The sequence below is a fragment of the Strongylocentrotus purpuratus genome, unplaced genomic scaffold (genome assembly GCF_000002235.5).
Source record: "Strongylocentrotus purpuratus isolate Spur 01 unplaced genomic scaffold, Spur_5.0 spur5_scaffold_8, whole genome shotgun sequence".
NCBI lineage: Eukaryota > Metazoa > Echinodermata > Echinoidea > Camarodonta > Strongylocentrotidae > Strongylocentrotus > Strongylocentrotus purpuratus.
In genome coordinates, this window is record NW_022145614.1 from 8,814,466 (window position 1) to 8,944,505 (window position 130,040).

A 130,040-nucleotide genomic window follows, 5' to 3' on the forward strand; every position below is an offset into this window, starting at 1 on the left:
TCTCTGGTACGGCTGTTTGTATTTCAAATAAATACTCCACCAGAAAAAAATATTGAAAACCCGTACCACTGCAAGTTCATTCTAGGTTTATGATGTTCTCAATCTGGAAATTCTGGAAATAAATCAACAAGGAAAATGTAGAGGTTTGAAATTTGAGTGTAAAATATTGCATATTTTCAGTTGACCACACACAACTCTGAAATCTAGCAGTTTTGCTATCCAACCATCATCCCAGGTTTTTGTTTGTCATAAATAATCAAAAGAATGGCCGTTTTATTGTTGTTTTGGGTGCATTCAGCAGTCAGGGTTAGATGGTTCTTATGTTAAAAGGACTTAACCTAAATACAGGCACCTTTTTTCCTTCTTTGTACACAGCTATGATTGAGGTATTGTGTTTAATGAAAATGGATCAGCTCACTCGAGCATAAATGGAGTAAACTTATGAAATTATTTTCTGGTCTATTTAGCTTGCGGTTCCTACACCGTGGATAATCTATGTATTTTAATGATGTAAAATTGTCTGAAACTTACAGCAACTGTTCATGACATTTTGAGTACAATATGAGAACATTACATGTTTACTGCTTCATTTCAATAAATGTCTTTGAAATCATGTCAATATCCATTCAGATTCTCTGCATTTTCATATCTTACAGATAGAAGGACCCTAAAATTCACAAAATCAACAAAGTATTCTCATTTGAATTTGATTCATAACACATGTATGATTCATAAACTTTTTCTTGATCCAATGGAAATATGGAACAAATCTGACAAATCATCTGTTGAGAGGCAGAAGGATGTTAACTCTGTTTTAAAACTCTAGGACTTAATGCCTTTCTGGCTTTTGACAGACAACATGTAATGATTGAATTGCAAATATCCATGCTCAGCTCAGCAACATGACAAGGTCAATTGTAGGTGATCTTGAGAGGTGTCGAAAGGAAGCATTTCCCCCCTCATCTCAAAGAGCTGCTTACAGAGAGAGGGAGAGAGGGAGAGAGACAGAGAGAGAGACAGAGAGAAAGAGGGAGTTGTTCCTTTTAGATTTAGTAGGAAATATCAGTCTGTATTCCAATTACTAGAACATCATATGTTTGTGATATATATATGAACATAATCATTGATTGTTATCATAAGTCAGGATAATTTGTTGAATTTCAGGGTCATGCTTCTTTGCTGATCTACATGTATTTCCTCTGTGGCTGCTGTGAAAGTTTGGCAATTAAGAAATTGTTGGACAAGTTGAGAAAAATATTGATACAAGCCATTGATTTTGATCAAAATACTCATAAAAGCATAAAAGTTGTGATTTTATGAAACTTTCTTCACTCATGACAAGTTCCAATCTTACCAATATGGCCTTACTTTTACTCATTTTGAAGTAACATTGACTATCATCCAATGGAATCAACCGTTGATATGTTATTTGATTTGATTTATTTTCTTCTGCATTCCATATAAATATAAACAATTTTTTGTAATATAACAAACACAAAATACTACAAGGTACTTTCTGACAATAAATCATAAATAAGCAAATATACATAACAGTCATTACAGAATTAAAAAAGAAAAGAAAGATAATTTGTCAAAGTATCATATCATCAAACTTTATAAATTTATTTGTGGAAAAAGTAGTATGAGTAGAGCTTGGATTTTTTTGGTTGGGGGAGGGGGAGAGATATGTTACAAATGTTATGATTTTTTTTGTGTGTCATTAGCAAGATGAGGTATGAAATATTGTCTGCTGAGATCTAGAAGGCTGTTAATTCATATGCTTTTAACATCTAAAGATAAAGCCCTTTCGGCTCTCATTAACAGACAACATGTGTACAAATTTTTTCACATTTCTGTTCATTGTAGCTGGGGTTGCCTGAGAATGAAAGGAAACGTCTTCACAAAAAAACACTTTCATGACACATTTTTCCTCTTCCTGACTCACTCTTTGTCTGGCAGAGGTGTGTCATGAAGGTGAAGGCCAAGGTGAATGAATCCCCTTAGGATTTATGCTGGAAGGGATTAGGATTAGATTAAAGGAATGAGAACTGAATTAAAGGGATCAACGCTTTCCTTAAAATCTAGATAATATGAGAGAGTCTTAAATTGTATAACCTGTGCAGGGAACTTTATAGAAAGGATAACTAAATTTTGATATAGTTCGTTAAATTTAGATTTTCAAGAAATGGATGCATAAGTAATTTCTTATTGCTTATCATTTTTGATCAAATAATATGTGTTTGCAATGTTCACCCATTTCGAAAGGTTGTAGTCTAATTTTTTGAAAATCTTTGCAATAATGTTTCAAAATTATTTACAGGTGTGCATATGACACTCCACTGGGGAGCAAACTGCAAGAGTTAACTTGAGTAATGTTTGCTAATGTATTAATAATGTGATTAATGTTGTATTGAGTAAACGTAAGATATTATTCATGAACTTTGGTCACATTTGCGCTTGTCACTGTGTAGATACAGTTTACACAACATCTGTTTAGAGTCAGAAGGTTATTAATGATGCATGATATAATCAGACACAGATTTAACGCCCTTTTGGCTTTTGTGCATCGTAATCTATTATAGCTCATTTCTATCTATCATATTTATTCTCTCGGTTCAACCTGTTCACCTGTGGAAAGTATGTCATATTTACATTGAGCTTAATCTATTTATTAGTATACCCAACAAAATTATTAACAATCAAATTGGGCTGACAGACAGCGATGGCTGGGGCCCAATAACCTTGATGGCTACGTTCATAAGAAATTTTTATGATTTTATGTTTTGTTTAGAAGGTGAGGGCTTAATCTCAAGGGCGAGTTAGTATGTCAGAAATAAAACTGCTTTATTGATGATAAATTTATGAAAAACAGGGATCTGATCATGCTCATAAATGACAATGACTGTTATCCTTGTCAAAGGATTGATTTATAGGGGAATGTGAAATAGAATTCAATTTTGGCGGCTACTCTTGATTCGTTTTTCTTTTTTTAAAGGTGGTTCACAATGACAAGATGATTAATAGAGCTTACACAAGGCCAGGGAGATTACTATGCTAAGGCTAATATTGTGAAGTAATAATAATATTTTGTGAAGTAAGAAATGAAAGTAGCTTGAAGAAGAAAAAAAAACCTTCTTGAAATTGGAAAGTTCAAAATTAAGGTTATATATTGTAGTATATTAACAGATAAATTAGCATTTCAAAACTTTTTATAACACTTTTGGATGAACACTGATCTCTATCCACATGTTTGTCCAAAATGTCTCCTACTTTCTTATAGATTTAGCCTCCCAAATGTTGAAGAAGAAAAATGTTTAGAAAATACAATTGAATGCCAGGCTTACATATATGTATATGTAGGCATAAAGTACAAATCAAAGGAAAACTCTCCTCCTTGCTCCTGTCCGGATCCCAAGCATTCCGTCCCATCTCCAGAGCTTTAGGGGAACTGTGATTTAGATTGGAAGTTGATAAGATGTTACAGTTGATACAGTTCTGGTCATAACTGACATCTCCATTCGCCATTCCTACCCTGTGACATACGCAGAAGGCGGTAGATGAAACGGACAATTGCATTCTCGTGATCGAAGGGGCAGACGTTTTGAATCATCTGTAATTATTGGATATGATAAATAGATGTTTCTTGGGGAGATGGGAATATTGATGGAAAGGGAGGGAGGGGGGGGGGGGAGAGAGAGAGAACACAAGATGGGGAGGGAAGGGATGAATAAATTTGAGGTGAAGTTTTTAAAAAAAAAAGGAATAATTATATGGTTGTAACTAAGGGATCCGGAGAGATGTTGAACATCAAAAATATAGAGAGGAGATAAAGAAAGAGGGAGAGAGAAGAGGAAGGAGAGAGAGAGAGAGAGAGAGAGAGAGAGAGAGAGAGAGAGAGAGAGAGAGAGAGTGGGAGGGAGGGGGGGGGGGAGAGCAGGGTGTAGCACCAGGGAAATAAAGTGGATGGGAGATTGATAGAAGTGGTCATTAGAGATTGATGGAAGAAATTGAAAAATTGAATAATTATACTCTTGAGAATAAGGTCAAATCTATATTATCCACAACTACAAGAAGATGGTATTTCTTTCTGATAACATGTAGATTTGTATAAGCCCTAGAAGTTTGTCTGTTATATAGCAGCCTTGCATTGTTGATTGTGATAAGCAAGTAGCTTTATGGAATCATGCATTAATTTCACATTTGAATGATTTTGGATTTTGGAACGAAAACAAATTGTTTACAAACGTGAAAATAAAGGAGTATCTAACCTTGATTATAATTAGTTGAATTCTAGAAAATGAATACACAATATCTTTTCTCTTTTTGAAATATTTTGTATTGTTTTGTTTCAGATTGTACAGAAAGGATAAAGTTGTTGGGGGAGAGCTAGACCTAGTACCTCAGCTACTTTCGTCTGAGTTCACCAATGTTCTCATACATGCCTCTTATTCAATCCAACCAAAGTGACACATGCTATTGTTTGATAAAATATGAGCACCTTATGGTGTCACTTTTCTTCATAGTGACATTTCAATATTGGTTGCCCCCCTGAACAGAATATGTTTGTTATTCCAATCTTTCCATTGTTGATATTATTATTTTGTTTTCATAAATGTAATTCGACCCCATTGAGAAGTGCCATAGTGTCAAGTGCAGGTAACGGAGAACTGTCAGCACTAACATTTGCTCGCCTTACAGTGTCACCCCAAGAATGTATAGTCCATCATTTTTGTAGGTCAACATGAATGGTTATTGGAGACATGTGACAATGCCAGCCAGTTATACCTGAGATGTTTATGTGAATGATACCTGCACCGGGGCCAATGAAAAGTCAACTTGAATATCACACTCAATTAAATACTAGTCAACAACTTGTCAAGTGAGAATAAGTTCACTCCGTCGCAAACCCAGTCAAAACACCGGTCCTCTCATCTTTCGGGAATCCTTCTCCTTATTTTATCAGACAAAATCAAAATGTCTGGAACTCCAACAATTTTTTGGGGTCGGTCGGCACTTTGTGGTTCATGAGCCGTTCGCGAATCAGATTCGCCGCTCGATAGGATGCGCGACGAAAGCGACACCTCGAAAATACGATTGAAGCTCTGCCCTTGAGTCGTCGCTGCCATTGAGTTTGTTCAGGATTTTGGAGGTGTGGGTTACAGTGTTTGGAAACTTTAACAGTCGCTGTGATGTAATTACTTTCCTTTGATGTCTGTGCTCACCTATTTTCCGGCCGTCCTCGTGCGAGTGAGCGTGACTGTTTTGGTAGCTGCTGTCAAATGTGTCATTTGTTGATCAAACCTGGAAGAGAGCTAGGTTGGTTTGTACAAGCCAATGACAGGCCTATCTGTAGTAGAAGAAGCAAGATAAAAGTGGCGATGGAACACATGCTCGTCCTTCTGATTGTCCGCTCACAAGCCAATTTTCCCTGAAACTTGATCATTTGGCGGTGTTTCAAAATACGACCACCATCTATAGTGCATCATCCTACATAAAAATGCTAAAACTTGTCATCAAAGATAATTAAAGACATCTTACAATACATATTTCCCTTTTTTTAATTGAAATTCATGTTAAGTTCCAATTACAGCTTTTCCTCCACATAAAAAACTTTTTCTATATTAGGAAAATGTCATAAGGCTACTGATAATGAAAGGATTAGTTTGAAAGATTCACTTGATGCTCGCTCAGATATATAATCATTCCTTCAGTGCTAAGCTACACAAATATTTTTGTCTTTATGTACATAGGAAGTTGTTAAAGCCATGTTATAATTAGGTATTATATCTAGGGACGAAATTACTTCCTGATCTCCCGTTTTTTATTCATTGGTCCTGTTCTTGAATACAAACATCCATCTAACGTCGTTAACATTAACATTTCTAGGGATTGAGCAGCCTTCATGATCATTTAGAGTAAGGATTCCAAATATTCCTACGCAATTTGCAAAGATTTGTTTGCAAATAGAAGTGAAGGTTGTCAATTAACGGCTTCTTCAAATTGAAGTCTTGTCATGTATCTAACTTTTTCTCAAATGAGCTTTGTGGTAGGTAATGATGAGTGGAATGAGAGACTGCGGGCCATGTCGTTCCGGACCACCGAGGCTTTCTATTTTTCAAGCCTTAAAAGGGCGGGGGGGGGGGGGGGCAGAGTCCACCCGACCCCCTATCTTTTTATACCAAATAAAAAATTACCATTGTTTCTGACCTTTTAAAAAGCAATCAAGAAATCACATCAAGTAAAAGGTTTGAGAATCTCTGGTATATATTATTGGAATGAAATAAGTTTAGAGAGTTGAAATTAACAAATAAAAATGTAGGCCTATATCTCATGGACTACATTCATAACTGTTAAAAAAGTTGAGCAGAAAATACTTTAAAAAGATTAAAGATATGCAGGAAACATATATTGCCAGCTTGTCATCTGTATACAGCATTGAAATTCTGGATTTTGTGAGAACAAGTTATCCTGCAATATTCATAACGAATCACCCCAGAAACTTCTAAATATAAAACTTTCCATTCAGTGACTCATGCCATACTTGAAGATTAATATTTTCTCAGTGCCATTTCAATTATTGGCCCCTTGATTAATTCTTTTCAAGATCACTTCATAATTCAAGATTGAGTTTGATAAAACAGGTTTCATGCATAATCGGATTGCCTCAAGTTAAAGGGACAGATCAGAGAACTTCACATACCTCTCTTCTAATACATTATTTGCTCTTATTTAAAAAAATGCATAACATTCCAAGTAAAGTGGATACATTTTCAAACCTTTACTCACATAACAAGGCCATTTTTATTTACCAGGAAGCAGAATTAGTAATGTATGCAAGAAAAAAGTGAAACATTGACTCATAACGAAGAGGCAGAGTTCCCTACCACTACCCCCCACACACATTCTACTTTTAGTAAGTACTGCATCCTTCAGCCATTAATCCCCAGAGTCACTTTAATAACTCACCATATTTTTTTTCTTCACTCTTCTCTTTGGACTAGTATTGCACAATCTGATTAACCTAGAATGTGAATTGATTTGATTTCATATATTAAAGCCACATTGCAGGTTTCATAAAAGTTTTGTTTTAAATCACTGCCAGTCTCTATTTAGATATTCTAATGGCACTGTGGCAACCTTCAAAGTGCTCTGAAGCCACTCTAACCTAAAGAGTCCTAGTGCCCTTTCCCCCAGCACCCTCCTCCAAAGTATTCTGAAGCTCCTTCCACCACCCAAAAGTGTTCTAGAACCCCTCCCTCCAACCTACCCACCCCCACACCATGGGCAAGATACACAATTGTATAGTCTCTACACTGTGACGTACTGATCTTTGCCTGATATACCAATGCATGAAGAGAGAATATGACATATTAATATGTTTCATGATAATTTTCTTAGTGAGAATAATACTCTTTCTTAGTATTGCATTAACCATCATCCACTTCAGTCCCAGAAAATGATTTAAGTTATACATGCATATCTCTCTCTACAAATTGTAAATGAAAATGCTTGTAGGTACTTATTGCAGTCAGCTGTGTGTACCTCAAAACCTTTCAATTTTGTCTGAATGACATATACATGGCCATTCATTTCTGACATTTCGAAGCAGGAGTCAAGGGCAACTGGTTCCCTGTGAAAACAAAGTCATGATGCTGGTGACATTGTAACACCTCGTTGGTCCTTAACAAATATATACAGTCAATACTCCAGTTGAATAGGAAGGTAAATACAATTTGAGTAATCTTTCTTGTGCATTATTTACTCGGGCTTCAGTCTTAGCAACCTTGATGCTTTGTGCCTTTTAAGGTTGACTTTTTATTCTTTTTCTTTCATTGTCTGACTTTTTTGGTTAAGTCAGAGAAGGTATGGCAATTTGTTATCTTGCTGTGATTTTGGCTGATACATATAGCTTCACTTTATTCCTGGAAAAGAGTTCTTGTAAAGGATGGTTTATAAATGTGTGATATTTAATAGCATTTGATAGTCTTAAAATAGTAATATGATTGATCTACATTCAAAATAGAAATGTTGTTTTACTTGTTTTAATGGATGTCTGTAAAGAAACACTTGTAAATTTGTGAATATGGCATATATTGCAGTATTTCGTTTATTTGAAGCTGGAGCAAAATTGGTATTTCAGGACAGCCCAAAGAATTATTTGTATTTTATTACATTCAAATGAGGTTTCTTGGCTTTGTTAACTTACTTGTATATGTCCCCGATGTTTCAGGCAGCGTGCTTTAGCCTTTTACCATATATGATTCTACTTTAGTTGATCACTCTTGGTGTAGTTAAGAGAGAGTTCATAGGCATAGAAGATCAAATAGAACATGAACATTCCTAGGTAATGTGGGGCATCGTCAACAGGAAACCCTGCAATCTGGAATGCTGCTCATGTGTGGAAATAGCACACCACATTGGGGTAATCATCTTATATAGTAGTAGGGAGAGCTCCAACCCCAACTAACCAACTTCAAAGCCACAAAGCATTCTCAACCTTATCTAGCAGTAGATACATTTTTAATATTGACCCCACACAAACCTCAAATTCTATATTTAGGGATTTTTACATTCCCCACGTGTTTGTTGACTCCTAATCTAAATGGTCTGTGGGCTAATTTTATAACAAGTGGTACAAAAATGCATCCCGATGGTTCAAAGGGGTTTTAAAAGAAATTCCTTTCAACCATTAGGATATTTTCAGAGGGTATTGTTAAGATGAGCCAGAACAGCAATAACTGTCCTTAGATTTTATACCACGTCATCAAGGCATCCACTCTATTACCTCCTTCACCCTTCATTCCACCACCCCTCTACCACCCCTCCACCACCCCTCTACCACCCGTCTAACACCCCTCCACCACTCCTCTCTACTTCTCCCTCCTAACATTAACCCTCCATCACTATCAAGAACTGGGACAACACAATAGAGACATCAGCCCTCTCATCAGATTCATCACTTTACTTCCAGTCTTCAAGAGAAATATCCAAGATCATTTGTCAGAATTAACGTTGGCATCCATCAAGAGATACGCAGCTTCTTTCCTAAGCCTTTCCATCTACGGTTACCCCTGCGCTCTCCATCTTTACAATAAGGCTTTTTTCGAACGTGCAACTTGCGTCAAGAAGTTTGTGAGGCGTTCTCTAATCTGATGTATTTTCAGATCTTCTATGTATATAACAGACTTTGCAGATGTCTCGGTTTAAAAGACTTATCAAATGAACTTAAGATGTACTTTAAGGTTGGGAGGGGGCAACAATGGCCAAGATGTATGTCTGTGACCTTTAAAAATGTTGAGGAGAACATTTAAAAGCTTCTTGATGTAGTTCACATGACTTTGGAGGGTAGCTTGTTGCTTGGACTTACAGTAGACACATTTGGTTTCAAAATTATTTTGTGAAGTCTCAAGTGCAACCACTGTGTTTATTTGTCCTTGAATGCAATCTGTTGATTCCATAGCTTGATTTAACTTCTTGGGTTCAAAGATTTGGGAAGCTTTCTAAAATGATACTTTTCCTTTGTGAAATATATTACAGATTTGGGGAAAAGGTGATTATTTAATTCATGTAGTATCAGTGTACTTGTATTGTATATAGTATCAAAAGAATGCATATTGAGATGACATTACATAAACATACAGAAGCAGAGAATAAATATGATACAAATATTATTTAAATGAACATTGACTACAACCTAAGATTTTGCAAAAGATTTCTTAACATCCTACCAAGATGTATGCTTTGCCTTGGATGAAACATATTTTTTGTTCACAGGTACCCACTGAATGTGAAGTTCCTTTTCATACTTCCAAATGTTCAGCTGATTATGGACATTTATGTTATTGCCAGATGTGTAGTTCAAATCTGGTACCCATAGCCTCAAGGCTATAAATCCACTCCTTGTTATTTATCTAAACCTGATAATGCATGGGTTTCATGCCCTTTTTACTCCTGTATTGCACATATGCTTCTTGTTAAATTACTGACAGAGTTCAATGACCTCCTATCATACAGGTTACTCTGCTGTCCTGTGCATATATCATGCTATCATGTGAAACTTTGCTCTTTTTGAATCGTCGAAAAAGGATTTCATGCATTTTCAAAATACGTTTTTTTTCAACTTCATAATTTCAATTTCATAATGAATTTTAAGCAGAGGTAAATGTGTCATGATTGAATGGAATATATTCTTGGAAACTTTTCCATCTGCTGCCTGAAATAGAAAAAGAGAATTTTTTCTTCATTTTCATGTGCTTTATTAGTTACTTATAACTGAAAAAGTACTCTGTAATGACGGTTTGTTTTAAAGCCCTTAATTTGCTCACAAGAATCATGCGATTCTAGCTCTCGAGGCACATTAAGCTTATAAGAAAAAAAAAATTACTAGGGAAAAGTTAAGTTACTTCATTTTCAGGTTGCGGTACAGAATTATTATACACTTTAACAAGAGTTTGGTTAATATTAGGATCAATGATTCAAAACTTTTAAATTTCAAATTTGTTCTCTCTCTCTCTTTTCATGACAGCATGGTCTGATCAGAACAAAGGATGAAGACTTCATGATCCAGCCCCTTCCTCAGCACTTGATACCGGCCGACCATGACTCGCCTGTAGTCCCACATGCAGTGTACAGGCGTTCAGTAAACACGTCAACAATAAAGTTTGCAGAGAAGAAGGGACATCATAGGGAAAGGCTCCGAGAACATCATTCCAATTCAACCAAACAGCACTATTGTGGGAGGAGAAAGAAATGTAAGTAAAAATGATTTTATTTTTTCAAGAGTTTTAAATTCAACCTGTCAGAGCCTACTAATTCATCAATTTGTTAAGCTTTGCGAAAGTGATTGTAAAAGTTTGATAACCATAGTCACTGACAGAAGTCAACGAAAATCAACTTTTTTTACATGGTGCTTATGTCTCTCAGATTTGTATTCATTTTGTAGGCTGTGGACAAGGGGATGAGTATCTGTTGTTTGTTAATCACAAAGTTGGAATCTTGATAACGATCATCAACCCCAGTTGGTCTTTCTGGCTCTCGAAAGAGTCGTTTTTAAAGACGACCCTTCTTGTTTCCCACAAGTATCTGCTCCGTTAATAGAGCGCATCTCCTGTATGACCGTACAAAGGCGGCTGAATTAACCCGTTGGCTACTGAATTAATTAATTCCCATAGGCTAAGCACAGGGACCACCAGGTTCCAGTAAGCAATGGGTTAACTAGAAATCATGGATAGCTTTGAAGAAGAAAAAAAGAGCGCTCTTATACAGATGACTTCATCTACAGACTGCGGGTCTAGCTAGGGTCTGGACACTCGGTGTCATTTGAAAGGAATCGTAGTCAAATCCAGAGCCTTGGTTGAACGGTCTGATACTTCCTACCAAGCACTTTACTGGTACCCGATTTTATGCCTGCTTTCTTGTCCCCTCCCATGAGAAAAGTTTTGTTTTAGACCAAATGAAAAGATGCTTTAGAACCTTGTGGTTGTCATAGAAGAATGGCTTTAATTGGACCCCTTCATGGAGTATTGGACAATTATTATATTTGAAAGGGGTTTGCCATGCATATTGATATTCAATTATGACGTTGATTTGGAGTCTGGGTATTGGTTTGAAAGACAGAAAAGAGAAGTTCCGGTAATTTTTTGTTTTATAAAAAATTGTCCAAACCATTATGGATTTTTCTTTATTTGATGCTTCTAGTAGAGCCAAAGAGGATTAAAACTTCAATAAGCTGTCTCGAACTTCAGACTATGATTTTAGAATCAAAAGAAAAAGTTGTTTTTCATAAATAGTAATAAAAAAAATGGCAGGAAATATATATACAAGCAGGGCTTATTTGTACTGAATGTGGAATATATAGTTACTGTATATTGATTGCAATATTTAAAAATATTGAAAAAGAAGAGGCACCTATATTTTTAACAAGATATACATGTATATATATATATATATAGACTGTTTGCTGGTGGAATATTATCATTGTACTAGAATTGCAATGTTGAAAAGATGATATGTAACAATTTTTGTTACATTTCATTATTCTCACTTAATAGATTTGTTGTGGTATCTGGTAATATAGCTAGACATGGACTCTGTCAAACTTGTGCACTTACATTTCATACGTATGCACGATCACAGCATTGTACTATTATTTTCATATTGAATGAAGAGACACAATGGATAGTAGGAATGGTGAAGGCTAACTGGGGATGTGGTTTTAAACATAGACACGCTCCTGTAACTCTTGCTCCCCATGAATTGGCTTGATAATATCTTCACGTTCTTCACAGAGACAACAGAACAACAACAGTGCCACCAAGGGGAGGGGAAGCACCTGTGTTGCGGTCACGAACTGGGGGGGGGGGGGTGGGGGGTGTGTATGCTCATCTGCAAATATATCATGTTAAATGCTTTGTGTTTAAGTTGGAGAACATTGTATTTCTTAAATCAGGTATACATGTGAAGAGATTTGTTAGGATCAAGATGGGAGGGTCTTTAGCATGGTTGGTACACCATGTGCAGCGAAGCCTTGGAAGTGGGAAGATTAGAACGTCGCCAAATCGTGATCCAATTTTAATGATGACTCTAAAAGGCGCTCACTTTAGAATTGGGATTTCTAAGACCTCATTATAGCATCTTTATTTCAAGGTTCATGAGAGAGAGTACCTACTTAGCTGTGATTAGCAAGGTGATTCAACCCCCCAAAAAGTAAACAGGAAGGATTTTATCGGTTATCAGGTTATGCAGAATTAATTCATGTTCATTGGATGAAACGATAACTGTCTGGGAAGATTGATATCTCTAGACTTTTATACAGCTTTAAGCTTCAGATGTTTTTAGAAACAAACTTTCTAGGTTTGTGAGACATTATTTGGAAAGAGATGACATGAACAGCCTGAAAATGTGGCATTGGTATGAAATGTTTTCCAGTAAGAAGAACATGTAACAATGAATTTAATGCAATCTGTGCCTTCCATATTGCTTGTTACACTACTGTTGTCCTCATTTCCATCCCACATCAAAATACAAGCTCGTTACAGGTGGCCTACAGCAAAATTTCTAAAAGAAACCATAAAAGTGACCGCTGACCAAGACCTTACTCTATCCTCCTATGAATCAATCAACCAATTTTCCAAATCATTTCAGTTAATCCCTGTATTCTTTGTCACATCCACATGTAAATCAGTGGCTAGATAACCAACAATTGGTCAAGTGAACTGACCCAATACGTTACACTTGCAAAGTTTATGATTTGTTTGAGAAATCTGACTTTACAATCTGGCTAATTTGAGTTGACCTCATACTGTCTGTAAGCATGCATTCCCCGCCCATCGTTCTAAGTGAACAGCCTTTGATAAACCTGTATGAAAGAATGTTAAAGTTATGATTATTGTACTTTGCGAGTAGAGTCAACAAATTACTTTTAAAGACACATGGCTAGCAAAATCTCATTTCATTCCTTGAAAACATCAATGCATTCTCACTTTGTAGTTTGTTGAAATCAGTGGTAGATGTCAAACTACTTTGTCTCCAAGTATTTGAAGTTAACAAACTTTTCTTGTTTGTTCTCAAAGCAACTCATACAAATGTGATTTCTTAGCTGCATATTTTGGCAAATTGATGGTACAGACAGGCTATTGTATCACTGACAGCTCCTCAATTTGAAGACAAGCAGCGCTAATCATGATTTTTACTACCCGGTATGTTCAAAAGGAACACCTACAATCTCTCTCATGTCATATTCCCTTATTATACCTACCTGAAACCCTTTTTGAAATCAACTTCTATCCTTCCGGAGGTATCTCAATATGCGCCTTTAATACCCTCAGAAGGAGAAAAGCACAAGGAACATCTAAGTTTTAAATTTGTTTGACCTCAACGCGAGTTGTCATTCACCATGACAATAGTGGCTTCAGCAATTTTCTCTGCTATAAGTGTGTTGTATTGTGACAAGTATTTGTGTTCTCTATATACCTATCTGACCTATCATTCACGTTTGTAATGACTAAATGAGCAGTCCATCACTGCATAAAATCAAGCAGTGTCAGATTTAGGGTTACTGGCAACTTATCAGAAGCCAAATAAATGGTAGAGCTGATGTATAGCAGATTCATTACATTTTGGGAGACCATTGTGGCATTTTGTGGTTGTCATGATCTAGCATTCTGATGTCTAGGTTTGTGATACTTAAGAATGATTGATCAAGATTTTTCTGATGGCCTATAACAACATGCTGATGATAGCAATGGTTAAGAATGTAGTTAGACTTAAAAGTATTTGTAAAGAGCTCATATGTGCTACTTGAGCATTGGAGAGAATGTGTCGGTTCAGATTTTGTATTCTTACAGCCACAAAGGCATTGTAAAGTATGTGTTAATATATATCATAAACACCCTTCTGCCTCCAAACAGATTATTTGGTTTATTGTAAAGGTATATCAAAACAGCTTTAAAAAAAAAAAGGATAATAGGAGGCATTTGGTATTAACTAGAAAATGAATTTTATAGTCCATTAACTTGTCATCTTCAGTAGATAACTCATTCAAGAACAAAATAATTGTATTTTTGCAAACATGGTTACATAAACTTAAGTATAGGAGCACAGAGAGACTCTGCTTAAATATTAATATTTTTATCCTCTTTCAACTAAGGTTTATTTCACATATAAATTTTCATTGAACTCGTAAAACAACTTAGTTGATTGTGTGATCCACAGTCACTATGCACAATAATGACTTTGATTTTCCATCTGCAAGTGAAAAATTAGCCAATCGCTGATACAATGAATCTAATTTCGGAATTCATTTTTTTCATTTGTCAATTTTTTGTGAATTTAGACCTGACTACTACCTTTAAGGAGCCTGTTATTTTTTGTTTGTGTTGATCTCCAAAATAACAAATACCTGGACAAACACAAACAACTATTTGTCTATTCTGTCTATCTGTCACTGCCTTTCCACACTCCATTTCATTACAAATTTCTTTCGTTTTGACAACCTGAAGTGGGGGCAAAAGTATATTCACTTGATAAATGACTATTTCAGCAGAATGATGGTGTGGAAACCTGTCAAAGGCATTTTCTTCTGGACATTTTTCTTGAAGTTGGAGGAAACAATTATCCCCCATGGATTAATAATCATTCAGGGGGTTATACCTGAGAGAACAATTGTTTTAGAGGTTAGCAGCAGCTGCACGATTTAAGAGTAAAACTGCATTTTTTCCTTTTCCCCTGGAGACATCATAAATAAATGAAAATTGTAATATTTGATGTATCCCTTGCGTAGTAGCACTTCCGCTAAAGACTTTTGTTTTTTTGTTGTATATACGTAGTATGAATTTATTGCTGCAGGTGTATGAGTATGGTGTCCGTGAACTGTCTGTAGGATTATCAATCAAACCTGGGAGCTAGCGATAAACTAGGATGATTGATAAAAATATATATCTTGCTCGTTTTAACTGTGAAATTGTATTTTCTACTCTTTCTTTTTTTGAAGAGTGAAGAGTATTGATGAAAGTGTTGCTTTGGGTAAAAATAACTGAACGTCAACTTCATTTACATTGATCATTCTTGAGTATTCTGTATGACGGCATTGACAGTTGTTGATGAGGACTTTCCTATATTGTCTGATATGTTTCAATTCCATGAATTTTAAGTTTCCCTGTATCCAGGATCCCTGGTTATATGTCCTTTCAATAACTTTTTGCTTGTATGCTTTTCTACTACTCTTTAGTCTGAATTAACGTTTCTCTGTAAGAAGAAAACCCAAATTCTAGAAAGTCATTTTGAGTGCATCAGAATGAGACCTCTGGGAGCACCCCGTGTTCTGGTTTTGAGCTGAGAGGAAGTGATTCTGGTTGGCGGCTTCTACAAACTTAGCTTACAGAGGTTAAAAAACCTCAAAATCTATCCCGTTTGTGGTCATTTATTGAAGTTATTCAAATTAACCAAGAAATCTACAGTGTCTTGGGAATAATTTGGTGTTTGACCCCTCTAATAAACTTTTAGCATCTTCTATCCGTGTTGTTAAAAGTTTTCCCATCGTGTTGTCAAAGTTTTCCCAGAAGTTTGTCTTTGTAAGAAAATATAAATTGGCCAAATTCCACTATTGTTTATTGCTTAGATGTTAAAAAGTCATATCTTCCTGATTTCAGACTATATGGAACTAAGAGGTAAGCTGATTTATTCGGTTTAATACAGAGTTGAAGACCTTGACACCATGCATCATTTGACATTTGAATAAGCCATTTTTGAGATACACATTTAAAGTTGCGTGGTTTTGGTTTGTTCCTAAACTTGGCTAAATTTCAAAGATGTTGATTGTTTTCAGGTAAAAATGCTCCAATGTTTGTGGACCATTTCACAATTCATCTCCTCTTTCACAGATTTGGCAATTTGTCTGCATCCTTCTGAAGAACGAATAAGAGGTGTTATTTTCTTATGTGTCGTGTCATATGTTATGAGAAAGCCCAAAGATGTTCTGTTTGTAGTTAACTATTGGCTACTGTTCAAATAACAGAAAAATCATACATCATGGGATAACATGGTACATGGCATTAATGTTAAACCATATCTGGTGGCAATTAGAATCGATAGAAATTTGTCTTTGTTTATAAATTTTGTTGGCAAGATGTAGATTCAAGTGCTTGTTTCTTGTTTTCATGTTACCAGTACAATAATGTCAATGTATGTGTCATTTCCTTCTTGTTCTAGTTGTCCTTTTTCCCCGGACAAAAACCTCCTCCCTTCTTCAAAGTCCATTATCAGCTTTTCCTTCTCCCGTCTCTCCAGGGCATAGACTGCCTAGGGTTTTAAAAATTGTGAGCACTTTTACAATGCCATCTTTATGGTGATTGAAAACAATTCTGATGTTGCAAGACAATAAATTACTTGGAAACAAGTGCTGATGTTGTAAGGCAATAGGGTGACCTATATTTTGAACATCTTGGTTGCAAGTTACTGGAGTCTTGTAGATTGAGGTCATCTCAGTCTCCTTAACATCGTAATGTTTCATCTGTTGAGAGCCAGAAGGGTGTTTTACTCTGTGTTGAAATAAAGGAGTTAATATCCTACTGGCTCTTGACAATCTGATGTGAAGCAGAAGGGAATTAGCTCTGTGCAGAATGAAAGATGATATAAGTTAATAATAATAATAATAATATTCCGTTCTTGTATAGCGCATATCTCATTAAACCATCCCTATGTACTTCCAAAGAGCTTTAGAAATTATCATCCTAGCTTTAGCTCTGGCAGCCATTATCAATGCACAGTGCATTATAAGGAATAATCCTACCAGGTACCCATTTAAATCACTTGGGTCGAGTGTGGCAAATGTAGATTAATGTCTTGCCAAAGTACATTAGTGCCGCGGCGGGACTCGAACCGCGGACCTTGTGATCCACAGTCCAGTGACATATGCACTTAACCTCTTCCTTATACCCTTCTGGCTCTGTGCAGATGATTTCAACCTAGTTCTTCTTCAGCTGCTACTTGTCTCTTTTCTCCATTTCGCAATGATAAGTACCTTGATCCTTTCCAACCATCCACCTCATCATGTCAAATAGAGATAGAACGAGACAGATGGAGAGATTGTCAAGTTTGTTGCCAACATTTTTTTGCCAAGACTGTGGTGTCACTGGAATGGAGGCATAACCAACATGAGTGTGAAATGATGTATATTCCAGTACAGTAAATGGCTAGAAATGTGTTACACTTTATGAATTGTTTAAATCTATGATGCTGATGGGGGTGTTGTTGGGATGGTGCCCGATGGTTTTTACTTCATTCTTTTATATTTTTGTAGGGGAGAGGGAAGAGGGGGGGGGGGGGGTTCTGTCCCCAAAGATGCTCTTTTCATGTCACATTAGTGAAGTTGTATAGTCTTGTTTGAGATAACTTGTTTTTATTTTTCTGATAAGCAAGTTTTGAGCTACAGGAGGTATATTGCCAATGCATTTAGGAGTGCCACGATATACATGATGAGTTTGAAATAGATTCCACCATAGATCCTTATATCAAATATAACAGAGCTCATCAAACTTTATCCCCAGCTTTATTTCCTTTGATATTTTAGGCATGTGTGGTCATTCCTGTTGTCCAAAAACGTCACCAGTTTTTTTTTAGAGGTATCTTAAGAAGATGTGGACTTTCTCTGGACAATGGCCTGCCAAAGAGCATGGTCAGTGATACCGGAACAAGCTGCCACGACCCACATACCGGTCAAAAGGAGAACATCGTCGTCGGGTCATTCTAGAAGTAAACCCTCCCCTCTTGAAAGGCTAGCTATCAGCCGTGCATGGCGCATCAATTAATCTAGCCTATCTTGGGTTTATTCTAGTCAAGGGATCTGACAAATAGTTGAAATGTCTGCTGGAATGATTCGGTCACCACCAGCCCACTTCTTGCTAGACCCTTGACTTGATGCAGGGTGAAATGAAGGATCGTCTACATTAGCCCCAGTTTTTCAAAATGGCCCCCTAATTCTGGGGCTCATTTCATAAAACTTTTTATCTATTACAAATGCTAAATTTCTATGACAAATTTGCTTTCAGCCAATCAGTTGCCTTGATTTCAGTAGCTTATAACAGTAGCTTGTAACTAGTTATTGATATCAAGTTTTATGAAACAGGGTCCACACCCAGGAAATGTTAACCCAATCACAAGAAGTGAGAGCTAACTCGTAGCGAAGACATAATTGTAGTGTTATTTCACCCATGTACTTGGGATGTTAATTGGCTTGAGCTCTTATCCCGAACGAACTTGTCCATGAAGTAGAATGCTTTTTTGCCAAATAACAGGCTAATTTACCTTCTTGACCTAAGGGTGACCAGGAACTCCAACCTCTCTAATTAATATCTTGAGAGGAAATAGTTGGTCTAATCATGGATCTACTGGTTTAATATGTAATATCTGAAGCTTCAGCTTGCTTTGGCTGATGGGGAGAACCTATTGCATGTAGTACTTCTGATACATCTGTTACCTCGGACCTAGATTTTTGGAGATAACATTCTCTTGCGATTGATTTGAAGGTGACCTTTTTAAAAATCTAATTGCCTATGGTTAGGTAATGAGCAACTATTGAAAGACTATACACTGAGAATGGAGTATAAGTTCAGAAGCCTAGGGCCCTGTCTTTAATAAAGAGTTGATATCAATCGCAACTTATTTGCGATTGATATCAATTGCAAATATGTACATAAGAGATAGGAGACTGCAAACTTGCGATTGATTGGAGGACTTGATGTGGATCAATGGTAACTCTAAAGACGGGGCCAAGATTATGTTAATAACCCAAATATTGCAGTCAGTATATACATGAAATGCAAAAAATGATCTGAAAAGGGATGAAATGTAAGTAAGTCCTGGAATGAATTGACTATTCAAAGCCAAAATGGTTTTAAATTTGTATTACAGCATAGGAGGTAACGCCGTTCTTGCTCCAAATCGATGAAATAGACATCAAATGGGCCCTACAGATGTCATCTTCTGAATCATCTTGTATATTAATGATTTATTTTACATATGCTCCTAACAATAACGTGACTCCATCAATTAGTCTCTACCTTCCCCATAAGCCATAAATCACTTGAAATAACATATGATTATTCCAGACTTCCACAGTGACCATATCTTACTGCCAAAGCTTTAGAATGGTAGCTTGCTAACCTACTCAAATTTGTCATGTACCTACCTCCGGTAAAAGATATGAATAGTACCATAATGTGTCTCCCAGAGATCTCGTTATAGAAAGATAAGTTCATTAGGTGTATCTAATTTGTGCAATCCTGCATCTGTATTGCAGTAAGAGCTCCACCAGGTCTTTCACCCTTCAATATCTGTAGGAAGTATACCGTATATGTGCTTTGGCTGTCCAGAATACCAAGAACAGCACACCAATATTTTCCATTTAAATGTCTTAATGTCTGGAGAGTTTTGGAGCTGCAATTTGAAGGCAAGAAGTAGCAATATGGAGTTTTTAATCTCCCTTTTTAATGACTGATATTGATAATATTTGATAACGACTGCAATCAATTTATATTGCATGTCAATTCTGGGTTTCCTCTAGAAACTCAATATCAGGATGACGCCAATCCATATGCCACACACAAAGACATATAGCTTGCCCTGTTCACACTCATTGAATATATAATCGTAACCTTTCATAACTGACCAAAGATATGAAATATTTGTCTGTGTAAATCATACATGGACCTGGCTTCTACATTCAAAGGAACTCATTGAAAAATTTAAAAGCAATAAAAGACAGCAAGTATGGAACTGGTTAGCACTATAAGGTAGTTGACCCGGATTATTTGAAATATAAGATGAAGCTTACTTTTCAAGTCTGAATAGGTCTATTGTGATAACACTTATGATGGGAAGATAATTGCTTCCATATGTCATCATGACTAATTAGAAAGACACACTCCTTTTAATGTCATCAGCTTTCAAGTGTGAGTTCTCCCACTGGTCAGAGGCAGGTCAGTGTGTTGGATTAAAGGTAAGGAAGAAAGGTATGATGTCATCCACGATAGTTAAATTCAGAAACCAAGAATATTTGAAAAGAAGTTTTAATAGCTATGCTGGAGAATCATTACACTATCGGTTAGAAATCTGTTCTAAATACACTAGACGCCAATCAAAAGAAGATTGAAAATACAATGTAGCTCAGCAAGTGATGGAAAAATGCCAGCTTCGAAAGTAGTTTTGAGCATCGACTCTAAATGACAGAGATATTAAGGCCCTGCTAGCTCCAAAGCTCCTCAATAACAATTTTGAGGAACTATGAGATAAAAGATATGAATATTTCAAAGTTATTATAGTAAGTCAAAATAAGACATTACCACCCGAGACTCCTGAGAGAAAAGATACCCTAATGAATCATGCATTGTCAATTATTAAAGTAAACTCTTATGACAGCCTTAGTTATCTTTGTCACAATACACAATTGAGATAACAAATGTCATGGAAATATAGAGAATTCTCCCTAGACATCTTTGTTTAAAACATAAATGAGCAAAGAGGAAACACGTGTAGGAAACCCCTTATTTTATTACGCTGATGAATATTGTGTTACAAACATGTTGCCAGTGTCATCAAAACATAAATATAGGCTACCTTTGTGGTAAATAGAAATCTTTTGCGTCTTTCCTACAAAAGATGTTGGATGATGAAGCGGAATGCAAGAGGGAAAATAGCCTCTGCTCCTGGGAATTGAGAATGTAATAGGAAGTCCTCCGGAGACTGGGGAGTTGGATGTTAAGAACTGTTATAGTTTCTTATAAGCTAAAGATATCTTGTCTGTCATTGGGATGGTGGCAGCACCAACATAGCAGCACACATATGCAAACACTGTCCCTAGAAAGAACTGGAAGTAAAAAAAAAAATATATACCTGGACAACATCATAATGCACTCTCTCTCACCAGACCATCACTCCCTGGACAACTTTCCAGGACAAAATCTTTCTGTAGGACCATTTTCATGAAGTAAGTTTTCCAGATATAACAGAGGAAATGTGTCCTAGAATCATTAAAATGCTGTCCACCCCCAGAAACTCCCAAAACACTGAAATCAAGAAATCATCTGTTTGGAGTAACAAGGGTATAGATTCTGGTATAGTTAAATGGATCGTTTAACAATGTTAAATCTGAGATGCACGGCCGTACGTGTTATCAGTGACAAATTTACCGGATCCCTTTAATGCCTCTGTGGCTGCCAACTGAAGAAATATCAAACCATATTTGTAAAGTTAATACGGTTAGTGAACCTAACAGTGCATGTTCACATGTATATTTACATTATGAATCCCCAGAGTTCAATATTTGATGGAGGGAAGACCACAATGATGATTATGAGTCAATTCACATTTGCTTCCTTATTCTAGTCCAGGCAGTAAAATATTTTACATATAAATGTATAACTCTGTGCATTTTATTTGTCCTGTTTACTATATTGACTCCCTCATATGTTTACGAGATTATACCTCAAGTAAATTGAAATAATGAGATAGTAGTAATCTGTCACTCTTCATCTCCCATCTCAGAATATTTGAAGTCCTAGCAATCTGAAAGAAAAATTAACCTTCAGATTTATTGCAGAGATAATAGCCCCATTAAAAAGTGGAATTTTGATGTCACCCTATTGGGGAATTGTCATATTCTGAACTTTTAAACTTTGGTTTTAACACTAACATACTCAAGTGTGAAAAACCGCAGCTATTCGTGAACAAAAGTTTTATAACAAATCATAATTGGGTCATTTTATTGATGGCAGCTTTATGGGCGATGAGCACTTTATTTTAGAATGCCAATCTAAATTGGTGATCATTTATATCATCTTTTGTACTCTTGTTCCACGAGGTAGTTATTTGTATTTGTGTTAACAAGCGTGGTTCAGTGGTTTCTGTGCTTGACCAACGATCAACAGCAGATTGTGGGTTCAACTTTTATGTCGTTGATTGATAATCATCCACAGACAAAAAGATTCTGTTTAAATTAAAGTTCCTATCATTTATTTTGTAGAATCAGCATCTATATAGATAGAGGCTGTAGTCTTAGCAACAAAAATAATAAAACAATGGCTTTAATGGCCTTTCTTTACATAATAAATAGAGGAGAACAGGTCTTGTCCCTTTTGAACAATCTATGGTGTTTACAGATATATCCGCGCAGTACCACAAATAGGATCAATCAGTAATTTCTCCATCCTTACTCTGAGGTACCAAACTCATTTTCTCGGCATGTATTGCTTTCCAATCGGCATTCCTCATCACCATAGCTACGACAGCGCAAAAACAGGCACATGGACGTCAACAGTATATCCTCACATGCCTTAAATCGTACCCACCACCTCAACTTATTTTCGTCAAAAGAGCGGGATATCCCGTACATGCAGGGGGTGTTTTGTTTCCCCTTTTCGGATTTCCTATGTTGCCAGAAGTTTATTCATGTTCCTTAAAAATGTCATGAATTAGCTGTTGACTGTAACATGACCTGTATGTTAAAGGGTAAAACTGAAGAGAGCCTGGAAATCAAAATCATTTTCTTACGCCTACATTCGGATGGCAGCAAGGATATTGATTTATATAATTATCCTAACAATTTGAAACAGAAAGGACACGGATGACCTTTTCGCTAAAGGCCAGATCCCACCAGGCTTGATAGATGTATTGTTTAAAACAAGAGCTTTGCAGAATTATGCATCCTGAGATGTTATCCATAGCTTTAGGAAAGTTAAGCCTACCAAAACCCACAACTTTGACAGTATTTCTGGACTAAGAAAAGTTTAAATTTCTCCTTGAAATTTAAAATAGCATCATGGTTATGTCAGGCATCAAGGAATAATACTTGTACAAAAATGAACAATGAAATAAGGAAGTAAGTCACAAAACTTGTATCACCAAGTGTTACCTGTGAAATAGGTTTACATTCTATTAATGTGAGGGTTAAACATGGCATTTTGTAGAATAACCATTGTGTAGAATCACAAATTTTGTTCATCTTGATCATAAAGGAAGATGTATAAATCCTTTAAAACAAGGACAAAATTAAGAGAAAAAAAAAATTCTGGAATGAGATTTCCTTTTTGAAACTAAGACTGGATCACATCAAGAAGAATAAATCTTTCAGGAAGGGAAGCCGAAAGAAACATTACATCTTGTTGTTTTTAACAGTGGGTGGAAGGCATTGATTGACATCAAATGTTTCTTTTCTATGTCATTTATCAATGTATAATGTTAGAAAAAGGATGTTATTGCAAGTTCTTGCAAAGTGTTCATTTAATCTGCCAGAGTTAACCGCAAATCTTCCAGCCAGCACTTGAAAAATCTTGATATAAGTGGGAAGTTCAACGAAATATGGCTTAGCAAAAACCCTTCATACAACTTTCATCGTAGATTTCTCTTCACAGAGTCAATGAACTAAATGCAGTGTTAGAAAATACAAATGTTTTATGGATAGAGCATTTTTCAGTAAATACGGTATGACTGAATCATGACTCCATATCAGCTAGATTGATCTACAGCTGTACCTACATGCAATTGCGGTAGAAAGACCACGTCAAGTGATGGTAAATTTATATAATTTTGTGATTTAGTGGTGAGTGTAGGGATTTAAGCTCGAGATATCATATCTGGGGGATTAGGGTGGATTATTAAGGTTTAATACCAGATGGTGGTTATGATTCAGATCAATATTTGATAGTGGTAAGTGCAGTTCCATCAGATCGTCTGTTGAGAGCCAGAAGGGCGTTAAGTCTATGTAAAATCAATTTGGTAATGCCATTCTGGCCTTAAGTAGAAAAGACACACTCTTAGAGTGGATTATTAAGCGCTATATAAATGTAATTTATTATTATTATTATTATTATTAACCATCCTCCATACATCAGAGAGATAAATATTTCTCTGTATACTTTTAATAGCAAAAGTGATATTTCTTGATTTAGGTTACAACGAGATGCTATGGGCAATTTGTGTGATCTGCTATCATCAAATTTCATCAAAAGATTTTATTGTTAGATATAGCAGGGAGGTGGATATAGGTAGAGCTGCTATAGCACAATGTTTTTTCAATTTCTTTTATAAAGAGTTGTTATGACAACATTGGTGTGACATCAACTTTACATGCTTTTTTTATTATTATTAAACTTAATTATCAAGCTAGAAGCTATCACACTTTTTTTTAGCAAAATGTGGGAATGTGATTGGGATTCTAGAACTTATTCATATTAACAGTTGATATTCATGTAGTGATAATGATCAGTGAAACAGGCTGAACATGATGGTATCCAGGGGTTTAAAGACGGGTTACCCTAGATGACAACGCCTTGCCACTGCGGACATGACTGGGTGATCCTTGAAAGGAAACGCACAAAACGTTTGATTTCCTAGCTACAATTGAAAGAGGATCTGACCTTGTGATCGATGGAGAGGCTAATGTAGAGGAGGGAAATGGAACGGATTGGAGCATTTGAAATATGGGTAAAAAGAAGAAGTTTTGAAGAGAGAAGTATTTGTTGAGACCCAGAATTTACTCTAACTTAAAGTCATTATCTCTTATTAAAGTGCTACACAGTCGAGATGACATTGCATATGCATCTTTCGTGAAATGATATGGTTTTATCTTATAAATATATGGTTTTTAAAGGACATATTGGAATACAAGTGGGTTCTGAATAATGAAAAAAAAGAAAACCCTCCATGGGGGGGGGGGGGGGGAAGTAGAGGGTATAGATGGGGTTAAACAAAACGCATTTTAAGAGTAATTTAAACAGTTTTTAGGAGTTATCCAAACCATTAAATATCTGATAAAGTATCAATTCTGTGCGCTTAGTTTTACCAGCAGTTTGTAAAAAAAAGCACCTAAAAAAACCTGACAGAATATTATTCTGTATTTGAAATACTCCCATGTAAGTGGACACAGCACAGTAAACAAAATACTGAACAGACGTTTATATTTTTTAAAGTACTGCGTAGGAGGAAAGCGATGGAGAGTACGTCAATCAATGTTAGCCTATTATCACCTTCAGCGGCTGTTTGTCCTGCCAACATTTCCTATTTCATGAGATTTCTTTGAATTTCGTCTAAATCCCTTGGAATTGCTTTCAAGACCCTTGACTTATTCAACAATGGGTCAAGGATATTAGATGCTTTCGATAGCTTTCCAAACATCGCTGGACTTGACACATATCTTGATTGCCAAAGTCAAAGTCAAAGAGAAAATGTTGTTTTATTCCGGTATTTAATATGTTTTTTAAAGGTGAACTTCAAGGTGATTTCTCATTTCAATTAAGTTTGAAATTAACATTCAGTCTTAGCTGATAGAAAATACAATTACATGTAACAATGGGAAAAACTCAAATGATTAATGAGGTCTAGGAGCGATTGGAGTGTATGGGAATCTTAAAGTATGTGTAGAAATTAAGGAATTTGTGATTGAATATTATTTACATAAGTTTCACAACTTAATGATCACAGAAAGGTAAAAAAAGGTAAATGATTAAACAGATAAATTGACATAAACATATCATAAAATGATGTTAAACACCATCATACACATTTCAGTTATCATTTCAGTGACATTTCAGTACACAATTTGTTGGAGTGTTGTAAAAATTGGCATGGATTTATCATAAGTTCATTGTGCCATAAACTCTCTCAGCATGTTATTTAAATGATTTATAAAATTAAATATCAATAATGTTAATACCTGTTGAATACATTAAAGGTAAAGACCAGTTATGGTCATGCGATTGCATTGTGAAAGAAACGTTGTGGAATCGATCAGAAAAGGTTGATCATCTAGCATCTAGCATCTGCAAGGTTCTGGAATCATCAAAATGATAAGAAATTTGGCCCATTCTTCGTAAAGTTACAAGCACTACACACAGAAAGATGTATATGGGACTACCCTATATCTCTCACAGACCATGAGAGAAACAAATTTACCAAATATATGAATTGGAAGGCGGTTTCCCGGCAAATTTTTTATCATCATGTATTAGTCAAAACATATTCTTTCACATGATTGGTAATGAGAGCTTCCATTTCATTTTTTGAAATTGGGGCGTTTCCAATACTGGTCTTTACCTTTAAGTTCTTAGTCAGAATCGTGAACTGTCCCCAATAGAAACTAGGGAAACAAATGCTGATTTCCTTCTGCATATATATGAAAAATGGTATTACTCCTTTGAAATGATACTCTACTTCAAACAAGTAAAACTGCTTGAAGTTTAACTGTGCTAACACCATCAAAACCCTTCACCTCAAGAGCCAGAGAGTCCCAAAGATCTAGGCCTCGATTGCCACTGGAAATTGTCAAACCCAACTTCGCATCAAATGTCATAATATTTACCATTGGGGAGATAAAGGGTGTATGTATCTAGTTTGCCATGTTTACAGGGGCCCCTCGACCTAGGGGGTTCTACTTGACTTGGAGTAGCTTCTTCAACTGCACTTGAAGTCTCTTGAAGTCTTATCAAGGTATCTTGGATGGGCTGTAGGTTGATAACGAATTTGAAAGGTCCCCTTGGACTAATGGAAGATAAATTGGTTGGCTTTGGAAACCGTTTTCATGGGTGTTAAAGGAAGAACTTGCACTTGCCATCCACAAATTGTATGGTAGAAGAAAAGGTATAATTAAAATATCACTTGAAATCATGTAGATAGACCATTGATTTTCTGTATGTTGTACAAATTGACTACCATTCAATTTGATTCATAGACTTCCATACCTTGTCAACATACTATTTAATTACTATTCAAATTTATTTGGAAGACATTAGAAGACATTTGTTTATTCATAGTTTTGGGGAAATTAATTATTTCTTGGAATTACAAGTATGATATACGTTATTTGAAAAACTTGGCTAGACTTGGAGAAGAAGAATCATGATACACAGGATTGGATAAATATATGTATTTGCAAAGAAATCATTGCTATATTCTGGTGATTACCTTTGTAAATTTAGATCAGTACATTCACAGTGGATGAGTGGATTACTACAATTCTAGTGACTGCTGGAGTAAAAAGGAGACAATTCTTTGGGCAAAATTTCTTATCTCACAAAAAAAACTCTTGTATTTTTTACATCATTATCACAGTACCTCTTAAGTGACATTTATAGAGACATTGTTATTTCAAAACGTGATTGTGGTCTATTCTTCAATAGTTCTCCTTGTTAAAAAATGATACCATTATTGATGATTCTGTCCTGGGAAGGTTTTCCAAGGTAGGGTCTCAAGGATCTCAAATTAGGCATGAAATTGTCCTGCTTGTACAAGCACATTAACTAGTGACATGCTGGGAAATGCTACAAGATTATTATCTTTTCTTCTTATAAATACAAGTACATTTTAAATCTACCTCCTGAAAATGATTGACAGTTACCATTCTGCCTTGGTGAAAATACTCTTTCTTTGTATTTCAGTCTGCTTGTCTCTGTCTCTCTATCTATTTCTATCATTTAAGTGGTGCTATTATTTTCTTTTCACTGGTTTTTGCCCCCCCCCCTCCCCTTACGTACCTTTTTCTTTACCCCCTTCTAATTCTTTTCCCACTCTTTTGCTTTTTCCTTTCCATATCTCTTTTATCTGTTTAGATTCATATTGTAATGACCCTAGCTATGAAAAAACAGACAATGTATTGGATGTTGTACATGTAGGCTTGTCAGTAAAGTTCAGAAACTATGTGGTGAGATTTCTACAGGTGGTAATAATGGAACTGTCTCATAATTCAGGCTCTCTGAGTTAACAGATTTCTTGAATATTTATCTTTTATTGAAGCTTGAAGGGAAAAGAAGGATACTTCTTGTTTTCGAGAGTACTCAATGAAAGAGAACCTACATGAGACCAATTACAGGATATACTCTGTATATTATTCATCCCAATTCCAAAGAAAACTATCGATCCCAAGAAAGAATTGAAGAAAGAAAATGTTTTTCAAGTCGGATTCTGTTTTGCACCTCCACGAATCAATGCATGGGTGAGGTGGACCTACTTCGAACAATTCCCAGAGTGTTTCGGATTACTATTTTTATCCGCAGCACCCCAGAGAGCAACTCCAAATAAAGCCGCTATGTATGGCGTAAGGTGCGAAACGATGGCCCAAACTCCAAGAGGTGTTTCACGGGCCAAGAGAATTAGACCGAAAGTCTTTCACCAATTCTCATGGCTTAAGTCTGAAGTAGAGGTGTCAAATTTTGTCTCCTTCTCTCCTTCTTTCTCTCCTGCCAACTTTATTTTTCATTTCTAGGGATGAGATCAAATAGGTAACCCAAGTTATGTAGAGAGATATTGGAATGCACTTTGGGAATAACTTTAAAAAAGTAGAAAGCTTTAGAACAAAGATTTGGAGCAAATAAAGATTTGGTGTAAGTTTTCATCTGTAGGATGAAGCTGTCCATGGTGCTGTTAATGGGAATGTATCAAGTTTTATGAACACCAAACAATGCTTTTGTGGACTTTCTTTACTGCTTGTACAGTAGGGGACCCTGTTACCTCCTCTTCAATAGAAAGACACTTGTTCAGTGACAGATTCTGGTTAAAAGAATCATCCATTTTTGGGAGGGGTGGACTTATCTCATTGTTTTTTCTGATTTTATCGATACCAGCTAATTATCAGGGTGGACTTCCCATTCAAGGTGGTCATATTCTTATTCAAACATAACTGGAAAAATATGTTTCAATTCCATGGTTAAAAGATGAGGATGAAAACATTAAAATATATATTTTTGTTAGAATTGGCTAGAAGATGTAGTTCTTCCTTGCATTCTTTCAGTTGGTCCTCTACAGAGTTTCCTTCCAAAGACCACAACATCAAAGGATGATTCATATTCCAAGGTCTCCCCTCCTCCTCAGGTCACTTTAAGGTCATGCTAGACCCCCTGCAGTGTTTGGATAAAGGCTAGACCCTCTCTCACCTCTCTCACCTCTCTCTCTCTCTCTCTCTCTCTCTCTTTCTGTTTTTCTATGTGTGTTGCGTCTGTCTATCCACCCCCTTCTCTCTCTCTTTCTCTCTCTCTCTCCCTCCCTCCCTCTCTCTCCTCCTCTCTCTCCTCCTCTCTCTCCTCTTCTTGCCAAACGAGGGCGATCCAAAATTCCCAGGGACCCCACCTATTATCTTAGTCTGTTGATCCAGACATCTCCATTGTTATCAACTCAAGTGGTTTGAGTGTAACAATCGGGATGGAGTGAGATTGATGTATGTCAAGGTGTATGCCTCTTGTCATTCGTCATAAGATAAACCTATTCAATTATAATCATTACTTTAGTTATGGATGTGATATGTTACTTGATATCATTAAAAGAAAGCTGAAGGCCTCCATGCCAATTCGATAGTGTTCAAAGTACATTTCTGTAACTTATTTTTTTGAGAACTTGAATAGTAACAAAGAGTTATCAAATGGAGAAGTTATGAGTGGCCTGAGAAAGAAATATTATCTCAATTAAAACAGACTTTGTTTAAACTTGAGAGTATTTCTCTGGATATTTTCAGTTAGATGTATGCATTAACAAAACAAGAAAAATTGTCTTTCGTTGGCCTAAACCTGTTATACACTGTATATTTATCAGGGTGTACATCATGATTTCGTTATTGCACATTTGAGTTAATTTAAATAGTACTAGGAGTCCCCAGTGATCTGGTGTAGAGATATTTTCTGTCGATGAGAGTTTGTTTAGGCCTTGTGTTAAAGTGCAGTTTTCCCACAGAGGTTTGTATTTATAATTTTGTTTTTCTCACAATAATTATTTTGGAGCTCCTGATTATTTCTGCAATGGCGCCTACATTATGATCTGTCTTTAGGTTGTAAGGTCATTAATGATACTACAAACAGTGAAATAAGCTCTTAATAATCGTACCTTGGCAGAACTTGTGGCAACAAATCCTTTCGAAATATTCACGTCTTGGCATTTTCTTCCTGCCAAAAGGTGGGATGAACTTCTTGAAGTTGAAGCGAAGAAAAAATGTTAATCTTTGCCTCGCATGTTCAAACACCCTTGGGAAAGAAAAGGACCCACATTACCTGTTCTCCAGTAGCTCTATACTATATCCAATCAGTATGCGTAATGAACAGACTTAACATTCCCCGACCTTCCATGATATTTGATGTTGATTTTCAATTTTCCAATCCATTGTTGGGGCTCATGTGACCCTTTGAAGTTCCTATTCTGGTGGTTAAACTGCGCTTGATTGGAAACATATTTGCTGGAAATGTTATTCAGGATTGATCATTGTTACGAGTTCAGGTCTTCGTAAAGAGAGTCAGGAATCGAGGGGGAGACAGAGAGAGAGAGAGATAGAGACAGACATAGAGGGACAGAGAGAGTGAGAGACAGAGAGAAAGGGAGACTGACAGGGAGATAGATACAGAGGGAGAGAGAGAGAGAGAGAGAGAGGGAGGGAGATGGAGGGAGAGAGAGGGGGGGGGGTGGGGGTAAATCAATGTCTGATTCTAAAGATTATACTACTAGTAGTACTACTGGTGGTTGTGGTGGTGGTGGGGGTAACAAGTTAATACAATGAACATGTTCACTCATTGAAAGAACTTTGTGGCAACTTTCCCTAGATATATTAGACATCCATGGTTGTTGATTTTGATGAAAGTATTTGTTCGTAGTATGAACTTCTTACATTTTCCCCCTCAAGAATATTTTGCTTGAGCATCCCTGGAGACCATCAATATTTTTGAGGTTATTGAGAGTGACTTCAGAGATTTTCCAGAAATATTACAGAAGAACAGAGTACTCTTTATTGATTTCCATAATGATTCATGTTCAACCATAATTTATATGAGTGATCTCTGCAGTCAGATTGATGCTAGCTGCTGATGCATATTTGTGGTGACAACCATAACACGATTGACCACAATGAACTGTCATTGTACTGAAGTGAATGTTAGTTTCGGATCTTAGTGCAGTCCGACAGAACAATTGTAGAAGTGTCACTCGCACGCAGGTACACTATATGTGATTTTGTTAAATGAGCACTGTGTCTATTGCAATATGCATGATGTATTTTTTTAAAAGTTAATTGAGTTGATGAACCAGAAGATTGGTACTTATATAGGGATATAGTTTGCACGCAGGTATATATAAGATGTGGTTAGAACCTTTGTCATAGCATAGCAACAAAAATAAATAAATAAATAAATGAAACTGAACTTAGAAAAAGTGGGCACCAGCATTCCAATACAGAGAATACAAAACATTGTGGTGATGGACACATCCTTCATGTTCCCTCCATCTTTGAAAACAATGGAAGTGCTTTAAAACTTGCATCATTTGGACCTTAAATCTTGCCAAAGATGGTCCAATCTTGAAGTCACCTATAAAGAATTTTATCATGCATGAGGTTCATACTGTGTGGCATCTGAGGTATAACTCCACTCCATGACTAATTCCAGAGGATAAAGGATCCACTGAAGAGATCTTTGAGATGTGGTCTGTGGATATTAATCCAAAGTCTTGAGGTCCCATATCAAATAGTCCAGATATGTAGGTGAGCCCGCAGAAAGAATTGCTGGAATGGTCCCATTGGTTTCTGCCTAAAGTGTCTGGTATAAGCTGAGCTTCTTCTTGGAAATAATACAAGAGAACAATGTTTCATATGTTCACAAAGATTTATGACACATCGTTCATTATCTCCAGACTTCCCTTTATGTAGATAAACAAGGGAATCATTCTTTCCTGCATCTATTTTGACTTGAGAATATTTGAAAAATATGTGATATATACATGTAAATAGGCAATAGAATGTTGTTACTAACACATTGAAATTTATGCATAAGTTTTTAAGCAAAGTTTGTTCTTGACAACCTAGAAGCTTGTCTGAGGCTTACCTGGCATAGCAACACATAATGTTGGATTCCAAGTATTGTAGTTCATTCATTAATAACAAGTTAACTTGACACTAGGTCCCCAGGAAAGAAACATTCATAAATGTTGATATGTTAGTAAACTTGTTTATTGAACCACTACTTAAAGCCCCTCTGCACTTATTTGGCCAGGGAGGATTAGACCTCCCTGCAAGGTCACTGGCAGGTGGTTATCTCATCAAATCAACTATCAATTAACATAAGAAAAAGGGCATCATGGGGATCAACAGGTACTGTAAAGGCATTGTTGGTTGTATAGAGGGCGCAAGTATATAGCTATATGTAGTGCAGTGGGGCTTTAAAGAAAATGCTGAATATATTACTTTTAAAAGGGCAAAAAGAAAAGGATTCTACAAAGGGGATTGCACCAGAAAGGGTGCATCATGTGCTGCTATGACAGGTCTGTTCACAAACCAGCTGTTATGATCAGCCAGACACTAGTAGTGTCATCCCAGGTCAACTGGGGTCAACGGCTAGACACTAGTCCCTTTCTATAGCTACGTTCATACTTTACAAGTTACATCCTCATTGTGATTATTTCTGATCGTTTGGCTTATTGCATTGGTCAAGGGTGTTATATTGTGTGTGTCTACAATAAAGGGGGTTTGGTTTGCAAATAGTTCAATATTAGGATAATTTTTTTAAAGGTTTCCTTCGTCCCCTTTATGTAAGGGTATTCATTCATTCATTCAAATCTTTATCATAAACCTTTTTAATTCCTCTTATTCCTTTTTCAGTACCTTTAAATTATTGGTGGAAGTCGAGAACAGCAGCAAGTCATTAGATATTGCATTATGTTGCCTTTCTGAAAAAATTATTTAAATCATACAATTGTTACTTAACTTTGAATGTATATGCTGAGTGGTGTTCTTCGAAATTATGGTGCGAGTGAAAAACTATTTTTTGTCTCACTTCGATTCAATAGCTGAAGTTGTTTGTCAAAAAGCATAACACTATTGCCTCAGTTCCAAGCTTAGGCAAAGTGTCTGGATATCATCCTCCAATGAGAACACAGCCTCAAAACCTGAAAGTACTTCTCTCCTATTCTATGATTCACGATGAGAGAATCAATTGGTTTATGGGGACGGGTTATGTTATGGTTAGTGACTGGTGTGTCAGTCAGTGAGGTTTGGTAAGTAGCTATCAGAACGCATTGTGAGTAATCCCTGAGAACTTTGCTCAAATGGTCTACTCTTCCTTGGTGTTGGGTAAATTTTGCCAAGTTCCATTTCCGCACTTCTTGAAAAGAGAAAATTGAGTGGGGTTAAGTTGATGATAGAGGTTAAAAATCTGGGACAAAAGAGGCTTAGATAGGACATCTTTAAGAAAGTTTATTCTTCATGTTCTTCCTTCTTTTGATTTTTAAATTAAGTACCAGTATTTTCTTCCCTTTTATTTCCTTTTGATTCTTTGCCTCATTCTTATTTTGATCATGATCTGTTTGATCATGGAAAATGAAGCAAGGTAGTGATATGTTAGATTTTAAAAAAGCTTTTACTGATACACTGTACAGTGCCCCCACACAATAGATGATGCTTGTATTTTCTAGAGAGATTATAAATCTTGATATTGCTGTGTAGACATACATCTCTCTGAAGTTCCCATTGACTACTGAATTGTCATATTCCCCATAGTTTTAATACATGACCCCCCCCCCCTGTTGGTTCCAGTAGGGAATGGGTTTAAACTTTTAAAACTCCATCAACTAAAAACAATAATTATATGACTAATCTCTATCATCAAAGTTGCACAATACGTTTTCTTCATCTTACAAGGGACACGCATGTTTTGAAATAGCTGAAATCTCACATAACTTACTTGTAAATTGAAAGTAAATTGAAAATTAATATTGTCATCAAACGTATATTAACCTAGTGAAATGATTTCTACATCTGTATTGATTCTGACCCCGCCTGTCACCATAACTTTGTGATAAAAGAATGCTGGTTGAAATGGTTGCCCACCGAAGTGGTAATGGTATATTCATAAGGGTAGATATGACCCTCCTAATTGCTTTACCAAACAATCTGTATAACAGAAAGGAAGGATGCAATTCATCTTTATTCAGCCATTATGACGTCAAGCGGTATTTGAATTGATATTCATATAATGAGCTCTATGAATGAAATGGTGGCCTTTGTGTAGAATTCATGTGTATGGACCCTATCAAAATATCTGATTCTTTGTCCAGTGACAGAATTATTTTCTTTGACTCCCTGAAAGTGTATTCCTAGCTTATTGCATTGCAGGTGTGATGCTAAATGAAGACAATTCACAATTTCTACCAGAGCTAAACCCTGACTGTAACTTTTGTAATTTTCATGAAACTAACTAAACTAAACCTAAATTAAGGAAAGCTTTGAAACAAAATTGTGTGTAGACTTATTTTTAACAGGCCTTCATTGTTGATTTATCTTATTTTTCATACTGATATTAGCATAATTATTGTCATCTTATCATTTGCTTTTGATAAGAAATAAGAAGAAAGATCACAAGAATATAATTTGTCACATTTATTTAAATTTTTGTGACTGTTGGAAGGCTGTTACCATAAACTCAAGTGTCAGCAGATATACAGCATTCAGAGAAACCTTCTCTTTTTTTAAAAGAAAAAAACTATGATTTAATATAGAAAGCAATTTGTCACATTCATTTAATTTTTTGACTGTTTGGAGGCTGTTACCATAAAACTCATGTGTCAGCAGATATATAGCTTTCAGAGAAACCTTCTCTTTTGTGGGAAAAAAAAACTATGATTATAGAAATATAAGAAATTTGTACTGATATATCTCTCGGCTTTGAATTTGTTCTTGACCTCTATTCCCAAATGTTCCATTCCAATTTAGAGTGCCATTTTATTGTTATTGGTAGTGATGTTTGTCATTCAGAAACACTTGCTACTTCTAGACCAGTGGTCTATCATCCAGACTTGGTATTGTGTAAGGGTTAAATGGAACAGATGATAAAAAAGTTTGTTGTTCAGATAAAGTAACGAACCCTGTCTTGCATTTATTTTTTGATCATGGTCTGGACATCAAGAACTGATACTGTTGTAAATCCAGGCATTTTCACAAATTTTTAAGGAAGATCATTTTCACAGCAAGAAGCTTTTATGAATTACAAAGATTCTGTAGTTTTTTAGATTGTGATTCATTTATTTGCTCCATGAAACTTTCACAAATATGAACCATTCACAAAAATCATGAACATTTCAAGCAAAATTTTATGGATTTAAAGTAAATGAATGCAATCAAAAGTTGTCCTCCTGGTCTTGGTTCCCCTAACCTAGTGTGTGACTACATAAGTGTAGAATATATAAACCTATTCAATATTTTAAGATCTTTAAAAAAAGTTTAAATGGTAAAGTTTCTATTATTCTATCAAAGGTCTACATAATGACAATCTGATGTGTAATCTTATCATCTGTTCAGAGCCAAAATGCCCTTCTGGCTCTAAATGTTTCTGAAGAAATTTGTTTGATTTTAGTTCTTAAGGTTTATTTGCCGGATATATATTTGTGATGATTGATGTACAATGATGAAGGATAATGGGGTCTATGTACATTACATTTATTACATGCTCAATCATGATGAACTCAAGGGGAAATTTGGAGCAAGTTATGAAGGCAAGAAAGGATGTAATTGAAAGACGAGAAGAAAAAAAAAGGTTTGGTTTACGAAGGAAGGATGGGAGACAGCGTGGGTTTCGTTTCGCTCTTCAGGTTGGTCAGGTTCCCTGTGTGTCAAGGTCCTAGGTACAATGTGATGTCAAAATCCAGATGAGACTGCGCGTAGTGCATTCAACCTGCTCTGGAAGATCAGATAATATGGATGGTTCCAATATTTTAGTTGAGTGGGATGCAAAGAAAGTAGAAATGATAGTTCTTCGTATCGTCGATGCACTTGGTATTGAGATTGGTAGGGAAGATTATACAATTCACATGTCTCGGAGGGCTTTTCCCCCATTGTACTGGAAGGATTTTTAAGGTGGGTAGATCTGTCATGTATCAAAAGCACATGGGGGTGCCCCCTCCCTTTGTGAAAGAGTAGGGGCACCCTTTTCAACAGTTATTCTCCCAGATGATTTTTTAACGATTTTTATCAGAAAGAACAACTGTTAACAGTTATAGAGGAACATGAGTATTGTTTTCTATGTTTTGGAGGCCTGAATTAAAATAGAGGGATATATGATAGAATAAAAAGAATAGATAGAAGAAAGATATAGAATAGAATGGAATGGAATGGAAGAGAGAGAGAGAGAGAGAGAGAGAGAGAGAGAGAGCGAGAGAGAGAGAGAGAGAGGGGGAAAGGGGGGGGGGGGGGGGAGGTTGCAGATACAACAGAATAGAAAGAGAGTTAGATGAGAGAGAGAGAGAGAGAGAGAGAGATAATGTCATATTGTCATTTTGTGTTATGAGCTGACTATCCACAAGCTATTTGGGGGGGGGGGGGGGCAATTACCCCCATTTTGACATCACCCACCAAATCAAATCAGACATTACAGCTTTCTGGTCTTGATTTATTATTGAGACCATTTGACAAGTAAATGTGTTTTCGATAATGAATAGGGTGTGAAGTGCAGGGCATGAGTTTCCTACTGCGCTCAATTAACCCTGTTATCCTCAAATCACATTTGGTATATAAAGGGAATGTTGTAATTATAGTAAATCTTCATGTTAACTACATAAATGTGGAATTACATCGTATCAAGTTATTGCATTATCTCAATCATTTCCTTTTACTCATTTAATTGCAAGATTTTATCGATATCTCTTGTGGATTAGAAAAATGTGTTTACATTTCTGTGATAAATCAACTTAATCTAGTACTTTCAAAGTATTGAACTATCTTGCTACTGTGAATATTTGAAAATTGTATCTTATAATCTCAGGGGACACCCTATTTATTGAATAAACAGTCATTTTTATGATCAATTTTTAAATCTTGTTCTTAACCGTATTTAAAAAATGAGTAATGAACTTTATTGCAGATTTTGTTCACATAGTTGAATCTCCACCATTCTTCTTCATAAACAATCTATTTTGATTTATCATTTTTTTTACCTAGTTTACCCAACTGACCACATTGTATGTTCTATATTAACCATTGCATCCATTAATGCTAAAATCGTGCATGACATTTCTTTTGACAATCAAAACCGATTTGAAGAGATGCAAGGTTATATTTTGTTGGAAATAAAACACATTTTACTTATCTTCGAATGACACCATGGGATAAACCTGTAGCATGATGCTAATAGGAACGGATTTGATTCGTAGACTAAGGGGTACTACTGCAACCCCCTGAGAAAGTTTATCTGAAGCCTGCACTCTCATCTTTTTCCTAAACATTTGTTTCCAATTGTCTGAATCGAATCATTTCAGGAAATGAACGTGAATGCGAACCCCTCGAAACCCCTCGAAAATATATCCAGTTCTATGTTTTCCTTGCACGAATAGAAAGTCAAGATGATTTAATTTCTTATGTACTGCAGAAGCAATGTCTAGTACCGTATGTTATCTTCAGTAAATGTAGTTTAAAGAGATGAATATATGTATAGCAGTAAGAAAAAAAATTGTTTTCTATTTGAAAAAATAAGCTCTGCCATTAAAAAAACTTCTTTCCTAATTGCACATCTAACATGTAGGAGATCTATCACAGAATATGACTTTTGCATGAACACATTTGTAAAGGATTTCAAGAATTCTAAACTAGGGCTATATCAAAATTGACTCGTATTGCCTATAGAAAATATGTTTGGATTATATAAGAGGTTATCATATGGACGACACATTGCAATAGCCTATGCTCTAGGCTATCCAAATGGCAGGAGATTTATTTTCTTGAAAGTCATTTCAGTACTGTTCAAATTTCTCATCCCATTGACATTTGTCAGAAATGGAAGAGCTTTTATTCATTCATACAAACACTTCCTTCCCTTTGTCACTGTAGCGCTGTTTACAGATGGTAATATTTTCTATGCCTCCATCAACATCCATACGATGAAGGACGGAAATAACCGGTGTGGGTGGGAGGATGGAATCCTAATTCAGGAAATCTCTTGGAACAATATGTGGCTGACAGCAGGAGAAGAAAACCTCATATAGTCAACACAAAAATATCCCAACGTGTAGTGTTTAAAAAAAACTTCAAATGATATACATTATAAACAGTAAAACGTACTGAATTGTAATCCGTTTCCTTCTTGATTCATTCTAAGTTAAATTGTTATGAATTCTAGGTTTAGAATCAAACGATAATGTACTAAATGTTTCAAACAGGGGCTAGAACAATTGGAGTACCGTAACCATATCCTGTAAAGACAACCAATTAGGAGTCAACCTTTTAATATTTGCATGGAAAAATATAGAGGCAGCCTGCACAATATTTTGTTCTTTCTGCTTTGGGTAACTGCACCTACCATACAATTCTCCAATGCCTCTGCAAAAAAAGGACATCTTGTCAACGTTCTTTTGGCATGTTCAACCTATATGTGTAACATTTTGAAATGATTTTTGTTACTTCTCCATTGAGATCAATCGTTTTGTTGAATTTATCAATCAATTTTGCAATTAATAGACTAAATTTATATCTAATCTATTTTTTTTAATCTTTCTTTTCACTTAAACAGTTCAACCACACCCTCCTGAAGAACCAGTCTTTTTCCTGGATGAATATCCTGATGCGAACGGATCCTCAATACAAACCAGAAAACGCCGTTCAATAGCAGGGAATGTTCACAGGAGTCAATATGTCGAGACACTGGTCGTTGTGGATAAACATATGATCAAGAAACATGGAAGTGATAAAATCACAGCATATGTTCTCACAATATTTAACATGGTATGTATGATCAAAATGTAAACTTCCTATCCATATAAATGAAGTTTTGTAGGTGTGTTTTTAAGATTTGAGGGATATTCATTTTGCTTTTTATTGTAGGTGGTTAATAGATCCTTTTAATAGCTGATTTGATACTCTACTTTTTATATGAAAAAATGAATAAACCTATCTTATATAAAATTTGTCAATACTTTTTTTTAGCCTGCCCCTCCCACATTTCAATGAGCTGGCAAATGAAATGTCTGACATAATAATGCCAGCAGAAAGATTGATTTGTATGATTTAAAAATATGAGGTTCAAAACAGCAAGTTTTTATGGCAGTTTTTAGTTTTCATAATTTATTTATAAAAAATATGTGTTAAAATAATTCATAACAAGTGTTCATCACAGTTTTCATGCACATTTAAACAGACTTTCATCTGGAACTGCAACATGAACCCTCAAACAACGACCCCAAATTCCACCTTTTTTTTCATATCGCCAACCAATTTGGGGGTATCCAACATTACCAGTACAAGCCCTAATAGTAAAATGTAATAAGTCGGGACTGGGGGAAGGTCTTAGCGCCTTGGGAATCGATGGAAACAAGTGGCCTAGTTTCCATCCAATGATCTCATTGGCGTAAATGCTGTGAACTTTTGATCAAGGGCATTTCTGTTATGAATCTTATATTGACAAGAGCTGCATTTACACTGCATGCTAAAACTGTACGTTTTTTTTTTCAATTTTCCGGAATTTTGTTTGAAGTTGCTAGGCAACTGCCCCTAAACATGATGAAATATCTAAATCGAAAAAGACCCACCTCTGAAATTATGTTGTTTTTTAATGTCGGCTGAAAATTCAATGTCTTTTTTTAACCAGTGTACATGCTCACTCTCTAAACACCGATTAACTATTCCGCCTTTTGGTCACGCGACTCTCCTCACTTCTGTGCTAACGAATGCACACTCACTCACGGGCACAACTCACACACACAAAAAATCATTAAAAACAAAACATAAAACAAAGACAGAATAAGCAAACATGGACAATTTGTATGGGTTTCTCCAGTAGTGCTGGTAGTTCCAAAATAAATAAAAATTGATGGTTTTTCAAATTGTTTTTTCTGCAATGTAAATGGACCAAAGTTCTAGTTTCTTTCCCCCACACTCTCCTTTGATGAGAGAAGGGTAAATAACCCCGAGAGCAACTGTGATTTTTTCTTCTTCTCCTGTGATGTGTCATTTTTCTTGTATTGATAAATTTTCATATGCATTAGGGCACAATTGAAGCTGCTATTGTGAGAGGATTAGGAATATTAGGGAGGAAGAATGGGAATTCAACAACTGTCAAATTGGATAAAAAAGAAATATTTCACCTCTCATGAAATTTGTGTGTATTCAGGGCAAAAGTACCTCGGTATTCTTGTTTTAAATTGTTTTATGAAATGGGTTTCCCGTGTAGACATTGAGTAGAAGTGCTCAATTGATCTAGTTGCAAATTTAGAATGATTATGTGGGGAAGGGGATGGGGGGAAGTGCTAATATCGGCATTCTTTGATGTAATGAGTAATTCTTTGCATTTTACTTTAGTTATGCCTTTTTAGTACCTGAGGTAATTTCTATCGAGCCATTTAGTTTTCATTGACTATTGATGGGATTGGTTTATGGGGTTAGGGATTTAGAAAAACGGTGCAAAGCTTAGGAGTATACAAGTGTTCAAGGTGTAATTTAACAAATGGTGATATTACAAATGGCCCATTTCAAAGTTATTGTATTTGGAAATCTGTTGAAGATCTTAATTAGAAATTGAAAGAAATCCCCCGTAAGAGAATTAACAAGATATTGGATAAGTTATCAATTTGAAGTTATTTGATGTGTAGTAGTAGATGCAATAATTGTTCAACAAATTGGCGACAATTGATAAAAGTCCTTGAAAGTAAATTCAAGGTTGTCAGTGATCGCTTCTTTACAGCCCACCAAATCAATTTCTTTCATTTGCAATATTGGCTGTCAACTGCTTCCTCGAGCAGCTTTCATCAAATCATTTGTCCAACTTATACCACTCAACAAATTTGAGCATGGACAAAGATGAATTAATTCAACCCAGCAAAGCAACAACGCTGACATATTTCTATTTCATTCACTTATTCATGGTCAACAATAGCACTTTTTTTTTAGAATGGAATGCAGAAGTTTTTAGCTTCTTTATTGACCAGTGGTAAAAACTTTTAGCGCTCGCTCGCTCCGGAAAGCGGAAAGCGGGCAGTTGTCAATTAAGTGGATGTTGAATGACTGCAATATTGGAAAATCCACTCCTTCAACATGCTGAATTGATTGTAGCTAATCTGATACGAATTACTAGGTTATGATCAAGAGAAAGGAAATTGAATGGGCAGTTTCTTAATATTTATTCCGCAGTGTGTGTCCTGTTTTTGTATTCTTGAAGTATAAATCAAAAGGATTTGGTAGGATATTGTTTGTTTCTAAACACGGAATTGGACCAATATGCCGGTTCTTCCGAGTATGAAATGGAGACTTAAGTGGAAGTAGATTTATTACACGTGCAGTGAGATGAAAATTGATTTTTATTTCTCTGTTGAGCTTGTTTGTTTTCAACAATTGGCCTCTCCCCAGATAGTTTGAGAGATTAGGTGAAACCTGTTGCTAATTTTGAGAGCCAGATTGCCAGCATTTCTGGGTTTTAATGGATCAAGACTTAATAGGGAGATGAAATCATAAATAAATGTATTTAAAAAGTGCTTTTCAACTTGGCTGATGACAAAAACACATTCCTGATAATGTTTATGGGCTGCATTTAAATTCTAAAAAAACTTCCAATTTAAGACACAAGAAGTTGATATTCGACATCAAGTCCGATCATAGTTTGTTGTGGATGATTGGTAATGAAGAGGTGTCTTGATGAAGCTGGCACTTGGCTTCCGGCCGTTTTCTTTTTAAAATTGGTGATACATAATTCACTTTAAAGAAGAAGAAGAAAAAGGTTTTCCCTAAAATCACATGTTTTACATGACATGAAAGCTTTCAATGTCTGTAACATCCTTTATGTATAAACCATCCTTTGAAAACTATCCTTTTACAATATGAAAATTGTTTAAAATTGAACATTATTACCTCTCAAAGTTACGAGTTAAAATTTTTTTGTTGTTGTCATAAACACCAAAGTTTTTTTTTCTTTTTCCCATGTCCAGGTTGCAAAATTATTTCGTGATTCATCTCTTGGTCACACCATCAACATGATGCTTGTGAGTCTAATGCTCCTGGAAGATGATCAGGTGAGTTCAAGTTCATTCTCTATGGTTCTATGAAGGATTGGTCCTGTGTGTTTCTGGTCCTATGTGTACCTCGGTCTTGCCTCTGGTCCTATGTGCCATTGGTCTTGCCTCTGGTCCTATGCAGGATTGGTCCTACATCTGATTGGAACTACATTGGATTGGAAGTACAGCCCTGTAAGACTTCAATAGGATGTAGAAGCAATGTGACACGAGGACTAGTTGGACTGAAAACTTTTAAAAGTGTTCCATAATATAAGCTATCTAGACCTACCCTCAAATGCTCATTTGTATAACCAATTAGACTTGGAACAAATAAGTTTGTTGTGCCTTATATTTACAGGAGGAATATTGAAGCACAACTCTGGTTCCATGCAGGATCTAACTCAGATCCCTAACAAATTAAGTAAACATTCCTCTGAATTTTAGGACATCACATTTGCCTTCATTTTGTACACTATATCAGTTCTTGATACATATGTTAAACACAAGTCCTTGAACATGATGTTTCTTTCAGACTTTCATGCAGCGAGAGTATTTGAAGGCCAATTGTATGCTCTCTTCTCTTAACGATATACAGGTACATTTGGTAAATCAAATGTAATTGAATTTCTCTACACTTTAACCCACCTGCCTCTGATGCTGTTAGTTTCAGTTTCATTCCAACATGGCTGTATCTATAACAGCTTACCCTCTGCTGAGAGCCAGAAGGGTGTTAACTCATATACTGTAATAAAGAGGTAACATCCTTCTTGCTCTTCAGAGATACCATCACCCTTGTTAGCTTTTCAAAGCAATTGGGGTCTCTTATTTGGGGATCTATCAACTCGTTCAATTGAATTTGCCTCTCAGGGCTCCAAGAAGAACTGAAAGGCTTGTATCATTCTAATTTGTCCAAAATGTTCCTGATTGCTCAAGGCAATGTGATAGTTTGACTGGTTTAATGGTCATCAGTCTCTTTGTACATCATCTGTTTGGAGTCACAGGGGTGTTAACTCTGCACAACATAATTGCCCTATGGCTCCAAACAGTCGTTATTGTACTCATGATAAAGATAATATCACTAGAAGTTTCGAAGAAAAATGTTGAAAGGTTGTAATTTGCAAAACAGTTCACCCTCATTTAAGAAGCTATTTGAGGGTCACATCTTTAAACCAAAATCTTTGTGGTATTTTTCAAAACAACATGAGAAAGAAATTCCAAGAACTTTTTTCTTGGGGCTTATGGAAGTTCTTTGGTATTTTGAAAGAAGACTGTGTAGGTGGATCATAATTTGACCCGAGACTGTAGTTCTAAAAGTGACTACAGAATAAATGACATACAATAAATGCACAACAAGTTATACACGTATCTCAATCCTCCTACTATTCATGTCAACTACAGACAGATCAGTTGAAAGTATATTCATTTATTACAATCAACATTTATAAACAAATTATGAGTTATTTATCCTGGTACCTAATTCTCCCAGCTAAAAGGTTGATTGCAACATTTTTCAACACATCTCTGTTCTCTAACATTCTAGTGCACTCTTCCAGTGATATTCCTCTCCAGGTCTAAATGTTTTCCTCCCATTTGGTTCTTGGCTTCTCAAATCATTGTAGAGGATAAAAAATGTGTTTTTGCCATAATTGGTTGTTCTATGACGCACTTCTGTGGTATGGTATCGCACACCAACATGTCTTGAATGCTTTCCTAGGCTGTGTATACATACATGCAGGTAGCACGGTATTCTCATCAATGCCCTTGAGGTTAGTTGAAGGTCAGGAACAAGATGGTCCATTCATCTGTTTGGAGTGGGGAATATTAGCAATGAGGGTGGTTCTGCAATCTTAGCCCTTGAACACCTCTCACGAAGAAGGTACTTTCCCCTCATAAGATTTAGATTGTTCCTCTTTGAATTTTGGGCTGCCTGTTTTAAGTCAAGTGAAGCCATGTCGGTTTGTTCAAACACTTGACTTGAGATGTGAAGGTCGTTGGTTCAAGCCTCAGCACAGCACTAATGACCTTTGGCTGGATCTTTATTTGCCACTCTCCACCCAGGTGTCATATTAGTACCTGGTAAGACAGGAATCCTTGAATGCTGTGAGTGCTGAAATTGGCATCCCAGCTAGGGCCAGTTTGATCATTGAGTGACTTAATTGATTGAGCACCGTGATGCTGTAAAAGTATTCATTATTATTATAATAAATCACACTTTAAGCTATCAAGTTTAGGGACATGAACGTTTCATGAATTGAACTACTCGCAAAATTCTTCAAAGTTTCATACGCACAAAAGTTTCTGGTGTTCAATGTTTTGCCAAATAGTAGCTTTACAGTGGGCAGTCCAAAGGATAACAAAAACTAAGCCCACACAAGCACATCCAATACATTAGCTGGATCTCAATGGATTTCCAGGATTGCACGACACATCAGATTTTTGACAGCCGGTTATTGTATCAATTAACGTACCATGTGTTTGCTTGAGTAACATGTTTCAATGCGCTCGTTCAGATTGGTTCAAACAACAAAAACAGCAGTAGAGACGTATTTTCAAAAATGTACACACAGTGACAGAAAAGGAAATGTGAGTAAACGCCTGATGTCATTATTTTGGATATTTCAATTTTAAACCCCATTGTTTGCTCATTTCATGTGGGACCTAGCATTAAGGCGACCATGTGGTTTATTTTTGGAGTATGTCTTTTTCAAATTTGAGAAAATTTGATATCCTTCCGGTCCGCTACCCCTATCATACTTCCCACGAAATAGCAATAGCATGTAACGTCTATATTACTTTGGGGGAATGTGTGAACTATTCTCTTTCACTTTTGTTTGTTTCAAATGTATTATTCAAGAACTAATGTGATGTCAATGTGAATTATGTGTCGACAGATGGAATTATCACTTTTGCATCTTTGATATAATGTGACGAAAGTTATTGCAGAATAGGATGTATTAGATGATTGGTATTCAGAGGATAAATCAGTTTGTTTAGGCTCCACAATTTTATATCCTTAGAGATTTTTGAATTTTCAGTGAAAAAGCAGTCTTTTAACAGTTAAACATGGAAGATGTAGCTACATTTTCCATTGAAAATCTAGTTTCATATGCTATTGTGATTGCTGTTACAGAATGCCTAAAATTCCAACCATTTAAACATTGATAAGTTGCATTCATTGACTGAAACATATTTGAAATATATCACAAATAAAAAATACAAAAAAAAAATTCCAATGGGAAAATCTTCCCACTCCAAAGATGTAAATCTAAGATAAAAAATAAATATTTTTACAAAGAATTACTTTTTGATTGATGGGGACAAATTTGTACCCTTTTAGAGCCTCTGGGAGGGTATGTTGCCTCATAGTCCTTTTCTTTCCTTATTACAAAAGGCAACAAAAGCCAGATATTTAAGCTTGATAAATGCAGAGAGAATTCATTTTCAGATAAGCAACGATATGCCTCCACCACCCCCATATGGTTTTATTAAAGGAGAACCTCTCCAAAGTTTGAATGGGTAATTTGGCAACCTTTTCACAGTACTACTAATCCATAAATCTTGTAAACATTTTTCATAGGGCATATCTGACAGCATGAATTGCATTGTTCAAATTAGCAGGAGAAAATATGGCTTTCTATTTATTAACGACCTATCGGATAGTGAACCCTTGTCCAGGTCAGTGGCAATATGAAATCACTTTCTGGCTGAAAGGTGAATGGAAATATTTTTGTGTTCCATCCTACAAAAAAGGTCTTTTCAAATATCATCATATGGCTAATTGCAGAGCAATTAGTTACACTTACTCTCATTGCAATACCCTGGTCAGGTCAGTTAATATTATTTATCATTAGCTACATTTCAGTATACTTCATTGTCAAAATGAGATGGGTATGCAGCCAGTGTATATTGATCTGGATTATAATACATTTGTAAAGAATATTTGGTCTGTTAGGAGCCAGAACGGTGTTAACTATCATAGTTTACGGTAACACAGAGGAAATGCCCTTCTGGATCCAAACAGATGATTTACAAAAGTATTGTCTGGTAAAGAGAGGTCAGAATATAGTTTGATGGAACAAGTTCAGGAGACAAGTATACAAACTTGGAGATAGGAAGGTAGGAGACCAGGGGGGTGTTTCACAAAGATCCTAAGTTGAACTTATCTCTAAGTTGGACTTAAAAATTATGGAGAGCCATTTGTAGCCTTATTTTGAAATATATTCAAAAGCAAAGATTCAAGTATTTTATACTTTTCATAAATTCCACATCAAGAACATGAAATCTCTCTTGATAATAGAAAATATGAATGATTTGAATCAACATTTGATGCCTTTTAAAATAACTTTTACAAATTATTTTTAAGGATGCTAATGGCTTTCCATAATTGTTAAGTCCAACTTAGAGATAAGTTCAAATTAGGGTCTTTGTGAAACACCCCCCAGAAGAAGGAGATGAAAGGGGCAAAGTGAGAATAGGAGGGGGGAGGGGGAAACTGCTGATGTGAGAAAAAGAAGGAGATGGATGAAAGGAAGAGACAAAAGTAGAATAGGAGGGGCATGAAGAGATACCAGTTGTGAAAAATGGAAGGTAGGGAGGGGGGGGGGGGTTAAGAAAGAGATAACAGGGGCAAAGTGAAAATAGGAGAGGCATGGCAAGACACCAGCAATATGAGAGAAAACGTAGGAGATGGATGAAAGAAAGAGAAGAGGGGTAAGGTGAGAATATGGGAGGGGCAGTCAATGATAATGAGATTGCAGGTGTTGCAGCATCACATGAAAAGCTTCGTTTGTATGGAATATTGGAATGTCATCCAGCCACCTCTCCCGTCAACTCCACTGGTCCCACCCTGAGCGATGGATGACAGATGATTCTATCGTCTGGGTTACGGCAGACACAATCGACACCAGTATGTCCTAAGCCACAGCAAACAAATTGAATCATCCGTCTAATCTATTACATTTTCAACCAGACAAAAACTCAGGGTTTGGAGTTGGGCCATATGACCAATAAATCAACCTTTATCGACTTTATTTGAATCAATTTTTTTATCAGCTTTATTTGAAGTAAATAGTGTGTTGACTCTAACCTTTCACAAAGTTTTTCTCTTCCTTGGCGTTAATAGTTTTATGTAGTTATCATCATAATGGGGGAGGGGGACTTTGAGGACATTGTTGTAGGGTATCTGGTCACGCAGCTGTCTTTGTCAATGCTGTGATTTTATATTGAACTAAATGAGTCCTGAAGAAGTAAAGATTTGTATCTCTTCACATTGTGTATAATTGCAATATACGACCAATTCTCTTGGCCTCCGTTGGCCTGGAGATGGAACAAGAATGACACATGGCAATGGTCTCTAAATTGAGTATGGCATTTAAAAAAAAAAAGAGTAGATTTTGAGATAAACATGATGAAATTCAAAGGCAAATAGGAAACCCAGGTTTAAGGTTTCCATTACATGTACAGTTTCTTGATAATAAGAGAGAGAGAGAGAGAGAGAGTTGAGCTAATCTTTTTGCAGCTACCATGGGGAACACATACAGTCAAGCTTCTATACTATGTACATTAAAACGCGTCTGTACTAGTTTGGCCAGGGGGATTAGACCTTCCTGCAAGGTCACTGACAGGTGGTTATCTCATCAAATCAGCTCTCAGTTAACAAAAGAAAAAGGGGATTATGGGGGACAAACAGGCACCGATTAGGCATTGATTGCTATATAGAGGGCGCAAATAGTTATAAGTAGTGCAGTATAGGGCTTTAAAAAAGTTGTGGTATTTAAGAAAGGCCTGGAAGCGACAGCTCGGCCAGCAAATTGGCCGTGACAGAGTGAGTGGGTGAGGACTGAGCGATGCTGGTTTCCAGGGTATTGTGAATGTGTCTTTGATTGGAGAATGTCCATGGTAGGAAGCAGAATGCGGGGTGATGATGCCATGTAGCCCTGGCTGCTGCAGGTGAGGCTGACAGGAGCGAACAGGGATGCCCCCAGGAACCAAAGGCCATCATTGCATGGCCTCAGGATTGCCTAGAGATTTCCTCAAGAGAGTCACCTGAAGGAAAGATATGTCATCTAAGTAGATATTAAAACAGATTTACAATATCTTCCGATTGAGAGGAAGGAGGGGGAATCAATGTAGCCTCAAGTGAAAAGTATAATTGATTCAGTCATCACCTGAGCAAATTTTGATTATGCAATATATGTTGAGTATATTACTCACTTAAACCAGAATATTATTGAGGATGAATTTTTGATTAGCATAGGACTGTGATGACAGATGACATTGCTCTTTGATGTTAAACGCACCAGGAATTCCTACTTGCTATTAGGAGCAACTTGTGGTGATACACCATACAAAAAGGGGACAGCACCCACAGGGGTAGAAGTCTAATATGCTGTGGTCAGACATATAACATTTTTGATGCGTGTACACCAGGTGAAAGGAGGGAAATAGCGTGTGCTTTTCCAAGAGAGAATAATTCAAATTCTGAGAAGTATTTTTCAAGTTTCAACAATTGTCATTTTGTCACCAGACCAACACCAAACCAAACCACACAAAAAATATTACATTATGTCTATGGCAAAATATCGGTCAGGTTTTGTGGTGCAACTAAGGTATATGAAAGTGAATAAATTTTCTGTGTTGTTAGTTTTTAGAGAGAGTTTAGAAGAACAGTTTTATCTCTCTCTCTCTCTCTCTACTAAGCTTTCCCCTTTTCATTCCAAATCCATCTTCTTCCCCCTCCCTAATCTCAGTACAATTGCAAATGTGTTTGACAAGAAATCCACTTTATGACCATTTCAAAATCTCATTAAACCGCCAATTGAAATTAGGTTTTCAGTGTACAAGAAGTGATGGTAAGGATCACACATTCAATATGGGATTTGAATAGAAGGTGTGCTAAATTCCATCGACTCTTTCTCCCAAACACGATTGCAAAGATGTTCTCCAAGAAATCCACACTAAGACCATTTCAAATCTTCTTGCTTTGCATATAAGAATTATGTTCTGATTCTAAAAAAAACGCAATCGTAAGATTACGCTTTTCAATAGGCAATGTACTAGACTATCTTCTTCTTTTCTTCTTCTACCCCCTTCTCCTATCCCTTCACTCTTTTTAACACAATTGTGAAGACTTCAAGAAATCCCCTCAATGGCCATTTCAATTTCTCGGCCTACTGACTAAGAAAATTACGTTTGGGTTACGTAATGGATTACACATTTCAATAGGTGATGTGCTAGACTATCTTCTACTACCCCCTCCTCCTCTCAACGTAATTGCAAAGACATATGAAAAGAAATCCACTTTGGGGCTTCTCAGTATCTCATGGAAGCTAATATATGTTCAGATTTATAAAGAGTGTTAGATAGAGTTAAACAAATCAGTAGGCAATGTGCTGGGTGGATTAGTTGAGTGGATTAGTTGAAAGTCTTCAGGACTGTCTTCCTCTTGAAAAAAAATCTCTGTCTTTTGGGGGTGTTGTTATCCCTTTGAATATGAGAGGGAATTGAGGTTTGAGGTGCTGTTGTGAAAGTGAGAAGAAAAAGAAAAGAAAAGAACCATGGATGAACAAAGATGAGTCACCCTCGATGACAAGATACTGAAACCGCATCAGACATACATGTAGGTGAGAGCTAGCTGTCCCAAGATTTACAGGCTGGCTGGCTGGTTGCCCTAGCCTTCAGAGAGAAGTAAACACAGAATGCATTATGAGATGATATGCTCCAGCCCTTAATTGGTCCATTTAGAACATTCAAGTTCATGTACCTAGGTATTCCATTAACCCAATGACCACTGCATTGTCAAAGTCCCATAGGCTTATTACAGGGGCCACCCGGTTCCCGCAGGCAAGGGGTTAAACAAGAGAAAGTGTTGATGTCTGGAAGACATGAGAGCTTCCAGAGCTTCAAGATGATGCTGTATTGGTGTTAATGGTTTGTGCCTCATCACAGAGTAAGATGTGTTACCTCGTTTTGTAAATAAAAGCATTCTAATTTACTCCCTTTCTTTGGGTGTTTTACTTTGACACACATGTTTGTACTGAAGTTTGGAATAAGGAACCTTTTCTTCATCAACCCTTCAGAAGAAGGTCATTTTTATGATGCCCCCACCCAGCCCCACCAATTAAAATGTTTTTTAAAAAGTGTTGCTTGGTAAAGGGAGATGTATCACAATTTTACAGTAGTCTATAAAAGACACCTGACCCAGTCATGTAGGGTTGCATTTGTTATAAACCATTCCACCCTGCCCATTTGATCTCAGTATTCTTCACAAAAGGCTAAACGATGTTCTAGTAATACAATTATTATGTAAGATCATTGACATCTTCATTCTTGTATTAGGCTTTTAATCGTAGGATGAACCTTTTTTTTTATTTGGTCAGAGCCAGAAGGGAGTTAACTGTAAATATAAAGAGATGGGTTAATGTCTTTCTGGCTCTTAGGCCTTGATGTGCAGCAGTATGCTGGAGAAATGTTTGCGGCAGATTGAAAACACATGCACATCCACAGTGGCTGTCCAGGAAAGAACTTCTAATGTGCTCAAGGTTTCTTGTTGCTAAAACGATAGAAACTTGCAGAGCTTTTTGCTTTCCTATGGAAATCTGATAAAATCTGACTCGGGGAAGAAGCACCTGTTCAATTTGTCTAGGCTTGTTATTATGTTTACTAACATTTATTCAGTAACCTAGAATGGATTTGATATTTTGGGGTACTTTGTATGTTTGCAACTGATATGTTTTCTCTTTGAGTTTTACTTTCCCTTTGATCAAACATGATTATCATGAAATATCGACCTACATATATGAATTCTTAACTGAATGTGTATGTTGAAGAGAAAAGCACATATGTACTTTGGAAATGCAATACAAAAGAAATATGAATAATTGTTGGCTTAGTCTTTACATGCACATTACTTTTTCTTGATAATCATGCTTTTTATTGCCTCTGTGGTTCCCATTTAAAGCAAAGTGAATTGAGAGAAAGACAATTTCAATGATTTACTTTGTGATCTTGAAAAATACTTGTATATGAGTCAGAGATAGAGATTCAAAAATGTCATAACATATATTTCTCTTGTTTTTTTTTTAAATTCCAGCCTGGCTTGACCATCTCCCACCATGCTGACCGGTCATTGAACAGCTTCTGCCAGTGGCAGTCCACCTTGACCACACCCAATGGCACCCATCATGACCACTCAATACTGCTGACCGGAAATGATATATGCTCCTGGAAAAATGAACCCTGTGATACACTAGGTAAAGATCGTGATAGAATGAATAATCATGCAATGCATAGTCATTAATTTAAAAAAAAATTGTCTGACACAAGCACAAAGTGTCAATAAGCAACAAGAAATGAAAGTGATAATGGGCAATTAGTCTCCTGATGTATACATACATGGGGTCACTTGCACTCGTATTTGAGGTGAAATTCCAGTCCTAAAATCAACACAAGTCCAAATACATGATACTGGTTATTTAGAAGTCAAGGTTTGTTTGACTGTCCAAGTGTTTGGAGTATAGCACCCAATGGTCTGTCCTAGTGATCTACTGCTGATGTAGACTTACTCTATACATATATACTACTTCATTACTCTAAGATTTATGAACAGTGTTGCCAAAGACTCAACAAATTGACTTAGTATATACTATGTGGGTGGTTGGTTTTGTTTATACTAGCAAAGTAACTGTATATGTCTCTTGTGTATACACTTAGCCACATTTAACTCTTTGCCCACTGGAAGCCTTTGAAAATGAGAGAATTCAGTAGACAACAAGTTAAAAGAGGTTACCATACCAGTGGTGGATCTTAATTGTGTTGTGTATTCTGGAAATATAAGGACAAACAGAGGGAAGGTTATGTCCCTATGTGCTCTTGCTTTTTCTTTGTTCCATTTTCTTAACATATAATTGAAATTGTTTTTCTTCCTCTTTTTGATATCTCATTTCAGGCTTTGCACCTATTGGTGGAATGTGCAGTAAATACCGGAGCTGTACTATTAATGAAGATACAGGACTGGGATTAGCGTTTACAGTTGCTCATGAATCGGGACATAGGTAAGTCAAAGAATGGCATATTTCTATGAATAATTGGACTGTTAGAAGTCAAATATAATGATGGATGTTATGTTTATTTTCTGTTCATTGATACAGTTATGGTGTCTATCTTTTGCAGACTTAGAAGAAGTAGTCAAAGAACAACACACCATTGAAAGGAACTATATCACAAGTATTGAATTATGATTTATATATATATATATATATGGCTGCAGCAGATTGGACTAAAGAAAGAACCCATCAAATACATTGAGTTTCCAGACTTCAAACTTAGTGTTTGTGGACTGTTTATCATATCCAACATTCTATTCTGCAGACCTTGACTCCTGTGTGCATAAACAACTTTTTATTAGAGTAATTATCAATAGTATGTGAAACTTTAGTGGTGATTAAAGTGATTGGAGAATCCATAGCACGTACATGGCACCATCAGTTTCCTGAATGAAAACAACACCTGATCAACAGCAAAGCAAAAAAGCAGATGGGTTGAAAAGTAGTGTGACAACAACGTATTATGATGACATCAGCATAGGTATCAATCAGTCAGTGAGATATGTTAATGTATTACGGTCAAAACTGTATAGAAAGGTATTAATGGAGAGTAAAAAAAGAGATAAATAATATGCTCGTTGCAATTATATTTTTAGCTCTTGTAATCTGATGACTGTTCATATCATCAGGAATACCAGTTAAAAAGTTATTATTTCATGCATTATCATTCAGGAATTATTTTTAGGATTATGATGCTATTGAGGAGGAGATGAGCTAAGCAGATAGAAATTGATGATGATAATATCCTGTATGGTGGAGTCAAAGAGAAAATAACAATGGGTTGGCCACCTGTTGGGCTGGGCAGTGAACTCCAACATGCCGGTAGTGAAGAAAAAAAAAAGGACAGAAGTTCACTGCTATCAAATCAGGGATGAGCACTCAGATTATGATATAGGAAAGACAAAGAGATCTTTTAAAAGAATGATAACAAAGTTCAATATTTATATATCTGATAAATCTAAAACATCAAGAGGTGTATGTTTGCATTTACTGTATGTCTTACAGTAGCTCCAGACAAAATCATGAAGTCACACAGAATTCTGACATCAGACAAATGTTTGTTATTTATCTTTTTAGCCCAAGGAAACAATTTGATTTTCATTCAACGTATATCTGTGGCCTAGTATCTATTTGGGTACAGATAGCAATAGATGAATATTTGGCTCAACACAAAGTATACAAAGAGAATTCTTACAACTTAATGTGGTCATGACAAATCCCTAAGGTGATTACAAGTTTCACCAGGTACCTGGTTTCCTTTGCTGAATGATATAGAATGAGGCTGAATCTTGGAGTAAATGTGTGACATTTGTTACGTTTAGTCATAAAAAGTTTGTAAGGTGAAAAAGATAAGGTTGCATATGGTTCCTTCTTTCCAGTGCTTAATATCACCAAAAGATATTAAGAATGAGGCTGGATCTGTCAACTACCAACAAACCGAGTAACTGTCAGTTTTCGTGGGAAGTGGGAATTGTAACGTGATTCATGCAACAACATTGCACCTGGTTATTTTGAAATATGAGTTTTCATGTGCATCATGAAAATCATACTGAGATCGAGTTGCATTTTTTTAAACCCTTACAGTGCCATCATTCCCACTCTGAGTGTAATTACTGAACGTAAAGTCCAATTCAGGATAAGAAGTGTTAAGCTTTGGCATCTCAGAGATGTGAGATGTGTGAGAAACAGTTGATGCGTCGTTGAGAGAAGCAAATCGGTTGTATTGATACTGATACGCAAGGTGTTAAAAAGGGGAGGGAATCTCAGATCAGATCGTATCGCTTCAGGTTCATCATCCGTACAAGGATTAGTTGAAGGTTATGAAGTGAAGATACTTTGAGTCACCTAATTACTTCTTGTCTCTACCTCAAATTTTTTGTAAAGGTATAAATCTGTAGAAAATATTTGAAATAAGCTAGTGATTAATAACCTAAGGAATATTGCTAACTTCCTTCCATGTAGTTATGGTTGTCATCATGGAGTTCAAAGAACCTTGGAAATAAAATTCTTTTTAAAAAGTATCCAGTGTAAACCTACTTTTAGGGCAATGATTGTGTCATCTTTGTCTTCTCAATTCTGTACTTATAAGAGAAGTAAGAATTAATTGTGAGCAGAATCAGAAGGTTTCTGCAGTGTTCTTGAAAACATGAATGTTCTTGCCATTTTGTTTACTTTCCCAAGTACTTTTAACCATGAAAAAAAGGTAAAGAACATTTGAAAAACATGACTTTTTGGACAATATTCAAAGTTAACCTGCCACAAATGCAGTGTTTCTCTTGCCCCTGTTCGAAAGATGTCTGCCGAAGCAACGAAGATCGATAAGGCTTCGGGTTTCGATGAACTTAGCAAGGTACAAGGGTCTCCCTGGAGAAGCTAGTCTGTAACCCAAGTCCATTCATAACACTGTACTTGATCCGTAAAATATGGTATTGAAACATGAGTTCTTTCTCGATCATTGAAGTGTGCGTTACAGTTCATTCTGAAATTCAGTAATGTGTGAAAACAACTTGCTCGTACTGAGTGAGTTGGGGTGTCTTCACCAAGTTTGCCATCGATTCGTCAAACTAAAATCAATTTTGTTTCGTTTACATATCTCATACTGTTGTCATGTGCTGTATGTGGGGCACAAATGAAATATATGTTCATTAAATCTTTATTTAACTGTAATTTGATCTCATTCTATTGTTAAATATTAAGACAAAAAATGAAGATGGCCTGGTGTTGAACAATGTTTGCTAACAACATTTCAGAGTATTTTTCAATAAATTCTACCACTTTTATTTTAACTGTTTTTTTTCTTCTAAATTGCTTTTCCAACCAAAGGCTGATGGGAATGAAATGTTGATTAGTACTCTTGCATTCAACATTTATACCCCTATTTTGATTGTTAGTGTGATCACCTTTTTAACCTTCACTTTCCCAATTTTTCCACATTCCCAACTTTTCCACTCTCTGTATACTTGAACCATACTTGAACTAACTAAATGAACTTTTGATGGCATGCCAGAATAAGTGGTTTGACAGTTCGTCCTGGTTTATGTCCAAATTCCAAATTTGTTGTATTTTCTTGTCAGTTATTAAAGTATTTAAAATGATTTTTATGTATTTTCTGCATCTCCTGATGACTCTTTCCTCTCCCTCCTCTCTCTCTCTCTCTCTCTCTCTCTCTCTCTCTCTCTCTTTCCGCTCCCTCCTCTCTCTTCTCTCCTCTCTCTTCTCTCCTCTCTCTCTTTCCGCTCCCATCTCTCTCTCTCTCTCTCTTCCCTTACTTTCCTTATATTTCAGTGGTCGTCCTCATATCTCTTTCTCATTACCTACACCAACTCTGCCTTTCCTTGATATAACAATATCTCAATAAGCACTGACAATTATTAAACCTCCATCTCTCTCTCTCTCTCTCTCTTCCTCTCAGTTTTGGGATGGTGCACGACGGTGACGGCAATGCCTGCAGGAAGTCTGGAGGAGACATCATGTCCCCCACCCTCTCCGGTCACAGCGGCAGGTTCACATGGTCAGCCTGCAGCAGGAAGAGCCTCGATGACTTTCTAAGGTATACCAAACAATAGACAACTTGGGCACGGTCAGGGGTTGCCCGCCCGGTGTAGGAACTGACCTCTTGGTCGATGAATCATGAGTATTTTTTATAGGAATAGATGGAAATTGCAACTTGGACTCATCACTGATGGGGTGAGGACGGTGTGATAGGAAATTATCTGTAGATCTTGTTTTATGAAGAGTCTCAATGACTTTCTAAGCTACCAAACAATAAACAATTTTGGCAAGGTCAGGGGTTGCCCGGTGTTTAGGACTGACCTCTTAGTGGATGAATCATGAGTATTTTTTTTAAAGCTTGATGAAATGTGATAAGAAAAGATGGAAATTGCAACTTGGACTCACCATCGATGGGGTGAGGATGGTGTGAAAGGAATTAAGGAAGAGCCTAGATGACTTTCTAAGGTATACCAAACAATAGACAACTTGGGCACGGTCAGGGGTTGCCTGGCGTAGGACTGACCTCTCGGTGGATGAATCACGCATATTTTAAAGCCCCACTGTCCTACTTGTAGCAACTTGCACCCTCTATATAGGACACATCTTAAATCGGTGACCATTGGTCTCCCATGATCCTCTTTTTCTTATGTTAATTGAGAGCTGAGTTGATGAGATAGCCACCTGTCAGTGACCTCGCTGTGTGGTCTAATCCCTTCTGGCCTAGTAGTATTGACGGTCTTTAAAGGCCGTCTGTACTAGTTTGACTAGGAGGGATTAGACCACCCAAGAAGGTCACTGACAGGTGGCTCTCTCATCAACTCAGCTCTCAATTAACATAAGAAAAAAAGGATCATGGGGAACCAATGGTCACCGATTAGGCATTGTTTTCTACATGGAGGGAGCAAGTAGCTACAAGTAGGACAGTGGGCCTTTAAAGCTTGAAATGTGATAGGAATAGATGGAAATTGCAATTTGGACTCATCACTGATGGAGTGAGGATGGTGTGAAAGGAAATTAGCTGTACTTCTTGTTTTATGATCTAGATTTGACATCATTGTAGAGGCATAGCTAAAACCTGTAGGAGACTTTGGGTTTTAAACCCTTAAATCCCTTTGTGGAACCCTGTGATTTGTTTGTGGCGCTATGTTTAATTGATAGATTTGGCATAAGATATATTTTATAGGTGTAAACTTCATGATGAAGGAATGTCATATTGTTATAGGATTGAATAAACTCTGGCCTTTCTTTATAGATCAAATACATTGTCTAACACTTCAATTCATCAGTGAGATTTGCTTCTACTGGTACAAAAAGGGTTCAATTTTTATCATCATTATTTCTTTCTCTCTCGCTATCTGTCTGTCTGTCTGTATCTCTCTCTGTCTCTGTCTCTCTCTCTCTGTATCTTTCTCTCTCACTCTCTTTCATCTCTTCCTTTCTATTTCCAGCTTTTTGTCTCAATTCACTTTTTGTTGTTCACAATCATCAATCACATATATCAATACACCCTGTTTATCTTATCTTTTTGCAAAATTATGATTACCGAAACTCTCTGATCAATTCAATATGATCTGAACATATTATTGTGGGTCTGGTTGCACCCTGACTCAGCTGTTGTCTATTTACCAAGTTCAAATAAGGTAGATCTTTGGCATGAGTTGCATGAATATAATCTGTGGAGGAGATGAAGCGGGAAGAGAGATCGCCAGACTTTGCCCCCAGCTCATCCTGTGATGGTCACAGCGTGGCAATGGGGAGAAAGAATCACATTTTAATAGAGCTTGGCTCAAATGTAGGTCATAGTAAACATTCTCTTATTTCTCTTTCTCCCTTTCTCACTAATACTCTCATGTTCTGTCTCTCCCCCATTTTTTTGTTGTTTTCTCCCAGTTTCTTTAACACTCTGTTGCAAAATATTGTATGTATATTACATAGATATATATAGGTCATGCAGTGAAACCTTTCATTTCTTCATTCTACCTCCTGTTCATTGAAATAGTTAAGCATAACCAATGCACCCCTACAAATTGATCTCCCCCCCCCCCCCCTCTTTCTCTCTCTCTCTCTCTCTCTCACTATCTCTCATTTATACATCTTTTCTCCCACACATATCTATCTTTTCATTCTGTTTTATTTATTTTTGTCCACATATTTTACATTTATATAAACTATCTTCCTATCTTGCTGTCTTTCTCTTTCTCTTTATTGAACCTTTATATATTTTGTTTTTGCAGTGAATCTCTTGATCTCCTCTTTCTTATGTGGTCTCTTTTTACTCTCCTATTTTTCATTTGGAAGCTAATGAATGATATTACACATCTTTTTTTCCTTTAACTCTAGTGATACATCTCAACAGAGCCAAACATGAAAACAATCAAGAATTAGAATTACAACATGAATCATAGCATGCGCTCCACAGGGAATGGAGGAACGTGTCACATCTTGTTTTATCAAAATATCATTGTTTTTTTATCAATATATCATTGTTTTGATCTGATTGACAGGACGGATCGAGCAGCATGCACATGGGATGAGCCGATAGGGATAGCGGAGTACCAGTTCCCTCCGAGTCTACCTGGAGAGCTGTACAGCGCTGATCAGCAGTGTCAGTGGCAGTTTGGACCTAAAGCTAGACTCTGCTCCTTCAATCTTGGAAAGGTTTGTTTGCGTTCTCTTTCCTATGGGTGATGCAGTACTAGGGGCATGTCAGTTACTAGTTCTTTCCTTTCTCGTAACTTTGTAACTGAATATTTAAAAATATATATGTCTGTTCATTCTTCTTTGGGATGGGGGTTATAGTGGGGATATTACGGTACCTAATTGTCTTAAAAGGTATGTATTCTGCCGTCGTTGCATATGGTGATAATAGTGGTGATCATGATGTTGGTGATCATGATGAGGATGATGGTGAATGTTAAGTGAAAAAGGAAGAAAGGATTATTGAATAATTAAGAACTTATAAAACATGACTGATTCTATCTGTGTCACATCCTTGTTGAAAGAAATACTTGTTGAAAGAACTCACTCATTGCCATTATGTAATAGTGCAGCAATCGGATATAACTCATTTACCCTCTTCATCTTGGAGGACACAATCACTTATATTTAGCAGTAATTTATCAAGGAGACATTCAAATTCATGCAGCAATCAGTAATCCCCCATTGTTGTACCCTTGTTTCCTCATTACCTGTAATTGTTCTTGTTAAGTCACAATTATCTTATTTAACCAATCAATCTCTTAAAGGTACTATGTCCCTTTTGCAGCCAACCTCAAATTCTGTAGAACTTTGCAGGAATTATGAATATGTCATGTATGTCCTATCTGTGAAATTTAAACGTTAGCAGTGTCCTCATATTCAAATTATGCAAGGAAACCCGTTTACTTGCTAGACTTCACTGTCAGACACTATTGAGTGACTGACTGGCTTTTTTCTTCTTTGGTAATAACATACATGAAAAGAGTTGTAAAGGGTACATGAGCATTTGTCTACATCAATAACCCACTTCTTGTGATGGCCAAGATTAAACCGATTGAATCTTTGCGCAGCATAAAACGTATGACCATTCGGTACAATTGTCTGAAAATCAAGACTATTACTTTTGGGCTCTATAGCCCTAAAGTCGATTTGACAACTAATAGTCGTTATTTTCCCACTTGAAGACATTTTCAAGCCCCACCTTTTTTAGGGAAGTTCTAAATTAGTATTATCTTACAAATGCAGTTGGAATTTAACTTTTTCATTTTTTGGGCCTGCAAATGGGACATAGTACCTTTAAGGGCTCTTGAATAGGGCTTTTAAGTGGTGAAGGCATTTGCCTATTTAGGAGAGACACTTGTCTGTTCCTTGACAGAATCAGGTCCCTGTTTCTTAAAACTTATTATCAATAACAAATGCTAAATTTCTATGACAAATCTGCTCTCAGCCAATCAAATGCCACTATTTCAGTAGCTTATAACCGTTATTGTGACTTGTTAATAATGGTAACATATTTTGTGAAACTGGGCCCTGGTGTATTCAAGACCTGGTAAGCTTAAGTTATTGAGGTCAAAATTTAGGCAGAACTACAAATAGACGTATTTCCTGGAAATTTGTTAGTATATATATATATATATATATATATATATATATATATGAAGACTTTTTCCAAGGTTAGTAATCCTTATAGATGTAGATCTACAAGTCTCCCAATCTATCTTAATTGGACACTGGATATAGTTCATTATGCCAAGAGTTTTGTGTGAACTAGCATGTATAAACCATGAGAAAACAATTTGGAAAACTGAAAACGTACATCATCACATGCCATGCCTCCAAATCTTCAAATAATGACTATGGCCTACATACTTGTAAACCAGAGAAAAACAATGCAATGGCTCCCCCAATCAAACTTGAGTCACCTAAATTGGCTGTAGCAGACCGACGATATAAGCTTTCAAACGCGGTGGCTGTAGCAGACTGTAATTTGTCAGGTTTGATTTGGGGACTGATGGAGGGGATACCCTGGACTGGTGTAGGACCGGTCTAATGATTCGTCATTCTCTAGTCAATAATTTCATTTCCATTAAGAACAAGTTATGATTACTAGGTATGTACTTAGGTGTGGTAATGATCGAGGGGCGTGTAGACATTGAGGTTTTTGAATGGGAAACAGATGGACTTCAAAGTTGTTGTTCAGTCCTAATTCATGTTTGTCTGGCCTTACATGATTGAAGTTGACTCCTGTCATTTTTATTGCATTGCCCCTCTCTTCCCCTCTCAAACTCTCACTCTATCCACCCAAATTGAACTCTTTTCCTATCATCTCCCTCTCTATGTTACCTCTTTTCCCTCTGAAAAGTCTTGTTCTTGTCATGGGAAAATCAATTTTTATCTCTTTTGAATCATTAAAGTATGCATTTTTACTCAAATGCCAAGCACATTTGTATATCTCTCTAATACAAAGCTGACAGAATCTAATATAAGGAATGGGTAAAATATTAGTACCAACATTCCACTATTACAAATATATTTATTATGGCTACTTTCGACAGTTTCAAATTATATTAATGGTCAAGGAAACTCTTTGAGCCTTAATAAGATTTCAGCAGATTTCATATAGAATCATTAATGTAGTTATTTCATTGAAACAGCATATATTAGAGAAAACCTCTTTAGCCAGAGAGCTTTCACGTCCATACTCCAACACATACAGAACAGTTTGTGGTTGGTATGGATGTGCCAGACAAAAGTCTCATTTGTCAAATTAGATTTGGCAAGTGATCAAGGGGATGCCCCGTACCTCTGCACCGATTTGTCATCCCCTGCCCACTGATTGCCTATCCAATTGAATCAGTAGCCAGTAGGAATGAGAGGTTAGAGAGCTGCTAAACGCATCATCATCGTCCTCGGAAGATTCATCCCTGGATGCGCGAGCCACCAAAGTCAAGGTGTGATGAGCTGGCTTGGCTGGCTTGGCTTGGCTGGTTGATGTGGTGGAGTAGCCGCACTGAGGTAGCATTGTCCTGCAAGCTAGAAAACTTGGCATTCAAAACCAGCCCCACTTTTGCACATTATGATGTCATCCAGATTGAAATCATGCAATGTGATGTTTGCAATGTAGGAAGACATTGTGATCTTTCATTTTAAATCAAGATTCTTTGAGACTGTTTGAAAGTGAAAGGAGTCTCCAGATTTGGCTCATTTTATTGTAAAAACCAATCTCCCTATAATGCGATCCCCCTACCCGCTCGTAGCCAAAGATGAGCCCAACTTTGTACACCCGTTGTTCAAATATAATCGGTCAGATTCTGGACTTAATTCTTGACTTAGTGTGAAGTTGTGACAGCAAGATATCACCCACTTATTTTGGTCAGAAAGAACCAAGCTTATAAAGTCATTTGGCCGACCATTATACTAGGGTAATCCAATGCAGACTCTCCACCAACTTTGGTTTTATCTCTGATTAGGCGGAGGGCAACGTCCTACAATTACAATGTGCAATCCCTTTGAATATTGTTGTGACATCAATCAGGAAGATTGGTCGTTTGGATGCTGTCACAACTGACCTCAATTACCATTTCACTCCAAATCTAGTAATAATCTGGTGATAGTATGTTGTTCAAAGGATTATAGCCGTCAAGTCACATGGTGTTGGGCTCCTAATCAAAATTGACAATTCAATTTCTTAAATTTTCTTAGCAGAACTTTTAGTATTGCATTAACAATTTCAGCAGAGTTGTGACTCAGAATGGCTAATGAGAGTTGACAGAACCTAAATCTCTTGACCACTCGGTCAATATGTCTTTGAGGACGAATCAAGTTCACAATTAGGCCATGTCCTTGTCTGGAACTTTGTTTTTGAGCCTTGTCTTGTAAATGAGTTACCAAAGATGTTATGTTTGTAAGATATCTCTTCATAGTTCATTCCCTAGTTATCCATCCAAGTCGTGGATTAGCTTTTGTCCTTGTCCAGGATTTGTTTTGTGCCTTGTCACCTACAGGAGGTGCCAGAAGCATCACGTTCCTAAGTTCCTTTTCTTCCCCATGCCCAGTTGTGCAGGATTAAGCTGTGTCTCTGATCCCTCAGTTTTGTGCATTGTCCTGTCTAGGTATAGGAGGTGCCAAAGATTCTCGTCTACTGTCTTTCTGGCCATCCGATGGTACGACACATGTTCCTGTAACAAGTGCTCTGCGGTCATTTCCCTTCCCAACAGAATTCCTAACTTCAACTGCAACCATACACCTAGATATAGTTTTGACATATTAAAGCCCGGGCAATTGTTGCCGGAGAGAATGTACATTGTAGGATCACCAGCCATCCATTTATACTGGTATGAACCAACTTCATTATTAGAATTGTCCTCTGTAACACAGACTTGTTTTTTATGCTGCCTGAGGTGTCTGTTTTTCCTTCATTCACCTTGCTGGTGATCCACTCTCTATGCTCCAATGATCTACTTTTATTCAAGAGAGAAAGATAATAATCCATTGAAGATTTTAGTCATAAATCTTTGTTTCCCGGCCAGGAATGCTGGAAAGTGATTATTTGGACAAGATTCACTTCAAATTTGTAGCGTTTGTACCTTGGTGTGTCATTGTGGAAATGGGAAGGATGTTTTGAAGCCGCATGAAATTGACACCACGTTCCTATCGCAAACCTCTTCACACTTCTAATACCCTGTGTCCAGACAGGGTTCAAGAAGTGTAGCTTGGAGATAGAAAAGTGAGTCACGTAATTTCATCAAGCGGGTCCATGTCCCCAAAACTCAATTACACCTAAGGACAAACCGATGTGCTGAATCTATTTGTCACAATTGATAAAGAACCCTTCAGGGAGTTAGGTGGAAAACAACTTTGCAGTGTCATCCTGTTATTCAAGTATTAGAAGCCAATTTGTTGTGTTAATATTTTGTCTATGTTCCTGTCAATACTTCGTCTTTGTTTGGCCGCCGTGGAAGTGTGATTGCGAGCAGATGTGGCATTCAACTCGTTGATTACTGAATACATAATTTCACAAGTTCAAACTCATTTACAAACTAGAAATTTAATTCGTCACGAAGACGAATAAGGTGGTCTGTCTTCAAGTCTTATGATAGATTAAAATAGTTACTGTATTGAGAAAGGGAGAAGTTATAAAGACATGTAAACAATGATCATGATGATGATGATGATCTTGATAGTAATGGTGATGACGATAATGATGATGATGATGATCATGATGATGTTGATGATTATCATCAACAGACCATGATGACATCAGACTGAACAAAATGAGAGAACATTTAGATAGTATAAAGTCTCAGCTACAACACACTCAAAAATCAACAAAAATCAAGCTGAAATAACGGCGATATTGCTCGCAAAAGACAAGAATGTAGAATCCAGATTTGAGAAAAAGTCATCTCCCATAAGGATTACACGCAAAAAGTAATGGATCAAGTGATAATAGGGTAATAATAAAGTAAATATGGTTGTTTATTACATTATTTGCGATTGTACGTGTTTTAATATTCAAAGGAGATGGTACAGTGAAAGGTCAAAAAGAAAAAAAAGTTAAAAAAAAAAATTGTTGGAGACGCCCGGACTCGAACCAGGGACCTCGAGGTCGGAAGTCAAGTGCGTTACCGATATACCAAAACATTTCCCATAGAGATTACACGTAAACGGAAAATGGAATTATCAAATCCCACTTTGTAAGTGAAATATGAGCATGATCCCGGCATCTGATCGAAAAATAAAGGGCACACTTGTGATAGCTTATTGTCTCAGCTACAACATACTCAAAGCTCAGCGTAAACAAAGATAAAACAACGGAGATATGGCTCGCGAAAGACCAGAATGTAGAATCCAGTTTTGAGAAAAAGTCATGTCCCATAGAGAATACACGCAAAATGTGAAAAATTGACATGCCTCCTTTAATCGCATAAATACACCATGATACCATTGTCAAAATGAAATAGCGTGTTGACTGCATTTGTAGAAAATATTCTCAGGTAGAACATATCCAAATTTGAAAGAAAATTGATCAATATTTACAGAGATACAATCAATTTTCCAAAAATCTGCTGACGTCATAATATGCAAATTGAAATTTTGAGTTTGGAGGCCATTATGATGACGTCATGAGTTAATTGAGGGTCAAATGACACATGAAATCATATCTCCAACTCATGCTTCTTCCAACCATGATATAAAAAATGGAAACAATTGATTATCTGAAGAGCTATTTTGATTTTTAAAATGTCATGTTTTTGATCAAATTTGCATTATATTGCCCATAGCAGCACGCGCGGATTTTGAACTTTGACGCGCGATCACGGCCTTTTGAAAGGTCAAGGGTGACTGAAATTAATGTAAATTGTCATTTACGGTAAGAGGAATCTAAATCATGTAAACAATTTGAATTTGACCTTTTCCGCGCGTTGTGAGCGCGCGCAACGCGCGCGGTGACACTTACGGACGGAAAATTTTGAAATGCTTAAAATGACCTGATTCGTACTCCCCTTTAATAGTTAAGTGATTTTGAGCATTTTAAAATTTTGACGCGCACGTACGCGCGCGTCATGACCTTTATGTGACCTTTGATGACATGACCTTTTGACCCTTGACCTGAAATATATGTGATATGAATATGAATGACCTTTGCTTATGCATCATGAAGATATGATGGATAACGTGATTTCACAAAATGGCGCCTGGATGACGTCACGATGACGTGATGACCTTGAAAAGGTTCCTGTCACGTCTCATGACAATGACCTATGACTGTGCCAAAATTGAATGAAATTGACGAAACCGAACTTGAGTTATCCTAGGCACAAAAAAGTGTAGGAAATAAATAAAAATAAAGAATAATAATAATAATAAAGAAAATTCTGACGAAAACAATAGGTGATCTGTTTTCAACAGACCACCTAATGATTGATATATGATAGTAAAAGCATCCCCGGTGAGTTGCATATGACATAGCTTAACTGCTGTGAAGATGCAGTAGCTCTTTGGTTTACTTCACAAATTAATTAATGAAAACAGCATCTGATGAGGGCAAAATGAAATTAGAAGCAGATGTATAACTCTTATCACTTCATAAATTTGGTCCCCTGTTTCACTATTAATAGGATACGCCTTAAATATAAAAGTTATGGATTCATTATCCCTACAAAGAGGGGAATAGAATCCTTTGAAGAGGGAGATAAATTCCTTCAAGTAAGGAGTCGCACTTGAGTATCAGCAACCAGTTCACCAAATCATACACGACAGTCTTAAATCTGTTGGTCATACTGGTATCCTCAAGGGTTCATCGATAGAGGATTAACAGAGCAAACCCCCTCTGTCCCTTGTTGCACCCAAAGATGCGCAAATCAAAGAGACGAGATGAAGAAATGAGAAGCCTGTAAAGTCATATAAGGTTCATCCTAGATTGTATTTAATGTATATTGAAAGTGCTAAGGAAACATGTGTACACCATAGCCATATTTCCTTTGGATAAGAGGTGGTTGAACTCAGAGTTCATTTACCATTAGATTAAATATAGAAGCTTAGTATTAATAATTTGATGGTGGATTTAAATAGCAAATCATATTTAAACCGATCTTTCTTTCATTTCAAAAAATTGATCATATCAGACATTCATTCTTTGTTTTAACAATTTGATCAGTTTGAAAGGAGAGCTTTTCAAAATACACTGAAGTAAATATTTTACTGTATATGGCAAACCATCCATAGATTCACCTCATGCAATGCCAGTCAGGTGAAACTGAATTACTAATTTCAAATTAAAACTTTTTCCATCTGGTATTTCTCAATTTTTTTGATCATCGTTTATAATTAGGTGGTCTGTTGAAAACAGATCACCTATTGTTTTCGTCAGAATTTTCTTTATTATTATTATTATTCTTTATTTTTATTTATTTCCTACACTTTTTTGTGCCTAGGATAACTCAAGTTCGGTTTCGTCAATTTCATTCAATTTTGGCACAGTCATAGGTCATTGTCATGAGACGTGACAGGAACATTTTCAAGGTCATCAAGTCATCGTGACGTCATCCAGGCGCCATTTTGTGAAATCCCATTATCCATCATATCTTCATGATGCATAGGCAAAGGTCATTCATATCCATATCACATATATTTCAGGTCAAGGGTCTAAAGGTCATGTCATCAAAGGTCACATAAAGGTCACGACGCGCGCGTACGTGCGCGTCAAAATTTAAAAATGCTCAAAATCACTTAACTATCAAAGTAGAGTACGAATCAGGTCATTTTAAGCATTTCAAAATTTTCCGTCCGTAAGTGTCCACGCGCGCGTTGCGCGCGCTCACAACGCGCGGAAAAGGTCAAATTCCTTTTTTTTTACATGATTTAGATTCCTCTTACCGTAAATGACAACTTACATTAATTTCAGTCACTCTTGACCTTTCATAAGGCCGTGAGCGCGCGTCAAAGTTCAAAATCCGCGCGTACTGCTATGGGCAATATAATGCAAATTTGATCAAAAACATTCCATTTTAAAAATCAAAATAGCTCTTCAGATAGTCAATTGACCCCAACTTTTATATCATGGTTGGAAAAAGCATGAGTTGGAGATATGATTTCATGTCTCATTTGACCCTCAATTAACTCATGACGTCATCATAATGGCCTCCAAACTCATAATTTCAATTTGCATATTATGACGTCAGCAGATTTTTGGAAAATTGATTGTATCTCTGTAAATATTGATCAATTTTCTTTCGAATTTTGATATGTTCTACCTGAGAATATTCTCTACAAATGTAGTCATCACGATATTTCATTTTGACAAAGGCATCATGGCGTAATTTTGCGATTAAAGGAGGCATGTCAATTTTTCACATTTTGCGTGTATTCTCTATAGGACATGACTTTTTCTCAAAACTGGATTCTACATTCTCGTCTTTCGCGAGCAATATCTCCGTCGTTTTATCTTTGTTTATGCTGAGCTTTGAGTATGTTGTAGCTGAGACAATAAGCTTTCACAAAATGCCCTTTATTTTTCGATCAGATGCCGGGATCATGCTCATATTTCACTTGCAAAGTGGGATTTGAGAATTCCATTTTCCGTTTACGTGTAATCGCTAATAAGGGAAATGTTTTGGTATATCGGTAACGCACTCAATTGTTCATTTTTATTTTTCCACCACTTTCTTGTGAGCGTGATTGCTCAAATTTGGGTTGATCAATTTTCATCAATTTGTTGTCAGTCATCAGGCTTATCAAGGTCAAGTGCAGGCATTTTTTTTTAAGGTCATCAGGTCATCGTTACGTCATCCAGGCGCCATTTTGTGAAATCACATTATCAATCATATCTTCATGATGCGTCATCAAAGGTCATTCATATTCATATCACATATACTTCAGGTCAAGGGTCAATAGGTCATGCCATCAAAGGTCGTATAAAGGTCATGACGCGCGCGTACGCGCTCATCAAAATTTCAAAATGCTCAATATCACTTAAATATTAAAGTACGAATACGAATCAGGTCATTTTAAGCATTTCAAAAATGTCCGTCCGTGCGCGCGGCGCGTTCAAAGCGTAAAAACGCCGTTTTTTCGCATGGTTTGTATTCCTGACACTATTTTTGACAATTTTCAACTATTTTCAGTCATTCTCGACCTTCCATAATGCCACACGCGTGCGTCACTTTAAAATTTGTGCGCTTGTCAAAGGGTAATATAATGTTAAAAGTGGTAAAAACATGTCTATACAAAATCAATTGTATATCTCTTTAGGATGCAAGGTGACCCCAATTTTTTCTCATTTTTTGATAGAGTATGAATCGAGATATGATTTCATGTCTCATTTGGCCATTACAAATGTTTTGAGGTCATCATGCCCTTGGAACCTAAAATACGAATTTGCATATTTCGACGTCAGCATATTTCTGGAAAATTAATTGTATCTCTGTAAATATTGATCAATTTTCATCCAAATTTGTAGCTTAGATGATTGTCTACAATTTTCATTTTGATGAAGTCATCATAGTGAAAATTTCGATTAATGGCGACATGTCAGAATTTTTTTAATTTGCGTGTTATGCCTTGTACGGAAGGTGAATTTCGTTCACGTCATGCATCTACATGTCATTGTTTTTTTTTAGCAGTATCTCGCTTATTTTTGCTCTATTTCCCCCCAAATTGAAGTATGTTATAGCTGATACTATGAGCTATAGTGTGCCCTCCGTTTTTTGATCAGATGTTGAAATCATGTCGAAATTTTCAATTGAAAGTTGAAATAGCGACTATGCCTAGGCCGTTTGTCAGCTTTGCATGTATTGTCTATGGGACATATTTTGGTATATTGGTTAAAGAACAAGCTTCCATTCCGGTGAGCCAGGTTCGATTTCTGGTGGGTCAATTTTTTAAAAATTTGCTTTCGTTTATTTGATTTTATCATTTTCTTCGACTACTACCTCTCTCTCTCTCTCTCTCTCCACTATTTCTATTTCCACTATTGGTTAAAGAACAAGCTTCCATTCCGGTGAGCCAGGTTCGATTCCTGGTGGGTCAATTTTTTTTAAATTTGCTTTCGTTTCTTATTTGATTTTATCATCTTCTTCGACTACTATACCTCTCTCTCTCTCTCTCCACTATTTCACCCTCTCCCTCTCTTGCTCTGCCTCCCTCTTCTTTCTGCTCTGCATGTCTCCCTCTGTCTCAGTGCCTCTCTCTTTCTCTACTCTCTCACTCTCTACTTTTCCCGCCTTTGGCTCCAGTCCCTCTTTTATGTCTTATAGGATGTTCCTTAATTTCCTCTAGCTCTTTCTTTTTCCCTTTGTATTCTTATTTCACCCCTACCATGTTTCGTTATACTATCCTCTCTCCTTCCAACGGTATGCATTCTTATTTCTCTTTCATCCCTCGTATAACCGTCTTCCTCTCGATCTCCTTCTCTATATTTCTATCTCAACATTTTCATTTTGATGACGTCATCGTAGTGAAAATTTCGATTAAATGCGACATGTCAGAATTTTCGTAATTTGCGTGTCATATGCCTATGGGAGGTGACTTTTTCTGAAATCTGCATTGTACATTCCAGTCTTGTTTGAGCAATATCTGGATTATTTTTTTCTCGATTTTCTGCCAGCTTCGAATATTTTGTCGCTGAAAATTCTCTACACTTAAGGTCACAATTTTTTTTTAAAAATCAGATGTTGGGATCATGTCGATATTCTGACTACAAGATGTGATTTGAGAATCCTATTTTTCGTTAAAGTGTAATGTCTATGTATTTTGGAATTCTAAACAACCCGACTCAAAGCCCGTGGACAACTCGACCAGACCAGGTCGACTTGTCTAGGGTGGGATGCTTCGGGGGACAGCTCGACCAACTTTTTTTCTCCTCATGATTTCATGATCTAATATCTCTCATCTCAGATAAAATTGTCATTTGATGTATTAATTATGCTTTTATAAACACCCAACCCTAACCTAACCATAACTCTAACCCGGCGATTGTACGCCTTCGGCTCGTCAAAAATATATTCTCGTTGCAAAGAATATCAGCTTTATTCTTTAGAACAGCTCTCAAAATACTCACAATTTCCATGTTCCCTGTCATGACTGTGCTAATTATAAAAGCATTAATACATAAAATGACAATTTTATCTACGATGAGTTATTTTCAGTTATTCAGCCCACGTATACGCAATGTTTACGTCTCTAGCTCCCTAGGACAAAGAATTGTTTACATGTCAATAAATTTCTCTTTCTATATATCTATCTACTCACATCTCGCTTTTTTTCTCCCCACTCTTTCAGCCTCTCCCTCTCTTGCTCTGCCTCCCTCTTTTTCTCTTGCTCTGTCTCCCGATCCTTTTCTCTACTCTTTTACCCTCCCCCTTTCCAGCCTTCTTCTTAATATTTAAAGTCATCATCTTATTGAAAGTCATCATGAAAACTTTTACCATAAACACAAATATTCTTTTCAAAAATAATTCCTAGGTACTGAGCTTCCTTCTCACATTCCTAGATATATACTTATAAAACAGTACAACATACACAAATCAATACAATTACTACATATCTCATGAAAATGTTTGGAACAAACTGTTTCAATTTTTACTGCACATAAATTATCAGTTAAGCTTTATCAAGGTAAAACTTTAAAGTCAAACATAATATTCTTCATCTTATCAACCATTACATGATATCAGGAGATCATGACACTACATAGCTCATATCACTAAATACCAATCCTAGTCAATATAATAATAATAATAATAGTGGGTTCTTGTATAGCGCTCATGTCAGTCAGATTTGACCCTCCTGGCGCTCCCGATTATTACCCTGGGTTTAGCACGGCTGCCATACGGCGCTCTAGCATTTCAAAGAATAAATTCCTACCAGGTACCCATTTACTTCACCTGGGTGTAGTGTGGCAAATGTAGATCAATGTCTTGCCAAAGTTGTATATCCAGAAATCTCAGTTCTCAACCTATGGTTTAATCAACCAAGTTTTATAATGTACAATAAATAATATGACATTCTTACTTTTATCAAGTCATAAGGCTTAGATACATTAAATTTCCCTTGTATTTGAGTTGAAAATTTGCACATGCAATTACTAAAACGTGTTTCCAATAATCGGATTTTTCTTTTTTTAAATGATATTATATAGCACCCGTACCTCAGAACGTTAATATCATGGAAAAGGTTAAGCATGGTTATAAGTCTACAAACACCTTTGAATAAAACCTTTGCTAAAAACAATGCCAACATAGCACAACAATATCATGCTGTGGGATAATTATTAGGTGGTCTGTTGAAAACAGATCACCTATTGTTTTCGTCAGAATTTTCTTTATTATTATTATTATTCTTTATTTTTATTTATTTCCTACACTTTTTTGTGCCTAGGATAACTCAAGTTCGGTTTCGTCAATTTCATTCAATTTTGGCACAGTCATAGGTCATTGTCATGAGACGTGACAGGAACATTTTCAAGGTCATCACGTCATCGTGACGTCATCCAGGCGCCATTTTGTGAAATCACGTTATCCATCATATCTTCATGATGCATAAGCAAAGGTCATTCATATCCATATCACATATATTTCAGGTAAAGGGTCAAAAGGTCATGTCATCAAAGGTCACATAAAGGTCATGACGCGCGCGTACGTGCGCGTCAAAATTTGAAAATGCTCAAAATCACTTTACTATTAAAGGAGAGTACGAATTAGGTCATTTTAAGCATTTTAAAATTTTCCGTCCGTACGTGTCCACGCGCGCGTTGCGCGCGCTCACAACGCGCGGAAAAGGTCAACTTCATTTTTTTTTACATGATTTGGATTCCTCTAACCGTAAATGACAATTTACATTAATTTCAGTCACTCTTGACCTTTTATAAGGCCGTGAGCGCGCGTCAAAGTTCAAAATCCGCGCGGGCTGCTATGGGCAATATAATGCAAATTTGATCAAAAACATCCCATTTTAAAAATCAAAATATCTCTTCAGAGAGTCAATTGACCCCAACTTTTATATCATGGTTAGAAAAAACATGAGTTGGAGATATGATTTCATGTGTCATTTGACCCTCAATTAACTCATGACGTCATCATAATGGCCTCCGAACTCATAATTTCAATTTTCATATTATGACGTCAGCAGATTTTTTGAAAATTGATTGTATCTCTGTAAATGTTGATCAATTTTCTTTCAAATTTTGATATGTTCTACCTGAGAATATTCTCTACAAATGCAGTAACCACGATATTTCATTTTGACAAAGGCATCATGGCGTATTTTTGCGATTAAAGGAGGCATGTCAATTTTTCACATTTTGCGTGTATTCTCTATGGGACATGACTTTTTCTCAAAACTGGATTCTACATTCTCGTCTTTCGCGAGCAATATCTCCGTCGTTTTATCTTTGTTTACGCTGAGCTTAGAGTATGTTGTAGCTGAGACAATAAGCTATCACAAGTGTGGCCTTTATTTTTCGATCAGATGCCGGGATCATGCTCATATTTCACTTACAAAGTGGGATTTGAGAATTTCATTTTCCGTTTACGTGTAATCTCTATGTGAAATGTTTTGGTATATCGGTAACGCACTTGACTTCCGACCTCGAGGTCCCTGGTTCGAGTCCGGGCGTCTCCAACAATTTTTTTTCTTCACTTTTTTTTCTTTTTGACCTTTCACTGTACCATCTCATTTGAATATTAAAACACGTAGAATCGCAAATAATGTAATAAACAACTATATTTAATTTATTATTACCCTATTATCACTTGATCCATTACTTTTTGCTTGTAATACTTATGGGAGATGACTTTTTCTTAAATCTGGATTCTACTTTCCTGTCTTTTGCGAGCAATATCGCCGTTATTTCCGCTTGTTAGGTGGTCTGTCAACGACAGATCACCTATTGTTTTCGTCAGAATTTTCTTTCTTTATTATTAGGTGGTCTGTCAACGACAGATCACCTATTGTTTTCGTCAGAATTTTCTTTCTTTATTATTAGGTGGTCTGTTGAAAACAGATCACCTATTGTTTTCGTCAGAATTTTCTTTATTATTATTATTATTCTTTATTTTTATTTATTTCCTACACTTTTTTGTGCCTAGGATAACTCAAGTTCGGTTTCGTCAATTTCATTCAATTTTGGCACAGTCATAGGTCATTGTCATGAGACGTGACAGGAACATTTTCAAGGTCATCACGTCATCGTGACGTCATCCAGGCGCCATTTTGTGAAATCACGTTATCCATCATATCTTCATGATGCATAAGCAAAGGTCATTCATATCCATATCACATATATTTCAGGTAAAGGGTCAAAAGGTCATGTCATCAAAGGTCACATAAAGGTCATGACGCGCGCGTACGTGCGCGTCAAAATTTGAAAATGCTCAAAATCACTTTACTATTAAAGGAGAGTACGAATTAGGTCATTTTAAGCATTTTAAAATTTTCCGTCCGTACGTGTCCACGCGCGCGTTGCGCGCGCTCACAACGCGCGGAAAAGGTCAACTTCATTTTTTTTTACATGATTTGGATTCCTCTAACCGTAAATGACAATTTACATTAATTTCAGTCACTCTTGACCTTTTATAAGGCCGTGAGCGCGCGTCAAAGTTCAAAATCCGCGCGGGCTGCTATGGGCAATATAATGCAAATTTGATCAAAAACATCCCATTTTAAAAATCAAAATATCTCTTCAGAGAGTCAATTGACCCCAACTTTTATATCATGGTTAGAAAAAACATGAGTTGGAGATATGATTTCATGTGTCATTTGACCCTCAATTAACTCATGACGTCATCATAATGGCCTCCGAACTCATAATTTCAATTTTCATATTATGACGTCAGCAGATTTTTTGAAAATTGATTGTATCTCTGTAAATGTTGATCAATTTTCTTTCAAATTTTGATATGTTCTACCTGAGAATATTCTCTACAAATGCAGTAACCACGATATTTCATTTTGACAAAGGCATCATGGCGTATTTTTGCGATTAAAGGAGGCATGTCAATTTTTCACATTTTGCGTGTATTCTCTATGGGACATGACTTTTTCTCAAAACTGGATTCTACATTCTCGTCTTTCGCGAGCAATATCTCCGTCGTTTTATCTTTGTTTACGCTGAGCTTAGAGTATGTTGTAGCTGAGACAATAAGCTATCACAAGTGTGGCCTTTATTTTTCGATCAGATGCCGGGATCATGCTCATATTTCACTTACAAAGTGGGATTTGAGAATTTCATTTTCCGTTTACGTGTAATCTCTATGTGAAATGTTTTGGTATATCGGTAACGCACTTGACTTCCGACCTCGAGGTCCCTGGTTCGAGTCCGGGCGTCTCCAACAATTTTTTTTCTTCACTTTTTTTTCTTTTTGACCTTTCACTGTACCATCTCATTTGAATATTAAAACACGTAGAATCGCAAATAATGTAATAAACAACTATATTTAATTTATTATTACCCTATTATCACTTGATCCATTACTTTTTGCTTGTAATACTTATGGGAGATGACTTTTTCTTAAATCTGGATTCTACTTTCCTGTCTTTTGCGAGCAATATCGCCGTTATTTCCGCTTGTTAGGTGGTCTGTCAACGACAGATCACCTATTGTTTTCGTCAGAATTTTCTTTCTTTATTATTAGGTGGTCTGTCAACGACAGATCACCTATTGTTTTCGTCAGAATTTTCTTTCTTTATTATTATTCTTTATTTTTATTTATTTCCTACACTTTTTTGTGCCTAGGATAACTCAAGTTCGGTTTCGTCAATTTCATTCAATTTTGGCACAGTCATAGGTCATTGTCATGAGACGTGACAGGAACATTTTCAAGGTCATCACGTCATCGTGACGTCATCCAGGCGCCATTTTGTGAAATCACGTTATCCATCATATCTTCATGATGCATAAGCAAAGGTCATTCATATCCATATCACATATATTTCAGGTAAAGGGTCAAAAGGTCATGTCATCAAAGGTCACATAAAGGTCATGACGCGCGCGTACGTGCGCGTCAAAATTTGAAAATGCTCAAAATCACTTTACTATTAAAGGAGAGTACGAATTAGGTCATTTTAAGCATTTTAAAATTTTCCGTCCGTACGTGTCCACGCGCGCGTTGCGCGCGCTCACAACGCGCGGAAAAGGTCAACTTCATTTTTTTTTACATGATTTGGATTCCTCTAACCGTAAATGACAATTTACATTAATTTCAGTCACTCTTGACCTTTTATAAGGCCGTGAGCGCGCGTCAAAGTTCAAAATCCGCGCGGGCTGCTATGGGCAATATAATGCAAATTTGATCAAAAACATCCCATTTTAAAAATCAAAATATCTCTTCAGAGAGTCAATTGACCCCAACTTTTATATCATGGTTAGAAAAAACATGAGTTGGAGATATGATTTCATGTGTCATTTGACCCTCAATTAACTCATGACGTCATCATAATGGCCTCCGAACTCATAATTTCAATTTTCATATTATGACGTCAGCAGATTTTTTGAAAATTGATTGTATCTCTGTAAATGTTGATCAATTTTCTTTCAAATTTTGATATGTTCTACCTGAGAATATTCTCTACAAATGCAGTAACCACGATATTTCATTTTGACAAAGGCATCATGGCGTATTTTTGCGATTAAAGGAGGCATGTCAATTTTTCACATTTTGCGTGTATTCTCTATGGGACATGACTTTTTCTCAAAACTGGATTCTACATTCTCGTCTTTCGCGAGCAATATCTCCGTCGTTTTATCTTTGTTTACGCTGAGCTTAGAGTATGTTGTAGCTGAGACAATAAGCTATCACAAGTGTGGCCTTTATTTTTCGATCAGATGCCGGGATCATGCTCATATTTCACTTACAAAGTGGGATTTGAGAATTTCATTTTCCGTTTACGTGTAATCTCTATGTGAAATGTTTTGGTATATCGGTAACGCACTTGACTTCCGACCTCGAGGTCCCTGGTTCGAGTCCGGGCGTCTCCAACAATTTTTTTTCTTCACTTTTTTTTCTTTTTGACCTTTCACTGTACCATCTCATTTGAATATTAAAACACGTAGAATCGCAAATAATGTAATAAACAACTATATTTAATTTATTATTACCCTATTATCACTTGATCCATTACTTTTTGCTTGTAATACTTATGGGAGATGACTTTTTCTTAAATCTGGATTCTACTTTCCTGTCTTTTGCGAGCAATATCGCCGTTATTTCCGCTTGTTTTTTGTTGATTTTTGAGTATAATGTAGCTGAGACTATATGCTATCTACATCTCCCTCATTTTTTCAATCAGATGTCAGGATCATGCTCATACTCATCATCGTCATCATCATCGTCATCAATATTATCATCATCATTATCATCATCATCATCAATTTCACCATCATCATCATCATTGTTTACATGTCTATATAACTTCTCCCATTCTCAAATCTATCATAAGACTTAGACAGACCACCTTATTCGTCTTCGTGACGAATTCAAGTCTAGTTTTAGTTTTTTTTTTCTTCTTTTAGCATCAAATGAAATTTTATCAAAGTAAACCTGGTGACCTATTGGGGCAATTATTGATATTTTTGATTGATAAAGGTTTACATTGATTGCATTTCGGAAAGATCCTTTTTGGGGGCAATTTCACCTTTCCCCAAAACAGCATAGTGACTTAAAAGTTGAATTAAGGACATACCATTGTAATCAAAGCCAGCATCCTTTCCTTGTTCCAGTATTACAATCTGTGATCTTCAGGGTATTGTCTCAGTCCAAATATTAGTTGTATCCTCCAAGAGAAATGAATCAACCATTGACCAGGAAATTGATGAAAACTGTTTGTGTGTAGCCTGCCCCTGCCGCCACCCATGATGAGCTCCTCCCTTCCTCTCACCCCCACAAACACGTAACATAGGGGGCTGTTCCGATGGGGCTACACCCTTCTGTGTCATCCCCCATTAACAATATAAGCCCCCCCCTCATCTTTATTGTGATAATGATGATAAAAGTTGTGGTGATGATGATAATGAGAATAATTTGGATTGATATAGCGCTTGCCTCTTTTAATAGCACTTTGCATTTATCATTTGTACTAGAATTATCTCTTCATCGAAAAGATGCTAGTGGATTGGGGGGGGGGGGAATATTTGTGGAATGTGCCCCTCCCCCATCATTTTGAGACCCAAGTGGCATACCTTCAGTACACAACCTTAAAAATGTGCCCCCCCCCCCCCCCCGTCCATTTTCAATCTGATAACCGTTTCTGTCTAATTTTCTTTCTTCTTGTTTCTTTGTCTCTTTTTCCTTCTTTTTCTGTCTTGTCAGAACATTTTCTTGAATTGTGCCCCTTTAAATTATCCTGAATCTGCCCCTGGATAAGGTTGCTGTAACAAAATATAATAATATAAAAATAGGCGGACACATTGATTTATCAACTTACACATTCTGAACATTTCAGATTATCTCAAAATATGAATTGAAGTAAATTTGTTTGACATATCATCATAAAGATGCATCAGACATATAGCTCAATATCTTGCAATGTTTGTTTTACAAGGTCAAACGTTCAGAAGAAGAAAAAAATACATTGGAATGAGTGTCAGTCAACTGGGAAATTGACAAGCAAATCAATACAAATCCCTAAATGCAACTCCCAGCCACCTACCTTTTTAGTAACTCTGTATTATGTATGCAGTGTATTTATTCCCACTTATGTGTGTTAGTGGTACCAGACATGATTAGCATTTAATGTATTTTCTGGTCCCATTTATCCTTTCAATGTTAAACACTCACATTTGATTGTTATATTGATGTAGTTTTTGTTTGGTTAATAAACTTTAAACTTCAATTGTTCAGTTGTCTGAATGGAATTAAGTCTTTATAATTCAAAGCTGTGAAAATTGATGGATTTTGACAGTTCATGGCATCGAAAACAAAATTTGCAGTGTTTGCATCATTTTCCACGTTCTACTTCGAAGCAATCCACTATAGTCAACTCAAAACTATCTATTAAAAGGAGATTTAACGTAAACCCTCTTATAGAAATAGCAACACAATCGAAGGTGAAAATTGTTTGTACCCCTTATAGAAATCAATCTGTCTAGATCCTTCCCAAAGCTGCTCCAAAGCTAATAAGCTTCTGTGAATTTACCCATTTTGCTCTGATGAAAGATTTCTTTTCTTTTGTGAAGCCGTTGCAACAAATTACGAGAAATTGTTCAATCAGTATCTTGTGATTGTGGGGAAGTAGGCAGGTTGGAGGGGCTTGAATCTCCTTGCTTTGTGTCAGGAAATTAGCCGTTTGAAGGTTGTAAAATGGGGGAATGGAAAGATCATAACTCAAGAGCAAATTTATCATAGCCCTAGGCCTCGGGAGCAAAAAAGTTAATGCTCGTAAAAATACTCTGGTTATTCTGGGACTGTATTCTGTTACAATGTTCCACTGACAGATTGGTGTAGGCCAATCGCAGAGTCATAATTAGCAAGGAAATTATTAATTTGGGGTGAGAATATAGAGGTGAAACAGTTTGAATCATGTGAGAATCTGGTCTTTCCCTTCGTCTTGAAAACCATATTATAATAAGGTCGTGACCTGTGTACATTGCAGGTTGGAAAGAGAGAGAATGCAAAGTGCACAGTCATTTTTTCTGAAATTAGGAAATTCTTTCGACACCAGTTTAAAGGTAAAGACCAGTATTGGAAACGCCCCAATTTCAAAAAATGAAATGGAAGCTCTCATTACCAATCATGTGAAAGAATATGTTTTGACTAATACATGATGATAAAACATTTGCCGGGAAACCGCCTACTAATTCATATATTTGGTAAATTTGTTTCTCTCATGGTCTGTGAGAGATATAGGGTAGTCCCATATACATCTTTCTGTGTATAGTGCTTGTAACTTTACGAAGAATGGGCCAAATTTCTTATCATTTTGAAGATTCCAGGACCTTGCAGATGCTAGATGCTAGATGATCAACCTTTTCTGATCGATTCCACAACGTTTCTTTCACAATGCAATCGCATGACCATAACTGGTCTTTACCTTTAATAATCAACAACTGAACACATATATTGTGTATGCATCGAGGGATCATATTTCTCTAATAATTACTCAGTCATAAAGATAATAATCTCTTTAATAGATAAATGTATAGAATTATCAAATTTGTAGGAAGTTGTCAATTTGGATTTAGCAAATGTGAAAGATGATCTAATTGAATCACCACAAGGTGGGCTCATCTTGTTATCTTATTTCAATCATGAGCACCCATTTTCACACCTTTTCCGAGGTCATGATCATTTGGGGTCGTCCGTGGGATGTGAAGTTCAAAATTCATAGACATGCACCACATGTCTTCTTCTTAAATGTCAATTGATCTATGTAATTCAACCGACATCTGATGTCTGGGTCCGTATATTATAACTCATGTTTTCCCAAAAAAATGTCCATTGGTGTAGGTGTCATGTTTGAGTGACTTGAAATACAATAAGATGAGATAGTCTATGAGTGACTGAACTCTCCAAATTCTTTGGTAATAGAATCTGATCAAGCTTGCATTACTGATAATTGTAATCATGTATGAGGTGTGCTGTGGAGTAATCATTTATTCAATGATATAAACAAAAGTTTTAAAGTAATTTTCATTTGAAAGATACAAAACTCAAGCATTATCATTAAAAAAGTAGCACTCTGCCCACTGTTGAATAGTATACAGCTTGGAAGCAAGGTACATGTAGATATATTATTCCAAATATGTAGGCTTCAAACAAACTTGATCCTGTGCTATTGCTCGGTATAGGATATTGTAAGTTGTAATGTTGTCATATTATGTGTTTTAATATCACTTGGCATTACCCTTTTATCACGATGCTATGATGTACTTTTTGTAGCATTCTGAACTTCCATAAGTGGTTCATAAAGACTGTCCTTTCCTTATATCCATCCAGAGTCTCTGCCAGTCCATGTGGTGCCATAGAGGGGAACGCCGATGCGAAACCAAGTTCCTGCCGGCGGCGGACGGAACCCCCTGCGGCGCCACCATGTGGTGCATCCAGGGCAAGTGCCTGGACCGGGGCCAGCTGGGACCCACCATGGTCCATGGAAACTGGTCCGAGTACGGCGAGTTTGACGTCTGCTCCAGGACCTGTGGGGGCGGGGTGCAGTACAAGGAGAGGCGGTGCGACAACCCCCACCCTCAGAATGGGGGCAAGTACTGTGAGGGTCCAAGCAGGATATATAGAATGTGTAATATTCAGGTGAGATTTACTTACAACTTTTTATTTTCTATTTACATCCATGTATAGTTCAGACATATATTTGATATACTGATGCATTTAAGGCAAATTGCCTACTGATAGGCAGAAAGGCATTAATTCCTATACTTAACCACAGAGTTAATGCCTTTCTAGTTCTTAATAGAAACAAATACTCTAGAAGTATAACAATCTCATTAAAAGTCATACGTGAAAATCGATGAGTTACAGGTAATTGTGCATTTTTTCATGATTGTTAGAACTTTTAAGAAACTGTTCTGAAATTGTGACCAGGTCAACATATATTTCTTTTGATAATGTGATAAAATATAGTATTCCACTCCCTGTGTGGAAAGATTACGTGGAATAATTTTATTTTGGAGCTTAATCCAAAGATTAGAGCCATATCAAGAGTATTTGCACTGGTACTAAAGTTGTGTGACACAAATCATGAAGGTGCTAAGAGTTTTCAGTCTTTGAAGAGTTATGTCAGTGCAGTGAACTCCAGTCGTTCTTCATCTCCTCTACACCACCAGGGATTTAAGCTAATCCATCAACAGTGGTGACATTAATACTTGTGCACTTATGACAAATGTTTGCATATTCTCCAATGGTTTGTGTAATATCCTCAATGTTGCTGTTTTTGTGCTAGTATAGTTCCATGAACTCTGCGTCAAAACCTGCGAGAGTCTTGTGACAGTTTAACTTCTTGTAGCTGAATTAAATGTTCAAGTGATCAATCAGCGAGTTTCTTTTCAATGCCAACACCTGTAAGTTTAAAAAAATGTAACAATCTGTCCAGAATTCATCAGTTTTGGATTGTTAATCCTTTCTACAACAACAGGGTACCTCGGCGAGTTTTGCTTTGAATCGTTTCCAGACGTAACCTCAGAACCTGTCTCGGTTTCCTCAGGTGTGCTTAAGGGATTAACAGCCCCCCATCAATCAGCATCATCGACACAATACCTCAACATTTCTGACAAATGTTGGTCATATTCTCCAAAGATTTATCCACTCTTTAAAAATGTTACCTTAGGCCTGCCTATTCGGTTACACCGTGAAGACTCAGCCCTGCGTTACCTGCTAGCTGAGAACATCGTGAGTTGGTACGTGAAGCAACGGCTGCAGACATATTCCCCAAACTGGGATGAATTACACGATTTGCGGGGAAAGCGATGAAATATGTTTGGTGAACGATACCCCCACAATTCCCCATTGTGACCGAATGACTCCTCATGTTCTCTCTGACTTCCTGCTTATGTTGCTTTCTCGATTCTCTCCCCTCTTGTTTCCATGACAACAGGAGTGCCCGGATGAGTCGGTGGATTTCCGAGCCCAGCAATGCTCCTCCTACAACAGCCGTCCTTTTCGAGGGTTCTACTACGACTGGAAGCCTTACCTGCACGTTAACAGTGAGAACCAGTTCCTTTTTTATTTTGTTTGTCCCATTTGAATTTGAAATGTACTTTCTCAAGATAGTTGGTTTAGAAATAATTCCAGTATATTTCAAGAGTGTATATCACTTCTGGCATACAGCATTGAATTCAACCCAAGATAAGACTCTAAGTGCCTTCGTTATGATTAGAACTTTCAGTATTTTTAGCAGCTTTGTAGTATAGAAAGTTCAACAATTAATCAATTTCATCATTATTCATGTCCTATTACAGCTTTCTGGCTGCCTGAATAATCTGATGAAGAAACCGAATGTCTGCTAGATCTAAAGTGAACGGAACAAGATTAATCCATTTACCATTTGAAAACCAAGAGCACTTCTCTCTCTCTCTCTCTCTCTCTCTCTCTGTCTAGTCTAATTCTCTATATGTCTGTATTTCTTTCTCTCTCTCTCTCTCTCTTTCTCTCTCTATCTCTATCTTTCTCTCTCTCTCTCTCTCTCTCTCGCTCTCTTCCTCTCTCTCTCTCCCTCTCTCCTTGAGGAAGTAGCATCTCAACACCATATGGAACTCTCTCTTTTTGATATTTCAAATGTATTTGATATATTCTGCTATTTCCCCTTCTTCCTCTGCCCATTTCAACAAAGCCTCTGATCTGTCAAAACACATTGAATCACAGATCAGTGATGCCAGCCTTTTGGGAGAGGACCAATAATTGATTGTTTTTTCTTTGGATTTTGGGTGTGTTGTTGAAAGGGCTGGTCATGCTGTGATCAGGCTTAAAGGTAATACAAAGTTTTGGGAAATTTTGAAAATTGGGTGGATAGTGAATCTTTACAATTTTGATATATTTGGATGCCCCTAGGGATGAATTATAAGCACTAAAAAAATTAGCCCCTAAAACACTTCTGTTTTCGAGAAAAATTAAATATAAAAATTTACCGGTGCTCCCGGTAAATTTTGATAAATTTCAAATAGCGCCTATGGCCGTACAATAGTAGCTGCGACCATGAAAATCTCAGAATATGTAGTTGTGATATATAATTTCCAAACGGGAATAGCTAATCAGTCGATTTTAGTCAAGAAACATTGTTTCATAGCTAAATTAATATCTTGACCTTGAGAGGGAGCTATACAACATAAAGAGTTTATTATTTATAATTTCATAACTTTAGACTCAATTTCAACCGCGACAACGATCAATGAATATTGTAGGAATGCATATGCTTCCAATATGTTAATTTGAACCAAATTCATGACCCCATACCAAAACTTTCTAATACCTTTAATATTTCTGAATTTATCTCCAGCGTATGACTCATATGATTGATGCAATGTGACTGTGCTATATGTAGCAATCCCTGATAGATATTATTAGATTTTGGGTTTTTTTTTAAATGTAAATTTTGGAGTTAAGAATCCAACTTTAACCCATTGACTACTGAATTGTCTCTTCCAAATGGGCTTGATTATACAGGAACCACCCATTTACCATAGACAATAGGTTGATTGTTAGACTTTTATCAAGTTTTGATAATGTATAGCTCAAGATATTTAGAAACTAATGTTGGAATATAAATTTAAAGATAGGGTATTTATCATAAACGTGCTATAAAAAATAGAAATCATTCATCAAAAGGCAGGAGGGCAATACCTATTCTCCCTCCATTTTAGATCTTGTTATTTTTTCTAAAGTTTCATTCATTCCAGTTATTGTTAGTTTCAAATTCACTAATATTGATTTTTATTTGAAACAAGTTCTGTTGTTAATTATTGGTTATGCTATATGTCTTGACGAAGCCATCAATAGGAATGATTTCTTCCTTTTCCTATTCTTCTCCCTTGTCTCTAAAATCTGTTTGCATTTTATCAATCACTTTAATGATCTTATAGATTAACCGGAATCACCTTAAAATGCATCTATATTATAATCAATCTTGTAAGTCAGATTTTCTGATCGCTCTAAAGTTCCAACCACCCCCTAAACGTTCCCCTCGAAAGGATACAATCTTCTCCCAAGCGTGTCTGTGTTTTGACAATGTCAGTGGCCTTTTATAAGAGTACCCTCTGACTCACGCCCCCAGCAGAGTCTATCCGCCAGACGGTCCAAGCTCCATCCATCTGCATCCAATGTTTCCCCAACCCTAGCTGTTAGCTTGTCGCAGCAGACAAAACATCTCTCGCCTCCTCCGTCCAAAGGTTGCCAAGTTTCAGATGTTGGGATTCGTTGAGAAAGTTGAATTCTCAACTGTCCCTTTAATTGACCAATAATATTACACGGCTTATGCCTATGCGCAATGTCTTATTCTTGACCCATTACATACATGTGTATCATGACTTTAGTCAAAATGCATATATACCTCTGTGATGCATGGTAAAGGTCAATGTATTAAACCTGTTGCTGTAGGCTAGAGAAGAGGAGGTACTATTTGTGATTATTAAAGACTAAAATGCTTTGATTTTATACTTATTTTTAAATTTTAAAACATTTAAAAACTATTTTCTTTTATTTAATAGACTTTTGTTCACATATATAGTCATTATAGTAGGCCTTTGGTATGAAATGGAGAAAGTATATATCTAGTTTTACTTTCTTGTTTGCACTTTCCCTAAGTTCTGCCTTTTATGTATCTCATATAATCTGTAAGAGCCAGAAGGGCATAGACTCATATTAATTTACAAGGAGCTAAAACCCTTTAAGCTTTTAGTAGAGGATAATTTCTCTCTTTTTTGTTCTCTCTCCGTTTGGCCATCATAATCTCTCTCTCTCTCTCTGTTTCTCTATTTCTCTTTCTTTGATCTCCTCCCTTCCTCCTTCCCTCTCTTTCCCTCTCTCTTTCTCTCTCTCTTTCTCTCTCACTCACACTCATGTTTTATATAATTTATTCTCCTTTATCTTCCTCTCTCTAGAAAACGAAGCCTGCAAGCTGTACTGCATCGCTGACGGGTTTGACTTTTACTTTGCTCTCTCTGGGAGTGTGGTCGATGGGACCAAATGTGACGCGGATTCTAACAACGTCTGTGTTAATGGCAGATGTGAGGTAAGCGCTACACGATAGGACCATTATGTCATCTGCTCAGAGCCAGAAAGGTTTTAACTCTTATCCTTTTTAACAGAGCTAACACCCTTCTGGCTCTCAACAGATGATATATTCAACGGAAATCAGTTTCTGCTGCTCGTCTGGGCCGTGTCTTGATCTTTTAGGAATATGTGCTCATTTTAGTCATGTCTTTTGACTTTTCTATTTTCCCCTTCCTGTGATATATCATGTTGTATTTTCTCTCTTTCATCTGTACTTTTATTTTATTTTCTATTTGGTAATTCCTTCTCTTTCACTTCATCTTCTTTACGTTCTTGTTTTTTTGAATGATTTATATGTTCATCTCTGTAATGTCTTTTCACTTTTATCTTTCTTTTCTGGTATTATTCACTTTCTCTATCCTCTAATTTCTTTTTTCTCTGCTTAATTTTCCTATTATTTTCTTTCTTAGCTTTTGAAGTCTCCACCCTCTCTCTCCCTCTCTCTCCTCCCATTCCCTCCAATCCCCTCTCTTCTTCTCTTTTCCTTCTGTTATCCTGATATCTATTATTGTTTATTTCTCATTAATGTTTGCATTAATATGTAAATACTTAATTTATTTTTTCATTGATATGCCAGTTGTTTGACTTTCACACTATAAAATGCCTGCAATTGAAATAGCTTCTAATAATTCCAGTATCATTTTATTGCAATACTGTTATTTTTTTATGAACTTGGATTGTACATGTACATAAAATACTGGATGAAGATATGGAGGATTAAAAGTGAATTAAAATACCTATTTTGCCTTTCAGAAAGTAGGCTGTGATCATATCCTTGGTTCGGAAGCCCAACCCGATGCTTGCGGAGTGTGCCATGGTGATAACTCAACATGTGACTTTGTGAGAGGCGTCTACGCTGAGCAACATGAAAGGAATGGTGAGGACCTCCTTCATCCTTCTCAACCATCTTATCCTCCTCTTTGTAATCCTCCACTCTCTTTCCTCTTCTTTTCTCTTTCTTTTTGCTTTCTCTTAAAGACCCTCTGTACTAGTTTGGCATGGAGGGATAAGACCTCCCTGCGAGATCACTGGCAAGCGGATATCTCATCAAATCAGCTCTCAATTAACATAAGAAATAGGGCATCATGTGGGATCAACAAGTACTGCATAGGAATGGTTGGCTATATAGAGGGTGCAAGTAGCTATACGTAGTGGAGTGGGGCTTTAAGTTCAGTAATGTTATATTACTTTCACTCCCCTTATTTTCCGTTGCCCCTTTTTTCTCCTTTCCTCGTTGATTGGACCCCTATGAATATCAACCAGGTATGGGGGATGTTCCATCACACAAGCGGAAATCAAGGAATTAAATGATTTAAAAGAAAAAGATATGTCACCTCTTCCTTTTCTTAGTATCTCTTCTCCTCTTTTCCTGTTACATTTCTTTCACTTGCCTCATCACTTCTAGGCCCCTTATTCAACCTTCTCCAATTTGAGTGGACCTCTATCAAAATCACACACACCATACCGATCGGAATATTCAATCTCATAAGTGGAAATTAATGGATTAAATGATTAAAATATTTTGCATGCCCCTTCCTGTCCTAAGATGCTTTCCCCCTCTATTTCCATTTGCTATCACCCCATTTTCTACTTATCATTGGATTTGCTTGCCCATCTTCCTCTGGCAATACCTTTCTAATTGAAGAAGCATCACATGAAAAGAAAATATTGTAAGATATTTTGGGTTATTTCACTGATACAGTCATTGAATTTTACGTAAATTTTAAGTTAATGCTTCATAAAATCAAGTTACCATTCCTTGTACATGATGACATTATTTTACTTGGCAGGCAGATTTCTTTAGTACCTTCCCATTTGCCTAAATAATCTATTAAAGTCATCTGTTGTCAGTGCATGATTTGTGTGCTTTTTCTGCCAACGTTGTAACGTGCAAGATCATTCCAAACTAATTAGAATTTATTTTAAAGATACACTGAGATCCCCATAACAGAGCAAATACAAGAAAACTTATCATTGTGCAGAATCTGGTATAATATCTAACAGAAATCAAATAAAATTGTAGTATTTTTTTAGTAACTATGGATGTATTCTTCAACATAGGATGATTTTGATTTTCATAGATAGTATTGATTAAACAACAATGCAAACTCAGTGAGTTAAATTCGGAGGACTTACCAGAAATTGTTTAGGCTATTTTCTCATTACAACCCATTTTTTAAAATATTGAATATAACTTTGATGATGAAAGAAAGAAAAAACTAATTTAGCTTGATATCTTTAAGCGAAGTGAAAACAGATATTATGTAGTTAGGACTCAGATTGCTTGTTTTGTTTCTGTTGTCACACTTATGACCATGGCATTGCTCAAGATGTACATGGAATACTATCGGTACAAAACTGATTGGATCGAAACTATAACATATTACACCAACCCCTCGTGTGATTGCATTATAGAGATCAAGGCTAGATCAGTCTCTGAGGTTTTTAATTGCATCATAGGGAGCACCTCCTTAGGTAATAGCATTTATTGGATATCTTTGATACCTGCATGAAGGAATTGAAGATTGGAGACTTTCCAATGATCAGAAATTTACCTATTAAACCCACACATTTAATGTTCCCTCTGTGAGATATATTCAAAGGTATTTGAATAGTTGAAGAAAGGGAAAAATAGAAGTTTGGGAGACCAGCCGTAAATGGAGATATAAAACTGTAAAGGTTTTTTCTTCGATCTGCAAATACAGATAAAAATAGAAATCACAGATTTAGTACATCATTCATGTTACACAAGATACAATAAAAATTGTCTGAATAAACCAAGTAGCTGTATCTATAAAGATTCATTTTAACACATTTTCCTTTTCTTCTATAAACTGTCAATCTTGACCCCGTCCTTTAACTATAAAAAATTCAGAGTACTTGAACCAATGGCTACAAAACCTTTTGCATTTTGTAATATGCACTACTTTGATTAACTCATAGTTTCTCAAACTGACTTGACTTCCCTTTAAACAGATTACTGCCAATAAACCAAAATAACTGTAAACATGTCTATCTTGCATCCATACACAAGATTGATTATTCACATCTATCTGCATAGCATAAATTTGTTCTAAAAACCTCAATATTAGATTGTCATTTCGAAGGAGACAGACAGAAATGTACTGAGAAAAGTTTCAATGTTCATTTCAGGGATAAAATTATTGTGCATGTTTGGAACCAGAAGGACATTAACTTATATAGTTTAACACAGGGTTAACATCCTTCTGGCTCCAAACAGGCGATATGTATTAGATACAGGGTATTAAGATATGTATGCAATCAATGAATACACATATACAAGTATTTAACGTTCGGCATGGCAACCCCTCGACCCTCACTTTCATGTCGCTAGTCCAAAATATCACTCTATTAATGGGTTATCTGACCAAAGTAGAGATATGGTTAAACAAACTTCCTGAGGAGGTGCAAGCTTCCACCATGGCCCATTCCATCCCCCATTTATCCTTACGTTTCATCTGATTAGCAGACCTGCTATCTCTGTGTGTATGAGTCAGTCAGTACGTCAGTCAGTCAGCCCTGTAAGAGGGACTAGTAGGGCTCTTAATCTAGATTGGGGTAACTCGAAGCCCCCTGGATGCTCCACAAAGATGTGCATCTGAGAGAGAAAGAGAGAGAGAAGATGACATCATACGTATCTGTCATCATTTCATCCCCCATTATTGGCATGTCAGCTCAAGATGTTTGGTGTATTGAAAGAAGAAGGAGGATATTTCATTTTTGAACAGATCATGAATTCTGTTTTTTATTTCCTTTTTATTGGCTGAAGTGGGAATTCAGGGGATGGGGATGGGTACTAACTTCTTAATGCCTTATTCAATAGTTTCATGTGTGACAATTTTAATTGAATAAAAGAAGAAAATAACCATTGAACTTCCTCAGATGTTCGAGGTGTACAAATAAATTTGTAAAAACCTGATATTATGTAATTTTACATTTTATATAACACATTTAAAAAACATACAACACAAGATTCTTGATCAATGTTGTATTTGACTGACCAATACAAAAACATTTAAGCCATATTCCTAGTGTTGTAAAGATTCCAATATGCAAACGGAAGAATACCTGAAATAGTTGCTACAGGGCCAGTTATATGCACCTGTCCATGCTAGCTATCAGTGAGTAATTACGTAACGAAGATGACACAGTGTTGACTCATGGTGCCACTCAGTCTATCTGATGTAGCAGGAGAAAACAGCCTTCAAACCTTGAAGTTATTTAAGTAGTTGAATAAATGGTCAGGGTTTTTTCCCCGCATGGATAATCCATAATAATGCAATTAACCTCAGCCTATTACAAATTCACCTGGTGTGTCATGGTATAATATAATAATCGGTTACCTGGAAAACTTTTGTGAGCATCAAATTTAATTGATTCATAACTACGATTCAATTGAATTTGATGCTCATATATGTGTATATAATATGCCTGTATTGTGACTATGGATGGAGAAATAATCTTTCAATCTTTCAAACTTTTTGATTAATAAATTATGACTTCCATACAAGTTCAGATTCTGGGTAAAATGTAGGTAGGTGCTCATTCAAATTACATACATCTGTTTGAAACTTGGTGATTAGGACAACATTTTTTATGAATACATAATTAATTTTATTTACATAATGAAATGACTACCGTAAGTAGCATTATGTGTCAAGGGAAGAAAAGGGAGGACGTGATGCATGTAGTATATGGCCACAGTTTGGTCATGTATTGGTATATGCCACATTTCTGTTACATATTCAAACTGAGTAATAGATCAAGCAAATACACGATGCTTTGCACTCTTAAGGCTCAGAAGATAAAGCAAGCCTGTCGCTATACCAGTTGGCATTATGATTAAGAGTGAATGGTACAGGGATCAATGAATCACATGATTAATTTTGTTTAATAAGTCTGCTGCGTATGGCATGCATGCTTGCTCTGTAGATCTATGTACAGACTACACAGACGATTAGGCAAACGATTCATCACTCTTTTGCCCACACAGAGTGGGGCTTCGTATATGTCACACTAGATGGGTTAATATGTGTATTAAAATCATACAAGTAAGACATGCAGTTTGATAATTAAAACTTTACTATCTGTGATGTAAACTTAATTTATAAGTTCATTTTGGGGGGCATTACTAAGACATAATGGAATTTAATCAATATACTTAAAGTTAAGTAACACTTGGAGTTCCTAGAAGTTATTTTAACATAGAATAATTAACAATTTACTAGTCAGAGCATGTTGTTTGTATTGGTTATAGCAACCTTAAGTTTTGTGTAACTTGAACAGAGATACACACTCGCCTTAGCAAGGGATTACATGATTGAGAATAAACCTTGTGACAAGCAGAGGACTTAAGTCCTCAACCAACGGGGTTACCCAAGGCTAACCTCAGGCATGACACTACAGATCTTGAAATGTGATTTCATATCCGTAATAAGGCCAACTCTAATTTGCTCTAGGTGGCGAAGCAACGCTTGACACATGTGTGTCCAATATCTATCCGCTGCAATTGAGTATTGACGGAGCAGGTAGTTGACAAATCCACATCAAAAGTGACAGTTTTACGATAATTTCCCCCAAAAATGTTTTGCAAGAGGAAAGCTTAGGAAAGGAAAAACTCAGTCACTGGTTATAGCAGTAGAGGAGAGACAAAATATATTTCATGACTCCAACCAAATCAGTAACGAGCTGAGGATGTATATAAACCTGTTTTACCTAAAATTTTGCTGATTGGACTACCATGCTCAAATTTGGAACAATGTATGTTCTTATTCAGGTATCAAAGAGTACATAATTTAGATCTATTGGAGAGCGTTTCTCAAATCACATACTCGAAGGATTTAGGGAACACAAACCCTGTTCACATCATGTATTCTGATAAATCTTTGTTTTTTCTATACAGGCATGAAAACACTTTTTGATTATAATCACGGCTAAGCACTTTAGAGAGTATAACTCTCATCAGATCCATATGTTTGTCTAGGATGTATTCTGTTAATATTGTCACTTTTGTGGCCTGAGGGTTCTTCTTGATTGTATTAAGTGGCAATTATAAATTAATTTTTTTACAAATTAGATTTCATCAGATGACAGCCAAAAGCCCAGTAGCTCATTGTTAAAAAAATTACACAACAGTCGGTGATTCGATCATGTCCATCCCCCCTTCCTTCCTCTTCTCTTGTCCTAGATTACTATGAGGTCGTGAGGATACCCCGAGGCGCCCGTCAGATCAGCGTAGCGGAACTCAGCTCTTCGGACAGCTATCTTGCCCTGAGGAACAGCAAATACATGTACTACCTGACCGGAGGATGGACGGTCGACTGGCCAGGCAACTTCAAATTTGGCGGGACGCTCTTTGAGTACAGGAGGCCCTACAAGAAGCCGGAGTATCTGGAGGCGAAGGGACCTACCACTGAGGAGCTGATTGTTGAGGTAATTGGTAATAAGGGTTCATTAAGTATTTTTTGTCTTAATTAGTTGTTTTCTTGTTTCACTGTCCATCAAACAATGGTGTTTTCACATCTGCACGAGATAGGTTGTTTATTGTTGAAATTGTTGTCAGGACGAATAACATTTTAAATTGGAATGCAATTTTACCACATAGCTGGAGATAGTGAGAGCAACTTATTTATGAATTTACCTTTGTAGATACACACATGGATATTTACATGCTATGTTTACAGGTTTATCATCTTTGAAGATTCCCTCCAATTTAAAATTGTAGTGGTAGATAAGAATTATGTAATGGTAGTAGCAAATTAAGCTTTTAGATTATGGTATTCTACCTACAACCATTGCATGACTGGAAAAAAATGTTTGAAAGGTTTAATATTGATAACTAAAACTTACTAAGCAGCACGAAAATGTGAACTTTTGAAATAATCATAAATATTTAAAATCAGAATTTAGTCATTCATGCTTCAGAAAGATGATGGAACTGTAGCATATATGAGTATTTTAGATATCTACATTTGGTTTTCATCTAGCATTCCTTGTACAATGTACTACCATTAATTTATAGATGAAATCTATTACACTTTTTTTTAACTCAATGTTACAGATTCTCTTGCAAGGGAAGAACCCCGGCGTTGAGTACGAGTACACTGTACTAGGATCGCACGCATCATCTGCCCCTCCGGTACACACGTACACGTGGAACCAAACATACACTGGCTGCTCTGCAACATGTGCTGGAGGTATTCACTATCAGTTCACAGCTTGGATTTAACTTCCTTATTGCGTCATCATGGCTAATCTGTGTTTTTGCGAAAGTTTTTGAACCAGTATACAAAGTCTATAAGATAATGATATCCTCACATTTTTTTTGCCCTTATTTCTTTACATACCTGGATAAAAGAAGGAGAAATAGAAGTCAGAATTAGACATGTATATTCAAAAATTACTTTGACAAATGTTTATTGTAGAAGGAATTCTTCTTTTTTTAAGAAATTATTTTGAGGGCCATCAGCAAATATCACAAATTTTCCACAGTGAGTTTGCATCACTGGAAATAATTGTAGTCGCTGTAACCTTTTCCATCTCACAAAATTCCTTGATTAATCAAATTATATCAGGAGACGCGATGGCTCAGTGGTAAAGCTTCCGGGTTAGAAACCAATTTGATGCCCTAATTTCCTTTGGTAAGGCATTCATCCTCATTACCAGGTTGCTACAAGTTTTCTTAGCAAAACAAACCATCAAACTATACATTGTATTTTCTAGTGAATGGAGACATGACAAAAATATACATACTGCTGATATTTGCATCATGGAGATAACATTTGAAATGTAGGATTACTAACGCCTTCCTCTAACAGCATACTGTAGATGATTTAATAATGCTAACATTCTTTTCATTTTTTTCGTCATCATCGTCATCATCCTCCTCCTCTCAGGAGTAAAGACCGAGGTACTGAGCTGCCATCGTAATTATCAAGATGAAGTTGATGAGTCATTCTGTGATGGTACCAACAGACCGGAACAACAAGTCGTTGTATGCAACAAGGACCCTTGTCCACCAAGGTATGACTACTTTAAAACCTATCAGCAAAAATAAAATTATGAACGGAACAAGTATTTTGGGGATAAAAGGTTAGGGTCTCATGTCACTAAAAAAAGCAACTGAAGGTATATCATATGTATGCGATCAGAACCTTATGCAAGTGAATGTCAGAGCTTTTTCTACAAGCAGTAAGTCCATAAATAATGGAGGATATACTTTGGAATTAAAGTTATACCGTAACAAGTATTCCCAACCTTAGACAGGTAGCCAGATCAGGACTATGAATACAGGCAGTGTTCATACATTGAATCAATTATCATTTGTTACATCGGTGCTTTTGGTTTTGAATTTTGATGTATTTGGGCCATCATTTTAAAAAACAGGGGAATTCCCAAATTAACAATATATTTGATGTGGGTTGTGGGTACCCAATTATAAGCACTAGGATGAGCTATTCAAGTCTGTACAAAGTTGTATTTGTCCTACTACAGTGAAACCTATCTATAAAGATCACCCAAGGGAGACGAGAAAAGTGATCTTGATAGGCAGGTGGTCTTTATGTACAGGTACCTTTAGTACATGTTTCAATGAGAACCATTTTCAAGGGAAACAACAAATGTGGTCTTTGTAGACAGGTTGTCTTTCTATACAGGTGGTCACTAATGCCACCAACCACTCACCTTCGTTTCATTCACAGGTGGACAGTGAGTGCCTGGAAGCCATGCAATCGTCAGTGTGGCAGCGGTCGTCAGAAACGTAAGGTCGTCTGCATTAAGGAGTTGGCAGGGGGCAGGAACAAGACGGTCAAAAGCAGCTACTGTTCTTCGCCACGGCCACAGAAATGGCAGGCCTGCAACACCCAGGACTGTCCGCCCAAGTGGGTGCCTGGCAGATGGTCAGAGGTAGGTCAATTCAAAGTTCAAAGTTCAAAGTTCAAAGTTTATTTCCACATTTTCATAATAAACAGCACTATATATATATATATATATTTATATATGAATACACATTTGAAACAAAGATTAAGAAATCAAAATCATTATATAACATTGTAACAAAGATAGCATAGAGATGATCAAAGTAAGGGGGAAAAAAATTGGTAGGATGAAAATAAGTGAATCCCAAAATCAAAAGATTTATACCATTTGAAACTACATGTATTGGTCAGTAGTTGGATTGAACAGATCAATTTCAAGATGGTTTAGAAGCTGATCAACATTGTCCTTTGCTGCTGGATAATTTAAGCAAATTTCCAACACAGATTTTACAAACAGGCATGAAATATTTTCTCAGAATGATTTAATAACCTTGTTTTTTAAAACTGCATGATTTTTTTCTTCAGTTTTCATTCAATCTTTTGCTGCATGAGTTGTGGTATCATGGCAGGAGAAATCTTGACAGTCTTTGAATAATATTTAGCTTTTTTTCATGGAAAATAATGTATATATCATAAAGTTATTGAACAATGCAATCAGATATTTTGGAAAAATAAATCTCAAAATGTTCCAAACTACATTTACTTTAAAAAATTATGGAAGATTTAAGTTATTGTTTTGAATACAGAATTCTCTTTATTTTTTATTTTTTTCAAACAGCATGGCTTGATTTATGATTTTTCTGTTGCATCTTTGAGTTTTGTTTTTTTGTGTCATGTCTGCTGCAAGCTAAGAACTCAATAAATGTTTATGAGAATACTAGCAAACTAGCATGTTACTTTATTTTGAAACTGCCTGATGTTGATATTTTTCAGCAAATTTGACTCAATGAAATAACTTTTAAATTTTTCTCTTTCTTTGTCATACCCCACTTCATCCCTGCTTATCTTTGCTTTGTGTTTATCTTTCAACTCACTTTGCATCATTTGATTTGATTGTCATTTTTTTTTCCTTCAAATTTCACATTGCTTTCATCAAATCCACCAAAAAAATATTCAAAAATCACAAATCATGAATTATGTTGCTGTGTTGCTTTACCAAATTTCAAAATATTTATCAATACCTTTCATCAATCAAACAACCAATCCCGACTCTTCATATTACACACATGGCATTATTTGTAACCCCCCCCCCCCCAACCAACAAAAAATTGCTTATGCTGAAAACATTCACTTTGCACCCACACCTTTTTCTTGTGTCAATCCAACCCAAATCCATATGCCCAAACACAATTTTGTGTGTATACCACAACCTTGTTCTCTTCTTCTCAAAACCTGTTCTTTTTGTCAATTTCAATTCTTTCTTATATCTTCATATCTTCATTCCCTCTTCCTCATTTTCAATTACCCCCCTTGTGTTTGTTCCTGTTACCCCTCTACCACTCCCTGACCACACCCCAACCAACCACCTGTTGTACCCCCACACCCCTACCTACCTACCACCCTGTTGTACCCCACAGTGTTCCCGTACCTGCGGTGATGGGTTTCAGACCCGCATGGTGTCCTGTGTCTCCCTCACTGGTAATGGGGAATATCACCGGCAAGCTTCCGATCGGTGTCGGGGCACCGTCAAGCCCCACACACGCCAGCCCTGCAACCTGATGGAGTGCCCCCTCAAAGTTCAGTGGTTTATATCGGCCTGGAGCGAGGTGCGATCATTCATACCAAAATATTATCTTATAAAATTTACTCAGTTTTTCTTTAAATCTCCTAATAATGCACATTACCTTTTATCAATTGCATTATGATTTGATCAATTACTAACAAAGCTAGAATATATGCACACCTAACAAATATATTGATTAAATTTATCTTTATCTAACATTTTATTTGGATTTTAAAACTGTGATCATGTTCAGAATGACTTAACATTGGTTGACACTTGACCTACCTGATATTTGTTTTAGAACTGGGATGAAAGATAATATTAAACGAGAAGTGATTTTTGGCAGGAAGAGTATACCAACTAGGTTCCTGCAATATATCTTTATCAGTAAGACATTTAGGAATATATACGTACCATTCAGTCTTTGACTAATGAGTATTGGAATGTCCTAAATGATATGTGTATCTTTCATAATATATATAGTACAATTTAAATTATTTAATTATTTAAAAACCTTTTATGCTGTCTCAATCCCTTCTCGCTAGAAAAGTAGAAAATATTTGTTGGCTTATTGTTAATGTCGGTGGTGGAATTATTAACTTTGCTTTTTACTTGTATTACCAAGTAGCCCCATGAAATTCATAAATACATCAAATATTAGACAGCTTGAAAATTATTTTTATTGTTGCATCCTTTCACACTCACTTTGAGAAATACTGAAATATAGTTTTCAACCTAATCCTTGTAGAGATGCTTCTATTTTCATACAAAAACATGTTTATCTATTTCTTGCTACAAGTATCCCTTTCAAAATGATTTCCCATATTTATATTATATGAGTTGCATTTTGAAGGAGTGTAGGCATAGAATTAAAAACAAAATTACGGTTTGAAAAGTTTGTCTAAATTCTTATACTTTTACTCTATTTTTTATATGGATCAAAACCCAGGAGAATTATAGTACATGTACCCTTTAATATGAAAAACATCAACTTTGGCAGTCAAGTGTTTGTTCTATTAACCCTTCGAAGCCAGGAAAGAGCTATGGTTTAAGAAAAAAGTGCTTTTACATTATATATATATATATATATATATTTATATATGTATATATGTACCGTATTTAGTATGGTCTTTAAAAGAACATTATTGAATTATAAAAATTAATTATTTGAATGTATTTAATGCTCACCTTGATTGCATTATGATTTATTTCTAATGGTATGTAACTACACCATAGATTTAATCATCAGTTCAGAGCCCGGTCTTATATAGAGTTGCGACTGATCTGAATCAATTGCAAGTCCTCCAATCGAAAGTTTACAGTCTCCTACCTCTTATGTACATAGTTGCGATTGATATCAATCACAAATAAGTTGCGATTAATCTCAACTCTTTATTAGACGGGGCGCTGTAGTATCAAACCTGATTTTTACGTTAGTTTCCCAACCCCTTTCTTTACCCACTGACAAACAGTGCTCAAGAACCTGCGGCCCTGGTAAACGTCAACGCATCATGAAATGCAGTCACCTTGACGATCAGGGACAGTACAGGGAGCTTCCGGCGGTGCGTTGCCAGCATCTCAGTCAACCTGTCCTTGCGCTGTCCAAACCCTGCAACTCTCAACCTTGTATGATAGAGGTCAGAGGTCGATGGCAACCAGGCGAATGGTCACAGGTAAGTTTTTTTTTTATACATTTGATAGAATCGTTTGATTATACAATATCTTTGAACCCTCATTGTTGTATGATAGAGGTCAGAGGTCAATGGTCACAGGTAGGTGGATTTTTTTACATTTGATAGAATCCTTCCATTATACAATGTCTTTAAACCGTCTTGTAGTAGGATGGATGTATTGTTAGAGGTTGATGACAACTGAGTGAATTGTCACAGGTAGGTCGTAGGGTGTCGCGACCTTTGATGAATGAATGAATGCAACCCAATGTGTCATTGAACATGCCTTGTAATCTTCAATGCTGTAGGATAGAGGTCAGGGTTGATGGAAACTTAAGGACTGGTCAAAAGTCAGGTCTTAGGTTGTTATGACTTTTTGATAAAATATATCCAACATGCCCTTGCTCTCTTCAAGAACTGTATCCTTCAACCTTGCAGGATCGAGGTCAGGGCTTGGTGTCGACCCAGTGACTGGTCACATATAATATCATTATCGAGTTCATTTCAGTTACCTGGTAGGTGCCAACATTTACCAGTTTGTTCACAACTAGAGATATTGTCCAACAGTAGCCACCTATGAAATGCATATGACTGTATAGAGGAGGTGTTATAGCTCAGTTGGTAGAGCAGTGGTCTCGTCATCCGGCGACCCAGGTTCAAAGCCAAGTCAATGGACTAGTGCCCTTTGGTAAGGCATTAATCCTCATTACCAGAGGAGAGAGAGGAGAGAAAACCTAAAGCCGTCGGTCCTCTGGTTGCTTACTAACAAGCATTTATGCTTTCTTAGCAGTCAGGTAAAATAACCACCACCACACACAGATTGCTGATGCTGTTTGCTTTCTTTTTTCTGTTTGATCTTACAGTGCAGCGCCACGTGTGACGGAGGTACCAAGGGAAGACAAGTCCAGTGCGTTAGTACTAATAGCGTCAACAGCAGCCCCAATACCAGACTTATATGTGACAACAGTATAAAACCGGAAGTAAATCGAAATTGCAATACAGATGCGTGTCCATCACAAAGTGCTTGTGAGTAAACATCTGTTGATTTTCAAACAGATACATTTTATTCATTCATTTATTAATTTTATCTAGTTACAGTGTATTTCAGCAAGACAATAACTATGCATTTTGTAAATACAGTCAAACCTGTTTATAGCGACCGACCGTGGGAAACACAAAAATGGTCTTTGTAGACAGGTTCTTTTAGTACATGTTTCAATGAGAAACCATTTTCAAGGGAAATAAAAAATGTGGTCTTTGTAGACTGGTGGTCACTAAAGCAGGTTTGACTTTGGCAATAACAAACATCAAAAGCTAGTCTGAGCAGACAAAATAAACATTTTTTCGTAATTTTTTTTTATTGAGGTTGGTCTATTTTAAAATCAGAATTGCATACATATATTCAAACATCCAAAAATCACACCTTTTACCCATTTAATTTAGCCTGATATCTTTATGTCTTCTCAAAAGAATCTATTCAGACACCTATCAAATCCAAAAGATAATGATTTTTATTCTGTAACCTAATTTTGATCTTGATTGGATTATGTCATATCCTTGTCTTATTCCCTTCTGCAGATCCATACGCAGCATGTAGAGATGAATACAACTGGTGTTACCTCGTACCTCAACATAATGTATGCTCGCATCGCTTTTACGGAGTCAAATGCTGCCATTCCTGCACCTACAGGGGTTGATGAGACCGGACATTAAATAGACTCGAAATCAATCTATCTGATACCTCTCGCTCTGCTCTGTCCAGTTTCAGTCTTTGATCCAAAGAGCGATGGATGGATGATATCTTCAGGCAGGCAGTTGTGGTATACGTCATATTAGCATCTAGTGGACCTTGTGTTTCCACCTTAGAGTACTCCTATCTTGATGCTGATTTAGTTTGAGAGGAGCTGATCTAGACTGTTCCTGTTGGATCCCAGTCACCCTTGTGCAGCCCTTCAAGGATATTTATTTTGTGGGGAGGGGCGGAAAGGGGGGGGGGGCGCAGGAAAGAGCTTACTCATATTGCCATGTAGTGGTCCTTTTACATCGAGACATAAGAGTACTCTCATCTTGATGCTAAATTCTGTTAAGAAGAACTTTGGAAGAACTGATCAGGACTGTTGCTATCTATTAAGTCATTCTTGCGAGGACCTTCAGGATATTATTTTGTTGAGGGAGGGGAGGGCTAGGGCTGAGAGAGCGGAGTCATATTGGTGTCTAGTGGTCCGTATTCATCCATCCAAGAGTACTCTAATCATGATGCTTGTAATGTTTCAACAAACTTTTAAAGAACTGATCTGGAAGTTGTTGTTCGAGCTCTGTCACCGTGTAAGGTTTACCATCATCTTTTTATTTTGGTGAGGATGGGGTGCTGCACCCTTTCCATAAAAAACTGGAACTTAGGGGATTCTTTGGACAAGATGTGAAACAAAAGTACTCATCTGGAATAAAAGATCATAGATTGCAGAGCATTATTTTATTAAAGAAGCAACTGTTCATTCTCATTTCCACATAGTCAGCAGCACGATATGATGTTATTTTCATGCTCAGGGCATGCATCAACATTGACTCGTTATCCACTGCCAGATTTAAAGAGGTATTCTTCCCCGAAATGTCACCATCGACCTATCCAGCTCACCTTGCCTGTTGATAATATAACAAGCCTCTCCAGCCAGCTAGCTAGCTCTTTCTGAGTGTATTTTGTTTGTTTGCTGGAATGCAGTCAGACAGAACAGCTTTCTACAGTGAACCAACTTGAGCAGTCGACAAGTGAACATACAGCTGAGGTCAACATAAACAAAGTACTTGTTCACTCAAAAAGTCTGTATTCTCTCGGACGTCTTGATGGACTTGGGGCAGGAGCATCTTCTATCAAAATGAGTGATTATTTTCAAGAAATCAGAAGTATTGGTATTCAAAGCTGCTGCTAGTTTAGTTAAGACTTTGCCTAGCTTATTTGTTGCTAGACTTTTAAACTGTTGAATGAAAAGAGAGACCAAAAATTTTCAGAAATAAGGAAGTCACAAACAACAATATTTTTTGTCTTTAGAATTTCTAACATGCAAATGTGATACCGTAAATATTTGTAAGATCCCACCCTCCGGCTGTTTAAAAATTATTGAGATTGCCCCCTTACCCAATTTGAAATGTACTTAAAATTTGTTAACTTAGGGATCAAAATCATTTGTCTTCAGATATTTACTGGTAATAACAGGAGGTCTAAAATTGTCTGAAATATTGACTGTGTTTGAAACTTTCCATCCTAAGCAAACACTCAAAAAAAGGATAAAGGAGCAAGTGTGGATTCAATTTCAAAAGTTGTAAAAAGAAAACATCCCGTAAAGAAAATGAGAAACTTCTCATGATTTATTTTTCCAGCTATTTATATAGAAAACTGATATATGCATTACATGTTATGTGCTGGCAGGGCTATCTTGTTAGCATTTCTTGATATCCATTTGAAAAGGTCATGATTAAACATTAGCACAGACTTTAACATTTTTGGATTTTACATAAAAATAATATTTGATGTTGTAACGTTACATATTATCTATAATTATGTAGCAAATTGTCAAGTAAAGTTTCAAATAAATGGTCCTACTTGTTATTTTGATTACCATGTGGTTTGTGTGAGGTGTGTGTTATGCTTGTCTTTGTGACCTTTTCTTTAATTATTTATATAAACATTGAAAGAAAATGTTCCATTGTTCCAGTATGATATTCTAAAATTATGAGGATTAGGGGGGGGGGGGGGGACTTTGTTGAGCCGATTTGGCCTTTATTCTAACTAGAAGAGTTCAATGCACTAATATTCCGGTTGGTAGTATACTTATTATTACATTTAACTTAAATCATTCAGATTTAATGATGATGTTGGTTTGGATTTCTATATAAATAATATAATTGCCATGTCTTCGAAAACTGAATGGCAGGAAGATCGTATAGTTTACGATGAACTTTGCTAATCTGGTGCTCCGTGTAGATATATGTACTTTTTGCCATAAACAGTATCATTTTGCTGCATTACATTTAGGTGATCAGGGTACATGCACTTGGAATTTTGTTGGTGTTGGCATTAATTTTTTAAATTATTTCTTCACCTATTTTTTTTTTTTTTTTTTTTTTTTTTTTGGGGGGGGGGGGGGGGGGGGTCAAACTTAGACTTTTTTTGCCTGTAAACTCTCATTTATATGCTTGATTATTGTTACAATTTATATTTGTATTTATAATTTAAATATTACCATTATAGGCATTGATGGGGATTAAATTATTAAGTTAATTCAATTAATAAATATATTTCTTTGTTTGGTTCTCGTAGCTAGACATACTTTTAAAGTATACTAGTCTAACTATCTTTAAAAAATTGGACTGTTTATTACCAAGTCCAAACTATGGGTGTACAGGCAAAAAAATAAATTCCTTTTTCATTTTTAAAGGGGGATGGGGAGCTAATGTCTCGACTCGAATATCACCTTCACTTATTGGTATTTTCAAAATTTGAAGCAGCCCTCATGTTGTTTGTCTTTGGTCTATTTTGCCATTATTTTAAAGATATTCTGTTAATGTTTTATAATTGTATTCAGGTGTCTAGTTAGGACTAAAGGAACAAGCCTCAACTGGATTTGTTTTAAAGAAATCAGAGTATATAAATGATTTACATTGCTCAGGTATTGTAGTTTTCATGTAGTTCTCTATGAAATTTGTATATTTTCAATTTAAAAATAGTTATACACTTTCAATGGGGGGGGGGGGGGCAGATTTCATGAAAGTATACAATCATGTCTGGATATTTTTCCTTAAAATCCTTAAAATGCCTACAAACATGGCAACATCAATATTTGACTTGAACCAGTTTATAGAATTAACTTCCAGATAAGAAGGTTTGCTTGTTGATATTCAGAAGGCAAAGATACAAGATATATTTTGAATTACTTAAAATTGGCTTTCCTACAAAAAGTTTACATTCATGGGTATAATTGATTTATATTTTAAAGCAAAAAGTCTTGTGTATGTTTTGATAGTTCTGGTACTCCTGTAAAGTTTCTATGCATGTTTTGTTTAAGCTATGCAATGTATAAGTAACTATTTGTTTCCCCATTCATTTTTCTTTTTGTATTTTGCTGCATAACCTGTTTTAATGTTTGACATGCTCTTGTGTGCAAGAAACCGAATGTTCTTGTGACTTTTCACCCCAAGTATGAGTGCATGTTATTCTGAATTCATGCGATTTGAAGTACTTACAAATTATGCAAGTCAATATTCTATCATGCTCTTACATAATATTTAAGTGAACATATAATAAGTAGTTAAGGTGATGGAATAGGAAGTAATGGTTAATAATTGATTGTGTTATTTATTTTTTATGCATGAATATCAGAAGGGAATCTTTAACTTTTTAATTTCAGTGACAGTTGTTGCTGTATGAAACGAAAATCGAAACCCTAATGAGAACCTTATTTATTGATGTAATAATAAATAGCAATGAATGGCTACTTTTTAAATAACACAGAACAAGAATGATCTTCAGTTATGGTGAAAAAATTGAAGCATACCATTATACTGATAATAAGTTTTTAGACGTTTGTTATTGATGCTACGAGGAAAAAACTGAATAGCCGATGTAAGTAAGAGGAAAAGAAGAAGAGTAATTTTTCTCTTATAGAACAACTTTTAAGGTATATTTATGTTTTATCATGAATCTCTTGGTGCTGTAGATTAAATATAATATTTCTATTTTGCTGTAATTTTTTTATTCTGTAGAATAATGTATAGTTCACTATTTTTATTCCTAACTTCCTTTCAGAGTAACGATTTGTGTGTTGTCTACTTCTTGTTGTACAATTGGGAAAAGTTTTGAATGTAGATGTTTTAGTTATATCATTTTATGAGCAAGATATATGGAGATGCTATATTTTTGTCCTACCCCTTTTTTCCTTATCATTTTAACCTATAATCTCTACCTTGAACAATGTTTGAAAGTTGTGTTCCATCGACCTTTGACCTTTCACCCCCTGTGCCACCTTTGTGATATATATTATATTTTCAGTCATTTTGCGATTCTCCGATATTGTTTGTCTTCATGCAATGTAAATTTTAGGGACAAGACACTGAATATCAAAACTGAAATTTCACATCTCTTTTGGGCTTGGGGCGACAAATGAAATGGCCTCTTAACTTATTCAGTATCGATTGATGCAAAGAGTGTGAGCATAAAGCAGAAACAAGCACTTCCATGCATTTGAAAAGGGAAGTTTCCCTTCTTAATTACCAGAGACCTCAAGAAAGAGAGAAATGTGATCAAATTACAAAACCCTAAGTCCATTTGAGGTGTGAGATAAATATGACCTTGTGTTCAATTGTCTCAAGTATATGTTAGGTCGTTAGTACTAATTTATTATCATGTATTATACTGATTGGCTATTGTTGATTGTGAAGAAATTTTGAGGGCGACATGGAGAATCAATAAAAAAAGAATGTTTTTAAATGTGTACAACTGTTATATTTGTTTTCTTCAAGCTGTCAATCGGTTGATTTAAAGGGTAGGCAGTGTGATTGCAAAGAAAGGTATAGCAAGTGATTGGAGACACAGAGAGAGGGGGAGAGAGAGAGAGAAAAAAAAAAGCATGAAATGAAGCAAGAAAACAAAACAGGAAAAGAGAGATTGAAAAGACGATAAATAAGTGATAGCCTGATAGGCTGATATTTATTTAAAGCTACTTTCAAACGATTAAGCAAGAAGTGAGGATAATTACTTTTTTTATACAACAAGAACAATAAACTGTATGATGATATTGAAATAACTTGCACACATTACAAATTCATGAATTAACTTGTTATGAGGAGGTAAAAAGACAGAAAAATATATTTATTTGTTATTGAACAACAGGAAATAAATCGATATAAGGTTGAATTATATCCAGGGAAGAAGTTGGGTTTCTATCTTAGAACAGAGAAGAACTGAGCAAATGCTAAAAATTGCAATTATAAACCTAACGTTCTGTATTAATTGGAGTAAGATTTAGCTTTGCTGTGCCCCAAAACAGATGTATGGACTATGCAACTTTTCAAATTCTACGGTCTTTAATTTATCAAGGACAAACCATTTGATAGATTTCCATTCCTGTAAATAACTGATCAACCGCCCGAAGGTTGTGAGCAGATCAGAAAAGTTGAAGAGTGAAAAAGGGAAAAAGTGAAGTTCTGAAAAGAACTGTTGGTATTCCTCTGTGGAGTAGTTCTGAAAAGGTTTTCTGAAGTACAGAATCCTTTCGTGAAAAAGAGTATATCTGTGTCGACGCGTTTCGAACAGTATGCCCCGTCCGGAGATTATTCCTTTTACCAAGGAGGTGAGACTCCTCCCTACTTTTACTATCAGCATTCAACCAGGGAGTCCAATTCACTGACATCTCCCTTATTCAACCATACAATACTGATCATTCTAATGGGCTACGTGCGGTCTATTTATTCTTCAGTTGACCAGTACCCCAGGGTTCACCCGGACAATCAACATTCCCAGACTCAAAGTAAATATGATAACAAGCCACAATATAGCCTTTTAACGGAGAGGTACTTCTCTGTGTGGTATCTATAGGAGAATGAAAAGGGTACTGCTCTGAAGTGAAAGGGGTCCTTAATACTTTCCCATGCGTCAAGCAAGCAGCGAGTGTCTTGTGTAAGCTCTATATTAACCCATATGCCAAGCTTTGCTCTTACCACCACCCAAATGACACCTTTCCATCGTGATCATGTAAATGATGATATGACGGAATGGATTGAACGAATAATTTGTTGAATGACTGACTAAATTAATTTTGAAAAGACGATAATATAATAGACAAATGACACTATACTCCGTATTTTGCAACAAAACGCTCCTAAAATCCACTATGATCAAGGCTCATTTATATTTGTACTTTCTAAACAAGTACAAACAAAATGCATTGATATACAGTCAAGTATATGAGTTGACTTATAAAAATACAGATCAATATAGTCACTTCTTGCTATGTCGTATGATATTCCTGATGATACGTTGTATTTTGATACCGAAATCAAATCAATCTATCAACACTTCAGAGTCTAATTTGATCGCTTTAAAAAATTGCTGGTATGTTTTTGCAGATATACAATGCATCGATAACCATATAATTATCACATTTCAATGTATACTACATTATGTGGCATATATATGGCAAGTATACATATATAGAGCCTTTCATACAATTCTTTATGTGTAGAACTCCAAGATTTTATAGAGTTCTATGCATGTATGCATCAAGTTCTTTCCACAATACCATCGATGGAATATAGGCCTAGGTAAATTTAGAGAATGATGTCAATCTTGGATGATTGTGTCGTCTCAAATTGTATAAAATTAGGGAAAGTTTTACGAAAATGGTAAATTACCAATAAGCGGATAAAACTTGAGCAATGTAAAGAAGATGAAATCATAACAATTTTCTCAGGAACAATAGTTATCACAAATTCACAATGTACATACAAAATGAAGCAAAACTGTTTGTTACATAAAAAAGTGATTCCATATAGGTTTTCACTTAAAAGAGCAGAACCACGCTTGCAGTGAAAACTCACATGTGGAGGCGAAATGGCTCAGTGGTAGAACAGTGGTCTCGTAAACGGGAGATACCGGGTTCGAAATCAAGTCGAGGCTCTAGTGCTCTTTGGTAAGGTATTAATCCTCAATACCACGTCCCTCTGAGAGGACTTAAAGCCGTTATTCTCCTGGTTGCTTACTTACAAACATACACATGCTTTCTTAGCAGACAGTTAAACAAACAAACTCACGCGGGAATAAAAGCCCTAATTATTATCATTTCAGGGTAGGTAAAATAATCTGGGTAGGAAACTGATCTGAGCCTAGAAATTGTATTAATGAATTAATATATGAATATATGAATTAATAAAGAACACAATAATGTTATCCAAAAATTCGATCAAGGCGCGACAATAATGAATATTGCATGTTACATTTGAATTAAATAGCTCAACAGATAATCTAATTCGTATCCGGACACCTACCCCCTGGACATCCACCCCCGGATTACCAACCCCAGTAAACTACCCCTGGGACAACTACCCCCGGACAACAACCCCCAGACAACTACCCCGAGGACAACTACCCCCATACAACTACCCCTTAAGACAACTACCCCCTAGGAAATTTGTCCGGAGGGAGGTGTCCTAGAGAATGGTTGTTGTAGGGGGTAGTTGTCTGGGGGTAGTTGTCCGGGGGTAGTTGTCCGGGGGTAGTCGTCCTAGAGGGTGGTTGCGTTAGGGGGTAGTTGTCCTAGGGGGTAGTTGACTGGGGTGGTTGTCCAGGAGGTAGGTGTCCGATATAGAACCGACTCTGTGTTCAAAGATAATAACTTTGTCCATACTTTAGTTTGACTGAGTACAGGAGGTAAATTTTATTGAGAAATATACAGAAAAAAAAAGAAAAATAAGCTAACAACCAGACGAACGTGATTGTGATGCACATACCACTCCATTCATATACAATTCATAAGAAAGTAAGGAAAAATGGTATGTACTTAGTTATACAGGATGCATCAACTATATACAGGAATGCATCCATTAACTATACAGACTGCATTTATTTTTGTAATGATCCTTCCCAAAATCTTGATGACGTGTTCATACACATTAAAGTGGCACGTTATGGTTGAACCTATTCCAAATGGCAAATGTTGGTTCACTTTACTCAAAATCAGCTGTTTAAAAACTGGATCCTGATTGTTTCTTCTACAGATAGTTTCTTCGAAGTGGCTTATAATATACATCTATGTATTGGTATCAATGATACAGCAAATCTTTTTCAAAACCTAAAGCACAACATCTTGCTATAATTTTGTTCTTCTTCAAAGTCTCACCAGTTGTCCGCATATGCCTCATCTTTCTAATGCTTAGTCATTATATCGATAGATAAATGTATTTTCAGTCATCAAGGAACGTTGACAAGGACCGTTGGCCCTTTACACCAAAGCGACACATTCCATTTAATAGTATAGTACATACGTATAGGATACAAACACCAGGAAAAGTAGCCTTGATCATAATTATAAGGCCAACATCATCTCTAAACTTTCCGGGAGGAAAATTGACAATGCCAAACTAACTATTCTAATATAAGGGTTGTAAGTCTAAATCACTGAGAAACTATTAGACTTTTGTAGCTGACGAGGCTGAACTCGACGCTGCTAGTTTTTGCCTCTCCCTGTCTCTCGTCCGACTGGTTCCCGTAGATTTGGTTCCTGTGTTACTCGTACTTCTCCCTTCTGACTTGGATTCACGGATTCTCTTTCGCCAGAGACCCCTCACCCGATGGTTAGCGCCGAAGAAGACGAAGACGAAGATACCTTGCAGAGAGCTGGTGATGATGAAGATTGTCCAAACAGCAGCAGCCTGGGCAAACGCAGCGATGAAACCAAAGGACCATCCAAAACCAAGTAGGCAAGATATCTGAACGGTTTAAGAAGGAGTGGTAATGAGACGGTTAAATAAGAGAGGAGAGAGACTCACGACAAGATAAAATCCGAACCAAATACGTTTTTGTTTGAGATTACAGACAAATTACATGACTTACAGGAGTATAGGAGACGGCAGCAAGAGAAATAGCATATATATCGGAAGAAGGGTTCTAGGACACCTTCCCCCTGGACATCAACCCCCGGATAACCAGCCCCAGTCAACTACCCCCTAGGACAACTACCCTTAGGGCAACCAGCCTCTAGGAAGACTACCACCCGGGACAACTACCCCCGGACAACTACCCCCAGACAACCATCCCTTTGGACAACTACCCCTTAGGACGACTATCCTAGGGGGTAGTTGTCTGGGGGTAGTTGTCCTACAGGGTAGTTGTCCTAGGGGGTAGTTGTCCGGGGGTAGTTGTCCTGCGGGGTAGTTGCCCTAGAGGGTGGTTGCCCTAGGGGGTAGTTGTCCTAGGGGGTAGTTGACTTGGGTGGATGTCCAGGGGGAAGGTGTCCGGATACGTGGAAGAAGCATTCTTTCTTTGCACTGTTATAAATGTTAAGGATGAAAGTGTTTTTGTTTCTCCAAAGTTTTACGTAAATTTAGCTGCATAAAATAAAGTTCATACTCATTGGTGATAGGTGTTCATGTATATTTATTTAAGCAACGTGTTAATACATAATACTGGATCGTAGACTCTACTCACCTTAAAGTGGACTACCAGTTCGTGGAAGAGCTCCTTCCGTCGCTCATGAGCACCTTCGTGGAGAACACTGGCACCACGCTTGCTCTTGTGAACACCGTAGGCAGTTAACGAAAAGAGAACGATGCTGACGAGAAAACTGACGGCGACAGGTACCAAGAAAACCAGCACGATAGCCCTGGCTTGGTAGATCCAACACGATGTCCCGATCTTGCCGTAGCGAAACATCGAAGGGTTCTGAACTTGTACAATCAGACAGGGGACGACGATGACGAGAGGAAGACACCAGCCGATGATGAGGTAGGCGATCAGACGTCTCGTCTCCCCATGTCTCTTTGGTAGGAAAGATGAGGATGCGAAGTGACGAACAAGGTCCCACGCCAAGATGTTCGTCCATGTGAAGACAGCGAGGAGGAAATAATGAGTGATGGTAGCTGCTATCGTACACACGGTTGGCAAAGATATCATGTTAGGAGCGATGAACTGGAGCATCACCTTTGGAAAATAATGTATAACAAATTATTGCAAAGTTGTACGTCAACGCTCGGTTTTGGACGAACAACTTTCTGCATAAATGGAAGTGGCGCTAAACTAGAACTACACAGGGAACGTGGGAAATTCTTGGGGTTTGGTGGGATCTTGCTTTGAGGGTCAGGTACTATTAAACAAATCTGGAATGTTAAGGCGATATAGGACACCTATCATGCACTGACCTGCGCAACAAGAAGAGCCGAAACAAAGCTCATGATGGATAGGCCTTGGAGGTTCCTTAGAGGCTTGAAGATACAGTACGTGAGCAACGTCGCCAAGAGACAGATGGAGGACAGTCCAACGAGTATGAGGTTCAGTATATTCTGCCCTTTGGAGTACTGAAACATGCTGACAGGTTCTGGAGGATCGGGTCCAGTCCAGCAGAGACGGACAGAGCCATTCAGGTAACGAACGTAGCTCTCTGGAGGGAATGGGATGTCCTGGTATATCTAAGAGTGACAAGATATTTGAATGTACATGTATGACGAAAATACAGCGTAATGTAAATTGTTTTTATCAAGGTGATACATTGTTGAAGGTGATTAACTTACAAGATCAACAGTTTTTTTTCTCAATATTTCGCGAGGGTTACAATCCATTGACGTTTAATATCATATTTAATTTGAGTTCTATATGACACTGGTTTATCATGCAAAAGTTTTTAAGTATGATATCGATAGTTTGTCATCAATAGTGAAATTTAAAACAAAAAGTTTTATTAACCTACCAAGTATGTAACATTATTCCGCTCGTTTTCGGTAATGAGAGAGCTTCCAACAACGATGAAGGCGCAAGTGTTGATGTCAACGATCTGTCCTAGAAGCGAGAAGGACTGTTCTATGGAGAATTTCCACTCCCTTGAAAGACGTCTGTAATAAGTGTTATTTTCCCAGTGCAATGGCGTCACAAAGGTGGTGTGATTATACATGATGTACGTTGTTCCATTGATGAGCACAGTTCAAACAAGTCGAGATCGTCGGTTATTCGAGTCAGATTTGCATTGTTGCCAGTGGATAATTCATATTCAATGTCACACACTTCATAAATGATGATGTTGTTGTCCCGGCAACAGTTGCCCAAACTCTCTCCCAGTTTGCTTTTGATGAAGCCTTCCAGTTGGGTCTTTTGCGGTACGATGTTTGCTGGAAACACCATGAAGCTTACTTTACTTCCGTCATATTCCTCTTCCTTCAGTTCATAGATAGTGGTATTGGGATAGTTGTTGTACGCCCGAATCTTCAGGATTTCGAAACCATCGAAGCACTGCAGAGATCCGTTGGTGATGACACCCAAGATGATGTTTCTGTTCCTGCAATCAGGCCAGGAGCCGACCTCTGGAACGCATTCAGTACCAGACAACTGAAGACCATTCATGCATTGCAGCTGAGGGTAGAAATAGGTAATTTCGAAGGCTGGCTGGTTATAAGGAATATTGATCGGAATACTTAGGCCATTAGAATTAAATTCACAGTTGCTAATAAGACTGGAACTGTTAGCAACAAAGACTCCGTTGCATTCTGCACAATCAATGTTCTTGTAGATACTACCGTTGATTATCACTCTCTCCGTTTCGTTCAAGCACGACGCGCCTGCTCCTGTTTGTGAATCACAGTGCGATATGATGGCACTGTCATGGACACACCAGCGGATAGGTGGAGGGAAACTTCCATTGACTAAAAATGGCCGTTGTCCACAAAGATTGCTCTCAGTTTGCCTGTTGTCCAAACAAGGTGTGAAAATGATGTAAGGGGTGAGTTCCGATGAGTTCACGCTGTGGCAAAGAGCGCAATACCTGTTGCGGTAGAAGATCTCCTGGGAGTCAAAGAAGACAGTGTCATTCACCAGCGGGTGCTCACATCTCTGTACCAAGTCAGGGTCTGTCCTAGCTGAAGATGGACATCTGCTCACCACAAGTACGTCACGGATGCAAGCCGTTTTCCATTCAATACCGATCGTGAACGAGGTACAACTCCAGTATTGCCTATCTGGGAAGAATTTCGCCTCCAGTGTTCGCAAAGACGCGTTCTCACTCCTATGACCATAGCAACAGTCATCAAAATGATTGCAGTCGGAATCACAATTGCAGTAAAATCTAGGAGAAAAGGTTGAATTCGTCGGGCATCGTTCGATTGAAAAAGAGAATGAAAAGCAAGTGTCAGCATCTGCAAAGTGAAAAGAAATGTACAAATTATCACTCATAAGCAATAAAAACCTTTGTATGCGTGAAAGGCAAAAAAACAAAACAAAAAACATTGACACAAATGTTGATGATGTTGAAAAGAGGTTTAACAAACAAAAACAAAAGTGAAGAAAAAAGATTTATAACTTTGAGCTTGAATTGCCTTTATGGTCTATCTCTGGAACTGAATTAAACTACCTGAAATGAGCCAGTTTACCAGCGGAAAGAACGACACCTAAGTCACGACACTGTTACCTCGTATTGTTAGTGCGAGGTGGGATAGGGAGGGGTGGGGGGGGGGGGGGGAGTCTCATCTCTGTTATTATATTTTATAGTATATATACTGTATATTATGACTTTATAGGAATATAATTATTGGAATGAAACAGAACAAACGATGAAGCCGTACTTCACGTGTATTGCACGAGCTTTCGGCTTTGATCGCATTTCTCCAGGTTCTCGAGGAAAAAAATAATCGCGCAAACATAATAGCGAGCATAATATATATATAAATCTAAATATAATACCACCGTTATGCATTAAATTATTCAGGTCGTTGTTAGTTTATAATGTTCACACAATCATGTATTGTATTGTATTTATTAAACATCATTGATGTACATCAATATTCTGTTTATAGACATAGTTATAATCACTTTACAATGTAATGCAACAATCGATATATAAAACATAATATAAAACATTTACAACACCTTTCTAAATAAACAATAAGTCATGCAATACGAAATATGTAAATGAGAACTAAAACAAAAGCATAAGATTGTACACGACTACTTTGTTATAACATATAGTATCTAAAAATTACCCCTCATTGCAATTATGTTTTTGGTGAACAAAGAAAAACTATCTATTACAACTTCATTATCTAATCTCATTATAAATATGAATTTTTCTTGACTATCCAAATTACAAACATTTTCTTCCAGATTACTAATTGTTTCTATAAAATCTACTCGTAAATCTTTATACTTGTCACATTTCATAATTATATGGAATTCATCTCCTACAAGATTCATATTACAGTCTTCACAGAATCGTAGATTCGGGGGAGTTTTTTCTGGTACGATATCAACGATCGAGTGTTGTTTCTTCAATCAAAATAAGCTTGGTTTCCTTTAGGGCCTAACTGGTGATCAGATTAAAAACAAAGACAAAAATGTTAATAATAATAAGCAAATAATCGGATTGCATAGTAACCATTGATCCTTCTCATATTCAGCATTGGCACTTACCGTTCGGACAGACGATGGGTGCCGAAGGAACTTTGTCATTTGGCCCTAGATAGAGAGTAGAAGAAAAGAGAACAGGACAACTGTTAGTGTCTTCATCCACTCTTTAATACAGTTCTTCACACACACAAACTCCACTGTTTTTTTGCATTACGAATAATCCCATGGCATTTACACACAAAAAAGCATTTTATTTTGTATTGCTGGAAAAATGCAAATGGAATGGGGGCTTCCCCTTTGCCCGACGCATGTGCAATAGATGGAACAGCCTCCGACCAAGATAATGAGACAACACTATTTGTTTAGGTCTGTCATACTTAATACTAAAATTAAAAAGCGACATGATCGTATAGCAGGGCAATCGGGCACGCTTATATCATGGCGCCACATCTTGCCTTTACCATTTCCTGCTTGGTACATTGCTCGCCCCCCTTGAAAAATAGTTGTTCAAACTTCGCCATAGCTGAATTTTCGGAGAAAAAAAGCTAAGAAATGTTCATGTACACGTATGTCAATGTTCAGTTTAAGCTTTCAAAAATATACGTAGAGCATCTTTAGGATTCAAAATTGTCTGGATCCTTGAGCAGGCCCCGGACCCCACTCCGTAAAGGCTTCGTACATTCGACGCCCCCCCCCCCTCCCATTTGGAAAATCCTGGATCTGCCCCTGAAATGTTTAACATTATTAGGAAAGTGTAACCGGGGCATAATGGTCCATTTTTTATTGACCTGGAGCTATTAAAGCCAGAAAATGTAAGTTACAAACTGATTCAGCCAAGGACGCAGGTTCGAGTCACGTCTTTCGGATGGTGACGTTTAAAGGTCGGTCCCCAGACGTTAAAAAAAAAAATCATATTTGATTTATACGCGTCTGTAAAAACCCAATACACACACACACACACACCGTCGGCTCAGCCCAGACGTAATTAATGTACATGTATTTTTTTCTTCTTCAGAGTTAGTTTCCATTTTATAGCTTTGTGCAGTACGCCTATATGACTTGCAATGTATTTTATATTGTGACGGACACGGTTCGCCAACTTGGCTGACACGGAATATTTGTCAGGATCCCCGTGCCTGGCCAGGCGCTCTCCGTCCGTTTGGTCATACACTCTAAAAAAAAACTGCTCAATTTGAGTCAAAATGTTACTCTTTTGGGTGGTCAAAAGGAAACCACCCGACTTTTGAGTAAACTTTACTCAGCATGTGTTGAGTAACAAATCTACCCATCTGTTGAGTAAAAATATTACTCAATAAAAGACTAAATCTCTACTCAGTTTGAATGAGTCAACCTTTACTCAATATTTACTCTTTGTTTAGCGGTTTCCTTTTTTACTCAGTACTGGGTAGAAACGTAATCAACTCATGTCGAGTAAGAAACTGCTCATGAGTTGAGCCAAATTTTACTCAATTAACGAGTACATGTTTTGACTCAAATTGTTTGAGCGATTTTTTTGCTCAAATATTGAGAATGTTTTCTGGGTAACGCTTAGTTGCTCAATCAATATTGAGTAAAAACATGTACTAAGTTAAGTACATGTTTTTACTCCATTAGGGGTGCAAACCGATGCAATAGCAGCACCTTTAGGGGTTCAATCCTGCACCCTTTAAAAGGTGCAATCCTGCACCCATCATCGAGGAATACTGGTAAAATTTGCTCGTTCACAAATACATATTAAACATGCATGATGTTTCTTGGTTAGTAATCATATAATCAATATATCTATTGCTAAAACGTGAATGTAATTGTAACATGATCAGACAAAATAATATATTGGTTAATGATTGCCAAAGGAAAATACAAAATCAAAAAATTGATGTGCATTGTCATAATTTGCTTAACAAATCATGATAAATGTATTTTTATGTGAACACGTGGAAAGTAATCATGAATATGCATGCAATATGCAAACTTTTATTTTGCACCCTCTTTTGGTCGATAGGGTTCATTTTTGTGGGAAGGGTGCAAAATCTTATATTGCACACTTTTTTTAACCCCTTTTCCTTCAATAGAGTTCATTTTTATGTAAAGGGTGCAAACTCTTATTTTGCACCCTTTTTTGCACCCTTTTTTCTCTAAGAGTGTATCTCAGTTCTTTCGCATCTTTCTGCACGCGCACATGCATGCACGAGACATGCACATGACGGACAATGAAAGAGTACAAAATATCCAGTTCCTTAGGTAGACAAAGGAACATACAGCTGCTATTATGTAAAAATGTGTAGAACAGGTGTCACATGCATATTGACAGCTAGTTGCACTTTCCATCGATCCAACTTTCACTCGCACCCGAGGTAAATTCGGGTAAGAGATCAATGTTGATTTATTTATCACCTGCCGCAGCGTAATACCCAACCGTAGTTTACTCAAAATTGATACAAACGAAATTCGTACTCAATGTTGAGTCATTGATTTACTCTTTATCGAAGGTAACAAATTACTCGGGTGACGAGTACCACTAAAATCAAGGTCTTACTCCAGCTTGAGTACTGAATTGCTCATTTTGTTACTCAACTTGTTTTACTCGGCACAATTTACTCGCTGACATTAAGAGTGTATATGACCGTAGCTTGATGCCTGGAGTTATCATTTACTGCTCACAAGTATCACCGGGGCGTATCGACACTCAATCATCCGTCGACTGCAATCGGTCACCCAAGCTTCTTATGCACAGCATCAACCAATCAATCATCCATGCTTCGTATAAACACCCAACAGTCGCTGATTTTCACCTTATGTCTACGTTTACTGCTTTAAAGAAATCAGACCAGAATCTCGAGTTACATGTCGAAAACCTAAACAACAATTAGGATGAACTCAACCAGGTGCAGACTGCAAGAACATTGTTCAGATGAGAGATAGTGGTGCTAAGGTTGTGACTTCAATGCTAGATGTACAATTAAAGATAATCTGAAAATTTGAGTGAAAACGGCCCATTATTCATGGTACAAATCGGGAAAAACTGATCTGATCGATTCCTTAATTCTCCCAACTATATTATTACAATTATTTATTACATTTTAGATGAATGGAAATCTCACTAAGCAATAAAATGGCTCTACATTCCATTCCAGACATTAAATTGTTGACTGATTTTTTATAGCCTGTTTTATGTCTTTTTTTCATGGAAAAACGGTTGGGAAAATTCAAAAATGGTTGGGAGAATTTACTGTTAATCACTGTTAGAGGGTGTCGTACATCGACGCCTTCAAAGAAAACCATAGATATCTTCGTGGTATGAGAATTTTTCAGGATTTTTTGCATGGCTGTGGGTTAGTACAGTAAAAGGAATATAGTAAGTAACATTTTATACAAAAATTAAGCAATTTTTTTCATCAACCTTCAACAATGTTAACAAGTCACTTTAAAATTAGCCTCGGTGAGGCTGTCCTGTATCGGATCAAATGCAGTGAAACATCTTCCCTATATACATACACGTATAATAAGGCAATTATGTCCTAGTTAGTAAAACAATACAACACTTCTGCTAATTTCATTAAATTATCTAATATAAACTTCGGTACAACCCCTTATTAATTCTTGATCAGATAACTTTCACACAAATAATATGCCCAAATGAAACATGATTATTCCCCCCCAACATGACTAAAATATGTAAATTAGTATTTTCCTTCAGTTGGCAGTACCTATATCGACACGATGCGCCATTGCTGTAGCGCATGCGCATATGCACTCACAACAGAAAAATGCTTAACCTCCCAATACCAAAGCCCTGATTTGTTACAATATTCTTACTTTTCAGTTCTACCGTGGATAATAATAGTTTGTAAGAGAAAACCACTTGATCGGGTACTATCATATTCTAACACTTTTTAATAGGAACTGATAGCCTCTCTATTTCAATTGTATCAAGCATATCAGCCTATGGATTTGTCTCATAAAAGAAGTTGACCACAACACATAGTATCGAGTGCAGAGGTCACGGGCACAAAACTGTAACATACGTAGAACGATCATCCCTGTTCACAATGCACATAATCGACTTGTGGCCGTTGAACGTGATGGGAGATACGCTCGAGTGCACACGCCGTGCATATTATTTGTTGATATAATATTTTTTGAAAGGTTACATAGGTGACTCCCGGGCATTCCAATTCTGGAAAGAAAAGCACTTTTTTGTGAAAACTTCCCTTTTTCATGCAAAAATGCATATTATTTTGTTCTATGCACGCCAGTCAGATTGAGCAGATTATACAACGTTTCCATATGGAAAGTCTAATGCCACACGTACGCTATATGGTTTCTTATTTGATTGATGTAAACAAACAATATAAATAAATATAAATGATACAAAACTAAACAAAACTAAGATATACATCAACAATATACCATATTAACTCCTAAAATTATTTTTTACAATATGTGACAATACAAGCAAATCAAAAATATATAAAATACGGATATTATCATGAATAATAAAACTAATAATTCTTGCATTAATGTGACAATATTACAACGTAAGCAAAAGATAAATACTCTAATTCATGAACTTGTTCAAGATTTTTGCACTTTTAAATTTGTAGGTTTTTGTTCTTCTCCTTTGAACGAGTCTCAAATAGCATGCATTGCATTTTTGTTTTCTTTAGAGTTACAGTTAATATATTTTCTAAATCCATAGTATATGACTTTATTCACTGCCAACTCTATATAACTCTTAAAAAATTAGTGAAACCGATAGACACGACAAAATATTGCAGTATCGTCGACATATACACATAATTTGAATAGACAACCAAATTCGATATATTACATACATCATTGATAAATACAGAGAATAACAAGGGCGACATCATACTCCCCTGGGGCACAGCTTTTAAAGGTAAAGACCAGTATTGGAAACGCCCCAATTTCAAAAAATGAAATGGAAGCTCTTATTACCAATCATGTGAAAGAATATGTTTTGACTAATACATGATGATAAAAAATTTGCCAGGAAACCGCCTACTTATTCATATATTTGGTAAATTTGTTTCTCTCATGGACTGTGAGAGATATAGGGTAGTCCCATATAGATCTTTCTGTGTATAGTGCTTGTAACTTTACGAAGAATGGGCCAAATTTCTTATCATTTTGATGATTCCAGAACCTTGCAGATGCTAGATGCTAGATGATCAACCTTTTCTGATCGATTCCACAACGTTTCTTTTACAATGCAATCGCATGACCATAACTGGTCTTTACCTTTAATATAGGTCTGAAATCTGATATAATATCATCTCTCACCTCCCTGCTTGGATATATTGTTCACTGCCATGTCAATGATTCGATAACCGAGTTGTTTCTGTTTGTAATTTCTTGTTTACTCCCGCTTTTAAAGAGAGTACCTTTTTCAAGCCGGCTGCAAAATCAAGATTTGCATTCATACACATATAAGGGAGTGTATGTTTATTTTCCCAAGGTTTTTGTTTTGTTTTATATAACTCACCCTATATACCAGTCGATATCTGTTATATTAGATAGCCTTTGTACACTTTCTTATATCAAATTCAGGGTAACTGCGATCTCATGTCTGTTTTCTGTTCTCTCGAGCCTCTAAAAACGATTACTTTCTCTCGCAGTCCTATGGCTGAAATTACAGTAAAACTATTAAAAAAAAACTTGTTAATATTAAACGCATGACAAATAAGAAACAGGTATAATAGTGAGAATTCACAGAAGTACCTAGGTCATAATAATGGCTGTATAGGGGCGGGCCTGGAGACCGTCGGACTGGAAGGAGGGGGGGGGGGGTGAGATGATACAAAAGGTGCGTTCGGCATAACCCCCCCCCCCCTCTCTCTCTCTCTCTCTCTCTCTCCCTCTCCAAATTCCAAGGGTCCTGTCTATTTTCTTAGTCTGTTTATTCAGACATCTTTCATCATTGTTATCGACTCAAGTGGTAATTCCTCTACTAAACACGTCTGAAAGCTTAAGAGGCGGGCATTTTGCGAGGCTTATTATAACTCACCGGTTGTAGCGCTCGTCCAAGAATTCGAGTCCACGTCTACTGCAACACCCTTCTCATAAGAATACTGATTTTCACCATCAAGAGCGCAATATGGATCAGAACAAGAACACAAGAATGGTAATGTTTTAAGCAAGAAAACTAACAACAAGACACGACGGAGAGCCATTTTAACACAATCCCTGTAAAACACTCACAATTGGTGCAAGAACGTACCAGATTGAAGATGGCGCTGTTGTGAGCAGTTAGCGATGACTAAATGGTAAATCTTGTAGCATACGTTTATAGACCCTTGTTGTGCGACCCCGCGCCCTAGCTTGTACTGGTATTTACAATTTTCATTAATCGAAAGAATATTTCTTGTACATGTAAAAAGAGGAGTGAGAAAACTGTATTTTTCACTAGATAATTTATCAAAGTTTATTTGTCAATAGGTTTTAACGAGAGGAGATGTCAGCAAGGTAAAACCAGGTCACTGTTGCCTTTTGTATATATCATGAAGCTTTATAGGATCGGTATTTGTAACACTTTGTATAGAAGATCACACGGCGGCAAGGGGAACTGCTCGAAAGGAGATAATATTGAAAAATTGAAAATATTCTGTCAAGATATTTCATTTTGTTTGCAGGCTATTGTTAAATCGCCTGTTGACATTGGTGACCCCGTTTTTTAGGCAAATTCTAAAACATAACGACGAATACCTGTTGCCATTGGCAGAAAAGTTATAAATCTGATGAGTTCTTGTTTCTTTTTATTTATTTGGTGGAAAATTTTCCAGTTATAACTTTATAATTTGGTACGACGTACAACCACGGCCCCCATTCAAACGGGTGGAACGCCTCGGGCCGCGATGAGATAATTACTGCAAAAAAAATTAATCATTCTGTCACACATGACCCAGGTGAGGTAATGTGTATGCTTGGTAAGAAAATACCAGAGTGCCGTGATAGAAGCCATGTTATACATGGCGCAGCGGGCTTGATAATATCAGAATACCAGACAGGAGGGTCAAGGGGCATAGACAGTCATGGAAGCTATTCGAGACCCCGCTTTTATTATTATTATTGTTACAAAATATTTTCATTAGTATAATTATGATTAAATTATCATTTTGAGTGACGCCATCAGGCGCGTACGCAGGGGGGGGGGGGGGGGGGTTTGGGGGGTTAAACCCCCCCCCCCTTTGGAAATTTTTTGCGTGTAAACCCCCCTAAAAAAAACCTAAAACCCCCCCCCCCCCCCCCCTTTTTGGATTTTTTTTTTATATTTTTTTTTTTAAATTATTTAAAAAAAAAAAAAAATTATTCCCATGGCCGACCTAAAAAAGGTGACCTTACCCCCCCCCCCCCCCAACGGAGCAAAATGTCAAATTTCCAAATTTCGAGACCAAAAAAAAAAAAAAAAAGTGTCCTCTTACCCCCCCCCCCCCCCCCCCCCCCCCCCCCCCCCCCCCCCCCCCGCTTATTCAGCGGCTGGCTGAGTCGTTGCGAAATTTTCGGACCGATTTATAAATGTTAAAACCCCCCCCCCCCCCTTGAAAAAATCCTGCGTACGCGCCTGGACGCCATTATATCGTATCGTATCCGGCACCTACCCCCTAGACATCCACCCCAGGATAACCACCCCGGCAGTCAACTACCCCCTAGGACAATTACCCCCTAGGACAACTACCCCCAACCTTTAGGACGACTACCCACTGGGACAACTACCCTCAGACAACTACCCGCTAGGACAACTAACCCCAGACATCTAACCCCTAGGACGACTACCCCTGGATAACTACCCCCTAGGATAGTTGTCCGGGGGTTGTTGTCCTAGAGGATAGTTGTCGTAGGAGTAGATGTCCTATGGGGGGGGGGGTAATTAAACATTCATGATATTGATTTTAGGAGGAAATTTAAAAAAAATATATCCCCCCCCCCCCCCACTTTCACCATTTTAGATTGTCCGGGATAAGTCTTGATAACACTGTGTTCAAAGGTAATAGCTTGGTCCATACTTTTGATTGAGTACAAGAGGTCATTTTATTGAAAAATATACAATTAAGCTAACATTCAGAAGAACATGATTGTGATGAACATACCACTCCATTTATATACAATTCGTTAGACAGTAAGCAAAAATGGTGTGTACTTACTTATACAGAGTGCATCAAATATATACAGGAGTGCACCAATAAACTACGACTGGCATCGAGATAAGGGTAGGCCTAATGATTTAGACTTGCAAAAGCAAAGAGGAGTATCTTTACAACACAACCAAAAAAGCCACTTCGGAGATGACACTTGTACAAAAAACGACCCCCAAATATCTACATAGGTTTTTTCACATGCAGACGTCCATCTGTGTGCATTTTAGGATAATCACTGCCAACGTGATGAAGGTGCTTCATGCCCACCTCATGAATCCTCTTTGTTAACTGTGTATCATAGAATGTGCTGCCGGTGCATAAGTGAATAATGATACAATAACTTTCATGAACAGGCATCATTCAGTCGACTCAATGGGTTTTACAGTTTTGTACAAATGACCTTTACCCGATGCGCAAATAGTATATCCGAAGTGGCTTATAATATACATCTTTGTAGGTATTACTGATACAGAAAATCGTCAATTTATTATTATATTTCATCATAGTTTCCGCCATGTTTACAAAATCCTCGAGCCATTTTCTTCTTAAAGGCTTCACCAGTTGTCCGCCTATGCCCCATCTGTTTTAATGCCGAGTCATTATATCGATAGATAAGTGTATTTTTCAGTCATCAAGGAACGTTGACAATGACTTGACATTTCAAAACAAATCAACATATTCCATTAGTATCATACAAAAGGATAGGACACAAACACCGGGGGAGGGGGGGATAAACAATTCCAATCAAACTATTTTAATCCGCGGGTTGTAAGTCTAAATCAATGAAAAAACTCTTAGAGTTCTGTAGCTGAGGAGGCTGACCCTGTCGCTGTTAGTTGTTGCCTCTCCTTGTCTCTCCACCCTGTACTCGTCCGACTGGTTCCTGTAGATTGGGTTCATGTGTTGCTCGTACTTTTCCCTTTTGACTTGGATCCATGGATTCTCTTTCGCCAGAGACCCCTGACCCGTTGGTTAGCGCCAAAGAAGACGAAGACAAAAACCCCTTGAAGAGAGCTGGTGAGGATGAAGATTGTCCAAACAGCAGGAGTATTGGCAAAGGAAGCGATGAATCCAAATGACCATCCAAAACCAAGTAGGCAAGATATCTGAACGGTTTAAGAAGGAGTGAGAATGAGACGGTGAAATAAGAAAGGAGAGAGACTCACGAAAAGATAAAATCTGTACACAAATGAAAAACGTTTTTAGGATTACAGACAAAATACTTGTAAAGGAGTGAAGATTGTGGCAGCAATAGATATATCATGTATATCGGGGGAAGTATCTGGACACAGTCATGCTTTAGGACTTCTAGCTAGCATACAAAATAAATGAGAAAAACTAGAGACATAGATGTTACTATTGATTAATTGATTCAGTTGCCCGGGGGTAATTTTCCCAAATTCTTGATCTAGGGCTTAGCACGGCGGCTTCGTCTGGAACCGATGACAACCAGAACAATCATGTTTACTTGTTTTTAAGTATTGCATGAACCGTATGCTATCTCATGTATTTTTGCATTCAGACATTATGCCTTCTTTGATAGCAATGTTTAGAAATGTTTGGGATGAAAGAGTTTTGTTTCTTCCAAGTTTTAAGTAAAGTCAACTGTATACACTAAAGTTAAAACTCATTGGTGATAGGTGTTCATGTATATTCATTTAAGGTTTAATGCATAATAATGGCTCATAGACTGTGATCCAGTGGCGTACGCACGATTTTTTTCAGGGGGGGGGGGGTTTAACATTTTTAAATCGGGGCAAAAATTTGGCAACGACTCAGTCAGCCGCTGAATAAGCGGGGGGGGGGGGGTAAGAGGACATTTTTGTTTTGGTCCCGAAATTTGAAAATTTGAGCGATCGGCATTTCGTTCCATTGGGGGGGGGGGGAGGTTCCGAAAAACATACACATGAAAAAAAAACTCAAGGGGGTGGGGGGTTAACCCCCACCCCCCCCCCCCCTGCGTACGCGCCTGCTGTGAACAAACCTTAAAGTGGACTACCAGTTCGTGAAAGAGCTCCTTCCGTCGCTCCTGAGCACCTTCGTAGAGGACACTAGAATCACGTTTGCTTTTGTGAACTCCGTAAGCAGTAAACGAAAAGAGAACGATGTTGACGAGGAAACTGACGCCGAGGGGAACCATGAAAGCCAGCACCCTAGCCCTCTCTTGATTGATCGCACACGATACCCCGATCTTGGCGTAGCGAAATAGCGAAGGGTTCTGAGCTTGAACAATCAGACAGGGGACGACGATGGTGAGAGGAAGACACCAGCCGACGATGAGGTAGGCGATCAGACGTCTCGTCTCAACATGTCTCTTTGGTAAGAAAGATGAGGATGCGAAGTGACGAACAAGATCCCACGCCAAAATGTTTGTCCATGTGAAGACGGCGAGTAGGGAATAATGAGTGATGACAGCTGCTATCTTACACACCGTTGGCAAATGTATCATGGTAGGAGCGATGAACTCGAGCATCATCTTTGGAAAATAAAAATATTAATGATCCTTTACAAACAAACTGGAGAACTTTTCGACAGGTCATTTCACGAAACGCACGAGAAATAGTGAAATTTTAATTAGGTTGGAACTGTAACAACCGGACTTGACATTTTATAAGGTTGTCAATTTCGAATAAACTGGACACGTATCAAAAGAAGAATTTCAGAATTTGTAGGCAAGACCAGAAGACTGAAATTTGTAACTGCACTGCTCCTGTTTTCATTATTATCCAAACTCAAGCTTTAAAAGTATAATCGCAGTACAAGGCCCGGTTAGTCAGGGGGCTTTGTCGACAAATCTCGAAATGCAAATGTGAGCTTTGGGATTCATTTTGTCGGCAAATTATTATTTTTCAAATAAAGGCACATTGAAAGTTTAGTCCTGGCACTGACCTGCACAACAAGAAGGGCCGAAGCAAGGCTCATGATGGATATGCCTTGGAGGTTTCTCAGAGGCTTGAAGATACAGTACGTGAGCAACGTCGCCAAGAGACAGATGGAGGACAGTATAAAGAGTATGTTGCTCAGTATAATTTGCCCTTTGGAGTACCCGAACCTGCTGACACGTTTTGGAGGATCGGGTCCAGTCCAGCAGAGACGGACAGAGCCATTCAGGTAACGAACGTAGCTCTCTGGAGGAAACGAGATGTTCTGGTATATCTGAGAGTGACAAGATATTTGAAAGTTCGACGAAAATACGGCGTTGTGTGAATTGTTTTCATGAAGGGAATAATTTGTTGGAGTGATTGACTTACAAAAGCAACAGATTTCTTTGATAATTCTCACGGGTTACGATTTATTGACGTTTAATATCATTTGTAATTTGAGTTGTATATGACACTGATTTATCACATGAAAGTAATCAATTGTGATATCGATAGTGCGTCATCTTTAGTGAATTTTGAAGAAAAAAAAGGTATTATTAACCTACCAAGTATGTAACATTATTTCGCTTATTTTCGGTGATGAGAGAGCTTCCAACGAAGATGTACGCGCAAGGTTCGATGTCAACAATCTCTCCGTGAAGCGAGAAGGACTGTTCTATGGAGAATTTCCACTCCCTTGTAAGACGTCTGTAATAAGTGTTATTTTCCCAGTACAATGGCGTCACAAAGGTGGTGTGATTGTACATGATATACGTTGTTCCATTGATGAGCACAGGTTCAAACAAGTCGATATCGTCGGATATCCGAGTCAGATTGACATTGTTGCCAGTGGATAGTTCATGTTCAATGTCACACATTTCATAAATAATAATGGTGTTGTCCCGGCAACAGGTGCTCCAGATCTCCCCCAGTATGCTTTCCGTGAAGCCTTCTAGTTGGGTCTTTTGTGGTAGGATGTTTGCTGGAAACACCATGGAGCTTACTTTACTTCCATCATATTCCTCTTCCTTCAGTTCATAGATAGTGGTATTGGGATAGTTGTTGTATGTCTGAATCTTCAGGATTTCGAAACCATCGAAGCACTGCAGAGATCCGTTGGTGATGACACCCAAGATGATTTGTCTGTTCCTGCAATCAGGCCAGGAGCCGACCTCTGGAACGCATTCAGTACCAGACAACTGAAGACCATTCATGCATTGTAGATGAGGGTAGAGGTAGGTGATATCGAAGGCTGGCTGGTTGTAAGGAAAATCACTCGGAATAGTTTGGCCTTTAGAATTAAATTCACGGTTGCTTCTCACACTGGAACTGTTGGCAACAGAGACTCCGTTGCATTCTGCACAATCAATGTTCTTGTAGATACTACCGTTGATCATCACTCTCTCCGTTTCGTTTAAACACGGCGCGCCTGCTCCTGTTTGTGAATCACAGTGCGATATGATGGCACTGTCATGGACACACCAGCGGATAGGTGGAGGGGCACTTCCATTGACTAAAAATGGCCGTTGTCCACAAAGATTGCTCTCAGTTTGTCTGTTGTCCAAACAAGGTGTGAAAATGATGTAAGGGGTGAGTTCCGATGAGTTCACGCTGTGGCAAAGAGCGCAATACCTGTTGCGGTAGAAGATCTCCTGGGAGTCAAAGAAGACAGTGTCATTCGCAAGCGGCTGCTCACATCTCTGTACCAAGTCAGGGTCTGTCCTAGCTGAAGATGGACATCTGCTCACCACAAGGACATCACGGATACAAGCCGTTTTCGATTCAATACCGATCGTGAACGAGGTACAACTCCAGTATTGCCTATCTGGAAAGAACTTGGCGTCCATTGCTCGCATAGACGCGTTCTCGTTCCTATGTCCATAGCAACAATCATCAAAATGATCGCAGTCGGAATCACAATTGCAGTAAAATCCAGGAGAAAAGCTTGAATCCGTCTGGCATCGTTCGATTAAAATAGAGTAAGAAAAGCAGGTGTCAGCATCTGCAAAGTGAAAAGAAATTGATAAATTATAACTCGTAGGCAATTACAGCCTTCATTTGCGTGAAGAGGCATACAGAAGAAAAAACAGAGCTTTGACACAAATACTAATGAACGACGTCTGCGTCACGCCACCATAAACTCGCATTGGTAGTTGGAGGGGGGGGGGGGTCCACTACCGTTATATGTTTTATAATCCATATATATATATATATATATATCAATACATATATTTTACTAAAGGCGTCATCAGAGGGACATTTGGAGTGAAAAAAAATGAGTAATTAAGTAGACATTGTCGTAAGGAGGACAATTTGGTGTCCTTTTAACGTTTTTTACGTTTTATTTTTTTATAGAAGGCCCAATTTGTATTATATATCTCTCTCTATATAAGTAATTTGACTAAAGGCGCCATTAAAGAGACATTTGGAGTGAAAAAATGAGTCATTAGGTAGGTTTAGGGTTAGAGTTAGGTTTAGCCTTGTTTCTTAAATAAAAAAAAGCTTGATTTCCTTTAGGGTCCTGCGTACTGGTGATCAGATTAAAAACAAAGAGAGACAAAATGTAGGTATTAGGCAAATAGTCGGCTTGCATATATATTTGTCGGTACTCGCTAGTCCTTCTCAAAATTATTCAGTATTGGCACTTACCGTTCGGACAAACGATGGGTGCCGAAGGATCTTCGTCATTTGACCCTAGATACAGAGTAGGAAAAAAAATAACAAGACAATTTTGATCGTCTCTTACAGTTCTTCACACACACGAGTGCAACTAAGTACAATGCAAATCATGTACACTACTACATTTTCATCAAATCTGCCTTTATTAATTGGTAATCTATGTGATCTACATCTCAATTTATTCAAAGCTATTGCTTCCTTCTAACATAGTATCTGCAGGTACTTTTCATAAACCAATTAATATTCTTATACATCTTAGTTTGTGCAAATACGATTTGACCAGGTAACTGCCCTCCATTCTCGAATAGACATGTCAGAAAGCCTGATTTTCATAGTATTCATAATCCAGGCAGCACTATATCCTTCTCCTTGAGCTTGCCAAACGTTCCCAAGTCCTGCATAATCAAAACTGTCAGCAAGAAACCCAACCCATTGTGCATTTATATTAATTAAACTTTGTGCTTCATCTTGCGACTGCAACAGAAACCATAAACGATGCAGTCAGGTGTGCACTTATTTAAAAACAATATTGTTCTTAACAATTTTGTGTGGCCATGCCTTGAGCTATAATACATGGCCGTACAGCAGAATTTTTCCTGTTAGGGCCCGGAGGAAAATGCATTGAATTATTGATCATTTATTGCATTTTCTTTTCTTTTTTTTTTACTTTTACTTTTTACTTTTTTTTACCCTAGCCACCGCTGCGTACAGTCATGATTAAGTGGCAAAGCAATGTCCTCGTAACTGTGAGGCCCCAGGATCAAAACTGTGTCGATCAGCTATACTACTGCCCTTTTGTGAGGCATTAATCCTTATTACTGTCAGGTTATGACTTAAGGACGTAGGTCCCCTGGTTGATAAGTATAGTACCATACACATGCTTCAGCAGTCACGCAAAACAAACACTCGTAAATTACTATTCAATAAAATCTGAGAATGTATACTATTATCTAGATTTATTAGAAATACATCCTTGTCAAAATCCTTCCATAAATCGGGGTAAAACAAATTCCACCTTCATGACCAACAGTGTATATTAAATGAGTAACATAATAATATGGTGTGGAATGCTCCTCGGTAACTAAACATTTTGGTTTTGTGAGGGTTAGGTCTCCAGTTGAGCGAATACAAACATTTCATGTAAATATGGTGCAGTCAAGTTATGAATTGATTTAGAGGTCATGAGAGTCAAATGTTTTTTTTCTTCGTGATTCTAATGCATCAAAGTCAATCACTTGATGCATTTCGTAATCACAGATATGTCGATAGGGATTTCCGATATGGATAATTCGAATTGCCCTATTTTGCAGCTTTTGGAATTGATTGGTATATTTCTATCCAAATAGTTGAGCAAAGGCAAAATAAGGGTTTTATACATTACTTTCAAATTCGTAACATTGATATAATGCCGGACACGTCCTAAAAATCGAACCAATTTAGAGACCTTTGTACATGTATTCTCAATATGTATGTCCCATTTTAACTGTTTATCTACAACAACTTCTAGATATTTGACGGATTCTTTGGGCTCAACGGGCTTACCACGTACGTACTCGGTATATTTACACAAACTTTTTCGTTACGATTTTAAATCATGCAGGCATGCATAGGCATACCTTGCTATTGTCATTTCATTTTTTCCTTTCTCTCTCGCTCTCTGCAAATTGATGCTAAAGTCACGTATCGAACCATATAATTAAACAGTAGGCATATTGGGGAGCGCCCGGAGTGTCAAGTCAGACAGACATGAGCAATATACAAAGACCCACTGTTGTCATTATTATTATATTCCAAAAAGGTATGAATGATAAAATCTGGAAAGTTGGGGGCTTTTATGTCTGGAGTTTTGTTCACAGATATAATATAGTCCCTTCGTATGACTGATTTTAGAAAAAGGAAATTAGAAATAATCAGTTGCAATGTCATAATATTTGCACTGCGCAAATAAGGGATCTCTGAGAAGATGAATAAACCTTGAGGTCGACATTTAAGGCATTATTTAGATCAGAAAACATATGAAATGTTCAGATAAGAACATCGGCCATCCTGCATTTGTGGTGAGATCATTACTCTTGGTACATTCATTTTTTAAATTACGATATCTTAAACCAAATCTGAGCCCGAAAACTCGCAGAGAAAATGTTGTAGAATTGTGGTTTTATTGTTAATAGTCGTTAAGACAACGGACTGTAAATCACTAATTACAGCAGAAGTACGGGAATCAAATTCTTGTATTCATTTAAATTCCACACTTGTTCGGACATAGATAAATGGGTATCGGTATTGGATAAATTCTTTGAATGCCCGAATACCAAATCATGGTAGCGAGGCTAAGCTTAATGCGACTGTACTTGTATGTTGCACAATTCATTTAAACAAATTTAATATAAAAAACATTTTTTAATGGCATTGTGTGTCAGCTATTGAAGGCTCAGCCCAGACATAAAACCGTTGGTACACGTAGTTTTATTTTCAGAGTGAGTTTTCCTTTGATGACTTTGTGCAGTACGTTTATAAGACTTAAAGTGTATTTCATCTTCTTACTTTTCAGTTCTACCGTGGATAATGATAGCTGATCAGAGAAAACCACCATGGTTCTTAATGTGTACATCACTTTGTTCGGGTATAATTATGCTGGTACGATCATGTTCTATCACATTTTCATAGGAACTGAATAGCCTCTCTATTTCATTTGTATCAAGTAAAAGTCTGATGCTGCACGCTATAATGCTTCGTTTTCAGATTGATATTAAAAAATATATATAAATATAGAAATGATCCAAAAATAGACACAACTAAGATATAAAACAATAATAAACAATAACTCCTAAAATATTTGCTTACAAAATATGACAATACAAGTTAATTACCAATGAATATAAATTTGGTTATGAATGATAAAGCCCGAGAGTTCTTGCATTGATGTGATAATTACAACGTAAGCAAAAGACAGGTACTCAAATTCATGAACTTGTTCAAGTTTATTGCACTTTTAGATTACTTAAATGTCATCTGGACGGCCATGCATTATGGTTCAAGGCATGGACACACAGGATTTGTTTATGTTGGGAACCGGGGTAAAGTGCAATAAATTATTGAAAATTTATTGCATTTTCTTTGTTTTTTTTATTTATGGAAACTGCCCCCCTACCCTAGCCCCCGCTGCATATACAGTCATGGTTCAGTGACAAAGCAATGGCCTCGTAACCGTGAGGCTCCAGGATCAAAACCGTGTCGATGTGCAATATTAGTGCCCTTTTGTGGGGCACTAATCCTCATTACTGTCATTTATGACTTAAGGACGTAGGTCCCCTAGTTGATAAGCATAGTAGCATATACATGCTTTAGCAGTCACGCAAAACACACATTGTCCAATTATTATTCAATAAAATCTGAGAATGTAATTATCTAGATCTATTATTTTTAAATTATTTTAAAAATAATTCCATAAATTGGGGTAAAACAAAAATATTCCAACTTTATGAGCGACAGTGAACATAACATTTTTGGACCGCCGAAGGAAGTTACATTTTCCCAAGGGGTTTTATTTTCACAAAAGAACATAGTTTTGACTTCCTTGCTGTCCAAAAATATTATATAACTCACTTTACCAGTCATTATTTTAGACACACTTTCTTACAAGAAATTCAGGGTAACTACTTAGAAGTTAGAAGCTAACTAATTTACTACGACCCCATGTCTTTTTTCCCGAGCCTCTAATTCTAAAGATGATTACTTTCTCTCGCAATCCTATACGGCTGAAATTACAGTAAAACTAAAATAAAACGTGTTAATATCAACACGCAGAGCAAATAAGAAACGGGCACAATTATTTAGTGAGAATTCACTGAAATACTGAGGTCATAATAATGGCAGCACAGGGGCGGGCCTGGGGACCGTCGGAGGAGGAGGGGGCCGGGGGGGGGGGGGGGAGGTGAAGAGTGCAATGATACAAGAGGTGCGTTCTCTCTCTCTCTCTCTCTCTCCATCTCTTTCCCTCCCCCTCCTTGCCATACAAGAGCTCTCCAAATTCCCAGGGTCCTTTATTTTTTCGTAGTCTGTTTATAAATCCAGACATATTCATTGTTATCGACTCAAGTGGTAATTCCTCCACTAAACACGTCTGGAAGCTACTACTTTTTAGAGGCGGGCACATTGCGAAAATCATTATGACTTACCGGTTGTAGCGCTCGTCCAAGAATACAAGTCCACGTCTACTGCAGCATTTGAACTGTCCTCATACGAATATTGATTTTTACCATCAAGAGCGCA

The 130,040-nt window shown here is 36.9% G+C and overlaps 2 protein-coding genes across 2 annotated transcripts; one reads left to right on the top strand and one right to left on the bottom strand.

Moving 5' to 3' along the window:
• Window positions 1-10,502: 10,502 nt before the first annotated feature.
• Window positions 10,503-103,466, top strand: LOC574964 (A disintegrin and metalloproteinase with thrombospondin motifs 18). Its single transcript, XM_011678605.2, has 19 exons — window positions 10,503-10,751; window positions 39,000-39,211; window positions 42,403-42,486; window positions 51,560-51,719; window positions 52,415-52,520; window positions 55,984-56,121; window positions 58,568-58,721; window positions 79,973-80,281; window positions 81,582-81,690; window positions 84,580-84,710; window positions 85,505-85,628; window positions 90,960-91,204; window positions 91,833-91,968; window positions 92,668-92,794; window positions 93,472-93,676; window positions 95,166-95,354; window positions 96,784-96,984; window positions 97,845-98,007; window positions 98,560-103,466. The coding sequence occupies exons 1-19, from the start codon at window positions 10,559-10,561 to the stop codon at window positions 98,676-98,678; spliced, it is 3,105 nt and encodes a 1,034-aa protein (XP_011676907.2). The 5' UTR covers window positions 10,503-10,558; the 3' UTR covers window positions 98,679-103,466.
• A 2,915-nt stretch (window positions 103,467-106,381) lies between these two features.
• On the bottom strand, window positions 106,382-109,725 carry LOC100891328 (adhesion G-protein coupled receptor G2). Its single transcript, XM_030975748.1, has 4 exons — window positions 109,431-109,725; window positions 108,886-109,152; window positions 108,176-108,667; window positions 106,382-107,457 (listed from the first exon to the last, which is right to left on the bottom strand). The coding sequence occupies exons 1-4, from the start codon at window positions 109,629-109,631 to the stop codon at window positions 107,158-107,160; spliced, it is 1,260 nt and encodes a 419-aa protein (XP_030831608.1). The 5' UTR covers window positions 109,632-109,725; the 3' UTR covers window positions 106,382-107,157.
• Window positions 109,726-130,040: the final 20,315 nt, after the last annotated feature.

What these genes read in the sequence shown, in the direction of transcription:
- LOC574964 (XM_011678605.2), top strand. Translation starts at nt 10,559, where the DNA reads ATGATCCAGCCCCTTCCTCAGCACTTGATACCGGCCGACCATGACTCG. An exon ending in GTGTTAATGGCAGATGTGAG is followed by an intron (nt 84,711 to 85,504) that starts GTAAGCGCTACA and finishes TTTGCCTTTCAG; the next exon opens with AAAGTAGGCTGTGATCATAT. An exon ending in TTATATCGGCCTGGAGCGAG is followed by an intron (nt 95,355 to 96,783) that starts GTGCGATCATTC and finishes ACTGACAAACAG; the next exon opens with TGCTCAAGAACCTGCGGCCC.
- LOC100891328 (XM_030975748.1), bottom strand. Translation starts at nt 109,631, where the DNA reads ATGTATAATCACACCACCTTTGTGACGCCATTGCACTGGGAAAATAAC. An exon ending in GGAATAATGTTACATACTTG is followed by an intron (nt 109,153 to 109,430) that starts GTAGGTTAATAA and finishes TGTCACTCTTAG; the next exon opens with ATATACCAGGACATCCCATT. An exon ending in AACTGGTAGTCCACTTTAAG is followed by an intron (nt 107,458 to 108,175) that starts GTGAGTAGAGTC and finishes TAAACCGTTCAG; the next exon opens with ATATCTTGCCTACTTGGTTT.